At 42.0% G+C, this 144,179-nt stretch overlaps 3 protein-coding genes and 1 long non-coding RNA gene across 11 annotated transcripts; 2 read left to right on the top strand and 2 right to left on the bottom strand.

Annotated features, from left to right (window-relative positions):
* Positions 1-5,476: 5,476 nt before the first annotated feature.
* Positions 5,477-10,056, bottom strand: LOC132664797 (uncharacterized). The gene is made up of 3 exons (XR_009603846.3): positions 9,401-10,056; positions 8,622-8,763; positions 5,477-5,737 (listed from the first exon to the last, which is right to left on the bottom strand). It is a non-coding gene; the product is annotated as an uncharacterized LOC132664797 (long non-coding RNA).
* A 43,524-nt stretch (positions 10,057-53,580) lies between these two features.
* RDH10 (retinol dehydrogenase 10) lies at positions 53,581-80,956 on the bottom strand. The gene is made up of 6 exons (XM_060610729.3): positions 79,879-80,956; positions 78,038-78,273; positions 58,299-58,397; positions 56,950-57,095; positions 55,078-55,209; positions 53,581-54,966 (listed from the first exon to the last, which is right to left on the bottom strand). Exons 1-6 carry the CDS (start codon positions 80,165-80,167, stop codon positions 54,843-54,845), a joined length of 1,026 nt encoding a protein of 341 aa, XP_060466712.1. The 5' UTR covers positions 80,168-80,956; the 3' UTR covers positions 53,581-54,842.
* Positions 80,957-81,760: 804 nt separating this feature from the next.
* On the top strand, positions 81,761-84,968 carry RPL7 (ribosomal protein L7). Of its 2 annotated transcripts, none has more exons than XM_060610731.3 (7): positions 81,761-81,891; positions 82,647-82,755; positions 83,055-83,221; positions 83,735-83,872; positions 83,999-84,108; positions 84,380-84,589; positions 84,907-84,968. In XM_060610731.3, exons 1-6 carry the CDS (start codon positions 81,878-81,880, stop codon positions 84,586-84,588), a joined length of 747 nt encoding a protein of 248 aa, XP_060466714.1. In that variant the 5' UTR covers positions 81,761-81,877; the 3' UTR covers position 84,589; positions 84,907-84,968. The 2 variants fall into 2 exon arrangements, with proteins under 2 accessions (XP_060466714.1, XP_060466713.1); XM_060610730.3 differs by lacking the exon at positions 81,761-81,891 and adding an exon at positions 82,220-82,260.
* Positions 84,969-89,164: 4,196 nt separating this feature from the next.
* CF2H8orf89 (chromosome F2 C8orf89 homolog) lies at positions 89,165-116,605 on the top strand. Of its 7 annotated transcripts, none has more exons than XM_078441410.2 (7): positions 89,165-89,248; positions 105,812-105,975; positions 107,757-107,898; positions 109,924-110,021; positions 111,250-111,303; positions 113,629-113,664; positions 116,309-116,605. In XM_078441410.2, exons 2-7 carry the CDS (start codon positions 105,852-105,854, stop codon positions 116,455-116,457), a joined length of 603 nt encoding a protein of 200 aa, XP_078297536.1. In that variant the 5' UTR covers positions 89,165-89,248; positions 105,812-105,851; the 3' UTR covers positions 116,458-116,605. The 7 variants fall into 7 exon arrangements, with proteins under 7 accessions (XP_078297536.1, XP_078297537.1, XP_078297539.1 ...); XM_078441411.2 differs by having other exon boundaries at positions 89,181-89,248; positions 105,809-105,975; XM_078441409.2 differs by lacking the exon at positions 89,165-89,248 and adding an exon at positions 89,625-89,956.
* The last annotated feature ends 27,574 nt before the right edge of the window (positions 116,606-144,179 follow it).

The following is a 144,179-nucleotide window of genomic DNA, read 5'->3' as shown; positions in this document are numbered from 1 at the left end:
AACGCTCTTATAGTATAGGTCCTCACTGGTTTAATTTACATTTCCCTGTGTACTAATGAGACTGAGTAATTTCTTATGTTTGTTGGCCATTTATATTTCCTCTTTTAAAAAACTGTGGTTTATATTCTTTCACCATTTTTTAAAGTTGATTTACTTATTTATTTATTTTTTTAATGCTTATATATTTTTGAGAGAGAGAGAATGTGAGCAAGGGAGGAGCAGAGAGAGAGGGAGACACAGAATCTGAAGCAGATTCCATGCTCTGAGCTGTCAGCCCAGAGCCCGACGTGGGGCTCGAAGTCATTGACCATGAGATCATGACCTGAGCTGAAGTCAGACGCTCAAATGAATGAGCCACCCTCGCGTCCCCCAGAGTTTGTTTATTTATTCATTGAGAGAGAAAGAGAAAGAGAGAGAGAGAGAGAGAGAGAGAGAGAGAGAGAGAGAGTGTGTGTGTGTGTGTGTGTGTGCGTGCGCGCGCGCGCGCACCAGTGGGGGAGGGGCAGAGAGAGAGGGAGACAGAGAATTCCAAGCAAGCTCTCTGAGCTGTCAGCACAGAGCTGGACACAGAGCTTGAACTCACAAACCGTGAGATCAAGACCTGAGCCAAATTAAGAGTCAGACGTTTAACCGACTGAGACACTCAGGCGCCCCTATATTCTTTAACTATTTTAAAGCTGGCTTATTTGTCTCTTTCTTGTTGATTTACAAGCATTCTTTGTATTCTTTTTACTAATCCTTTGTTTGTTACATATGCTGCAAAGTATTTTCCCTCTGAGTTGGTAACACTTTAACCTTGCTTCTGGTGTCTTTTGTTGTAGAGAATTCTTTATTTTGAGGTAGAGAAATGTATCATTTTTTCCTCAGGTACTTTGTATTTTGGGGAGTCTGAAAATTGTTTTTATCACCTAGCAGTAAGTAACTCATCTGAGGTCACCCCTCACCTAAGGTCATAATGTTAATTTCTATCTTTTCTTCTTGTAATTTTAAAGTTCTGTGCTTTACATTTACGTCTTAAATCCATCTGGAATTATGGAAAACCGTGTTGGGATTTTGATTAAAATTACTTTAAATTTACATATTAATTTGGGGAACATCACATAGCCATTTCCAAAGTCTTCTGAAAATGGGACAAGGTAAAATATATGTGTATAGATGTAAAATTTCAATCTAGAAAGGGCTGCAAGGCAACATAACATTTTTTTAAGTGGATAATAGAAGCCCAGTCATTCATACAGTGAGTAAGTTTGGAGTGCTTACTCTATGCCCAGAATTATTCTATGCATTTAAGACAAATCACTGAAAAAAGCAATACAGCTTCTAATTTATGGCCTTTGCATTCTAGTAGGGCAGACAAAAGACAGACAACCGAGGTGAACATTTTCCCTCAAATACCTACACTCTTTGCCTAGCTTTCATAATCCATCTAACACTTGGGTATCGAGGCATCAGCTAGGTTTGTGAGACAGAACACAGACAAAGACACATGGTACTGGTAACACTATGATAATATCACAGGACAGACAACCACCAGACACAATAGCACTCTCCCTGGGTATTGTTTTGTTTTCGTTTTTGTTTTTAAATCAAATTATTTCCACTGGAAAACCCCAACTTCATGGAAAAAAGTCTTAAAATATTTAGATGAAATCTTACAAAGAATACATATTTACCTGTTTAATAATCTTTTTTCCACATAACTACAAGTTTTGTCTGTTCCTTCTGCAGAATTTCCTGTGTGATCAATGATCTGGAATAAAAAGCTTAACAAGAACATGAAAAACAAGGATCACAGGGGAGGCTGTGGTAGTAAACACTGTTTAAAAAATGTTTATTTAGTTATTTTGAGAGAGTGCTCATGCATGCACAAGCAGGGGAAGGGCAGAGAGAGAATGAGGGAGAGAGAGAATCCCAAGCAGGCTCTGTGCTCCAGCACAGAGCTCCACACGAGGTTCTATCCCATGAACCGTGAGATGATGACCTTAGCTCAAATCAAGAGTCAGATGCTTAGCTGACTGAGCCACCCAGGCACACCATAAACACGTTGACAGTATTTACATGCAGGAATTACTCTCAGTACTTTGCATACATTAGTTCATTTGTCCTCAGAACAATCCTATGAAGGAGACACTATTATTATTACCTCCGTGTCACAGAAGAGGAAACTGAGGCAAGTAACTTGTCCAAAGTCTCGCAGGGATTTTAGTGTGAACAGTGGTGCAATAAAACAAAAAGTATACTTACTTGGAAAAAAAAATAAAAGACAACGAAACAACTACAGTTGACCCTTGAACATGCAGGAGTTAGGGGTACTGACCCCTGTGCAATTGAAAACCTCAGTACAACTTTTGACTCCCCTAAAAGTTAAGAATTACTAATAGCCTACCACTGATCAGAAGGCTTACTGACAACATAAACAGTTAACACGTATTTGGTGTTATATGTATCATATATTGTGTTCTTACAATAAAATAAGCTAGAGAAAAGAACATGTTGCCAAGAAAACCATAAGAAAGAGAAAGTACATGTACAGTACTGGACTGTATTTATCAGGAAAGAAGATCTGCCTATAAGTGGACCCGTGTAGTTCAAACCTATGCTGTTCAAGGGTCACCTGCACATCAAGAGCACTGCTGAGCATCGTAGTGCCATTAGGGAAGTAAACCAAGGATGCTGAGAGCATGACTGGGTGCCCCTGGACAGCCTCTTTGAGTCCAACTGAAGCCAAGAGTTGAAAGACGAGGATCAGGGCCGGGAGCCCAAGGCTCAAAGGCCGGGAGGTGGATAGGGTCATGGCCTTGAGGATCCCAAGGAAGCCAGCATGGCCGTGCGGGCCAGATCATCAGGGGGCTGTGGGCCATGGTCTGGAGTTCGGGTTACCATACTCACCGTGAGAAGCCAGTGAAGGGTGAGGTGAAGGAAGAACTATGTGTTTTACTGCAATGGGTTCTTAGCAGTAACAAATTTGGAAGTGGGTCTCTTCTAGAACTGTCACTGTGTGTTTTAAAAAAAAATTGTAAACATCATTTTACTGTTTTTCCTGCTGCTACCCTCTCCTTCCGTTTTAACCTCAAGCTTTGGCAGGAGAGTAATCCCAGGTTAGCAAGAGATTATTGTCTTGTCTTCTTTGAAGTCAACTGGTAAATAAGCCCCATTTCTCTTTGTTTTTGACTGCCAGGGAGCAGCTTTACCGTGTTCTTTAGCTGAGAGGGGAAAGAAATAGAGTGAACAGAGATTTCATTTTCCTTCCTTTTGGCCAGGAAGTAAACTCAGGCTTTAATATGACAGAGGTGAAGTCTGCTAATAGTCAGGAGGCCATCATTAGCTTGGGGCATACCATCTCCTCCTTCAGGCCACAGGGAATCACAGTGGGTTTCACTCTGGATCTCCTATTTCAGTACTGAAACTATCAATCCGTGTGAACCAATTACCAGTGGATGCGACTTATTTTATTTAGCTTATCAAAAGCCTTGGCCAGGCTCCACAACAACTGGTAATAAAAATATTCAGTTACTGTAGATGGGATTAACTGTAATGTTTTGTTATGGATCGGAAACTGATTTGGAAACAGGAAGCAAAGGGTAAGACAGCTCTGGGTGGAAACGCACAAACAACGGAATCCTCTGTTACCTGTCATTGGGAGTGGTCTTTTTAAAACCATTTTGCAAACCATACCAAGTATCTAATAAATCTTCAGGTTTGCCAAGGGCCACGTTAGGAACTCTGGACTCAGACTGGCTCTTGGGCACGTTGTTTCGCCTGTAAGTCTCATTTTTCTAATCTGTAAAATGATAATAATTGTACCTTTTCATTGGGTGATGAAGATAAATAAGGTAATGCATTTTAGCTTAGTGCCTGGGGTTCCTCTGATAAAGCTGTTAGTCTTATTTCTGAGAAGAAAATACCGATCCGGTAGGAAAAGCTACAGAAAATCTCAATGAAACTGTGTGTTAAGCCTGGAGAATATATAGAATGCATTTTCCAAAGCACAGTTACCATCCTCACAAAAACTCCTGCTTCTTTCAGTAACAGGTAACTGATTTACTGGTACCACCTTCACTCAGGGGTCTGAAATTGAGATCAAGGCTCATCCTCCAGAGCTCATCAGGTCCTCTTCCCCCTGCCCCCTGTCCCATCCTCTCATCTGATCTTGTCTCTAAATATTGATCATTTTTTTCTCTCTGCTTTCCAGCCCTTCGTTTAGACTGAGGGTTGGCAAACTTTTCCTGAAGAGTGTGAGATAGTAGATATTTTTTGCTGTGCCAACCCATACAATCTCTGTTACAACTACTCAAACCTCAATCCTAGCACAAAAGCAGCCATAGACAATTATGTAAAAGAATGGGTATGACTCTGTTCTAATAAAACTTTATTTACAAAAACAGGTGGAGGGCCGGATTGCACTCAGAGGAGGTTGTTAGCTGACCCCTAATTTAGACCACCATGATCTCTTAGAGATTAGGAATGTAGTCCCCAAGCTTCCCTGTGGGCCAGATCTAATCCAGTCATTCTCCATTTAAAACTTTTCAATGGTTTTCCTTTTTTTTTTTTTTTTTTTTTTTATTTAACTTGCAAACAGTGGTCTTGGACCCTATCCTTAAAATCACTTGAGCTACTTGTTAGAATACAGAGTTGAAGGCTCCTCTCCCAAGACACTAAAATAGCATCTCTGGAGGACAGGCTGGGGAGCTGGATATTAATGAGTATTCCAGGGAATTCTGACGCAGGAGTCCTCAAACTGGGGCCTGTGGACCCCTGAAGGCCCCCCGTGTGCTTTTGGGACTTCTGTGATGCAGGGAAGAATCACAAAGTGTGTTGAGGGTGGGAGGAGAGCCTTATGGAGAAGGTGACAGCTGAGCGTAGGCCTGAAAGAGGAAGCATATCTCTGGGAGGAACGTTCCAGGCAGAGAGAAAGCCCCAGGCTGGCGTGACTGGTGAGAAGTCCAGTGTGGTTGGTGTGGCGGGGGTGGGGAGCAATGAGAGAGGATAAGAGGGATGCAGAGGAAAGGGGCCAGAACAGATGGAGTAGGGCCTTGGAGGCCATCGAGAGACTTGGCTTTCTGCTGAGAACAAAATGGGAGCCTGTTGGAGAGTGTCAGCAGGTCAAATTATGCAAGCTATTCCAGGAATTCTAGCCATCTCTTCCTCCTTCCTCACACTCCATCTGAGCACTTATCTCTCTCCCCCTGTGCACTGGATCCCTTGAGAATCCAGGCTCTTCCTCTTACCTGCCTTTGTCCTCAGCGCCAGCAATGCCCAGGACCTTGTGGGTATTCAACACATAGTGATGAATGTCAAAATGCCTTTGTTTTCCCCTGTGGCTGGATTTGGATTTGGGTTTGGTAAGAACCTCTTGAGAAAAACAGCCTTTTTCAAATAAACATGAAAAAAAAAAAAGTATTCATTTTTCTGTGAGAAGTTTAATAAATGATGTAGTATCTTTAAAAAAAAAAAAAAAAAAAAAAAAGCCCACCATCAGAAACATTTCACCAGAGAACGAGAAATCAACATGCCTTTCCTTTGCGATCATAAATAAATCTGAATTAAAAAATTAGTGTTTTCCGGATGCGATTCTGTGGCATTGGAAAAGCAAATCCCTTTTTTCTGTAGTGGGCCATTAGGGAGTTCTACAATGCTCGTTTCCGCTCTTCTCAGAATGTGGCTGGCCTCCTGTGTTGACGCGTCCCCTCCACCTCCCCTTGAGGATCTTTCTGGGCAGTGTTTTCTTCAGCACCATCTGAGGAAAAATTAGGCAGTTTGCACTGACCACACGAACCGCCCCTGGCCTAACCCCCCCGTGGCTGGACCCTAGTCACTGCATAGCGTGGTTCCCGCTCTTCACTCTGGACCAACATTTTCTTCCCCTCGGAGTGGACACCCAGTCCTGGCTCCCAGGGTCTGGAAACCAAGGGGGCCCCGAACACAACTGCCACTAGGAACCCCCATTCTCCACCCCTTCACTTCCACAAAGGGCATAAGGGAAGCAAATGTGCTCACATTCTTTTCCAAACTTGAAGTGTAATGAACTCTAATGGAGATTTTAAGGAAGAAGAACATCACAGCTCAAAGAAATCATAGTATTCTACCAGACACATACATGTATGTGTGTGTGTGTGTGTGTGTGTGTGTGTGTGTGTGTGTGTAAATGTGTGGTCCACGGTGCTTTGGTTCCCACCAGGAGCTGTCTTTTTTATCTGTATTTAGGAAAAATCTAATAGTTCCTCTTGCTCTGCGTCTAAGAAGTCATTTCCCTTGAGACAGCAGTTTTCAGAGGCGCTAAGAACTTCCTTAGAGCAGGGGAGACCTGTAATCCCTTCCCTCTAGACTGAAGGTCTGCATTATGCTGTATATCCCACGGTGCAAGGCCTGCCGTGGCTTTTAGTTTATGGGGTTGGTCCAGCGCCCAGGACCGTGCCTGTCATTTGGAAGCAGTGCTCTGTTAATATTTATTAAATGGAGGAGTGTGAGGTGTTACATAATTTAAAATACTAACCTATGTACCCCCCCCCCCCCCCATATCTCCTCTACTCCATAATCCTTGCTTCATCCCAAGGAGGCAGCCTCAGGGAGGCGTTCACTACTTTGGGGTGAATGATCAGAAAGACAGGGTTTTTGAGGTCACTCAAAGCAGAAACCACTAATATGGGCAAATTCCTTATGAATTCGATTTGGAATTCGATTTGGAACTCTCCAATCGTTCCTAGAAGCCACATCCCAGGCAGAGAGCTGGCGGCTGAAACTCCAGGTATGTTTGAGGAACCTGAGAGGTGAGACTGGGAGGTGAGGACAAGGACATGGCTGTGATGGCCTCACCCAGTTGTTGAAGAACATTCCCCATGAACCTAAGGGCAATATGGAACAGTGGACAGCCTGACTCTGAGGACCCAGCAGCAGAACATCCCTAGGGCTGGGGCAGCTGGGTGGCTCAGTCGGTTGAGTGTCCGACTTCAGCTCAGGTCTTGATCTCGTGGTTTGTTGAGTTTGAGCCCTGCGTTGGGCTCTGTGCTCACAGCTCAGAGCCTAGAGCCTGCCTCAGATTCTGTGTCTCCCTCTTTCTCTGCCCCTCCTCTGCTTTCACTCTGTCTCTCTCTCTCTCTCTCAAAAATAAATGATAAACATTAAAAAATTTAAAAAAAAATGCCAAGGGCTGTATGTGGTACCCATACAGCTAGCAACCCTCCACCAGTCTGCCTATTGCTTAGAATAGAGCAGCACTCAGCACAAAGCGGGCATTCGATAACTTTTGAATTAACATATAGAGGTACTCAGTGAATATTTCTAGCTTTCTACTCTTTGCTTGAGTAAATTTTAACCCACTTTGTGTCTGTTACTCATTCATGAAACAGATATTCTAACACCCTCACTAGAAACAGAGGAAAACAGCACCCACGTACCCTGCAAGGCTTTGTAACGATGGTGCTGACATGTAAGATGGGCTCCCTGACCCCAACTATGTACTGGCTGGGAGAACAAGGCTCAGGGAGTAAAAGGAGAAAATAAGTTAGAAAAATAAACGTATAAGAGCCAGATGAGGCTGACTGTCATTGCCAGAAGAGTAGAGTGTAGGAGAGATTGGGCAGGAGGGAGGATATTGAAATATAAGCAGGACTGACATGAGAGGGGCAGGGGGAGTAGGGAAGGTATAGGAGGAGAGGGGAATTAAATGAGCGAAGTAGTTGAAGCAGGAATGAGCATGTGTGTTCCAGTTACAACAGACTATCGATCAGAAACGCTGGAGCAGAGAGTTGATGTCAAGATCTACTCGTGAGACCAGAGAGAGGGGCCAGACAAACTGAGACACTTCTCAGTGCCGAGCTAAGGAGTCTCGACTTGGCAAGGAAGCGGGACCCATTACCTATGTTGCAGGGCCCAAAGCAAAATGAAAATCCAGGGTTCCTGGTTCCAACATTAGGAGTTTCAACACAGGACAGCAGAACATTCAACCACGTGCAGGGCCTCCCAAGCACAGGGCCCAGGGTGACTGGCCAACCGGTACACCCACCAAGCCCATACCGTGTGTGAGCATTGACAATGCATTGCACAATTTTGACGGGAAAACACTACATCGGAGTGGCGTACTAAAAAGACTAGGTGTACCTCCTAGGTGGTGGGATAGGAAGTGGCAGAAGGGTACCTATCAGAAAATCATGGGACTTGTCACACATGTGGTAATAAGCCCACAGAGAAGGTCGGTGGTTGTAGGAATGGGATGGAGGGACATGTGTAATGTATTAGCAGAGGTCACTGTCTCTAGGGGCCAAGTATGGGGACAACCCAGGCCCTCTGATGTCCTGGCTCGCACTGGGTCTGGGAGAAAGCTGGAATCCTGGAGAGAAAGAGGAAGTGTGGTAAAAGGAGCTGGTTTGGGGAGGTTGGTGGGGAGTAAGCAGTCTTAGTCATGCTGAGTATGAGATAAGGGCAGGGCCTCCAAGAAGAAATGCCCTGCCAGCCGTTAAAGATGAGGAAGAAAGTTCAGTTTTGGAAATGGAGATTTGAAAGAAGTGAAAAGTGTTGTGTAACGATTGAGGTTGTGAGGCCATAGATGCAATTTCTTAGGAATCAAGTGGATAGATAAGCGGGGTGCTAAAAACAGCTGAGTACTTTAAAATAATATTTTCTACCTCCACTTAGAAGGAATTGGGCAATTAGCCATGATGTTGGTTGGAGCCAGCAGCCCGGTGGAAGTCTTTCTCAGTTGCTATTTCCATAAGGTGGTTGTGCAGAATCACAAACCGGTTTTGATCCTTCAGTGTTAAAACATGGCTAAAAAAAAAAAAAAAAAAAAAAAAAAAAAAAGCCGAAACACTGGTAAAACTTATCGGCATTAACTGTCGAAGGGCTCTTGTAGCAGGTTCCCCAATGCCGTCCCCCCACCGCCTTTAATGATCCATTTATTTTTCAGGCAATTCTTTCAGGAATTTGAAAGTTTAAGCAGGGGTTACATAGAGAACTAACAGGAAATGTCTCATCTTTCCAAGTTTATTGTTGAGAGTGGCCAGATGTCATTTGTTTGTGAGTGGGAAATGGGAAGTTAGATCACAGTACGTGAAATTTAAAACTCCATGCTTAAAAAAAAAAAAAAAAGGTGGGGGAGAGGGGGAGTGGAGAGAGGAGAAACACACACAGGGAAGCGTCTTTGCCTCCCATGACTTATGCTAACAGTGTAGTGGGGCAATGCTCATGAGCAAGACGCTAATATGAGAACATGCTTTACTGTCTGCAGGCATCACTCCCTTCGAGGTCTGTGTGCAAACAGCTGGTCTCCGCCTGGCCGGGCCAGGGTGTTTGGGAGCTCTCTGTGGATCGGCTGTAATTATAAACCCCACGAAGGGCCAGGAATGGAGGCCAACGTTCTTATTGGTCATCGTGCCCCAGAATCAAGAATGAGACAGGAACTTACAGAGTCCTTCGCTTTAGCACTTACTAAAGCAATTATACTGATTTTTTTAAATTATGTTTTCAGCCTCTCTGGTTTAAACAATCTGGGTCAAACACTTCCAGACTGTTCAGGCTGGCTCAGATCTGGGCCCTTCAACTGTCCCGGAAATACCCTCTTCATCCCTTGCTGTTGCTACAGTGGGCTTTGGCAGGCTCCCTCTCGGCCAGGTGTTTTCCCCCAACAGTTGCCATGGCAGCAATGTTCAACAGAGGTTCTGAGGGGCTCGGAATTGACAAGCCAGAGGTGGGGCCTGAGTTCCTGTCTCCAGTCCACGATTTGCTGATCCATCTGTCTTCCTCAGAGAGAGAGCACATAGTACAGGATTGTGCTTCCTTGGAAGATGACAGGCACCAGGCCAGACTAACAGACGTAAATTTGGAATTGCTTATTGGATTACTGGGCCAAACATGGGAAATGTAGCTGGAGGGGAAGATACAGAGCAAAGGGATCCAAGAGCAGCTCCAAGGCTCAGAACTTCTTGGGCAGTGTTGGAAAGAAAAAGAAAGCCCGAATCTACTCCTGGGCTTTCAAGGGCAACAAGAAAGATTCTCTTCACCCCCACCCCTGTCTTCCCCTCGAATTATTTAGCAGTTTTTCTTCCTTGGCCCCTGCCTAAGATCCTGACATCCCCACTTTAGTCTCTTCCTGGGATTAAATCATTAAGGCCTCATTTATGCAAATACTGAACGGGAGGATGGAGCCCATTGGCCAGGCTGCTTGGCCATAATGTCTACGTAGGCATTTATTGTCATGGTGTCCAAGGGCTGGGAAACACAAGAGATAAGCTACTTTTTTAAAAAATTATTGTGGTAAAATATAGATTTTCCAAAATTTACCAATTTAACCATTTTTAAGTGTACAATTCAGTGGTGTTAAGTACATTCACTGTGTTATACACCATCACCACTACCCGTTTCCACAACTTTTCATGACCCCAAACAAAAACTCTGTACCCATTAAACAATAACTATCCATTCCCTTCCCTACCCCAACCCCTGGTAAACTCTAGTCTACTTTATGACTATGAATTTGCCTATTCTGGGTATCAACACGTAAGTTTTTTAAAATAACTGTTGTTTTTGTGAAAATGATACATGTTTTTTAAATACATGCTCGAGGAACACAGGAAAGTACAAAGGCAAAAAAGCAAAGGAGGGGCGCCTGGGTGGCTCAGGTGGTTGAACATCTCACTCTTGATTTCGGCTCAAGTCATGATCCCAGGGTCATGGGATCGAGCCCTGAGTAGGGCTCCATGCTGAGCTTGAAACCTGCTTAAGATTCTTTCTTCCCCCCACCCCCACTTCTCTTCCCTGCTTACAGGCAGGCGGTCTCTCTCTCTCTCTCTCTCTCTAAATTAAAAAAAAAAAAGGCAAAGGAAAATTACATCATGACATGCCATTGTCAACATTTGCTCAACATCATTCCTGACACCTTTGTGTGCATACAGACTTACAGAACCAAAAGAAGAAAAATGCACAGTCAGATAAACTTTATAAAAATGAGATTATTCAGGGGTTCCTGGGTGGCTCAGTCAGTTAAGGGTCCCACTCCAGATTTTGGCTCAGGTCATGATCTCACACAGTTCATGAGTTTGAGCCCCACATTGGGTTCTGCACTATCAGTGCAGAGCCTGCTTGGGATTCTCTCTCTTCCTCTCTCTCTGCCCCTTCCCTGCTCGTGCTCTCATGCTCTCAAAATAAATAACTAAACTAAAAAATAATAATAATAATAATAAAAACATAAAATAAAATAAAAGTGAGATTATTCAATACATTGAGTTTTGAAGTTAAAAACTCAATTTTTCTTGCATTTAACAGAAATTAATTGAAGTTATTACCAAATTTCAAATAAGTGATTTCTTACAACAAAAATTATTAACTCTGAAAAAATTCCTCACCATTAGTGAAAATGATGAAGATGGTGGGCTCCTAATGACCTGCTGATCAGGTTCCTTTGGCTGCAGCAAGGGCAACGCTGTGATGAGTGGCGGTGAAGTGTGTGCTTCCTCCGCGGCTGCTCCCCTCTAAATCCCAATTGTTGCTGGCTGATTATTACTTTTACCTCATTAAGGTGCTGACATTTCAGGCAAGGTGCGGTGAGTGAGGTGAAGGGAAAGCAAGGGGACCCAGGAGGCTGGAGGTCGATATGAGTGGAGTGGCGTCATAGCACCGGGGCCGCGTGCTTGGAGCCTTCTTGATCAAAGCTGTATAACGGTACTGATGAGGACAGGCGACTTTTTTGAGATCTTACTATGAGCCAAGCATTACACTAATCAAATACCTTCCATGTTTTAAGTTCCTCGATCCTAACATGCAACCTATGATCAATGCTATTGGCTCACTATTTTATGTTTATCTTTGCTGTAGGGATAAGGAGCTGAGGTTTATGGAAGGAACTTGACCAAGGTCACAATCTGTGTTCTCTCCACTGAATCTACAGGCAAAGAGCCATTGGATGTGCAGCTTCAGCAAGAGGGCTCTTTCTAACAGGGGCCCCCAAGCGTGAGACAAATGGTAGAAGGAGCAGTCAACCCTTTATGTCAACATGGTGTATCCTCTTGATTTCTCTAGTTTGCTCTCCTCCACGATGTTTCCATTTGACAGATGATGGAGAGAGGTGACGTGACTCCACCAGGGACAGAGCCCAGGTGTCAGTTCTGGGGCTTGGACTCCAATGCCAGCCTTTTACTGCTCTGCCCCCTTCCTCATCCAGTGCTTTCTGATCTGGACAATACTACTTGCCAATATTGATTGGTTGGGGGGAAGGATTCCTTCAAAAACAAAAGAACTTCTGAATTTACATCTTCTGGTAGATGTCATATAAAATTCAAGGTCTTTGCATTCGTTTCCTGAAGCTGCTGGTAACACATTCCCACAAATTGGGTGGTTTAAAATAATAGAAATGTATTCTTTCTCAGTTCCGGAGGCCAGAAGTCCCAAATCAATGTATCAGCAGACTGCACCCCATGAAGGCTACAGGCAAGAATGCTTCTTTGCAGCTTATCGGGGCCACTTATGATCCTTGGTGTTCCTGGCTTGTAGATGCATCACTGAAATCTCAATCACCATCTTCATGTAGCCTTCTCCTGTATTATAATCCTGTCATTGGATTTAGGGCCCATCCTAATCCAGGACGGTCTTTGGCAAAGACTCTTTTTCCAAATAAGGTTACGTTCCGAGGTTCCAGGCAGACATATGTTTTGAGGGGTGGCTATTCAAGCCACAGGCTTCATGGTGAATGACTGACTCTGGAAGCTGTGCTTCTCAAGTTGGTGCTTTTGAGCCCATCGGTGAGAGCAGACAGAAGAGTCACTTGCTGGGGTGCCTGGGTGGCTCAACTGGTTGAGCATCCAACTCTTGCTCTCTGCTCAGGCATGATCTCATGGTCTTGGGATCAAGCCCCACATCCGGCTCTGCCAGGGGCATGGAATGTTCTTGGGATTCTCTCTCTCTCTCTTTCTCTCTCTCTCTTTCTCTCTCTCTCTCCCTCTCTCTCCTTCTGCCCCTCCCCTGCTCATGCTCACTCTCTCTCTCTCAAAAAGTTTTTTTTAACAAAATTCAAAAAAAAAATTTAAAAAGGATTGTCACTTGCTGGTGAAACTTCAGACCTGTCTTGAATAGGAAGCTACTGGTGGTACCCTTGTTGGAGCTGGCCAGAGTCAGAGCCAAATCCCACAACTGCAAATGTCTCTACATTTCACTATTAGATAAAATTTCTGTTTAGGAGGCTGGAAAAGCACATCCTCACTTAGTTTCTGACTAGAAAAAAAAAAGTAGCAAAGCTCAAACCCCATGAGGCTATGTCACAAGTCTATATATAATGCTCTCCTATGGTTCACACAAACACCCACAAGGGAGTTTAGTTCAATATTTTGAACTGGCCCCAAGTTTATAGGACATATTATGAGGTTGGAACATCTGATAAATTATTTTTGGAAAATAAACTGAGATCTGGTCTGGAGCATGCATTTAAACCTGTATCCCTTTGTCTGAGTTCACTGAGGACCTGTTGGTCTAAGGCTTGAGGGCTCCAGCTTTCCAGGAAGCTGATGCCAGTGGATAGATTCTGGTTTTACTCTGCCCACAAGACCCCTGCTCTGCCACACTAATTCCTAAAATTCTCCTTTTCTTTTCTTTCTAGTCCTTCTCATACCAAATTTAAAGAGGCTTAAAATGGATTCTTTTTTGATACCAAAGATCTTCCCTGGAAGGACTCCTCCTTCTTCGTCATCCTATCTGACCCCGAGCTCATCCCCTTCTTGAATCTTTCCCCACTCATCCCAGACATCAAAATTCAAGCCTTCCTCTGAAATCCCAAAGGCTTTATTGCTATACTACTTACCAGCACTTGGCACACACCCCATTGCTGATGCTGGCAGACAAATGGTGCAGTGTCTTGCCTTCCTGTATCTCTCATCTGCATCCAGGACCAGATATCAGGTCAATGCTGCTTGAATGACACCGGTAGCCCCTGGTATTCCTGGAACCCCCCACCATCAGATCAGCAGGAAGACAGTTACTCAGAATTCAACAGCTTCATAAATTTAATTTATTTTTTTAAATTTTATTTATTTGTAATTAATTAGGTTAGTTTTTCATTGCAGTAAAATGAACCTACAGTGTTATATTAGTTTCAGGTGTACAATATAGTGATTCAGCAGTGCTATACATTACTCAGTGCTCATCACGATAAGTGTGCTCATAATCCCCTTCACCTATTTCACCCCTCGCCCCCACCTCCACTCTGGTAACCACCATCTTGTTCTCTGTATTTAAAGTGAAATCACATGGTATTTGTCTTTCTCTGATTGACTTATTTCACTTAGCATTATACCCACTAGATCTATCCATGCCATTGCAAATGGCAAGATTTCATTCCTTTTTATGGCTGAGTAAATATTCCAGTGTGTGTGTGTGTGTGTGTGTGTGTGTGTGTGTATCTCACATCTTCTTTATCCATTCAATCTTCGATGGACACTTGGGTTACTTCCAAATAATAACTGCAATAAACATAGGAATGTGTATGTCTTTTAGAATTAGTGTTTTTATATTCTTTGGATAAAAACCCAGTGATGGAATTCCTGGATCATATGGCAATCCTACTTTTAATTTTGGGGGGAACCCCCATAATGTTTTCCACAATGGCTGCACTGGTTTGCATTCCCACTAACAGTGAACAAAGGTTCCATCAACACCCACACTACAAAAATTTTTTTCTTACGGTGAAACTTTTTAAGGTTTACTTTCTTAGCAACTTTCAAATATATAATACAGTATTATTAACTATAGTCACGATGCTGTATATTGTATCCTCAGGATTCCACATGCTCACCAATACTTGTTGTTTCTTGCATTTTTGCTCTTTAACCATTCTGACAGGCATGAGGTTACATCTCATTGTGGTCTTGATTTGTATTTCCCTGATGATGAGTCATGCTGAACTTCTTTTCATGTGTCTGTTGGCCATCGGTATATCTTCTTTGAAGAAATGTCTGTTCATGTCTCCTGCCCATTTTTTTTTTTTAATTTTTTTTTCAACGTTTTTTATTTATTTTTGGGACAGAGAGAGACAGAGCATGAACGGGGGAGGGTCAGAGAGAGAGGGAGACACAGAATCGGAAACAGGCTCCAGGCTCCGAGCCATCAGCCCAGAGCCTGACGCGGGGCTCGAACTCACGGACCGCGAGATCGTGACCTGGCTGAAGTCGGACACTTAACCGACTGCGCCACCCAGGCGCCCCTCTCCTGCCCATTTTTAACTGGATTATTTGTTTGGGGGCTGTTGAGTTGTATAAATTCTTTATATGTTTTGGACACTAGCCCCTTATCAGATATATCATTTGCAAATATCTTCACCTACTCAGTAGGTTGTCTTTTTGTTTCATTGATTGTTTCCTTAGCTGTAAAGAAATTTTTTATTTTAATGTGGTGCCAATAGTTCATTTTTGTTGCTATGACCCATGTCAAAGAAACTACTGCCCGTACTATCTTCTAGGATTTTTATGGTTTCAGATCTTACATTTAGGTGTAAATTTAATTCATTTTATAATGATTGTCTTCCATTGATTTTTATTTATCCTCAAAACCAGTTGTAGAAATCCTTAGCTTTGCCTTCTGAGGTAGCCTACTGTTAGTTTTATTATTTAGACCTCATTTTTGTTTCAAAAAAAAAAAAAGTAAAGCCTCACATCCTGGGCTTTGACACGTTTTAATGGATGACTAATGCTATAGTCAGAGAACCAGTGTGATAGAGACTATCAGTCATGCATTGCTCGTACACGGATGGCTCGCTTCTGCTAGGAAATGAAGCAGAATTCTCTAACAACCAGGGTTCTCACCACACTGCCCATCCAGCCTTAGTCATCATCGAGTGCATGACCCTTCTTCAGTGGTCCCTGCTGGTAGCTCACACTGGATCAACCCAAGTCAGGCACTGTTCACTGGCTCTTACATAGATTTTTTAATAATTGAGGTACAACTGACATGTAACATTATATTAGTTTCAGGGGTGCAACATGATTATTCAATATATGTAGAGACAGCAATGTGGTCACTACAGTAAGTCCAGTTAACATCCACCAACACCCACAGCTACAAAAATTTTTTTCTTACGGTGAAACCTTTTAAGGTTTACTTTCTTAGCAACTTTCAAATATATGATACAGTGTTATTAACTATAGTCACGATGCTGTATATTGTATCCTCAGGATTTCTTTGTTTTATAAGTGGAAGTTTGTACCTTTTGACCACTTTCATCCATTTTGTCCATCCTTTACCTCCCACAGATCGGCAACCATCAATCTGTTCTCTGTAGCTGTGAGTTCAGGGGGTTTTGTTCTCTTGCTTTTAGATTCCACATATTGGTGAAATCATATGGTGTTAGTCTTCCACTTTCTGATTTATTTCACTTAGTGTAATGCCCTCAAGGTTCATCCACGTTGTCAGACATGAGAAAATTTCCTTCTTTAGGGGCGCCTGGGTGGCTCAGTCAGTTAAGTGTCCGACTTTGGCTCAGGTCGTGATCTCGTAGTTCATGAGTTCAAGCCCCGCCTCGGGCTCTGTGCTGACAGCTCGGAGCCTGGAGTCTGCTTCGGATTCTGTGTCTCCCTCTGTCTCTGTCCCTTCCCTGCTCGCCCTCTGTCTCTCTTTCTCTCAAAACATTAAACAAACAAAAAAAATTAAACATTAAAAAAACATTAAATTTCCTTCTTTTTATGGCTGAGTAATATTCCATTAAATGTATGTATAATATATGCCATTGCATATGTATTTGATATATGGAGATATATATGTGTGTGTATATATGTGTGTATGTATATATATACGTGTGTGTGTAAGTATGTGCACACATACACACACATATAACATTTTCTTTATTCATTTATCCGTCAATGGATAGTTAGGTTTTTTTCCATGTCTTGGGTGCTGTAAATAATGCTGCAATGAACATGGGGTTACAGATATATTTTTGAGTTAGTGGTTTTATTTCCTTTAGATAAATACCCAGAAGTAGAATAAGAGCCTCCATACTGTTTTCCATTGTCGCTGCACCATTTTGCATTCCCACCAACTGTGCGCAACGGTTCCTTTGTCTCTACATCCTTGCCAACACTCCTGATTTCTTATCTTTTTGGTGATAGCCATTCTGACAGGTGTGAGGTGATATCTCATTGTGGTTATGATTTGCCTTTCCCTGATGATTAGTGATGTTGAACACTTTTCCATGCACCTATTGGCCATCTATATTTCTTCTTTGGAAAAATGCCTTTTCGGATCCTCTGCCGCCTTTATTTGAATTATTTATGTATTTATTTATTTGCTATCGAGTTGTATCAATTTCTTATATATTTTATCAAATATCTGGTAACCCTTTGTCAGATATTTGATTTGCAAATATTTCCCCTCATTCAGTGGGCTGGCTTTTCATTTTGTTGATGGTTTCCTTTGCTGTGCAGAGGCTTTTTGTTTGATGTCGTCTAACTTGTTTACTTTTGCTTTTGTTGCTTTTGCTTTTTGTGTCAAATGCAAACAACCATCACCAAGACTGATGTCAAGGAGCTTATCATCTATGTTGCTTTTACATGGATCTGGTCCTCTCAACACACCTATATAATGCGTTATATTATTGTCTCCATTTTAAAATGAGAAAACTGGGGTCCAGAGAGGTTAAGTCACCTGCCCAAGGTCACACAGTAGGATCTGGATGCCTGGCCTCAGAGTCTGTGCACCTGACCACAACGGGCACTAGTTGTTGACACCAGACCACTGTGTCAACCTACTGTGTCACGGGGCCAGCACCTAGAGGAGTGAGGGCAGCAGCCACAAGGCCACACTACGCTTCCTGGAAGAGCCAGTAGACATGTTAACCACGTTCCTCCAGGACACTGTGATGTGGAGAGTGAATTACAACACATCTCACTCAGTGTGACTAGAATCCCACGGGTTGGGTCCTACGCACTCTTTTTAATCCCTATTTTACTCATGAGGAAATCGCAGGTTCAAGTGACTGGATTTGCCCAAGGTCGCTCGGTGGGTAGGTGGCGGAGTAAGATTTGAACCTAACTCTTCAATCCCTACGTTGGTTGTTCCTCAGAACATGCTTTTCCCACGGATGCCGGGACGGTGCCTCCCTGGTCTGCCTTGATCAGACTGACGAAGCTCACGTCTCCCAAAGCGTCTTTCGCACCTCTGCCCTCTTGTTTGAAATCCCCCTCCCAGCCCTGCCTCCACCAGGCTCTGACCCTACGGGGCCTCCTCCACTAGGCAGGGCTCACTATTGCTTTCCAGCACCTGGCCTGGAGTAGGTGCTCCCAAACTGCCTGTTGAAAGAAGGGATGGATTTGTTCCGGGTAAGAAGTTTTTCCCAGAAAACCCCGGTTAAAATGCAAATGTGCTGCCTGGCAGAGATGTCTGGAATTTGTTTATTGCTTCCCTCCCAGAGAGGAGGGTTTTGAGGAATGACTTGATAGGACTAAAGAGTAAAGGGAGGGGAGGCTCTTGAGTTTAGGGACATGCCCGGCGTGGGCCCCGGGGAATTCAGGTGCGCGATAGGGGACCTTGACCACCACTGTGGAAGAAAGTAGAGGGTGGAATAGGCCCCACCCTCTTCAGTCTTGCCCCAGTCCGGCTGATCCTCAGGGCACAGGTCTGACCACCTCCACAGACAATGGGAGAGACCCCCTGGCAGTGTCTAAGCACTGATTCTTCCCAGTCCTGGAAAAGGGCCGCAAGGTCAGGTTTCCCCAAGAGGGTCCTGGAAACAATCCACTCAGGGGTAGGGGAGCTGGGTTCAAATCTTGTTTCTACAGCCTGGCCACTGGACGACCTTGGGCAAATTCAATCACTCAAACGGACTACCTACTAGTATGGCCCTATTAGCTCAAATGTCTCTTTTCCTCCCACAAAACAGCCAATCCTGAAAGGAGAAGCAGCAACATTGGAGCCATCTCTCGCCTCCCACCCCAAGTTCATCTAGCAGCCCTGCCCCACCCCCTCGAGCAGGCAGATTTTCTCCCCGACACTTCTCTATGCATAGGTATGTATAACACATTGGAAAATTGGATCACACTCTACCTAGAGGTTCGTGGCTTATCTTCTCCCTTTAAACATACGGGGCGCCTTTCACTGTCAATTCACATAGGTCTGCTGTAATCTGTTGAAAATAGTTTCACTGTATTTCGTCATAGGACATAGCAGACATACCACAGTGCACCAAGCCAGTCTCCCACTCATGAGCAGTATAGCTGTCTCCAGCTTTTGGCTGTTGCCGGTGCTGCAGTGCACATTTCTGCACACCCGAGCAGTCTTGTCTTGAATCCACCAATCACTGTGCTTCCTCACCATGGCTTTTTCTTAGGAAGGTACTAAACAGGGGCGCCTGGGTGGCTCAGTCGGTTGAGCGTCCGACTTCGGCTCAGGTCATGATCTCACAGTCCGTGGGTTCGAGCCCCGCGTCGGGCTCTGTGCTGACCGCTCGGAGCCTGGAGCCTGTTTCAGATTCTATGTCTCCCTCTCTCTCTGCCCCTCCCCCACTTGCACTCTGTCTCTCTCTGTCTCAAAAATAAATAAACATTTAAAAAAAAAAAAAAAAAAAAGGAAGGTACTAAACAGGAGTGCGTTTCTCCTGGGCTGGGGGACTCAGCTCTCCACGCCCAGTTTCGAGCTGCCCTGCAAGCCGGTGCCCCACGGGTTCTGAGCCAACGTCAGTGAGAATGACCGTGCGTGAGAATCCGGACCCCACAGAGTCACCAGCCTGGCTGGCCTCTCACCTCCTGTTCCGGGGAACGGAGGCACCTCTGCATCATTTTCTGTAATGCCAAAGGAAATCCCCAGATAAGACGGACACCCTCATGCTTCACAGGAGACGCTCCCCCACTCCCACGGAGATAAACTCATGAATGCTTTCTTAATCACAGCTCATGATTCTCTGGGGCCCTCCGGGGCTGCCAAAACCTCTCTCAGCTCATTGCTGCTGCTACCGCAGCCAGACACAGCACTTCCTAGAAAATCATCATTCCATTTACTGTTTATTCTTGGGGCGGATTATTGTTTCCCATAAACTCTCCTAGCGCTAAAGGTGGTTTTTCAGTAAATCTCATGAAATGTCTACATGAAGGGGAAAAGATGTTCTTTACTTTATGTTTTCTGTTTTATTTCTAATGCATCAGAGAAAAGGAAACTATAGTCCCATTTTTAGATAGTGATAAAAGCAAGCAAGAGCCAGTTCTGGCTGTGAGAGCTCAGTACAGTTTCATAATCATTATCTTTAACTCACTAAACAGTCAGAGTCCTGGCTGGGATATGAAGAGGATAGAGCTGTTTGATCGTTACACCCTGGAGTACCCAAGTTTGTCATACTTGTCATTTGCAGTCTTGACTTTTGCCACCTCCGTGAACCATTAGTTCCTTATTATTTCTAATGACTTTTTAAAACACAGCTTCATTCTAATTAATATCTCAGATAATAGGTTTGGTGTGCTGGTTATATTTTTTTCTTTTTTCTTCTCTTTCTTTCTTTTTCTTTCTTCAAAGACTTCTGCTTTATTATAGTATATGAGCTGGAACTGACGGAAAGGGTAGCTGTGATGGGCAACCACTGCCCTGATTAGCATCAGATGCCCATCCCAAAGGCCATGACTGTGCCAAAGGGGCGCCTTTCTGCATCATGGTTTTCCAGATCGGCCCATCAGCTCCCAAACCCGCATTCCAATCCTGAGACAGGGAAAGGTTCCGAAGAGCGCCCGGCTGCCATGCCCACTGCTCAGCCCATCACAAAGCCCATCCTCTTGCGGCCGAAGCAGTTCACCTGGGACTGTCCATAGGGTCTACGGCCACCAGCTTGGGTCACTCAGTTCTATGTTTCACATGGGACATGGTTGTATTTTTTTAAAGCATATTAACATTCAAAAAATATTGGGTATTGCCCACAATATTCTGAAGTACAGAACAGCAGCACATTTTAATAAATGTTGGGCTTGATTGGATACCAGATTCTAGCCTCCTGCTGGGGTGTCTTCTAAGGCTAACAGAATACTGTTGAGACGTGGAAGCATTACCCTATGCCTTTGCATTTTTGTGCATTATAATGGGCCATAGATTCAGAAATTGGAGGTTGGGAAGGATGGAGAAATTACCTACTTTTGAAAGGTAGTGCAGCCAGTTGGAAAACTCATGAGTTTTGGAATCAGGCCTAGGTACAAAAAAGTATCTGTGAATAATAATAAAAAAATTCTGTCTGGTAATTCCAGGAAGCTATGGAAATGATATGGAATGGCCATTCCAGATTCATGAACATACTGAGGGAGTACGGCAGGCATTGAGGGGCTCTCTTCCACTGAAAGAAGTTTAAGTGTGGTAGTATTTATTGCCTTTTTGGGCAAGGGATGGGAGAAACAAAGAGCACTCTGGAAAACCAGGAGAGATACCAGACACCCCCCTCACTGGCCGTTATTATTTTGTGCTGCTGCATGCTGGTCCTCTGTCTTCCTTAACCCCCAGCACGTGGTGTGGGGTCTGCCCTCCCTGGCCCTGTCGGGTGTGGCGATGGACAGGGTGAGGGGATGGGAGGGCTGCACACCAGCTGAGCAAGTACAGCTCTCACAGAAGATGCGCTCAGATGTGGTGCTGACAAAACAGCGCTGCTTCCTGCAGAGACTTCAAAAGCCCACACCCTGTCTACCACGGCACATTTTTGCAGCTGAAGGAGAAACTGCTGGAAATAGGAGTTTCCCTGATGTCATTGGGACGCTGCCGACTGTGTTCTCCGGGAGACATCAGGGAGTTGGCTCAGGAAGGGCTGGGTGGGAAGTGATGCAACTTTGGACAAAGGCTCTGGGCTCTTCACAAAGGAAGGTCAGGTGGGGCCCCGGGGTTCTGAGTTGGCTGAGCGTTCACCTGCACGGAGCAGCCATAGAAAGTTCTAGTCCTAAGACTAGGGGGTACGGAGAGGAGAGATTCAGAGAAAGGGATGAGCAGGGCAGGTAGAGCTGTGTCAGCACCTCTGAAGTCTTCTTTCTCCTCTCATCCTACCCTTCTTCATCCAAAGAGAAGAAAACCTTTGTCCTATTTCGCATCTCGGTGCTTCCAATTCAGACTGTATTCAATTCTTCTAGGTTATGTTATCATCCCGAGGGGAATCCTTTAAAGATGCCTGGAACACCGGAAGGAACCAGGGCTCCTTGGAGGAATGGCTGATTACTAATGAGGGCGGAAATGTCGGAGATGAGCCTACGTGATTGTGCCAGAAAACACAATCAAAAAGTGGCCCAGGAGTCAGCTGGAGAGTCTTACTGGCTAAAGGTGGGAAATTTTTAGCATCAAAAAGAATAATGACTGCCATATATTGAAAGGTAAAAATGCAGAAAATTGTGAGTACATAATGATAAAAAGAGAACACTTACTGGTCTCCTTTTCAGGGTTGTTTGGGTACCAATTTACTTCTCTGAAAACTGATAAAAAGAAGAATAAGCACACAACCCACCTTTCCTGTGTGAACTACATTTCCAAGTGACCAAAGAGCTGATAAGGGAAAGTTCATCTTTAAGTAAGAATTCTTCCCAGTATATGCAGAAGGAATAACAGAATTAGAAAATCATGACTTTTGGAGAACCTGGGTGGCTCAGCTGCTTGAGTGTCTGACTTCATTTCGACTCAGGTCATGATCCTAGGGTCGTGGGATTGAGTCCCGTGTCGGACTCTGAGCTGAGCATGGAGCCTGCTTGGGATTCTCTGTCTCTGTCTCTGTCTCTGTCTCTGTCTCTCTCTCCCTCTGCCCCTCCCCCGCTCACATGCGCTCTCTCTCTCCAAACAAACAAACAAACAAACAAACAAATACATGGCTTTTGAAACCTCTAGGAAAATAATGGATTAAGAAATGACCAATCAGTGAATACTGACCTATCTTGTGAAAGGTTGATGGGGAATTTCCAAATGGGAAATCTACAGCAACACCTACATAGTATTCTTCTCACATAAAAAAATCTAAGATTGAATCTTAAAAAAGCCTTTACATCTGCTCCATCCGATATGGTAGCCACATGAGGCCCTTGAACACTTGAATTGTAGCTACTCAGACTTAAGATGTGCTGTAAGTGTATAACCCACATCCAATTTTGGAAATGCTGTATAAAAAAAGAATATAAGACATCTCATTTATAGTTTTGTTCTATTCACCACATTTTGAAATGACAATATCTTGGCTATTTCACATTAAATTAAATAAATTATTTTTTTAAATTTCACGTATTTCTTTTAATTTTTTTTATTCCAGTGTAGTCAACATACAGTGTTATATTAGTTACAGGTGTACAAAATATTGTTTCAACACTTCCATATATTACTCAGTGCTCGTCAAGTGTAGTCTTAATCTCCTTCACTTATTTTTTTTTGTACTTTTTTTTTTTTTTTAGAAAGAGAAAGAGAGAGAGCATGAGTTGGGGAGAGGGGCAGAGGGAGACAGAAAGAGAACCCCAAGCAGCTGCATGCTCAGCACGGAACCTGAAGTGGGGCTCCATCCCGTGACCCTGGGATCGTGACCTGAGCCGAAATCAAGATTCAGATGCTCAACTGACTGAGCCACCCAGGTACCCCTTTTAAAAAAATTTTTTCAATGTGCCTGTTAGAACATATGAAATTACACATGTGGCTGGCATTTTATTTCCATTGGCTGTCACATTGCTCTAAATCTTACTTAGCAGTTTACAGAAAACACTGGCAATAATGGAACTACCTAATAACACCAAGAGAAATCAGCCAAATCCAGAATGTGGGGAAATTCTACCAGATCATTTGTTACCTCTGTTAATAATGGCACTGTTGTTATGTCTTTTAAAATGTGCTTATCTGTGAGGGACGCATATCCAAGTTTGTGTGGGTGAAATCATATGTCTTGTGGTATTTGCTCTGAAAGTGCTGAGTAAAAAAGTGTGAGGGATAGATGAAACCGGAGGACAAAATGTTGATTATTGTTGTAACTAGGCAATGAGCATTTGGGGGTTCATCATATTCCTCTCTCTCTTTTTTATATGTTGAAAAGTTCTAGAATTTAATTATAATTACATAAGATTCATTTGTAACATTTATAAACAGCATACTATATTATATTTAATAATATAAATGTATATTATTATATAATAAAAAATTATAATGACTTATTTTCTTTTTTAACATTTATTCAGTTTTTGAGAGGCAGAGCGAGAGACACAGCGTGAGTGGGGGAGGAGCAGAGAGAGAGGGAGACACAGAATTGGAAGCGGGCTCCAGGCTCTGAGCTGTCAGCGCAGAGCCCGATGTGGGGCTTGAACTCACAGACCGTGAGATCACGACCTGAGCCGAAGTCGGCTGCTTAACCGGCTTAGCCACCCAGGAGCCCCCCAAATTATAATGACTTTTAATGCCTCAGAAGCTGTTTTTACTTTTAATGCCTAGGGAAGGTAACACACAATTGGTTTATCAGGTGAAAGTATGCAAAACTTCCAAAGGCAGAGTCCAAAGGGAATGGAAAGAAATTCGACAACATGCACCCCCACTCCTGTGGGTAACAGGTCGTCCTGGGTTTCCTGTGAGGAGCACAGGCAAGCCAGGGCCACCTCAAAGGCACTGGATTCCTGAAGTTGGGGGGGGGGGGGGCGGGCTGTTGGCAAGGCCTGTAACCATCTGAAGAAGGCCTAGAGACTAACAGCAGTTTTTCTCCAGCAGCTTGCATCCCTGTCTGTCCTAAAACCCCCTCCCACGTAGCTGTCCTCTGCCTCAGCGGTCTCCTTGGAAGAATGGTATTAATGACTGATAACATGTGGTGGATTGCCCTCAAAGGGACATTGAGTTTTGAGCTCAGCATAAAGCCTAACTTAGCTCAAAATAACAAACCTGCAATGATTTGAGTCGGAATCTCCAGCTGGTCTGCCTGGGGCTGGCCGGCTCCGCGTCCAGATGGACCTCACAGGTGGGCCCCACAGTCCAGGCTCTGGCCTATTGTTGGTATATCTGGAGGAACCAGCCCCCAAGTTCATGAGAGGGGATGAATAATCACGATGAAAGTTTGTTCGTTTACTACGAGCTGTAAGCATCAAGGACCAGATATCCGTGGCCGCTGAGCAGCTCATCATGGGGAACCCACACCCAGTGGGAGGAAGAGGGTTTGGAAGGTGGTCGTGGCTGTTTTCACCAGGCGTGATGCTTCCCGATACACCTGTCTCCACCAGAAGGAAAACCATCCCATCGCTGCACAGGACTTTGTTTTTCGTATTAACAGGACAGGGCCAGAAATGCAGACAAGTGCGCCCTGAGTTCACCTGTTGTAGGAATCCCCGACTGACCATTTGACCCTCTTCCTTCCTCCGTTCCCTGATTCAGGTGTGGTTGAACCATCCCATCCCTTTAGAGTAACCGTTCGGTGTTATTTTATTTTATAAACCTTTCAGAGGGCAAACCAATTTCTCCTTCCCAGGTTCTGATGGGATCGCTCATGTTGCCCCTTCAGAGTCTCCACAAGGATGGTACTAAAAACTCACTTTAGCCAGCCCATGATCGTGTAGCCTAGTAGTAACGAATATGGGCTGTGGAGTTGCACAGGGACTGTGCTGCAACCCTCTCTCAGCTCCGGAACAATTGGATAACCTCGAGCAAATAGCTTCTCCAAGCCTCAGTTGCTTAGAAATACTGCTCTTGACCTTACTGTGAAAAACTGATGCTATGTAATATCAGGGACAGTGCCCGGCACCTACTAGGCACCTGACGAATGAAGGCTGTAGCTGTCACATCGTTATTATCGTGGCTGCAGTTTGCAGCTGGCCCTGACTATAAATGAGTTTTGCTTCCCCGGGTTAAACGAAATGCCCACACCAGGAAGCTTAGACCTGCTTCCACATTCCCAGTGCAAATCCAGGGCATTTCTGGCTAGAATTAAAAGGGGGACAAGGCCGCGGAATACAGGCGGATCCCATCAACAAGGAATGTTTGACGTGCCTACTGTGCTCGTGTCTCTGATCTTGCAACTCCATAGGGCTGCAGGCCAGGGGAGTAGAAATTGTCCCCTCACCTGAGGTGCCTGCACACTGACCGGGTTAGCCTCTATTCTACAGCCGTCTTCCCCAGCAGCTTGCATCCTGTCTGTCCTAAAACCCCCTCCCACGTAGCTGTCCTCTGCCTCAGCGGTCTCCTTGGAAGAATGATATTAATGACTGCTAATGCATGTGGATTACCCTCAAAGGGGCATTTGCTTTTGAGCTCAGCCGAGAGCCTAACTTAGCTCGACATAACAAACCTGCGATGATTCGAGTCAGAATCTCCAAAAGCCTGGCACCAGTAGGTGCTCAATAAAACATATCAGTGATTAATGGAGGGAATTTCAGGCGTTGTAGTGAATTGCTGAGGCGCATCTGTTGGGCCTGGGGACTTTCCTAGGACCATTCCAATCACCCCCACAGAGGGTGGTTTCCTGTTCCAGTTACTCAGAAGGTCAGCCCTTAGGAAGGGCACCAAACTCTGATTTCCTTAAGGGTTGAGGCTGATTACAGTCTGAGTTTTAGGAGTTTTTGGCCATTCACAGAGCTTTAGACGTATTAAAGCTTTGCTTCGGTGGAGGAGTCCCCAGTGGAGTGATAGAAAGCTCACCACTTAAGTCATTTAAACTTTGGCTGCCCAGGCCTGAAAAAAATGCCCTTGGGACTGATCCTGAAGTGCCGGAGAAGAAGTTAAATGGCTTAATAGATCCTGGCAGCTTCAGAAAGGACTAATGGCTCAGCGTTAATTGGGTACAAGGAGTGAAGATGAATCTCTGCAAAGGTATTTCCGATCTGTGCATTCAGCTCTCACTGGCTTCGTGCATCCATCAGTCGACCCCCAAACTGAAGCTGATTGTTAACAAAGTCTGAATGCTCGATGTTTGCATCAGCCCCCATCTCCCTGCTCCTCTACTCTGTCCCCTCAGTAAACATTTACTGAGTGCCTACCACACTCCAGGCACTGTGCCAGGGGCTAGAGCTAGATAGAGGACGTTGCTGTCCCGGTCCCCATGAACCTCTATTTTGGGAGGCAGAGGATGAGAATCAGACACAAGACGGGTGCCTTATTTACCTTTATCCGAAGCAGATTTGAGGAAGAAGCAAAGAACAAGGTGTGGCTCTGCCCAGGCTGGTGGGTGGTAGCAAGTCTTCCCAGTTGCGTGGGGACTGGAGGGACATGCCAGGTCTCCAAGGTGGGCAGGCAGGCGGCAGGCGGCAGGCGAAGGGAGCCACGTGTTCACGGAGCTGGAGAGAGCATGACTCACGCGGGGATTTGCAGGCAAGCACACGGCAGCCAGAGGGAGGGAGGAGGGTGCTGGAAAGGTGGGTAGGAGCCCTGCAGAAGAGTGCTGTGGCTGTGTGTCACTGCAGGACTGGATCATGGATGTGACGAGTGTTGGCTTGGTGTCGTGAAAGAGACATCGACCAGAGCGTACAAAACGCATGCGAGAGGGGATGAGATCACACGCAGGGAAACCTCTTTTGAGGGTCAAAGATGTGAAGCAGGGTGTGAAGCAGTGTTTAAATTCTTGCTGCTCTCTCTATAGCAGTGAGATGTTGCACAGCTCACTTAACCTCACCGAGCAACTTCCTCGGGGTGAGGAACAAATGATAAGATACCTACAAAAGAGAATTTTAGACACTGGTTGCAAGTGACCAAAAGCCACCTTAAACTAGCTCAGGTTAAAAAGAAAAATTTATAGGAGCACCTGGGTGGCTCAGTCGTTTGAGCGTCCGACTTCGGCTCGGGTCATGATCTCATGGTTCATGAGTTTGAGCCCCGCATCAGGCTCTGTGCTGACAGCTCAGATCCTGGAGCCTGCTTCAGATTCTGTGTCTCCCTCTCTCTGGCCCGCCCCCGCTCACGCTCTGTCTCACTCTCTCTCTCAAAAATAAACAAACATTTTTTAAAAAATTGGTATTGAGGGGACGTCTGGGTGGCTCAGTAGGTTGAGCGACCCACTTTGGCTCAGGCCCTGATCTCATGTTCTCGAGTTTGAGCCCCATATAGGGCTCACTGCTGTCAGCACGCAGCCCGCTTTGGATCTTTTGTCCCCCCTCTCTCTGCCCCTCCCCCGCTCATGCTCGCTCTCTTTCTCTATCTCAAAAATGAAAATAAACATTAAAAAAAATGGTACCGAGGTAGTGGACAGTTAGCAGACAACATGCATGCAGGGGAGTCCAACTTTATCAGGGACTAGGTCTAAAGTCCACACGTACCACGGAAATCTCATGTAATCAATATAACCCTTGAAACCTCCCCAGAGACACACCACGTTGAAAAACCACATACCATCTCTCGTAAGTCTGACAGAACCGTTTTTCCTCCAAGTTGGAACAGATCACTGTTTCCTTTGGTCAGACACCAGATGAAGCAGTTGGTTTCATTTAAGAGTGACATTTTATGAAAAACTGCATCAGCATCAGAATCCATGCAGCATGGGGAGATGCTCGGGAGGAAGGGGCAGACCCCCCTCTCTCACCTCAGGATCGTTGAGGGGAATGGCAGGTGCCATTGCTGGGCACGGGGAGTTATGATCTTTCTCTTGCTGAGAATTGCTGAGAAAATGTAGTTGACATTGTGCACATGAAATGAGTATCTCATGTCCTATTCTCATGTTTATTTATTGTGTACTGTCTGGTATTCCTCTACTAGAATGTATATTCAGAGAGTTAGGAAGCCTGGCCGCCCTGTTCACAGCCGACTCTCCCGTACTTATGAGCATGCTTGGCCCACAGCAGGTTCTCAGTAGCTGTGTGTCGAATGAATGACTGCATTGCACAAGGCATCACTTGCGGTCCAGACGGTCCTGACGGAGTGAGATAAGGAGATCGATGAAAGCGGACCTTCCACCGGGGCACACGGTCAGTGTCAGAAGGGAAGTAAACTCCGAAATGCCTGAGCAGACATGAAAAGACAACAATGCCAAGCAGGAGGTGTTAACGGTCGATGAATAATAGAAGAAGACGTTCTGGGAGACTCTTAGAGGAAGTGGGACCTATCCCTAGGAGAGTCCTGCCTTTTCCTCTAAACTCCACCCTTTTTGCTTCTCTGTTCATCCAGAGAAACCCCCGTGTTCCTGCAGCCCAGAGCAAGTTCAAACCCAAGGATTTACTTCCAATACATGCTAGTACCCGGAGACAGCTTCCTAGGGACCTCCTTGCTCAGAGGTGCCTGGGGCGGGGTGGGGGCGGAATTCTAACACTGCCTGGTGATCAGTTGATACCAAAGCTGATATCAGATTTCTCTTCTCTGAGCTGGGGGAAACCTGACATTGTAATGACTGGTCATGACCAATAGGTCTTGACATGGTGACCTCCTAGGGGAAGGGGTCTTACATTCCATTCTCCCCCATGGCCCACCCTTGCTTTGTGGTGTAGGACCATGGGCTGCCCCACCTGCTCATTTGAGTGTGTGATCCCTGATTCTAGAGCACATCTGTGGGACAATGCCACCTCTGCTCTCACAAACCTGTTCATCTGAGGAGAGACTCCCTCTTCTGCTCCCATGAGCCGAAGTCAGACGCCCAACCAACCAAGCCACCCAGGCACGCCTCATTTTGGCCGTTTTTCAAAAATATATTTAATGTCTCTTTAAATTTCTTCTCTTAAGATTGCCAATTCATGGGAGATTTCTTTTAACACGAAGCAAAATAACTCCAATTCACGAGTTCAAACAATCTGAAGCATGTTTGTTTTATTACTTTCTATCTCCTCTTTTCTGTCTTTTCCACCTTTTCTGGATCTGACCTATGTTCCCCCCTGCTCTCCCCCCACCGTTGCACATTCAACCATAGGATTCTGGTCCCCTGGCCTCTCCCTGCTGTGGCCTGTGGCCAGCATGACATTCCCACTGCCAATTGCCCCAGACATTCCTCAGGACAGGATTTGGTCCATATTTCCATCTTATAAACACAGGCGATGAGCCAGGGACTGGGCTGAGCACTGGGGGGTTACAAATAAATAAAACGCAATTACTTTTCTCTAGAGCTGAGCATCTATCCAGTAGTAGACTCAGGCATACCGTAAGTCACTAATGCAAGTCGTCGGAGATGTGCACTAGTAGAAGTGAAAGGGGTCTGGAGGAGAAGGTATATTATTTTCAACTCTTGGGTCTCAGATGATTTCTTAGAGAAATTGAGGTCTGAGAAGGAAAGGGGTTTCGGGCAGAACAAACAGTATATCAAGAGCAACCACCTACTAAATAGCATGTGCCAGGTGGACGTAGTTACTGCTAATTCATCCAACAACTTCACAGCTGAGGAAAGGAGGGCTTAGCGAGGTTGAACATCCAGCCCAAGGCTGCTGGGTTGTGTCAGAAGGGGGATTTGAACCTACGTCTATCGGCAGTGGCTTCTCGCCTTCCAATTACCGTTTGACAACAAGCTGTAGGGTAGACAGTAGGAAGAGCACAGGATTGTTGGGGGCTTGGGGCTGGGGAGGTATGATTGGTCCACAGGGCCAAACAGCAGAGAGCTGTGAATGAGATGGCTAGCAACTATTGTCCCTACCATCCTGCAGGTCTCAGTCCAGGCATCACCTCCTCCAGGAAGCCTTCCCTGACTTCCTCTAGTCAGCTCGATGCCCACCCTCACCAACTCCCACTTACAGGTGTGACCCTGTGCTCTCCTTTCCCATGGACTTATTCATGGTATACAAATTGTCTACTCACTGGTTTCTGCTGGACAGAGAGCTCCTTGAGGGTGGGGCCGTGTCTGATTGTCTTTGCATTCCCAGTTTGTGAGTGGGAGAATGAGAGTCAATGGGGCACTGGGCGTGGGGAAGGGGGCAGGAAGAGCTTCGAGGCAGCCAGGCAGGATTTGGCAGCAGGTAAAGGGCTGAGGGCAGGCAGGGAAAAAAAAATCTCTGAGGATTCAGCCTGGCTGGGCAGAGATGCTGGGTGAGGAGGAGAAGCGGGCTGGTGGGGGGGGGGGGGGGCTGTTCTCTCCCTTCCCACAGGAATGGGGGTGGGGCAGGGAGTGCGGGGAGGTGATGGCATTCTAAATTCACAGAATATAACGCTGTGGGGCCTGTGATGAAAATAACCTTGGCTCTGCTCTGAGACTGGTCCCAATGCTAGTTGACCCCCTTAGGGCCCCGTGGCAACTTACAGAACAGTGGCTCAGTTTTCCTTGCTGGTGAAATGGGGCTATGAATCCACCTGAGCTCGAAGGCTGAGGATGATGCTGAGATTCTGTGTGCCAAGGCCAACGTCACTGTCCTCCTCTTTCTCTGGCCTCTCCTGGCTTCTCAAGGCCCTGCCTGAGATGCAGAGTGTAAACAGTGTGCCCACATCTCGTGGGAGCTTGAACCCGTGCAGCCCGAGGCGGAGATGCCAGCGGTAGGCGATCTGTAGCAGAGATTTTGTTTGTTTGTTTAAGGTTTTGGGCTCTGGGGTCACAGGACCTGAGTCAGGCTTACTAATTCCAGACTTGCTAGCTGTGGCATCTTGAATTTGTTGCCTAACCACTCTGTGCTTCACATTGTTCTATAAAACAGGGACGATAATAGTAATAACAGCACGTGTGGCTCTCATCGGGGTGTTTGTGAGTTGAGTGACATAGTATATGGCTCCTCGTCAGACACAGGAACTCCGATTTCTCCTCATGGCCTGTGAGCCCCATGTGCTCTGACTTCTGTGCACAACTCTGATCGCCGCTCCCTCTGCCGCACTCACCCCCATCACAACCACACAGTACTCCCTAGCCTTGCTCTCATCTCGGGGCCTGTGCCTTGCTGGCCCCACGGGCAGAGCCGTTCTCTCCTTGGAACTTTGTCAGTCTTTCTCCCCCGTTTCATTCAGGTCTGCTCGATGTCACCTCCTCTGGGCAGTCTCCCCAGATCTCCCTGCGACACCAGCTTCTCTCCAGCCCTATTCCTTACTTTGTTTTCTTGATTAGCCCTGACCTGAGGTAACGTTCACATTCACCTGTGTGTTGTCTCTCCCTCCTGGAATGGAAGCTTCACGAGCACAGGGACCTCATCCGTCTCTTTCACCGGTGTGACCCATTGCCTACAACGGCAACCAGCACAGAGTAGGTCCTCAACAAATATTCGTGAACAAGAGAGTGAGTGAACAAGTTTCTTAGCACCTGCCAGACGCACTTGGGACCCATGAAATGTTAGCTCTCGTGATTCTCGACATTGTCGTTATTACCGCGGGAAAGCAGTTATTTGGGTTAGGGCCTGAATGACGGAGTGCTTGGGTTCGAAGCCCAGCCCTGCCCTTTCATTAGTGCACAGCCCCCAGACCCCGCATTCACGGTGCTGTGAGGAGCAAATGGGTCAACCTGGAGGAAGCCCACCATGTGGCAGTCATCACGATGACAGCAGCTGTGGCTCACACTTAGCCAGATTCCACAAAAGCACTCAGGTTTTTGAAAGAACAGCTACCAACTCACATCCGTCCCCTCTTTTACACTTCGTGTTTTGTTTCTGCGTTTTCAAAAAATCGAGGTACAATTCAGATAACAGCAATCGTTTTTAAAGTGAACAACTCAGCGGGTCTTAGTACATTCACAAAGTTGTGCAAGCATCACCTCTCTATAGTTTCAAAGAATTTCTGTCACCTCAAAAGAAACCCCTGTATCCATTAAGTAATCAGTCCCCAGTGCCCTCTGCCCCCAGTACCTAGAAACCACTAATCTCTCTTCTGTTTCTATAGTTTTTCCTGTTCTGGAGATAGCATGTAAACGGAATCAGAAGAGATGACCTTTTGCATTTTAGCCTCTTCGGTTTAGTGTTTTCAAGGTTCGCCCACATTGTACCATATATCAATAGTTTATTTCTCTTTATAGCTGAATAATATTCCATTGTAAAAATATGCACATTTTGTTTCTTCATCTGTGGATGGACATTTGGATTGTTTCCACCTTTTCGGCTATGGTAAACAGAGCTTCTGTGAACATTTGTGTCCAAATGAATCCCTGTTTTCGATTCTTCGGGGTGCATACCTAGGAGTGGAGTTGCTGAGTCATACGGTAACTCTATGGTTAACTTTTTGAGGGATGGCCAGACTGTTTTTCAAGGCAGCTGCGCCCTTTTCCGTTCTCGCCCTCACCGTGTGAGGGGTCTAATTTCTCCACATCCTCGCCGACACTTATTTTCTGTCTTTCTGCTTGTAGCCATCCTAGAGGGTGTGAAGTGCTATCTCTTTGTGGTTTTGATTTGCATTTCCCTCATGACTCATGACATGGAGCATCTTTTCCTTCACTGCATGCTATTGAACCAGGGGCAGGGCTTGGTTTGATTGCCCCGTCTGGGGTTGTCCTTCACCGGAAGATGCATCTAGAGAATGTGGTTCCTCCCCTTGGGACACCCTTCATGTCTGGGGTGTGCGGTTGGCTTCCTGCGCCCTGTTTTACATCCATGTGTGGCAGTGGGACTGGAGCCTACCTTCCTCTGTTCAACACAGACAGCAGTCCCTGACTCAGAGTGAGAGCGAGTGAGAAAGGGGAGTGGCTAACAGGGTAGACTCTGAAACTGGATTGCAGGTGTTCCAGCGCGGTGTGTGTGACCTTGGGCTTAACGAGTCAATGTCTCTGTGCCTTCGTTTCTTGTCTGAGTTTATTAATAGTGACTGCCTCACAGGGTTGTTGTGAAGATTGGATGAGTTAATAAATGAAAGCCAGCGCTCAGTGAGTGTCTGCTGTTATCCTCGGCATTCTGTATTCCGGCTTCAGGGGGACACAGGCTATCAAGCTCCTGTTTGTTCTTCTGCTCTGCTCACTGGCCTCCTCCGAGTTCTTTACGGACCGTCTTCCACGTGAACTACACAAGAACTTCTGTCTGTTATTTGTCTGCTTCAACTTTCAAAGCAAAAGGATCATGGTCTCGGTTAATAGGTCCCCTTGTATCCATGCAACGCTTTGATGAAACTCTTTAAAATCTGTGCATCTCCGATCATCAGACTCGGGGCCAGGAATGGAAGGAGTAGAATTTGAAAAACCAGTTTAGTCCCCCAGACCACAGCTGCCTGGGCACTGCGGGCAGAAAAGGAAGACCTGCCTCTCCTTCCGCTCCACACCTCTGAATCCTGTCCTGTCCCCCAGGGGACCTCAGTCCTTTCGGCGCAAGACTTGGCCAACGTAACCCCAAGACTCCAGAAAATCCTTCTAGGGAAATCCCCCTCAAACCTTTCCTAAGAATGGCTTCCTCCACTTTCTCTGTGATTCCTTCAGCTCCCTTGATTTTCTCGTGCTCTCACTTCAAGTGTGAAAAATTGTGAAATCCTGGCAGGAACCTTACTGTGGGGGTGAGAAGAAAGTCACCTGGAACTACTTCATCCATTTTTTTAATGTTTATTTATTTTTGAGAGAAAGAGAGGGAGACACTGAATCCGAAGCGGACTCCGGGCTCCGGGCTCCGAGCTGTCAGCACAGAGCCTGACTCGGGGCTGGAACTCACAGACCGTGAGAGCATCACCTGGGCCGAGGTAGGAGGCTTAACCAACTGAGCCACCCAGGTGCTCCTACTTTATCCATTTTAAAGCCTTTCTTCCAGCCCCAATGAGGAAAAGCTGTTTTAAAGATGGTGGAAAACACTCTCGTCGGGAAAGGAAGCGGGACTTGAGTGCAGTGTGAGGAAGGAGGCAGAGGGAGTGTCACCCGTCCAGGCTAAAGAGGGCACCTCAGCCCTCAGTAGGCACCATTCATGCGCACGGTAGGACAGCTTCACCACCTAGGGCCCCTCATCCAACTGCAGGAACTTGGGCCAGGCCCTGAGAGCAAGGGCCCAGGTCCCAATCCTGGCTGCATTAATTGTAGCTCTGTTTTCCTTTGCGCAGCGGATGAATGAATTCGTTCTGTGATCAGCATGCAGCCACACAGGCTTTGACTGGCTGCACGAGATCTTTAAGCAGACCGTCCCAACGAATGACCCAAGAGAGTCCAGCCCACGTTCCTAATTCGGTGGAGAGGTATGAAAATCCAGCCTGGAGAACCCGAGCCCAAGGTAGGAAGATGCCTGGCCCTTCCAGGCCAGGCCCAAGATTTGCATGGTACCCCCTACTCTACTCTCTGAGAAGTTCCAGAACTTCTTCCCGGGATGCTCAGCAGTGTCTATGCATCTCCAGTTTGGTAAATCAAGGGTGGGGTTTGCAAAGACTGGAAACCCAAGTTTCCCACAGCTGCAAATTCAAGTTCTTCTACTAGACCTCACCTCCACCTTACTGGTTCAAACTGGTGGACTGTTCAGCCTGCTAGTCACTGCTCTTCTCATGTTGTCTACAAAAATCACCAGTGAGAGGCTGCAGGCAGAGGTGGGGCAGGTGGGCACCATCACCCAGGGTGGGGCTTCAGGACAGAATATTGTATGGCTGTAGAATATTCCATTTTATATTTTTATAGGTATGCTAATTTATCCATTCAACTGGGTATACGTATTATTTTTGCTTCTAGTTTTTGCTTATCTAAATGATACTCTCTTGAAACATATTCCAAACAAGAATCATGCATTACATATCTCTTTATAGTATTTTATTTTATTTTTAAGTTTATTTATGTGAGTGAGAGAGAGAGAGAGAGAGAGAGAGAGCAAGCAGGGGAGGGGGTGGGGGTAGAGAGAGGATCCCAAGCAGGCTCCACGATGTCAGCACAGAGCCCAACGCGGGGCTCGAACTCACGAACTGTGAGATCATGACCTGAACCAAAACCAAGAGTCAGTGCTTAACCAGCTGAGCCATCCAGGAGCCCCTTTTTATATGATTTTAATCAAGAACAGCCCTTCACTTTTATCAAGACTTTCTTAAAGCCAATATGCTTCCGATGGCTAGGCCAGTTGTCTTGAAAAATGTCCCAAATTCTGAATTTGTCTATTTTTTCTTCATGACTTGTTTTGTTCTGTTTCTTTAACTCTTGTTTTCTTATAAAAAAAAAAAATTAGGCCAAGAGGCTCATTTAAGTTCAGGTTAAATATTTTGGATAAGGATGCTTCATAGGTGACGCTGTCTACTGAATACATTTATCACATTAGAAGACATGAAACGTCAGGTGATGCCATTACAACGGTTAAGGTGGCAGTGTGCTTGGTGACTGCCTGGAACACAGCAAACACAAAATATTGTGTATCATTAACCCCATTTTACAGATGAGGACACTAAGACTCTTACATTTGCAGCTAACATTCTCAGGTAACCTAGCTTATGACTGACAAAACTGGGACTCAGACCCAGACCCTCTGATTCCAAATCCAGTCTTCTTTCCCTCCACTATCCAAATTCCTAGCTTCTTAGAGCTAAAAGGTCCCTTATAAGTCATTCATTCACTTTAGTTCATTCAGCAAATAATTAGTGAAAGCTTACTAGGAGACGTTCAGGCACTATCCCAGGCACTGGGGAAACTTCAGTGACAAAAGTCCTCAGGGAGCTTACATTGTAGTGCAGTGAGATGGGCAGTAAACGCAACATGTAAACATACATGATATGGAGGAAAATAAAGCAGAATCAGGGGAATGGGGTGGGTCCAACTGAGAAGGTGACTTTTCAGCAAAGATTTGCAGAAGGTGAGAGGGTGAGCCATGTTGAAATCTTAGAGGTAGAGAGTTCTAAGCAAAGGAAACGGTGCAAAGGTCCTGAGGCAGATGTATGGTAGGCATGTTTGAGGAATATTGAGTAGTCCTTCTAGCCCCCAACCCTGAGCCTCTCCAACAGAGGTATCCCATCACAGCTATTCATTGGACAGATATGTAGATTCAGAAACCTATTCCTTTGCTTCCTTAATAGTCCATGTATGGGTCTCCTCTCAAACTCCTGCAGGTGCATTTGTGTGTCCCTCTTGCCAAACAAAGGGTGCCTGAGGTCCAATCACAGACTGTGATTCTCTCACATGATGATCAGAGAGGAAAGGAAGAAGAAGAGCAAGGGAGCAGAGGAGGTAGGCACAGATTTGGAGGTTGAAAGGTCAAAGTTAGGGGCCAATGGCATCTTGAGATAAAGTGTCATGATATTGTCAAGTTACTTTGAAATGGTTCTGTAAGATAGATGGATAGGTGGATGAATGGATAGGTGGGTGGGTGGATGGATGGATAGATAGATAGATGTAAATAAAACCAGTATGAAAAAAGATCACAACTGTTGCAACTAGGTATACAGGTATTCGTTGTACTATATGTTTTTCAACTTTATGTATATTTGAAAATTTTCATAAAAAGGTAGGAAAAAGATTCTTTGGAACTTCTGTCTTATGCAGTGGCAGGGGTTAGGAAGAGGAACACCAGACGCCACACATTGTGGTGTCTCTACATGTTGTCCCTCTTACCACATGGCCCTGGGCAGCCCCTTTGTGACTTCTGTAAAGTACTATGGTCAGTGTGAGTTGATCTTTGCAATGTCCTTGAGGGGAGGGAGCTTTGTGTGGAGAAGAGACACTATTTGTAGATACGTTTAAAAACTATACTTGGGCTGCCTGGGTGGCTCTGTTGGTTAAGCGTCCGACTTTGGCTCAAGTCATAATCTTGTGGTCCGTGAGTTCGAGCCCTCCACTGGGCTCTGTGCTGACAGCCCAGAGCCCGGAGCCTGCTTCAAATTCTGTGTCTCCCCCTCTCTTTTCCTCTCCCCTGCTTGCACTCTGTCTCTCCCTATCTCAAAAATAAATAAACATTAAAAAAAAATAAAAATAATTATATTTAATTTATTTAAGCAATACATTGAAAAATCCCCTAATTTTCCTTAAGTTTTTGAGTTCAGCTGACAACTCTCATTATTTTATTTATAAATCTAGTAAATTTTAATAATCACCTTTAAAGGGGCTTTTTTCATTTATTAATTAAATCCCCTTACATACTTTTAATTGGATTTATAAATTTAATATATTTGCTTTTATTTATAAGCACTTCAAATACCTAACAATCAGAACATTGCCAAATGCTAAAACAATTCTAATAAGTATAATAAATTAAACTTAAAAATATAATGCATCTCAAGTTCTCATAAACATTCCAATATTGTTTACAAATCTTGTAAAATCACAAATCTAAACAATTACTCAGTTACACATTTTAAGTTGGAATCATGAGGCTGATATATTAGTCTTTAATGCCAGCTCCTCTTAAGTATTACAAACACTAAAAATGCCCAGTATACACAAATTGTTGCAAAACCTAATAGAAACGTATTCTTAATTTGAACCCTTCCCAAGGTCAAAAGACAAGGTCAAAGGAAGCAGTAAAGTTGAACTAAGCAAGTTGTAGTTTCCATTTCAGTAGCCTGAGATGATAGGGCCAAGACAGATTTTTCTGTGGACATAGGATCCCGTTTCCCTCATGACACGCACCTATGAGTTGAGCTGCTAGCAGGGATTCCGTGCTTTTAGAGGGGTTGGGATCTGCAGAGTTCAAGGTAAACCATTGTCCCAGTCTACCATCTGGTCCGAGTCTGCAGCGCCCTCTGCCCGGGTCGCTCCACCTTATTTATTTATTGCCTGATTCTGCTCAGAATCCCCCAGCCCCACATGTTATCCTTGTCTAGTAGGACCACAACTTTTAGAGCTATGTAATGACACCTAGTTGGATTCTGTACTTCTCCCATGGCATTGGCTAGCTCCACATGTGGCCCACAACAGTCACGGTGGAGACTGGAGCCCTGTCCCTACTTATGGCCGCCAGTAGGACAGACGTAGCTGTACAATGTCCCTGGGAGAGGGACACAGGCCTCTTCTACACTCAAATCCTAAAACGCTGTCTTACCTGTTGCTACTTCCCCAGGGCTCTGCATGGAGGAGGAGGGACTCCTTGTCCAGGGAGCACAGAATCTATATTCTCTGTCATGTCTTCTCATCCATCTTTCTCCTCTGGGCCCTCCCAGCCCTGGGGCACGTAGTTATCTTCATGGTGTAAGAGTAGGTGGGATCACTTTCCCCTCTAAACCTCCTGATCCCAAAGTCTTTGTCTGGGCCTCTCTGTTCTTCTAAGGAATTTTTTAGGGTTTGTAGAGTTTTAGAAGGTAAACACAAAAAGAGATCCATGCATTTCTTTTCTTTTTTATTCATCTTCGACATTTAGAAACCTGAAGCATTTCAAGCATGCAAGAAAGAATAAAAGGCAGTCTAGAGAACATCCAGTGGTCCACCACCAAGTGTGGTAGAGCTTAGCACTCTTCTGTACTTATTCGAATACATAGACTTAGAAAGAAAGAAAAACATGATACAGTTGAAGCCCCTGTAGTCAGATCCAATTCTTTTTCCTTCCCTGAGATGAGCACTATCTGGAATTTGGTGCTTAACATTTCGTGTGTGTTTCTATACCTTTATTTAATATGTGCATCCTTCAATAAACATAAAATACTTATGTGTGTTTTTGAACGGCAAATAGATGACATCATATAACGTATCTGCAATTTACCTTTTGTATTCAACGGTACACTCTGAGATTTATCCTAGTGGATGCGGATAGCAGTAGCTCATTCTTTTTTTTCCACTTCCTTGTAATAATCCACTGAATGGTCGTATCACAGGATGTCCATTCTCCTCTTGATGGACATTTTGGTTGCTTCTAATTTGGTCATGCAAATGTACTACAATGGGCATTCTTGTTCGGATGCTCTTGTGAGCACGTGTGAGAATTTCCCGAGGCTTCCTATCTATGGTGGGGATGGGGGGTAATGAGGCGTGTATGGCTTCGGTTTTGCTGGGAGTATCAAGAGGTTGTACCCTCCCGCCAACCATTATAAGAGTTCCTGTTGCTTCACCCCCTGGATAACGATTTGTAGTGTTAGATGTGTTTCCTTTTTGCCAGTCTGGTAGACGTGCAATGGTATCTCTTTGTGGTTTAAATGATTTTTCCCTTATTACCAGTGAGAATGAGCATTTGTTTAGAACTTTTCCTGCATAGTATTCTAGTCTGCGGCCCCCTTCCCCTGTGGTTGGAGGAGGATCGAGTCACCACTGCCACCACATTGCCTCTCCTGAGTATCCCCAGTTTGTCAACCCTGCACTGTCCCCAGCAAAGCTTCATTCTCCTGATTCTCCATAACCAACCCGGGAATCTTAGATGAAGTTCACTCATCTGGACTATCCTCGGCCTGGAGGGCTTGGTACTTGTGTGCAAAGTCCTTTTATGTCCAGCCCGTGTGTTTTGTTTGGATACCAGTACCAGGCTGGAGCCACCTTTGTGGCATGAACACTGCAAATCTGGACACTCTGCCTCTAGACCTGTGGGGACTTCCTCCCCTCTAAAGGCCAGGATTCTAAATACACCAGACTCTCAATATTCCCTGAGGATACTCAAAGACTTGCATGTAACTCTAATTAGTAAATACCATCACATTTTTATACCTACTGACTTTATGGATCCCCTCACCCCTGATCAGGATGATTTTATTCACAAAGAAACAAAATGGTGTTAGAATTTCTATTTCTCTTTTATCATAATATATAAAGAACATTAATGCCACATGAGTGAAGGAATCTGGCTGGCCTCTGGTCTTCCCTCTAGGCCCAAGGACTCCCATCAGGTGTATCAGCCAGCTTCTTGGCTTGCAGAATTGAATTTGGGCCCCAGAAAATTTTAAATGCTGGTATATCATGGGACTTTTGGATATTGCATGTATTTTGCAGACATGAATGGAAATTTTAGATGTTAAAAGTTTATTAAACACGGTCATCTATTTTTTTAAAAAATTTTTAATGTTCATTTATTTATTTTGAGAGAGAGACAGAGAGAGAAAGCATGTGTGAGCAAGGGAGGGGCCGAGGGAGGGAGGGAGAGAATTCCAAGCAGATAGCACACTGACAGAATGGAGCTCAAACTGGGGCTTGAGCTCACGAACCATGAGATCATGACCTGAGCTGAAATCAAGGGTCAGACACTCAAACCAACTGAGCCACCCAGGTGCCCCTCATTTATTCATTTTTAAAAACAGCTTTATTGAAATACAATTTATATACCATACAATGTACCCATTTAAAGTATATAATTCAATGGTTTTTAGTGTATTCACAGTTGTGTATCCGTGACTACAGCCAATTTTAGAACATTTTCATCATCCCAAAAAGAAACCCTGTACGCTTTAGCTATCACACCCCTACTCCCCATCCTCACTCCCAATCTTAAACTTTCCATCTTTTTTTAAAAATTTTTTAATGTTTTTATTTATTTTTGAGACAGAGAGAGACAGAGCATGAGCAGGGGAGGGGCAGAGAGAGAGGGAGACACAGAATCGGAAGCAGGCTCCAGGCTCTGAGCTGTCAGCACAGAGCCTGACGTGGGGCTCGAACTCACAGACTGTGAGATCATGACCTGAGCCAAAGTCGGATGCCTAACCGACTGAGCCACCCAGGTGCCCCTTAAGCTTTCCATCTTTACAGATCAACTTTCCATCTTTACAGATTTGCCTATTCTGGACATTTCATAGAAATGAAATTATCTAATATGTTGTCTTTTGTGACTGACTTCTTTCACATAGCACTGTGTTTTCAAGGCCCACTCGTATCTTGTACAAAATATTTGTCTGTTGAGGGAAGTCTGTGTTGTTTCCACTTTTGACTATTGTGACTAGTAGTGTTATGGACATTCATGTATAAGTTTTGGTTTGAATACCCTTTTCTAATTCTTTGGGGTATATACCTAGAAAGTCTATATGCTGGGTCATATGGTAGTTCTATGTTTAACTTTTTGAGTGAACCTCCAGTTTCCCGCAGGAGCTGTACCATTTTACATTCCCACTGGCAATGTACAAGTGTGCTGATTTCTTTACACCCTCACCAACATTTATTTTGTTTAAAAAAATATTATAGCTATTCTAGTGGATGTGAAATAGTATCTTTTTTTTAATGTTTATCTATTTTGAGAGAGAGAGACAGAGAGAGAGAGAGAGAGAGAGAGAGAGAGAGAGAGAGAGAGAGAGAAAATGTGCACAAGCAGGGAAGGGGCAGAGAAAGAGGGAGAGAATCCCAAGCAGGCTCCATGCTGCTAGCACAGAGCCTGACATGAGCCTCAATCCCATGAACTGTGAGATCATGACCTAAGCCAAAATCAAGAGTGGGATGCTTACCCAACTGAACCACCAAGGCGCTGCTTGAAGAGGCATCTTACTATGGTTTTGATTTGCATGTCTCCAATAACTAATGTTGAATATCTTTTCATAGGCTTGTTGGCCATTTTTAGATCTTTGGGAAAATGTCTATTCAAGTTCTTTGCTCATTTTTAATTTTAATTTTTTAGTTTTTATTTAAATTCGAGTTAACATACAGTGTAACATTTGTTTCAAGTATACAATTTAGTGATTCAACACTTACACACAACACCTGGTGCTCATCACAAGTGCCCTCCTTAATCACCATCACCTATTTACCCATCGCCCTGCCCACCTCCCTTCTGGTAACCATCAGTTTGTTCTCTATAGTTAAGAGTCTGTTTTCTTGGTTTTCCTCTCTCTTTTTTCCCCTATGATTGTTTGTTTTGTTTGTTAAATACCACATATGAGTGAAATCATATGATATTTGTCTTTGACTTATATACTTAGCTTAATATATGCTTAGCTTAGCATAATACTATCTAGCTCCATTCACAGTATAGCTAATGGCAGGATTTCTTTTTTTATGGTTGAATAATATTCCATTGTGTGTGTGTGTGTGTGTGTGTGTGTGTGTGTGTGTGTGTGTGTTTCACATCTTCTTTACCCTACAATCCAGCAGTTGCACTACTAGGTATTTACCCAAAGAATACAAAAATATGAATTCAAAGGAACACATGTACCCCAATGTTTATAGCAGCATTATCAACAATAGCCAAATTATGGAAAGAGCCCAAATGTCCACCAATTAATGAATGGATAAAGAAGATGGGGTGTATGCATACAATGGAATATTGCTCATTTTTTAATTGGACCGTTTGGCTTTTTGTTATTGAATTGCATGCATTCTTTCAATAAACATTTTCTGAGCATGCATCAGGTATGAAATAATGGCATTTGGGAGGAGAAATACAAAGATGGATTAGGTAAGATCCCCACCTTCTAGTTGCTCTCAGGAGGGATGTGAATGGTGACTGCCCCCTGCAAGGACTCGGGCCTTTGACAGTTCAGCAGAGGGGAGGAGACTGCACTTCTGGAGGGGCAATTTTGGGGTCCCTGAAGGGAGTAAGACTTGAGGCAGAGCCAGGAAGAAGGGAGTCAAGTGAGCTCAGGGGCCGATGTTAGAGGTGGGAAAACAGTAGGAATGTCCTGGCCAGAATTAAAAAATCTCCAGGGAGATAGTAAATCCAGGAGAATTCTGGGAATGGAGGTGAGGAAGGCATGTGAGTGAGAAGAAAATACATGAATGAGATGACACACAATTAGAAACTGACCAGGTCAAGCAAGAGGAGAAGGGGGAAGAAGAAGAGGAAGAATGGGAAGTTTCACCCAGGGATTCTAACTGCATGGATCCGCAGTAGTGGTCTGGCTAGAATTGTCCCCAGATGCAGCAACAGGGGGCTAGTACCAATTTTTTCTAGGCTGCTGTTACTCAGGTATGTGATTGGCTGAGAAAAGGCAGCCTGAAGACCTTGGAGCCTGGAGGTGTCCTGTTTCTTACTAGGTGACATCTGTGTTGGCACCAGGGCTGGTGTGCAGAGTCTGGGACTACCAGTAACTTGCCCCCTGCCTTTGGAGTCTCCATTCAGTTTCCCTGAGCCCACAGCCAGCTCTGTGGACTGCCCTGTGGGCCGTCAGTTGCCCCCACCCAAGGCCTCAGCCTCATGGTTTCTTCTCGGGTCATTTACAACTGAAGTGAAGGATCAGAAGACTCTTGGAAACAATCATTCTGGCCTCCATTACTTTCCACCCCAGGCCAGTTAGAGAGCTGGCTCCCCGTGGGATGAACTCCTTCCTTAGCTTTGGTAGGAAGACAAGAGTCCAGTGCATTAACTAACGTGCCCTGAGTGCCTACTGGGTGCCAAGCACTCCAAGGGGAAGAAAACCAAGATGCATCCCTGATTCAAGGAAAGCGTCTGGTCCAGCCAGGATCAAATACACCATGTGGCATAAACAGCAGCTCTGCTCCCAGGGTTGCTCAGAACCGAGTGCCCCTCGGGACTGAGGAGTGTTGAACTGGGAACAGTCTACAGCCAGGGAGCCCTTTTCTTTTTTTTCTTTTTTCTTTTTTTTTAATTTTTTTTTTTAACGTTTATTTATTTTTGAGACAGAGAGAGACAGAGCATGAACGGGGGAGGGTCAGAGAGAGAGGGAGACACAGAATCCTAAGCAGGCTCCAGGCTCTGAGCAGTCAGCACAGAGCCCGACGCGGAGCTTGAACTCATGGACCGCGAGATCGTGACCTGAGCCGAAGTCGGACGCTTAACCAACTGAGCCACCCAGGCGCCCCCATGGAGCCCTTTTCAAGTAACATCTCATGAGACTAGAGTTCTAAGGGACATACCTGGGTGCTATATTTCCTTATGTCCATACTCGGCATTACGTATGGGGTGCAGCCTGCAAGCTGGAGAAGCCGTGGTAAGTCAGGGCAGGCACTGCTAGTCACTTGGAAGGTGCATGTGGCATTGAACTGCACAGCATTCACAGAGAGATCGTTCCCTGGGAGCAGCTGACCTTCAGTCCTGGTCACCTCCGCATCCTCAGTGCCCTGCATGTGGCATCAACTCCTAGTATTTGTCTTAAGATTTCTTCCCCTCTTGCCACAGGCAAGGATGACATTAGGTAAGGAGACCGTCTGCTATGGCTAATTAAGGATGGACCACCACCTTCTCAATAGTGGTCCCAAAGTCCAGACCATTCTAGGATTTTTGTGTGTTTAAGGCTGGATAATATTCCATGTGTATACACACCACACTTCATCCATCCGTCAATGGACATTTGGGTGGCTTCCACTTTTGACTCTTGTAAATAATGCTGCTATAAACAAGGGTATACAAACACCTCAAGACCGACGCTTTCAATTCTTTTGGGTATATACCCAGAAGTGGAATTGTTGGATCATATGGTAATTCAATGATTAATTCTTTGGGAGACTGCCATTCTGTTCCCCATAGTGGCTGCACTGTTGTATATTCCCACCAACAGTACACAGAGGTTCTGGTCTTATAAATAGCTGTTCTTTAAGACTGGAGTGTGTTCTCTGAACAGATCTCACTTGGAGTTGGAAATCTAAAACCTTTTTCTTTTTCTTTTCTTTTTTATCTTCTGCCTCCCAAATTTTCCAGTGTGTAACTGGTTTGATTTCAAATGAATCGGATTTTAGGGGTCTGATACAATAAGAAAACACTAGAAACTCTAGGGGTTAGTTAAGAAATCTACCTCACCCCACACGTCTCCACTGCCAGGGAGAGTCTGGTGAGTTCTGCAATTATGTGTATGTTTCTCTAGTCCTCCATAACGCATCCTTTCCTCGAGCTTTTTTAAGGCTCAAAAGCTTTCCTTTTTTAAATTACTTGATTCCCCCCCCCCCATACCTAAAATACTTCTTCCCTTCTAAGGTAAATCATTTTGGGGGGGCCTGGGTGGCTCAGTTGGTTAAGCATCCAACTTTGGCTCTGGTCATGATCTCAAAGTTTGTGAGTTGGAGCCCCGCGTCGGGCTCTGTGCTGACAGCTCAGAGCCTGGAGCCTGCTTTGGATTCTGTGTCTCCCTCTCTCTCTCCCCCTCCCCTGCTCTCTCTCTCAAAAATAAACAAACATTTAAAAATTTAACAAAAATCATTTCGAATTGATATTTCTTCATTGAAAATACACCCAAAGTGCCCAAATTGCATAAACTTCTTGTGTGGCTCACTGAACTAAAACCTAGAGACGTGAGTGAAACTTGTTCCCAAAAGCTGAGTCCCAGAGAGAGAAGTCTGGCCAATCCCTCTTCTCCAGAACGCGCTCTCCTGCATCTGTAGCAGGTAAGGAGAAATGGTTCTCGGGCTTTCCGCTGGCTGCTGGAATGTCTTCAGGGACAGACTCCAGGCCGTGGAGCAGGAAGTCTGAGCAGCTGGAGGAACAGTGGTTAGGGAATCTCCCCCCAGGGCTGCAGCTTTTGCTGCATCTAGTTCCTTCCGTGACAGTCGTATTCATTTCTTCACTCCCTGGCCAGGTTCTGTGTTTCCCAGCTCTCAGTCCACAAGGGCCTCCCTCTGCTTCAGGAATGCGGAGGGCAGAGCGTTGGGCTCCAGAGGCCGTCCTGAGAAAGACCTCTTACGTACAATTCCAGAGGTATGGCCAAGACTCTTTAGCATCCGTCCTGCAATAAATCCCCCTGAATCTGACACTGCCATTGCCAAAGTCAGAGCAAGGGGGTAGAAATTAGAAGGGAACTTCTGCACAATAGAGACTCCCACCTCTTCCTTCCTTCCTTCCTTCCTTTCTTTCTTTCTTTCTTTCTTTCTTTCTTTCTTTCTTTCTTTCTTTCTTTCTTTCTCTATCACCTATCTCTACTTATTTTCTTTTTCCCAAAAGATAAGCTTTCCATGGTCAATTCCAGCTGGAAGAAAATGATGCTATAGGGGTCAGATTAAAGTTCTCTGTGTCTGCCTCACTGCGCATTGTTTCTAGGACCAGACTAACTTTTGTTGTCTCTCTCTCTCCCCAAGATGACCAGATATTCTGAGGGGCTGGAGAACCGGTACCGGGGCGGGCCGGGGTGGGGAGGGTACCTTACAAACTTTTCTGGTCTTCAGTAACCTCTGCATACAGGTGACGTTGTGAGAGAAAAGACTCCAAGGACACATGAATAGGAATTTCCTTTGTCCTCAATAGTTCTTTCAGAAGCAACAGAACAGGGGGAAAATCCTTTAGTGCAGAAAAGACTTGGAAAAGTCCCTTTCTATTTCACAGATGAGATCACCAGGTGTTATGTGACGAGCACAAAGGTCACGCAGGTCAACTTTTTTTAAAAATTTACTTTTTAAGTTACAATCAAGTTAGTTAGCATATAATGTGCAATAATGATTTCAGGAGTAGAATCCAGTGATTCATTCCTTACATATAACACCCAGTGCTCATCCCAGCAAGTGTCCTCCTTAATGGCCCTTACTCATTTAGCTCATCCTCTCACACCAAACCCCTCCAGCAACCCTGTTTGTTCTCTGTAGCTGAAAGTCTCTTATGTTTTGTCCCCCTCCCCGTTTTTATATTATTTTTGCTTCCCTTCCCTTATGTTCATCTGTTTTTGTATCTTAAATTCCAAATGAGTGAAGTCATATGATACTTGTTTTTCTCTGACTAATTTCGCTTAGCATAATACCCTCCAGTCCCGTCCACGTAGTTGCAAATGGCAAGATTTTGTTCTTTTTGATTGCCAAGTAATACGCCATTGTTCATATATACCACATCTTCTTTATCCATTCATCTGTCGGTGGACATTTGGGCTCTTTCCATTCTTTGGCTATTGTTGATAGTGCTGCTATAAACATGGGGGTGCATGTGTCCCTTCAAAACAACACCCCTATATCCCGTGGATAAATGCCTAGTAGTGCAATTGCTGGGTCGTAGGGTAGTTCTATTTTTAGTTCTTTGAGGAACTTCCATACTGTTTTCCAGAGTGGCTGCACCAGCTTGCATTCCCACCAACAATGCAAAAGAGATCCTCTTTCTCCGCATCCTCACCAACATCCGTGGTTGCCTGAGTTGTTCATGTTAGCCATTCTGACAGGTGTAAGGTGGTATCTCATGGTGGTTTTGATTTGTATTTCCCGATGATGAGTGACATTGAGCATCTTCTCATGTCTGTTGGCCATCTGGATGTCTTTTTTGGAGATGCAGATCAACATGTATTGAGCATCTACTGTGTGCACTTAGCATTATATGAGGGGTAGGACTAGAACCATATGGAGCCACATGGGAAGAATGAAACAGGACACTTGTTAGATGTACAAATAAGTCATTGCAACACACCGTGTTTACACTATTTTATTTACATATATATATACATATGCATGTGTATATATATATGTGTGTGTGTGTGTGTGTGTGTGTGTGTGTGTGTGTATACACACACACACACATATATAAAATTTGCCCCAATTCCTGGCACAGAGCTCCTAAAACCCTCAGAATCTCCTGAGTAATGAGTGTCTTTTGGTATTCATAAAAGCCTTTTTCCACCATACCTGAGATCCTGCTAAGGAGGTGACACGGGGTGGGCATGCGGCTAGTTTCAAGGGAGGGGCTGGCCACACTTAGAGGGTTGGAATTTGCTACCACCCCTCCTCCCAACCTCCAAGGTGGGGAGAGGGGATGGAGATTGAGTTCATTCACCAGTGGCCAGTGGTTTAATCAACCAAGTCTAGGTAATAAAACCCCTATAAAAAACTCTTGACCTATGAGGTTTGGAGAGCTTGTAGGTAGGTGAACACACTGAGGTGCCGGGAGGGTAGGTGACTGGGGAGGGTATGGAAGCTGTGTGCCACGTCCCCTACTCCCCTATGTACCTCTTCATCTGGCTGGTCCTTTGTATCTTTTATAACAAACTGTAATCATGAGTACAGTGTTCACCTGAGTTCTGAGTTGTTCTAGCAAATTATCAAACCTGAGGCAAAGGTTGTGGAATCCCCCCAATTTATAGTCAGCTGGGCAGATGTGTGGGTAACTTGGGGCCCCCATCTGCAAATGGTGTCTGAAGTGGGGGCAGTCTCACAGGACTGAGCCCTTAACCGTGGGGTTTGTGCTGACTCTGACAAGTGTCGGCACCTGGGTGGCTCAGTCGGTTAAGCGTCCAACTCTCGATTCCGGCTCAGGTCGTGATCTCACTTTTCGTGAGTTTGAGCCCCACATTGGGCTCTGTGCTGACAGTGGGGTGCCTGCTTGGGATTCTTTCCCTCTCTATCTCTGTCCCTCCCCTGCTTGCGCTCTCTCCCTATAAATAAGTAAACAAACAAACATACTTGAAAGAATTGAATTGTAGGACACCCAGTTGGTGTCCAAGAATTGAGAATTATTGGAAAAACCAAACAGTATCATAAGCCAGGACTCTCAGATCAGTAGTGCCCACCACCACCACCACTTAGACCGGTAGGCTGAACTGTTAAGGTGTTTGTTGTAGGTCAAAGATAATTGAAAGCAGCAAATCAACCCAATGCAATCTCTAACATTCACAATTTGTGGGAGACACAGGACTCGGTGCTTTACGTGCGTCCTCTCATATACCCCTCAGAATACTCTATACATGGGTCCTGCTATCATGGCCAATTTACGCACATGGAGACTTCCGGAGGTGTGGCTGTAGGCCCTGAGGATGTGCAGCCTAGGGCTGTCTTAGCCAAGTATCGCAAACTGGGTGGCTAAAAGTATAGAAGCTTACTTTCTCACCATTCCAGAGGCTGGAAATCTGGAATCAAGGAGTCGACAGGATTGATTCCTTTTTGGGGGCTCTGAGAGAGAATCTGCTCCTTGCTTCTTCCTTGAAGGCACCCCTGTGGTGCCCCCTGGCTTATAGCTGCACCTCTCCAATCTCCGCCTCTCTCTCTTTCCATGGTGTTCTCCCTGTGTGTTTCTGTCTCTCTTAGGAGGATGCCAGTGGTTGGCCTTAGGGCCTATCCTCATTCAAAATGACCTCCTCGGGATTACACTGCAAAGACCCTATTTCCAAGTATGGTCACATTTACAGGAAGTGGGGGGATAGGACATCAATGTTCTCTTTTGGAGGAGGATACGTTTCCATCTGTAGCACTGAGCTCTTAAATGGGAACTCTACAGTTGCGGGATGGATGCTATGTGCCTGTGTCGGGGCCAGGACTCCCGCCTGCCTGTTGGCCTGTTGGGCCACATAGGCCCTGCACAGACCCAGGCACCTCCATTGTTGGGGGGAGGAGAGGCCTGCCGGGTGGCGTCCAGGTGGACCACCCACGGTGTGTGCGCAAGGCAAGGGGGCATTTTTTGTGGCCGCTGCGAACACATATCTCCCTGCAGCATGGTTTAAATCACCTTGACAGGAAAACCTCAAACTTGGAATCTGGGCTGAAGATGCTTTGTTTTTCTTGCTAATCAATTCTCTTGCTTTTGGCTGGTGGTTAGAAAGGTTTCAACGATTATAGCTAAAAAGCTTGTTAGAAGCTCCTGGAAGACACCATGTAAATGCTCTACAGGAATGAAGCAAGTTTGATGAGAAATAATTACCGAGTAGGATTCTGGATGATGTGACTGCACATTTTCAACACTTTCCCGAAAAGATAGCTAGTCATGAATGTGGTGCGTGCTTTCAAATAGCTAGCGGAATGTCATGTAGGAACTGTAGGTCCAAGAGTCCTAATAAATAACACCTAGGACTGTGGTCACACACACCACTCTGCCAGGATGTCTCAGGGACATCTAGGACTGTGGTCGCACACATCACTCTGCCTGACGTCTCCGGGGAGTGCTGGCAAGCGCAGATGATGTCCATCTTGACCTAGGGACGTGACCAGAGCAGCTCTTGGCTTGGGCTGAGTTCAGTACTTGAGAGAACCAGATAGGAGACGGTCTGGTTGAGCAGACTGATAGAAGTTAGTCCTGTCCCATCTTTTTGGCAAGTAAAGAGAGTTCATTTGAGCTAACATGTATCCACTCGGTGATACTTGAAATGCACTTTGTTTTTCTCTGGGCTCTCATGAAACACTGCACATTGAAGTAAGTCATGCTTCTGAGGCCAAGCAAACAAAACTGCCAAACAACGGTTTCCAGGTTTCACTTAGGAGGAAATTTTCCTTTGGTCATTTAAACAATGGATTCAGTTACTAGAAACCCGAGTGCACGTTTAAAGACCCCATGTGCTATCTGTTAACGCTGGCCTTCACCTTTTGGGCCTCTGCCCCAGGGCTGGCCACACAGATGCTTTTTCTTGGGCCAGACTGAGGTTTCTTAAGTGTGACTCAGGCTGGAGATTAGGTCCAGGCAGAGGAGATAATTGTTTCTAGTCTGGTTTCTTCTAACTTTTCTCCAATGTCACCTTTTAAGACTTTTCCCTCAGCTGCCCCCTCACGTTCCCCAAGCTTTAGTCCCTGGCCCTTCTCATTCTGTGCTCTCCCCACCCCCACCCCACTTCACTGCACAGCTTCTTTGCAGAGGACTCCAGAATCGTAGCACCGATCTCTTTCTGATGTCCACCTGTCTGTCAGGGACTGTCACCCAGCACCTCAAATGTAGCACTTTTAAGATCAGATTCACTGTTCTGTGGCTCCCACTTAAATCTAACCCGGTTCATGCAGAGCCATTCTTCAGTCATTGAGCTTAAAGTGGAATCTCTTGTGCCGTCAGCTGTTAAGACTTCCAACTCTCCACAGACTCTTGAGGCCCCTCTTCCTTTACATGCTCAGTGCTTCTCAGCCTTTTACAGTAGCCTCCCTCCTAATTGGTCCCCCAGCTTCCTGTATTCCAAAAGTCTTTATTGCACCTGAATTACTCTGCTCATGCCCTTTCCTGCTTAAAAAACAAAACAAAACGAAACAAAACTTTTTAGGGGCACCTGGGTGGCTCCAGTCGGTTAAGCTTTGGACTCTTGATTTCGGCTCAGGTCATGATCTCACGGTTCATGGGGTCGTGCCCTGCGTCAGGCTCAGCACTAACAGCATGGAGCCTACTTGAGAGTCTCTCTTTCACTCTGTCTCTGCCTCTTCCCCACTTTCCCTCTCTCTCAAAAATAAACATTTAAAAAAAAAAAATTCCTAGGGCTTCCTTCTTCTCCACCCTCATCCTGGAAAAGAGGCTATTCTCAGGATGGGACCTACTTAGGGGACGTGTGGCATTCTCCTCATGGGTCCCGTTTCAGGCACGATGAATATAATTTTTCCTTTTCAACCTCTGGGCCGTTCCTGACCTTTTCTTGGAAAATCCAAGCTCCCAGTCTCATCTCCATCTGCTGAGTCCCCAGTCTTCCAGGCTTCTCTCAATTGCCACCTTGCTGAGGACTTGTCGCACTTGGAGGCTTCATTTGTGTCATACTCACATAGTTACTGGTTTTCTGAACTTGTGAGTCAACTACAAGCTCCTTGTGTCCCCGGGATTGGTCCTTAGGCTTAGTAGATGCCTGGTGTACTTGCTAAACTGTGGGCAGACGCCCAGTCCTGCCCCCCACTGGCCCCGCGTCCCGGCCTCTCTGACCCATCCCAGCCTTGCTTTCCCTCCTCTTTTTAATCAGACACAGGCAATAAATTTGGCGTGGAAAGAACTACCCTCCTCCCCCAAACCCCACTGACTTTAAATCTTATTGGAGGCAAAAGCGAATTTCCAAGATTCAGATCAACACCAATTTAGAATTATTTCTGCCAGTTGGAAAAGAAAACTTTGAAAATGACATTTGGCTTTTTTTTTTTTTTTTACTTGGGAAAAATATGAAAGCTATAGCCTTTCAAGGAAACAGGATACTTACGCCACACACACACACACACACACACACACACACACACACACCCCAGCCTAGCTTTATGCAGTTCAATCCTGTCAAGCTAATCTAATCTTTTGTGACAGAGCAGCAGACCCGTTAGACCAAGGCGGGAAACAATAGTTGGGATTTATCTTTGCCGGCTTTAAAACTTTTGATTCCTAGGTTCCACTCAATATGATTATCATTAGACTGGTTGAAAGGTTGGCAGGGGGGTGGCGGTGGGGAGGAGGGCACAAAGCAGTTATAGCTAAGGGAAAGAAGTGGTACCCTGGGTGTCAGGCTTGAGCCCAGGGGCCCTGAACGTTGGCCTGAATGGGCCAGATGACAGAAAAGAGACCACAAGGTCAGCCTGAATGTCGAGGCAGGTGGCATAGATTGATAATCGGCAGGAAAAGTAACTTAGGCGATGACTGACGTGATCAACGCTAGTATGTAGGTCTGACTAGGGGAGGGTTCTCATTCAGGGAGAACAACAGTCATGGTCAACGTGGCATTATATAAGAATGTGATACTGGGGTGAAGAAGTACAACATGTAGCAATCTTATCGTCCTAGACTTGCATTAACCTCTATCCCCTTCCAAACTCCACAGCTAAAGACAGGAAAGAGAATTTGGACAGCATTCACGGAAGAGCCACAGAACTAATTTAACTGGGCCTGGACTAGGGAATTGAAGATTCCTACAAAAAAGTTCAATGAATTAGGTTTATTAAACTTAGAGATGGACAAGCTTAGAAGGCCAGTACCAAACAAAAATAGAAATGGGTTTAAATTATAACACATGAGAATAAAATTAAATGTAAGTAAGACTTTCCTTAGTCTTGAAACCAATAAATGGGTCATGACAGTAGCATGGATTTCTCTAGGCTGGTTTGAGAGTGCCCTGGGCTGGCTGGGAGGACCTGGACAAACTGAGAATATCTGTCTCTACCCCCCCCAGTGTTAGGAAGCATTGCTTCCACTCCAAATGCCTCAAATGTTATAATGGTCTCAGACGTCGGTGTCGTTTCCTTTTTTAGAGAATTTCCAACACAAATGAAGCTATTCCTTAAGACCAGCGCTGGGAATGCCCGCAGTGAGCTGGACTTTCCTGTATGTGATTACAGTGCTGACCTGATCCACGGAGCAAACTCATGGCAAATGGGATGCTGCCTTCCCTCTTTCAGTGCGAACAAGCCCCTGATGAAGTATCTCATCTAAGGAGACGGTAACAATAGAAACTTGAGTGCTCGGCACCCTGAGTTGTTAATGGCGGTTCGTGAACATTACCCCATTCACACGTTTCTTCTTTTAAGTGTGATCTGGCATGAGTAAAAAAGGGGACGCAATGATTTTCTCTACAATATTGTTGATAACTAATAATCACAGTCCATTGCACATGTAGGTTAATTCTTTAAATTTAATCAGTCCTTTATAAAACGTCCCAATTAATTAGTAAAAGATGGCTTATTTTAATAGCCTTAAACATTGGTCGCTATTTAAACAAGACATTCTAAAAAAAAAAAAAAAAAGGCAATCACATAATAGTTTATAGTAATTTACAAGTGGATGGTATACATTTAGATACAGAGGTAGAGGTCCACTTTAACAACATTTCACTAATACACATTTACCAAATTCAAGGCACAAAATAGTTTGCTTTACAAAAAAATACTGTAAAAATGTCAATTGCTGTTCTACAATGTGAATAAAACTTTAAGAATCTTTACACCCTTCCATACGTACTCCATAGAATATGGTTTTTCCCCCTCAGTAATCATAGTTGGCACAAAAATGGGGACTTTTTTTTAATGCGGAAGTTCCCAATTTTAGAAACTGTTTCTTTGCAGAGCTGCTATGTATTCTAGATAAAAGTCCACTCAGAGAAATGAAACACAGCAACTTCCTGAGGAAAGGGCACTTTCTGTATGCAGCAAAATTCACAGGTAGAAAATGTATGACCTTTGTGGATAACTAGGTCTCCAGAGTAATAGATCCTTAAGGGAAGATTTCAGAGATAAAATTAAAAATCCGGCTAACACTTCAGTCATTATGACTTTAAGAGACCTGATCACCTTTACTGTAATAATCAAACATCATTTACTTCAAATTGGTGGAGATTTCAAAATTCCTTTTCAAAAGAGCTGTACACACAAACACCACGAAAAGCCACACAGGCTTTGCAAAACTGAAACTTATAAAACATGAGAAAATAGAGCACTATCAGTCCTTGAAGTTGCAAGGGTGTCAATTGGCTAGAGTTTAATTACAAGAATTAATAAACTCCATGGAGATTAAAAAAAAAAAAAAACCCACACGGCTGAAACACACTGTTGTTATCATCTCTAGACTTTCTGCTCATTAAAAAAAATAATGGTAGCCTGGAGATGTCACACAGTGCTTGTCTAAAAGATTTGACAGGTTTTAGAGTTCGGCCGAAAAGGAGCCTGCTGGCAACAAGGTAAGCTCACTTTTGCTGATCACATTTTCCAAGTATTCTAGTCGGTTAATTTACACTTTATTTATTTTTTAAAAAGTTGATTTAAAAAAAAGTCAACATGGATTTGGAATCCAGAGAATGTCAATAATGCTGATGTAGATAGGACTGAAATACCTTGATCGTCTTCTGATAGAAATGATATTCCATACAAAAAAGATCGATTCTCAGATTCCATTTTTTGCTTCATTATTGTTTGTGGCTTGTTTTCTTTGAGCAATAAATGGGTACATACACTTGTCTGCTCCTAGGAACCGATACATGCACACGACTGCTTCAAAAGGGAGGATGCTGAAAAGGGAAAGGGGGCTATTAGCAAACGTGTGATGTCTCATGTGAAGTTATAGGGGTGGGGCGGGCATGAGACAGACGCAGTGCACCAGGGAACCCCACCCGAGTTACCTCTTCATGAACGTCACGATGTACATGAGGCGGGGGGTGCAGATCATGGGCTGGTCGGTGAGGATGGCCTTCATGGCCTGCTTCACACAGTAATCCGGCTTCAGAGGGGGCAGAAAAGGCTCAATTTCTTTCCTGGAAGTTATACATTAGAAAAATAAAATTAATTAACACAAACTAGGGAAGACTGGAAATACACATCCAAACATTAATAACGGTGTTATCTAATGTAGGTTCATTTTGTTTCCTTCATTGTGCTTTTCTGTATTTTCCACAATTTCTTACTATGAATACATTTTATTTGCATAGTCTGGAAAACGAGCTACAAAAAAAAAAAAGCATAATCAGTCTGCTTTTCTATAAAATGAGAAAATCATGTTTTTAAAATGCCTTAAAATGTATTTCATATTATTTTTCTATTTTTTTCAATAGAAAAAGAAGACAGTGTTTGGCATAACACTCAACCCAAACATTATGCCATACTTTTTATTTATTTCTAATATATTTTTTTTTAACATTTTTGACAGAGACCGAGCACAAGTGGGGGAGGGGCAAAGAGAGAGGGAGACACAGAATCCAAAACAGGCTCCAGCTCTGAGCTGTCAGCACAGAGCCCAGCGTGGGGCTAGAACTCATGAACCGTGAGGTCATGACCTGAGCTTGAGCCAACATTGGACACTTAACTGAGCCACCCAGGCACCCCAACGCCAAACTTTCAGTGCTAAGTGTTGTTGAAATGATGGCGTGTATACTGGCATAACCTTCCTGAGTGAAGGAAGTCAGTTACACACATTCCAAGGTTATTTTTTCTCGGGGGTCTCTGAAACAAAGTACATATAGACATCCTACCTTCAGCTGAATCCATTACATTACACATTAAAATAACCTAATAGTATAACGTACTCCTTTCACTTTTCATTGTCTCACCACAGTTTTGGACACCTGCCATGATGCTAAATAGGAAACAGGACTCCTTACACTCTCAGCAATTGGCTTCTAAGTATATAAGACGAAGAAACACACACACACACATACACACGGGAAAAGAGGCAGAGCTGGAGTCTGGTCCCTGTCCAGACTGGGAGTCAGCCTGAGACTGGAATGACTCAAATCAAGCTCCACCTGCTTCCCAGCTTGGCCAGGCTCAGGATGTGTTAAGAATGGCCCTCACCAACAGGGAACTGGTTCAGTTATCTTCCTTTGCCTTTCAAATTCTTCCCAGAAAGATCTCAAAGTAAGCATGTCTTCACAAGTATCCTATTAAGATTTGTGAGCTTGTTTACCGGCTTAGTTCAAGTCCTACGTGACCTGGCATTTATATTCCCATATGCCTCCTTTCAAAGTGGGTGGGAATTTTACTTTGTCTTTAGTAAATCTAAATAGTTCTTCTCATTCTGTCACAATGAATCTACCTATATATACTCTCCACAAAAAGGAAGCTCCCAAATCTGGAGAGCAATATTCAAAGGTCTTTTTAAAAGAAAAGCTTACTCTTTTGTGGCAGTGACATTGTTTCAGATCCAAATCAAAGTCACATTCATTTACCAATACTAAAGAAAAAAAAAAAAAAAAACTCCTAAGGAAGTAGCCTTCTAAGGAAAATCCTGGATATTTATGTTTTCTTCTTGAAGGTGCAGAGAGGCCAATTCCTTTCTGATGCTTCTAGACTGACTTCCTCATGTTAGTATCTGTGTGGTATCCGACCCTCACCTGTTAAGCTTTTTCATTGGAACTTTACAAACCTTGACCAATGAAATGACAGGTTGAACTGTGAAATGATAGTTATAGGGTAAGATCTGATTCTACATATTCTCCCAATATGGAAAGATGATTTCTAAACCAGCTTTTTTATCAATAAGATAGGTTCTCACTGACCTGATTCGGCAGCCTCTGAACATGCCCGTGTCTACAAGGTAAGGGCAAACCAACGTTGTTTTAATTCCATCCTTTTCAGCAGCCTTTAACTCATGGCTCAGGGATTCATGAAAACCCACCACTCCAAATTTACTGGCACAATAATCCTGAGTTAGAGGGGGAGAGAACAGAAACACTAAGTATGTGCACAGATCCCCCACCAAACCCACTGAACTCAAGCTTCCGTGATCCTATTACTTTGGTTATGTGTTTGAAACAGAAGGTTACAGGTGACTAAGCAAAGAAAAGGAAAGCATTTTAAAAGACAGCTATCTGATGTGGTTTGGTGCAGAAATAATATTTTCAAAGCAACAGCAGACGAACACTTTTTGCCACATCGACCAAGTATCAAATTACTTTGGGGAAGTTACCACAAAGGATTCTATAAAGGCTAACACACTGAAGCTAAAAATGGAGAAAGGTTCACTTTGAAGTTTCTGGAAATTTACAAATGGCCTCTTGTTCAGTAAAGGAGAATAAAAATCCAGTTTGTTTAATTCTATGAGAGCAAAGGTGAGTCTAGCTTAGGTTATAAGTTGTTATGATCCACTTGTCTTTTTAGTGTAAAGTGAAGAAAATGATAACTACACCTTGCAAACTTAAGCCAGACCTTTACCTAAGAACACACGGTATAGAAAGTTCTCCTTTGTCCCATTTGCAATGTAGGAGTGGAAATGTAGAACATGGAAGCCATCTGTTATTTGGTGTTCTTTTGCATATTTGCATGCAGTTTTTAACTCTATGCTATAGGCTCCCACAGGACAGACAGCACAGCCTGACACACACACATGCACTTTACAATTTGTGGTGAAGAACAGGGCTTGATTAAGCCCAGTTCTACAGATCTAACATTGCGAGACACCTCACATCTGCCGTAGCCATCTTCTCTGATGACCTGATACAGGATGGCTCACTTCTGGCAAGTTGACCAAAACAGAACGTCAACCTTTGGCCTCATTCATCTGTTTCCCGTGGCACTGCCACTGCCCTCCATGGTTTCGTTCTTGACCCTGCACCTCCCCACCACCATCATGCAGAACTGCTAATGAAAATGGGGCACACTGAGGACTGGTCCACCCAGTGCTGCTGCTGCTGCTGCTTTGTCAAACTAGCAGAAGTGATTTTATGGCACAAGATACTAGAGTTGCACCTCACCAGCTGGCCCTGGGGTATCGCAGAACATTCCACAAACAGCACACAGGTAGAGTGCTTTCATAAATGTATGGGCAACAGGTACTCTTTACAGGATTTGGGGATATTTGGGATAAAGTGACTGAAGGAAGGAAATGCTTTATATTAGACAGACAAACCTCAACTCCAGCAGTACTGAACAATCCCAGGGAACTTGCAACTGTCACAATATGACCATGATTAATCTCCAGCATTGTAGGAAGAAAAGCCTTAGTGGTCTGAAAGAGAAGGAAGATTGAAGCTTTAGAACTGACATTGTGAGTTTCATCTAAAAGCCAATCCTACCTAATGTTTTACCCACATAATAAACGTCTCCCAATTCATTTAAAAATCTTACACATTCATGAAAAGAGAAGATCCTTGAAGTGTCTGGTTAACATAACACCGTATCATTGGTATGGCAGGCCTATTATAAAGCCGTGACCAAAAGGACTGTAACACAAGAGCTTTTGGGGACAATCTCCAGAGATGAAAAGAAAGCCGTTAGTCGAAGACTCTTTATCACCTTTCAAGTGATAGTTATCTGCTAATCTAAACTACTCCCAGGTCAGAGATCTTTTTATGCTCATGACACTTTAACACAGCTATCTCCTGGTCTGTGAGAGGACCTCCAGCTTACCCTGTATCTACAGGAGGTAAAGTACTTCAGGATGTAAAAACGCGGGATGAAAGTACAGGATCATTTTAATGAAAACTGTGTCCTATGCTGACTGCACTGACAAGAGCTTACAGCATTCTGAATGAACACACCCCTCTGTGGAGGTTTACAGGGCAGTGACTTTCCCACAGAAGCAGGTGACTGGCCAGTGTAGCCAAGCAAGTAGCAGAAGTTCCAGGGCAACAGACCCAGGGACGGCATTGATTTCTTATTCGCTAAACTCTTTTTCCCTCTGGATCTTTTGCCTTCAAGACACAACAAGGCTGTATTTAAAAAAAAAAAAAAAATTACTTCAAATTGCTTAAGATGATCTATTAACTACTTCACCAGGCTCCCAACAGTTTTATAACCTGCTTCTTAAAAGAAAGCAGCAAAGAGCAATCTGTCTACTGTTGAGTTATATCCCATTGCCAACACAGCCTCCCCATGATTTATGGAGTTAAAAAAACCCAAACAATACACACTGGACTTAAAGAAGAGTTGCATGCCCCTCTCTGAGGATTTCCTGGCTAAGGGATCACTGAATTTTTGCATAAATATCTAATTTGTTACAATAATTTTTGCATGTACAAGATCAAAAACGGTCATTCCATTTATTTTGAAGCTTTTCTGTGTTCCAATCCATGGTGCACACAGTTGCCAGACGAATGTCTGTCAAGTGTCCCAAGGTGGTCCCCAGTCTGCCTCCTGATTAGCATGCAACTCCCCCGCCCCAACTCCTACCCCATTTTTCTGGGCCACCTCACTGCTGCTGCCCAGGGCACCCTTCTCACCTGTGAGGTTTTACCCATGAATTCTTCTCTAATCTGACAATCTACTGCCAATGCCCTCCTACATCATTCAAAGTATAATATTAGTCACGTGTTTACAAAACCTCTTATGCTTTTCAACATGCTTATGTCACAGGAGTTTCCAAATAATTCTCTACTGGAGGTGTTGAGCCTTTATATAATTCTATACCACCTTAATTTTGTTCATATTTCTTTAAGACATATGGTCAGTACCATTCACCATAACATATAATTACATGTTCTATGGGATTTTGATTGTGATTGTTTTGTATTTATTTGTCTGGCTGCCTCAGATGAAGCTGGGAGATGAAGCTTCAAAGATTATGGGAGAATTACTCCCCTGTGATACCCTGTGGAGGAGAGAATGTGAACCATGTGCCTTACGTACTTCAGAGACCTGGCATACTACTGGATGGAAGAGAGACACATTTCAGCTGGATTTTTACTTCTTTGCAGTAGTTAGTGGGAATGGCTAGGGCAATTACGATAATTATTATTTTGGTCTGCTTGATAGCAAAAAAGGCAAGACCTGGTACTTCAGGTCATTATAGGTTCAATTTTAGACTCAACAGCTTATATATGGCCATTATATTAAGAATTACAATAAAGTAACATCATTAAATCTAAATAAGAAAATGTATCCTTAAGTAAGCAAGTCTGTAAGTCTTCTTTTAAGTATCTGGTTATGATGAACTGTTCCCAGATTAACTAAAAAGTATAAAATTTATTCTTGACGTTATTCGGAGACCAGTTTTAAGTATTAAAAGTTTGCCTAGTCTTAGAAGACAGGGATAGGTTTAGTTCAAAGGATCTTACTTTTAAGTTCTTAAGTACGTAGAAAGTCTCAATATTAAATCCCAAGAAACGACACACAGCATAGAATACTGGCAAGAACTTGCTGCTTAATCACCTGATGAATCTGAATTGCTGACCCTGCTTGTTCACATCACCAGTGACCACTCACTCCAGCTGGCAGCTGGCCCTGACTAGAAACACATGGACACAGAGCAGTTTGGCTCTAATGACCTCCCTGTGCTCGTGTGCGACGTTCATTGTTGCCTGCAGGTGTTAAATGACCAATCCAGATCCCCTGCACCATATAAATGTAGGTGATACCAGATTAACAAGTTCCTAACTTTTTTTTTTAAGTTTAATTTGTTGCATGTTCTAAAACTGATTAATGACCCCTTCCTCTTTTCCTGAAATTAGTCTGGTGGTATTAACTTACTCATTCAACAAGTGTTTCTTGAACATCTATCTATCACAGGCAGGTACTGTTTTATGATCTGGCCAAATGATGATGGCTAAAACGGGAGCTGGTTCTGTGCCTGTCTCTAAGCAGAATTTACACTTACCGGCACTTAATTGTTAAAGCACTAGAACAGTTCTAGTGTATCCACAGGGTATGATGCCTGTGTATTCTAAAAACTGTGACTTGGGCCTGCTTTCCTCCCCACCCACCCTCCCACCAAGTAGTCTGCAGGGACATTTAAGCTACTCGTTTTGTATTTAAAGGAAGGAGGAAAAAAAGAGAAAGAGGAAGAAAAGAATCCAAATACGGCTGACTAAAATCTTTTCCAATTGTGGGTTGTAAACATTTTTCAGAGAAATATGCTTCACTTTGAGTAGCTAGTAAAGTGTGACACAGGTTTGTTTTAAAGCTTCCTTTAGGGAGGGAGAGTCAAAAAAGAAAAAAAAAAAAAAAACGTAGTGGCAGGTCAATGTCTGGTTTAAAATATGTGATTTCTTTGCCCAATCAGGGACAAACACGACCTTCTGTATAAGTGAAATCCAATGTGTCGTTTCATTGCATTTTCTACATCCTCAGACAAAGGCCTATATTCTTTAGGAAGCTCACCAATTATAGGCCTAATACAATGACACTGCTATCAAGGCTGAGAACAAACAAGGTTGAGGAAACTGGGAGGTGAGAAAAGGCATCCAAGGCCGGGGTCAGCCTCAAAACCCAAACTCACGGTTTCCCAAAACTGGGGTCAAACACTCAGCTCCTAGTGTGTGCCAGGCAAAGGCAAGCCTGAGGTAAGAGCGTTCACATCAGGACCACTGAGGTTTCTTTTTAAACCTGAGTTTTCAGGGTTCGCACTGGAGCCTGATCCACGTGACTGAGCACTCAGGCTGTTAATCATTTCCTTTGCTGCCTGAATGGAGGCAAGCAATTACTGCTTGTGCCTTATTTCCACAACCCAAGTCCTGCCTTGTGTCTGGGGCACATTACCAAATAAACTTTGATCAACACTAATTCTATCCCTTACTTTACAAGAAAAATGCTATAAATGGGTGGCTAGAAAGCATCATATTTTCAGGAATTTTCCCAAGTAACCTGACTAGTTTTCTTTTCTAATTACTCTTGCCCTCAACAGTCTGGTAGATGACATCTGAGATAGCACAGCATATTCCGTCCTTGACACAGTCTGACAGCACAAAGAAATCTGGCACTTTGCAATGAATTATTAATGTGCACAAATATTGTAGCATGTATGAGATGGGGACCAGCAAAAGGTGAAGTGCTAGTTGCCATGACACCAGTCAGTTCAAGCTAAGGTTCGTGATCTTTAACTTTGTCTCAAAGAGTCATTAAAAGAACATAAAGGGCAAATCTAAAAGTACATCCAAACGGCTTAAGTATAAATTCATGCGTCTGCCACCATCGGTGGATCTGAGAGGGGCAACTCAGATAACTCACTGAACACCTGGACTGCTGTGTGATCTCCACTCTCAGGACGGATTACCTAGATCAGAAGCTACCACCCAATACAGGGGGCTCTAAAGAAAGTGCAGAGTTATTAGCTGGTGTCAGTGGTGCCTGGCAAAGTTAGCTAGACGCTTAACCCGAGTCGGAGAACTGCGCTCCGTCGCTACGTCCTTCTGTTCAAATGTCTGCGAAACAGAGGACATGTAGTTCTCCATCAGGAAAAATGGCTGACTCTCGATCTAGGGGGTCTCAGAGTCAGTAACCAATATACATTCATTGGCATTGTCGGTGGGAGAATTTAAAGTTGGAACAGATCTAGGGAGTATTTTATCTGCAGCAAGAGATAACTCTTATCTCTGTCTCCTTCTGCGTCTGTCTAAAAAGTGTGGAGACAGACCTTTGAATACTCATGAGTAATTTTATCACATGACTCCAATACCATAATTGGCCACGAGCTGATGGGGTTGTTACTGCTGACTAAAAAGAAAAAACAAAGGAGGGAGGGGGACATTCAAATGGACACTGACATTCTTATGAAACATACTTAAATCTAATATTGCTACAGCTCCTCGGGGTTCTTCAGAGCACTGGGCACTTTGAAAGATAACTGTAAAGGTCATATTTATAATATAAACAAGAATTCCTTAAACAGAAGTGTGACTGGACACAGACATGACATGTCATATCTCGAGAAATCTTTGAAAGTTAGGTTTACGCCAAATTAACTTCCAACAGTTGTAACCCTCCAGATCATTCCTGGTGCTCTTAATGACACACAGCAACACACAGCCTGTGGCTGCACTGTCAGGACAAATTAGCCTAAAGTTCGACAAAAGGGAATGTGAAGAAATGTGGTGTCTGGCAAAGCCTAGCTTTTGAAATTTCGAGACTGATGACATTTTAAAGGTGTAGGTAAAACACCTAGAATGTGTTTTCCATATTTGCAAGCCATGCCAGGTTAATGGACACTAAGGGAAAAGCAAAGTTAATTTCTCACAGTAGGAAAAAGGCCTCATGCCATATTTTTGTGTGTTTGTATAACTGTCTTACGGTCAAGTCCAGAAAAAGCATCTTTGAAAAAGAATCATTTTAAAGTGTTTATCTCTCATGTGAACACCAAAAAACAGAAGACTTTCATTTGTAAAGAAGGTCATAAATCATATTTTGATGGGAAAAGGATTAACATCATCAGCACATATAAAATAGTAAGGCTTTTCAGAATCCCCAAATTAACAGCAGTATATACACAACTTGAAAAAAAAAAAAAAAGTACAGTTAAGACTCCACTGCACAAAGAACACCTGACTGGACACCCTCACGGCCCCTCCACCTGGTGCAAGAACTCTACTTGCTGTTCTGCTCCTTCTGCCTTTGTCGCCTCCTGGAGTAACTTATCTTTATCAGAATCACAAAGGAACATACTGCTTATTTACAAAGCTAAAATGACATCTGGTGGCACTCTTCTCTGAAAACTCAGTCACTGCTCCTGGAAAACTATGATTCAGTAGTACATACAAACTACTGAAGGCGCTGTGAAAATATAGTGAGCGCAGTTAAAAAGGCTAATAGGATAAATCATCAGCGTGTTTAAAGATTGAAAAACGGTGACATACCCCCAAGCTAACCTGGGAAAGGAACATATGGCTAAATACTCTTAATTCTGTAGATTTACAGGTATCTGCTTGGTAAATATACTGACCACCAAACTTAAGAAATTTCACTTTGACCACAGAATGTGATAGTTGAAAGTTTTCATTACAAAATTATCTTTTAAAAAATTTTATTTATTTATGTAATCTCTACATCCAACATGAGGGCTCGAACTCACGACCCTGAGATCAAGAGTTGCATGCTCCTCTGACTGAGCCAGCCAGGGGGCCCCACAAAATCATCTTTAACTAGGAAGTAAAAACTAAATCTGTACTTGCTAGCAATATATTGATTGACTCTAAATCTTTTAGTTTCACTTAACAGCACAAATTCTGAAACCATTATAATTGAATGACAGCTTTTTTTTTGTTGTTCTTATTTGGTGTGTTTGTAGAGACAGGAAAGTCTCCAGACAAATTGTGCAACAGAGCCCCACGATACTGAAGCCTGGAACTAATCTCGGACTTAACAAAACGTTCATCAAAATCTCTTATCAGATTGACACAAAACATTCCATCTTTAGCTATAGAAGAGAGGCTAAAGAATATGTCATAACTGTTGAATGCATACCAGTGTTACATCTACTGTCCTTTTTGTTATTATTTTGAGGCTATGGGGATTAGTTTAACGTTTGAAGGCATCAGCAGTTAATGCTTAACACACATGCACTAGTACATTCCTACAGTTGCCCTGCAACCAAGAAGCTAATAAAAGAGCTGGGCTTTTCAAATGAACACCTAGATGATGACACCATGAGTTATTCAGCAAAAATAAATGCTTCATTAACTTGCCTTCCCACTGTTAAAGCATGGGATGAATCTACCCCAAGGCAGCAACTCACACATCAACATTCCCTTGCATTTTAGGGTTTGCTATGCAGAAATGCTGGAAAGGAGGTAACTTAAAACTCAATCTGTCTGTAAAGTACACTGGTCTTTGGAGTCCACATGGTCCCAACTGCCAATCAGCTAACCATCCTTATTACTTGACCTCTTTGAATCTTGATTTTAACTCATTTGTGAGACAAAAAGAGAAGGTTCTCCAAGGTTTCTTTGTTCAAAAATGTTACAGCGACTTATATCCAATAATGCTTTCTTCGATTCCTAGCACACATTCGAAATACAAGTTGTAACACTGAGGTATAACTTGCATAAGACTCTCGTAAATGACTCAATACGGTATCAGTTCCATTAGTGTAGATGCCAGCATCTGGTAAGCAGTAAAAATCTATTCATTAAACATTTATATGATGTCATGACTGTGCCTTTTAAAATAATGGAACTTGAGTTCAAACCTCTTACATATTAACAAAATTACACATTATCTGCAAAACATTGTTTTTCTGTGTCTCGGTTAAACTCAGCGAAGCTCGGTACGTTAAAAGAAACTGAACGCTGAACACTGTTCCTGAAGCGCTGTCTTCCCTGACCCTCCCCCTGGCCGAGTCCCAGATGATCAAAGGAGTGTTCCATGATCTCCTTCAAGCTCAGGCCCCTTTCCCTATTTAATAACGCTTTACAGAATGATGAAAATAACCCACAAAATTGCAGCCAAATAGTCTGCTAAACAACATGTTGTCATTAATCCCTTTGCTTTGCCCCAAACTCAGATCGCATCTCAGAACTTGTAATAACGACAGATCTTCCAAAGGGCAGAGGCCCCACTTCTGCTCTAGTGACTACTAACCACTTCCAGGAGGCATAAACACTGCACACACAAGCTCAGCCACTGCTCAGACCCTCTGTAGGGGCCGGACTCCTTTGTCCCTCTGCCCCCATTCCAACAGCATGGCCCAGCAACGTCCCCGTGATCACCTTTCATCATCCTCTGTATTTCGTATGTGTAAACAGTTTACATCCTCCCTTGCTTCCTAGTTTGCTTACGGTGGAATCTTCAAAAATAATAAAATCGTTACGTAAGTAAAAAATATAATCAAGAAGTTACTCCTGAAAACTTATTCTGAAGTGTGTACTGTAACAACATAGAATTTACTCATTACAGATGAGGGTCTATGAGGTCTCTATGCTGTGTGAGGCACAGTTAAAGAGAAAACTTTCGTCAACATCTGAGGGAACATGCACGTTAGCAAATCAGGTTCCATGCTGATAACTGTTTCTAAGCTTTAGTTCTCGTAGTATATGACATTTTTCTGGATTCAGAAGGCATTTTGGACTTAAAAAATCACAACTTAAATTTGGGCTCAAAAGCCCATCAGTTGTAGCTTATATGTCAGTACCTTCAAACTACCACTCTACTACTAAATTAAGAGATATCTTCAAGGACAATGATTGCTAATCCAGTAACTGGTCTGGTATATTCTAGCTTCATCACAGAAGACGGCACTAATCACTTATCAATCACAACTCTGGCAAAACCACCTAAACTGTTCCTAAATTGTGAAAACTAAAAAGGAAGACCTCCTCTTAGGTACAGCAGGTGTCTGAGAAATCATACCCTCCATTATCTGATACTGGATGCCAGTGATACGCCAGGGGCCAGGAGCAGAGGAAAGGGGCATGCACAATAGGCAAGGTTGTAACTTATCCTGGGCAGGAAGAATGTAGCTCTTTAATGCATGGTCTTCATTTTGTTTCGTGACTCTTAGGGCTTTGGAAACTCCATCCTGGGCACGGTGACCAAGGGGAATAGGGAGCAAAAGTGCACCTGCACTCTTCCTTTTAGATACTGGACCGGAATTAAAAAAAAAAAAAAAATAATAATAATAATAAACCTAGAGTAAGATTGGAACACAGAGTGTGTGGTCTGGCATTTTTCTTGTCTGGGAGATTTCTAAAGGGCTGATTAGCTCAGGAAAGAAAAACAAAAAGGCAGGGTAAGGAGAATATTGAGAAAGTGAGAAGGAAAATGCGTATTCAAGACCGGTTCCTCCTCAAACTTTGATGTGCCAAAGAATCACCCGGTATCCGAGTCCAATACAGATTCTGGCCCAGGAGGTCTGGGAGGGGGTCTGAGAGTCCGCTTTTCTAACATACAATCTGCCAGATGATGCCATTACTGCCACTGCTCTGGAACACAGGCTGAGCACAGGGTTCTAGCGAGAGCTAGGGAATCTGTCTACTCTAAACCTCAAGGGGCTTCAGATCAATTTCTCCTACAAACTCAGCAGAATTGGAAGATTAAGTTTGCTGCCCTCTATCCTACCCTCACTCTCTGAACCGGGATATTAGGGGTTGGGAAGCCCCACTCTCCATACCATTCCATTCTTATGTTTATAAGATAAAGCCTGGTTCAAACCAATGTCAAGGGCTCCCAGTGCCTTCTACAGACAACTATGAGAGTTTATGGACTGATTCTCTGTATATTTGCCTTGGATCCATTTTTAGCAGTGGCAAGCCCCTCTGTTGTCGTTTTGAATGTTAATGCATGTTAAAATCTGATACTCAAAGTGATGGCGTGAGAAGGTGGGGCCTTAGGGAGCCCTCAGGAATGGGATCAGTGCCCTTCTAATGAAGACCCCAGAGAAACCCCTCACCCCTTCCGCCATGTGAGGTTTCAGCAGACAGCTGTCTATGAACTAAGAAGTGGGCCCTCACCAGATGCCAAATCTGTTGGCACCCTGATCTTCTTAGACTTGTAGCTTCCAGAATTGTGAGACAGAAATTTCTGTTGTCTATAGCCCATGCAGTGTATGGCATTGTTACAGCAGTGCAAATGGACTAGGACAACCCCTTAGCCATTAGAACAGGCTCGCAAACAGAGACCTAGGAGGCTTCAAAGTCCTCTCCCTGCATCCACAGAGGCTTTGAAGGCTCAGCTTTCAAGACCAGGAATTTAGGGCCATTCCACCTCAGCTTTTACCTTTTCCATTTTTCACATTTACCTTTCTGAAGCTTTCATGCTTTGGTAAGCCTATGAAAAAACCCCACCTAGGAAAACAGCCCTTTACAAATCAGATGCTTGGGCCAGAAGTTTGGACAACAGCAGCTGGGCAAAACTGCATAATTTTGAAAATCCATGATTAGCATTTCCAAAGGCAAAGCTTATAGAGTTATCTGGAATTCTAATCCCGTAAGATTATTATGTAACAGAATAAAAGTTTTACATTTTCCAGGAGATAAGCTTTAAAACAACACCAACAAAAAACAAAACTCAAATCATCCTGTTACTGACACTTTATGGTACCAAGTATTTCTAGAACTTTGTGCAGCCAGTCCTCATAGAAGTGCCCTGTTTATTTGCTACCTTTTGTGTCCAGCTTGTCAATGTCGACATGTGAACCAGAAAAAGCAAGGAAGCCAAGTGACTGAGAATATCCTACAGTCTTCTCAATGAGGTAACCATCTCAGATGCAAACCATGAAAAATTACAGAAAAGGCAGGGAAAAAACACATGAACTGGGCTTTAGTAATAAAATTCTGATGAGGTGCTGGTTCTTTAGTCTAGAATTTTACATTCTTGTCTAATTTATGGAGCAAACTTTCTGGAGATATTAAGCTAGGGTTCATTAGTCATTGCTAAACGAACTAAGCTAGTAAAAAAAAAAAAAAAAAAAAAAAATCAGCATTTGAAGGGGGATTCTTTCATAAGTGACTCACAGAAGAAAATTGACAAGGAGCTTTGAACCGGTGGCCCAGCTAAGTATTTGTAGAAGTTCTAAACTAAAGTCTTGGGATGAGGGTCTGGGTCCTAGGTTCTTCTTTCCCCAGGGGTGACCTTAGGCTAGTCCTATAATCTCTCTCAGTTTGTTTCCTCATCCATAAAAATGGGGATAATGGCTCTCTTTAATTCAGGGTTGCTTTGAGGCTCAAATGAGAGGAGAGTGTTTATGAAAGGGTCTGTAAAATTTAAGTGCTATATAAAAGTATAGTAAATGCACTCAAGACTCATTAAGCATATATTTACAGGCTATTTTGGTTACAAGTGCCATCTATTTTTGGTGATGTTGTTTCTTCAAGTTCCTGCAGTTCCTGGTTCTTACTATGTATGGCTCCCAGGCCTCCCTGCCCTCCACACAGCACCAGACCACGCTTCCGGCAAAATGCCAGTAGCTGACCACCAGAAGAAGCCTCAAAACCATATTGCTAAGCAGCTGTTTCAGTTGCCCAGCCCCTTCCATTCAGAACCCTAGATGCTGCTGGGAAACAACAACGCTTTCCAGTAACACCTCTCCTCTAACCCTCTCTCCTCCAGTCCTCTTTTACTAGGAGCAGAAACAACCACTGAAAATATAAATTACGACACCTGACAGAGAAGAGTCTAGCAAACATAAAAATATTAAAAGTTAGTACAGAACTATTTTAAGATAACTTATTATACCTGATGTGTCTTTTTCCCAAGAGATAATAGAACTATCTCGTCTTTAAAAACCCTTGAGAAATCAGTAGGGGGCAGTATGTTAAGTGCAATTTGCAGGTGGGAAAATTCAGGCTTTGAATTTTAAGTTTCAGTTGTCCTCAAAATACCCATGTGCTTACATAAGTTATACCACAAATATTTTCCCAGTTACACTGATTTGGGAAGTGTTCTTTTGAGCCCCATTGTTTAGAATAACACTAAGAAGCTGAACCTTGTTAATATTTAAAAATTCCAGTACTAAGCTATTTGAAAGAAAGGCAAGAAAAATTCACGTTTTTATGCAAGCAGCAAATGAGAGAGAAACAGCACGGTTTCCCCAAACCAAACCAAGCAAAACAAAAGCAAGACAACAACAAAACCCCCACAAAAAACAACCTTCACAATATTAACACCATGGCCATCTTTCATGCATCATTTTGTGTGATCTTTGAAAGTTTCACAGACCAAGTAATGTTTTGTTTCCAAATGTGAATTCATCGTAAGTGGCTTGTCAGTTGGGCTAATTTGACAGCACTCAAGGCTGCGGCAGTAATTGCCCTGACTTGTTAAATATTCTAGCAGCATTTGCTGCAGTGTTGAAAGTTTTATGATCATTAGGAGAGGATATTCAGTTTTTTCCCTGTGGTTCACTTAATTTTAGTCTCAGAGCGTTTAGGAAAATGGTCCCTGACAGGTGTGAACTTGATTTCTAAGAGAATTGACAAATAAAGTAAAATGAAAAAGGAATCTAAGAATGGGCCATGCTGGGTAAGATCAAGTGAAAGATATAAGTGTTTCCTGTGTTGAAAGGTACACCCTCCAGGGCTGGGATGGCGTAAGCCTGCAAACCCAGGCCGACCGGGACCCAATGGCTGGCCAAATGTGTCAAGGTGACTGGGATTAAATCCTACAGCCCTGCTCTGACAACCTGTACTCCAAACAGTGGTATCTTAAGTATGAGGCCACAATATAGCAAAGTTCTCTAAGGCTGGCCCACTCCAAAGACTGCCTGTACACTCTACCTGTCCACTACAGATTTTCAAAGAAAGAATTACAAGATACCACCCTCTGAGTTATTTTCCCATTATGCTTACAAGAAGTCTCAGCCTAAAAGGAATCTTTAGGTCAGATGATAATAGAAACTATAAAGGGTTAGTTCTTTGAATAGCTAACTCCTATAGTAACTTCTGACATTTAAAAAAAAAAAAAATCAGTAATTAAACCAAGAGAGATTAACACATTTTAATCTGATCCCTAGAGTTCCAGGCTCAAAACATTGGATTTAACTCATTCAGTTGATACAGGGAGTAGTTCCCGATTTCTTAAGGACTATCAGAGTTTGTCATACTACAAAGATTAGCTACAAAAGGCCCTTTATCTTGGGAAAATTACCGCTTGTGTGTGCACAAGGAAAGAAGATACAAATCCACCCTGCCAGGACACCCCCTAGTGGAAATTCAGCATAGTACATACAATTTGGGGTTCCAAAAACATCCTGGGTATTTAGGACTTAACACAGTGGCTCAAATGAACTTTTTCTAGTCTGCTGGCTATAAATACACCATAGTCATGTGCCTTATTATTCATCAAGCATTCCAAATCAAGAAAACAAACATGTCATCTATACATCTATCCACGTAGGCAGGTATCTGAATTAAACAGAGGCATACTGGCTACTTATAATTGAACAAAGCTTAATTTTGGTTTCTGAAAGAAACAGAGCAGAAATTTTAGAGGAGTCTGTTAATATTCTTTAATTCAAGGAAAAAACAAATAAAAAGGGGTTCCCTACTTTAAAAAATTATTCTAAGTCCCAAGTGAGGTTATTAAACTTCTTGAAAGGAATTGTATTCAAGTTAACTAAAGTCAATTCACTAGAATTTGCCAAAGATCTTAAAAGTCTGAAAAATGGTTAGGGTAAAAACAAATTTAAAGGGAGAGAATAAATGAGGAGAATATGAGCAGTTAAGTATTTGGCCACAGGGTTTGTAGCTCTTCCCTAGGCCCCAGTGACCCAATCCTGCAATGAACAGCAAAGGACACCACCCAGGCACACTCCATTCAAGCTTTTTGAACAAGCTATTCAATCAGTGTTAACATTAGCACAGGTTACAGAATGCTTTCACTTTGACATGTCCTGTAGATTAATTTCTACTTGGGCAGATAATGGATAAAGCCCTAGATGAAGAAATAATGAGGGAGAAAAGAACAAACATCAACTCCGCTTCCAGGAATCGAGATAACAGGACATAATCAAACAAGAGTGGGCCATTCCCTGGATGGAACTTTAAACTATTCTACAAGGACTACACCCTAATATACAAAGAGACTATTAAGTTAACACGAAAATATTATGAATATTTTTTTCCTCTCTCAGGAGTAGTGATACATTTTGTCTAAACTATTCAACTTCTTTTGTCTCCCAGGACTCAAATGGCAGACAGTGGAGTGCTCAGGGCTCCATCAAGGCACAGTGAGGCATCCAGCCCTGTGGGAGTTTTGGGTTGACCAGGAGATATGATAGATGATGAGTTTGGAAGGCAGGTGGAAATCAGCTTTAGAAGATCTAAGCTGCCATGCTAATAAGCCTGGACTTCATGCTGTGAACAATATGGTCACCCAAGGGTTTGGGGTAGCATAATCTTTAAGCAGGCACATAACAAATTCGAGTCTGCTAAGATAACCCTACATTGAAGAGCAAAGGCTGGGAACAGGGAAAGAAGTTCAGAGACTCCTCCCAAAGTCCAGGCAAGAGGTGATGGAAGCACATGGGATAAGGCGGGACTGGGAAGGAGGGGATCAAAGTACATGGTAGCAACAGAACAGTCAGGACTCATGAATGCGGGCAGGATGGAGAATTAAAGATACTGCTGATGTTCCCAAGTTTGGCACTGGCCACACCAGGGAATTCAAGAAGGGGCAAAAAGAAGTGAGTTCAGTTTTGAGATTTGTTGATTTTAGGGAATGAGTGGAACAGCCAAGACAGGTGTGTGAACTTGGGAACTGTGTCAGAAATCAGATGAAGCCATTGAAATAAACAGATTACCCAGCTAGAGGTACACAGTGAGAAGAGGTCTGAGTATGCAATCCTAGTCATTACATCTCAGAAGCAGGGAGGCCAGGAGGACTGGGAAGACAAGAGAAGCAGGAAAAAGTGGGCTTTTTATGGAAACTAAAGATGAGTTTCAGAGATGGTTAACAGGATCACATTCTGTAGAATGATCAAGCTGCACACTGGATTTGGCAATTACGGGAGCACTATTACTTCTTCATATGACATTGGTTACTCAGCAATATTTTTCTGAACAACTGAGGTAACCAGACACAGATTAAAACATGTATCTAAAATGTTGGAAAGATTTTTAGAGGATGGTTCTCTGCTCATACCACTTATGTAAAGTGATGTTTTATCAGGTCATAGATACTGATTTCTAGTAGCAATAGATTTGGGCCTAGCATGTAACATACCGAACACAGAAACTCGATGTTCGATGGGCATGTGATCTTATTCTATGTTAGAAACAAGGCTATGAAATGACCCTCTTAGGGACACAGTCCCAAGTACCTGAGTGGTTGCTACCTAAGAGATATTCTGAAGTGGGCTCACAAGAATTAATAAGATAGAGTATTCACACCCCAGGTCAATTTGCAGTTCAGTTCAAGACCTAAAAAATCTGTATTTCTAAAGCTCAAACATGATACTTATGCATGTTATTTATTTAACAGACCCGTTCTATCAGAGACTTAAAAATTGGCCATGAATTCTAACCTTTTAGTAGCTATTGTAAGATAGGAAAATAATATTTTATAAAACATTTGGTATAACAATTCTTAATATTATGGTTTGAAGGAGGAAGTACTGGCCTAGTAGTTTTATATGAACACTTTAGAAAGGATTTTTTTTTTTTTAATTCTAAACCTAAGAGGACTTGAACAAAACTAGGTTTCTCTAACCAGAGAACAATACAGTATTTGAGATTAAAAACCAGTAAATCACATAGGAACTTAAACACTAATGATTAGGGACCATTCATGAGATATTAGGTACTACCATAGCACTAATGTCTTTAAGTGCTACATTACTCAGATCTAGGTGGTGGGCTTTTACTTTTCCTGGATGGATTTTAACTAAATAGACTTTAGACATTTGGATATAGATAAATGCCTAATTCAGTAATTAGTATTTTAAAACTGTGAAACCTTTTAAGTTAAGTGGTCTATTAATTAACTACCAATTATCTTGTCTGACTACCATATCAATAGAAGTAAATTACCGACTAGCTATTTGACAGATTTAGCCCTTAACCATGCAAAATTTCTGCAGAACATAAAAGGCCTGGAGTTAAATGCTTTTGCTACCCCCTTTTGGTTAATCAGGGATCAATTTGCTGCTCACGTATAAAGGCCAAATGCAGCTCTCTGGTCAAAAAGGATCTACAGATAAACTATGTCTCGCAAAAACAGCAAGCTAAGATTGGACTCCTCTTAAAAAAATAACAAGTGAAGCAACATTAACGTTTTGGGGGGAAACATGGGTTTGTAATTCCTGTATGGAGGCCAACCTGCCATATTTCAAAGGAGTCTAGAGAGGTATTTTCAAGTTTTTGTAGCACACAGAGATACAGAGGGACCCTAAGTGAATGTTTTCTGTGATTATGCCCCAATTAATGTGCATCGTATTGCATACATTCTCCTTGGTCTTGTCCTAACCATGAATGTCGCACAACAGATTATACTGACTAGAATCCATCACAAATCTATCACTTCTTAACTGGTGACCAAGAGAAGGTTCCTAGGAGAGCTGCTGGTGATGGAAGAATACTGGACGATGAAGGATCACAGGACACTGGAGGGCTGTGCAGAACAACGGCAAGTACTGTGAAAACTTCTAATTGCTTAGAAGTACAGACTACGAGGTTAAGAATCAAGGAAGGAACACAGGAAAAATCCTCTCCTTGAGGCCCAGCCATTAGGAAATATGAATGGTTGCCGTAAATTCAATTGGAGCTTGATTCAAATTGGTTTATCAACACCGGCCTTCTCACAGTCGCTAGCCTTGCACCAATGAGCAGAGTTAATATACTACAGTAAATACGAGCACACAGGCGAGGCCGGGAGAATGGAAAAGTTGTATAGGAAAACAAAAGGAGATACAAACAATTATGAATGTGAGCCAGCCCCATTTTGAAATTTCCTCAATCTTATGCAGCTTGAATTAGTCCAACATAATGCCTACTACCTTTTGAAATTTCAGAAGACAGGTCCCTGTGAGTATCCTCTGAGTAGGCTATCTTCTAAATATTTAAGCAGAAGTCTAGCCTATACTATCAAACATTTATTGAGTGTTTGTTTAGTCTTAGGAGTAGAGTTCTATTGCAGGCAGGGGAAAACAAATAGAAGCATATAACAAACTGCCTTCAGAAAGCTTGCCATCTATTTCAGAATTTCAGGGCACAATGCATAAAAAATTACACAAAAGAGCATGTACTGTGCCACAAAGGAGGAGAATTAAGAGATGTTGTAAGAGATTAATAATGGCAAGAAGAGAGGGGCACCTGGGTGGCTCTGGTGTCTGACTTCGGCTCAGGTCGTGATCTCGCGGTTTGTGAGTTCGAGCCCCACATGGAGCTCTGTGCTGGCAGCTCAGAGCCTGGAGCCTGCTTCGGATTCTGTCTCTCCATCTCTCGGCCCCTCCCCTGCTCATGCTCTGTGTCTGTCTCTCAATAATAAATAAACGTGAACAAAAAAAATTTTTTTTTAAATAATGGCAAGAAGAGAAAAAGCTTTAGACAAGTCATTTAACTGCAGCTTCATCAGAAAATAAGGGATTGGAAAATAAGATGATCTCTAAGGATCCTTGCAGCTCTAATATGCAAAAATGCCAGAAAAGGGCTGGAGTGGGGAGGGAAGATTATAGTAAGAACTTGAGCTAGGCCTTAAAAGGTAGAAGAGTGGAGGAAGAGGGTCTCCAGGCAGGGCCAGTAGTAGAAGGGTTTGGAAGTAGGAGCACCCACAGCTTTTCAGTGGAAGTCCACACGGCTTTCCAATTCACTACATGGGACTTTAACTCTGGGTCGCCATCAACATACCATTTAGTGTTTTATGAAAACAGACATCGACTGCTACTTAGAAGTCTGGCTCCAGACAATCTGTTCAAATGACTACACAACTGTTTGCTCAGCTGATCTACTTTTTAAAGTGAACGGGGCAACTTCTTTCCCCCAGCCAAATACAGTAAAAAGACACACTGGTTATTTTCTCTGGAAGGAAAACAGCACAAACCAATACATCTTTAGACAGTTGTCACACACATTTTTGTTAAAGAGGATTACTGGAAAGGAAGCTGAATTCAGGTAGCTCTTACATCACTGCATATGTGCACCCACCCACCCACCCCCACCGCCAGTCCCTGTAAAAATTATAGTAAGTCTTCCTTTAAATTTTAGTTGCTAGTTCTCAACTTCTTAAAAGGTTTGTAAGTCTCGGCAAGAAGTCAGAAATTCCAACTCTAAAATGAATTTTCTGACTCAATATTGAAAATAAATTCTTAAGTTTAGATGCTTAGGGGAAAAACAGCTGGAGAATTCAGGAGCCTCCCATATTTTAATATGAAGTGACGTCATTATGGTCAAGGCTTCCAAGAACTCCCTAAATTGTGTAGTTAAGCAACATCTCAAAGCAAAGTAAGGACTCTGGGAAGGTGGTATATTCCTCCTTAGTATACAGATTCAATTCCACAATAATTTTTCTGTCAGAGACCTGATTCAATTTTCTCCTTAGGTTAGAAAGTAGTCCAATATTAGAGTACAGTATATCAAATGATGTGCATTTTCAAAGCTAAAGCTATGGATTTTCTGTGCTTAACACACTCTAAATTAGCTCCCATTTTATAGGATGTCTAGCGAGAAAAGGCTGCTTTCCTCTTCAAAGTATTTAACTGCAGATTGTATGGGGTTTCTTTAAAAGTGTGGTTTCATTTGCAATTTTACAATTCAGAAAAGTAATCATACAGAGAAAGTAGGCAAGATAGCTAAATTTTAGAGCACCGGGTAGGTCAAAGTTTATGGTTCAGAAACTGAGGATCATCTCAGTCAAAGGCTACGGAGAAAAAAAAAATCCTGGTGTTGGTTCACAACTAGCCCACCAATGGCTGTATATCTGTTTAAGGATGACGAGCTGACTAAAATCAACTGGAATTTCTAAGGCACTTCCATCCTTGTTCAAATACAAAAACTACAAGGCCACCTGCAATTCACATGTGTTATTTCAAATGGTGGCTGCTTGTTTTACTCGGAATTGTCAATACATAGGATTCTTGATAAACTGTATTGCCAAGTTTATTCATCTGTACTGCCCTTTACTCACCTGATGCACCCCCTTGCCACTTGTTCTTGTGGACCCCATGGCAGCAGGGACTTTTATTCAGTTGCCCACCCCCCACTGCACACAAGACAGACAGACACACACACACCTATGCACATGCGCCCCCCCACCAAAACACACTTAAGTTCCCCCAAACTGTATTTGGTAATCTCCTTACTCATTTAAAAGATCAATATGAGTTAGTTAAGTCATTTATGTGTTCATTTCTTGAGGTTTGAAAATGGGTTAAATAGAGCTCATGTTTGAAAATAAAACGTTAAAGGAAGCTTCTTTCAGGATCAGAGAAATGGTTTGATATTCAAGGAACAACATTTGAATAAGCACTTCTAAAGCCAGATTAAGTTTTTAAGCAGTTGCTAAAAAATTAATGAGGTTTAATGTGACCTATTTAAAAGAAACAGTTCTTTGTTGTGTTTCATTAGAAGGCTAATCCACCTATGGGAAATACAAAAAAAAAACCAAAACAAAACAAAACAACAACGCAACATCCTACCTCCTTACCCTTTCCTTATTGGCTCTTACCTATCTACGAAAATCAAGGGGAATTACTTCAGAGGAGGAAGAGAATAAAGTGGGTCAACAGTGTACAGTTATGGGGGAGAGCTTCACACCCAACATTACTGAAGTTTAGCTGGAAAATTGGGATTCATTTTGTCCCCAGAGCAACAGAAGGCCCTCCTTCCCTCTCATCCTTAGATGCTGTCGTTCTGACAGTTAGAAGTAGATATGGTTCAAGTCTCTCCTTCCTCAAGTCTCACCGTCCTCCTGCCCCTTATGTAGCGACTCTGTGGTCCTATCAGGATGACTTCAGTTCTCCTGAGAGAGGCATCTTATAAGCTGAGACAGTTCTGAGACGTACTCCATCAGGACAATGCCACAGACCCTGTGGCTGGTCAATGGATGTTAAGTGACTGCCAGGGTGGCCTGACCACTCCCAATGGACCACAAATGCTGATCTCAGAATCTCTGGCACTTTCTAAAATGTGGCTGAGCAGTAATTTGGAAGCCTAAACTCTGACTTCAGGAATTCATAAGAACAACCAATGTTTTACAAACTCAACAGAAAGTAAAATAAACAAACCCAGGGTTTTATGCTCCCTCTAGTTATTTTTATGGCAATCTTTCAAACTAGCTCAAAATGTTCAGTCCTTTACTCTCTCAAGAAAGACTGCATGGGAGGGGGGAGAAAATAATTATTTGATAGTAACTGGCATACAGTGTAATTCACCATGGGGAAATAGCAAATTAGAAGGAAGCTTTGTGGTGAAACAGTATAGGTGTCTTCCAGGATGGTATTGAAGTCTGGCTCCTTCCCAACCTTCTCATTGAGGAAGGCCTAGTAATAAAAACAAGGATGTTTATATTTACCCAGAAGTGTGCGTGGCAATTGACCATCATGGTTCTCTCAATGAGCTCATCAGGACATTCCAGAAGGTGATGCCCAGAGACCACGCCGGCATTATTGACCAGGACTGAGACCTCGCCAACCTCCTTGCGGACCCTTTCTGCAGTCAGGTAGACATTCTCCCTCTTTCCCACATCACAGGTGTAGGTAAAAACCTGCAAGTTACAGTGGGGCAGAATTTCTTCCTCACCATTTCCAGCTGTCCTCGGAAGTCCAGATGACGGGGGAAAAAATGGAACAGAGAAAGGGTGGGGGGTGCAAAATGTGAGTCACGTGGCAATCAGTAGGACAAAGATCACACAAAACAAAAATACTACAGTGAGCTTCAGATTTCTAACACCATAAGGCTTGCCAATGACTGAACTTACAGCTGCCTTCCTCCCCCAAGAGTCTTTGGGAATTATAGCAATTTACTGGATAACTTTGCTTAGGGGAAAATCATGTAATTGTGACAAGCCCAATACAAGTCAGACCTCATGGGATCAGCTTCCTGGAGCTAAAGACACCTGGAAAGAACTGATCTCAGCCCAGAGAATAACACCCCCCTCCTCCCAAACACAAATACTACACACTCCTCTTTTTTTGAGGACCAGGGGCCAGAATCGGCTCTTTTTCTTTTAGTAAGAGCACCTTCAAAATGGGAACCCTCCTTAAGGCTCACAAATCAAAACTGTAGCTAACAATCTGAAGTCATCCAAACCCAAGAAATGAACCTAAAGCTTCTCATGAAAGAATGGAGGTCACTGGTTTGTTTTCACTGGAATCTGAGTTCTCCTCAGAAGCACCTCGCATAAATCAAGTTTACAGGTAAATATGCAATTTTACCACAGAAGATCTCAATTTTGAAAGCCCAAATCTCTTTCTTGGTTTTTGAATACCTTTATCTTTTAGGTTTCAGCAGGGGACACAAAAATCTGTATTTGCTACCCTTCCATACCACTTTTGAAAATGTAACAGTTTTGACCTTTGCTTTTCTGGCCTAAAAGGCAGGTGCCAATACTTATGGTGAAAATTGATCGATATGGGGGGAGGGGTGGGGTCCAAGTTAATCTCCTCCGTATAGTTCTACGTATTTTCCGGAAATGAAAAATTTTGTCAAAGAGCAAGAGCCATTATCAAATTTCCTTGACCAATATTTACGGTTGGTTATGGTCTCCGCTTTGGCTTAAAAAACAAGAAATAAAAAACAAAACCCCTCAGATTCAGGTTAGTTAAGAAGTATACAGTGAGGCAGATTTCCTGAGGTTATCAAAAACACGGAATAAATTTACAATGAGGCTTAAATCGTCCAAGCGCTTTCCAAGAGGCAGCACCCCTTTCAATCAGGCTGAGAATGTAACTAAAGCACTTACCTGTCTGTGGTGCAACAATGTAATTATTTTCTGGCGGCTAAAGTTATAGTGAAATCATCAATGCCGCCCTAGCCCCAGCGGTTCAGACCACAGTAACACACAGACATGCATCAGTCGAGTCTGAGAACAACTTCCCAGACTCCTTAGTCTCCCATCGCAAAAGCGAGTGAGCCATTTCTTAAGGATTCACACCTGTGCTAACAAGCTCTGCCTTCCCGATATCCCCAGAGGGTTTAGGAAACCCGACATTCGCCCCCAAAGAGGACCCCCGTAAAGACAAGGGTTCGGCACACCTTCCCCCTTCTAGAACAGAGGTGACCGTGCTCCTTTCCCAGGGGGCCAACTCCAGTCGCCGAAGACGAGCCGGGCTGACCAGGGCAATGGGGTTTGGGGCCCTCCCGGGGAGGGCTCGGGGGTGGGGCGAGGCTTGATCCGGCGCAGGTCCGAGTTACCTTGCAGCGCCGCGGCGTCGGCCGCCTCCAGGTCTCGGTAGATGTGGCGCACCATGCCCGCCGTCTCCTCGTTGCTCTGAGTGTTGATGTCCCAGAGCACCAGCAGCGCCCGGCGCCGGGCGAACTCGAGCGCGAAGAGGCGGCCCAGGCCGCTGCCGGCGCCCGTGATGAGGCACACCTGGCCGGCCACGCTCTTCTCCTTGGGCCGCACCAGCCAGCGCGCCGCGGCCAGCACGAACGCCCAGAGCACTTTGAAAGTGACCACGAAGAACTCCACCACGATGTTCATCGCGACGCCCGGAACCCCGCACGAGTCCAGCGTCCGCGTCCGCGCTCACCCCGCGCAGGGCAGCCCGGCTCCCGGCCCCGGGGCGTTTGTCAGAGCCGCCCAGACCAGAAGGCTGCGCCCCGCGCCCTCTCTCGAGGTGCCCTCCGGGCTGGAGTGCGCGGCGCCGCTCCCTGCTTGCGCGGGGCCACTCCCGCCCGGGCTCGGCGCGGTGGCCCCGGGGTTGTGCCCGCCGCTGCAGCCGCCCGGCTCGGCGCCTCCTGCCGGCGGCCGCCCGCCCGCCCGTCCGTCCCGCAGCGCCCGCCCGGCCGGTCCCGCTGCAGCGGCGGTGACAGCCGCGAGTTAGTCGGCGCGCGCTGCCCTCATGGCCAAGCCGCAGCCGCCCGAGCGTCCCCGGAGCCGGCGCGGCGGCTCCCTCTCACCCCGGGGGAGGGGCGCGCAGCGGAGACCGCACGGGCCCGCCGGCCGCCTCGGGAGTTGTCAACTTGACCCAAGTTGCGAGACGGTGGGAGAGTGGGGTGCGGGGCAGCGGGAGCGCCGGGAAGGGGCGACTCGCTCGGCGCAGTCGACCGCTGCCCAACGGCTTGCAGCTGCCCCCGCGGTCTCGTGTCCCCTGCCCTGCACTCCCCACGGCTGTCACTTGGGCACTGGGCTCCGCAGCGCAGCGCCGCGCCGCTTGCAAGTCGGAACGCTCCCGGCCGCCTCTGAGCGGGCTCCACGCTCCGAGCTATATAACCCTCGACCGGGAAGAGCCGGCGGCGGCATCGGCCCTCCCTCCGCTCGGCCCTCCCCGCCCCCGGGCGCACCCCGCCCCCGGCCCAGCCCCCCGCCAGCTCGCAGCCGTCCGCCGAACGGCGGCGGGGCAGCCCCTCTCACATGGCCGTGGCTGCAGCCTCCAGCCCTTGTCGCACCTACCTACACAGCTCACGCCCCCTGCCTTGGGGTGTCCCGGCCTCCGCCGGCCAGGCCTGACGGTCTGCAGTGCCCGGGCCATCCTCCTCCTGCCGTCGGGTCCTCGCTTGTCCCTATTTCGCCACTTTGGTTAAGCGTGGGACTAGGACGGTCACCCCTGCGATCAGGCGCCGCGGAAGACAGCCCTGCAGGCTGGCGGAACGAATAGAAGGACCTCGGCAGCGCGGCAGTAGAGTGCCGGTTTATGGCTGGGGCTGGCAGAGCCGAGAAGCCCGTCAAAAGCCGGGTCTCGGAAGCGACTTAGAATCGCACCTCACCATCCGGAACGTGGGCCAAAAGGCTCTCGTTTTCCCTGGCTGTAATCACCACTGCAGTGGTTGCCCACAGTCCCAGTCAAGCCTTGCCCTCCCTACGCAGTGAAAATGGGGCATGCCGGGATGTGTAGTTCGCGCCTGTGTGGCGTGTCATTTGCGTACATTACTGGGTGGAATACGAGAAGGTACCCTGTCAACGCAGCCTAGAGACTAGGACCCCGAGTAGTAAAGGTGTCAGCACTCTGCTCTTGTCATATTGATTAAAGAGTCTAGTGGGTGCATGTATTTCCCATACAAATTTTACCCGAAAGTCGATCGTAAGGGGCTGAATCAGGCAGTTCTCAATTTTGCGTCTGCAAGACGAGTTCTCAGTTCCGAGTTCTTTTCTGGCTTATCCTGGGACACCTCTGAGTTGTGGGGCTTCGCTCTTGTCGTCTTTAAGTGGACAGCGCGCATGCGCTAACTTCCTCTTTTTCCGGCTGGAACCATGGAGGGTGCAGAGTAAGTAGCTCCTCGTCCACTCGAGAATCCTTCTCCATCCACGAATCCAGCGACTTTTTGTCTCGTTTTCCCTCGGTCTGGCTGTAGCCTGTACCTTTGCCCATTTGTCTGTGTGTTTGTGACGCCCTGTGACGCTGGTGGAGGCGCCGGGCAAAGATAGGATGCAGATGGCCTTGGGTCAGAGGTTTTGGAGATACTGGGAACGCGGTGTGAAAACCTAACTATGTACGGGACCGGCGAGTTTTCCAATTCCCTTTCAAGGGAGGTGCAGAACCTTTGAATTGCGGTCATCTTAGCTCGTATTTGGCCCAGTCGTGCCCGTCGTGAGGCCTTTGCTTTTAGCATGTGGAACTTCAGACCTGAACCAAGGTGGTAGCTGGGAGGTTTTTGTTTGCTTGTTTGTTAATTTTCTTGAGAACTCCAGGAACCCCTTTCTTGCAGTAGTTTCTCAGTCTGTGTTAACTTTGGTTGTGGATATTTTAGTTGTCGGAGGTCAGGACAGATGTGAATTTATTGTATTTTCTGTGAATTCTGTGTATTTAAGTGAAGTGGTCTGTGTTAAAGGCGAAGATTATCGGTATAAAAACTCTCTAGACTCTATTTTTCACCATAACCTGCTAGAGAGCAGCTGAAGATAGAAATGTTTAGAGCCAGTGACGGTAGTGCTGCTAAATGGCAAAGTCTGTGCAATACAAGAGTAATGCGGTATTATGTGCTGTTTGAACTATTAATAAAGTTCTGTTTGCTAACACCAGAGAGAAGAAAAAGAAGGTTCCTGCTGTGCCAGAAACTCTCAAGAAAAAGCGAAGGAATTTCGCAGAGTTGAAGATCAAGCGTCTGAGAAAGAAATTTGCCCAAAAAATGGTAGGTAAACTTTTTTAAGGCACTTAACCTGTAAAGAGAGGCCTTGTGTTTGGGTTGAAAATGGGTGAGTGTTCTTTCTCAGCAAGGCTTGTGGACTTCACCTACTGTACCAGTGAGCTGGATCATCGGCTTTTTTAAAGTGTTTTTAATTGGAGGTAGTGTCTGCATGTTGAAATGTTAACGCATGCTCTGACAAGGAAAAAGGTTCAAGGGGAAATTACTCTTTCTTTTGAAGAACGGGTGGTGGTGACTGTATTTGGGAGCTAAGAATCAGATGAATAACTGGTATTGGTTTTCAGCTTCGAAAGGCAAGGAGGAAGCTTATTTATGAAAAAGCTAAGCATTACCACAAGGAATACAGGCAGATGTACAGAACTGAGATTCGAATGGCTAGAATGGCAAGAAAAGCTGGCAACTTCTACGTACCTGCAGAACCCAAATTGGCATTTGTCATCAGGATCCGAGGGTAAGTTCAGTTTTAACCGCATTCTGGTTTTGAAGGGAAAGTTACACAGTCTCAGCAAAACCTCCCGTTAACTTCTTGGGAGCGTTGGTTCTGGAACATTGGAATAGAGATATTTTGGTCATAGCTAGAACGGGGGGGGGGGGGGGGTAGTATTTTAATGGTTTAGTTGCAAGTGCTGTGTCCACAGCTCTCTGAGCATGTGAGTTTTAGTTCAGTGTCCTGGATGTTATTTTCAAAAAAAGCTAACAAAGACAAATACAAAGGTAGGATGGGGTAAAAGGGCCTGGGGAAGTTTGAAGTGTCAAAGGTTATGTATCAAAGATCACTTATTTGTGAAGGAGGCAGGTTGGGACACAGGCTAGAATAAGCTAAGAAATGCCAGTGGTCTTCGTAACAATTCCTGTTTATTTAGATGGGACTTGAGTTGTGCCGAATCATAATGGTTATTTTCTTTTCCTCTATTAATAATTGGGTTAAAGCTCAGTGCATTTTGTCCTTTTTTTTCCACTGCAGTATCAATGGTGTGAGCCCAAAGGTTCGAAAGGTGTTGCAGCTTCTTCGCCTTCGCCAGATCTTCAACGGCACCTTTGTTAAGCTCAACAAGGCTTCAGTTAACATGCTAAGGATTGTGGAACCATATATCGCATGGGGGTAAGTCTGTCTTTTCGTTTGAGTTCTTTTTGGCAAATTGGCTCTGTTGACGAGGTGCATTTGAGGTGTTCTGATGGTGATAACCTTATTATATTTGGTCATTTATGTCTGTTTTTCATATATTAGGTACCCAAACCTGAAGTCAGTGAATGAATTGATCTACAAGCGTGGTTATGGCAAAATCAACAAGAAGCGAATTGCCCTGACAGATAACACATTGATCGCTCGATCTCTTGGTAGGTTCTACCTATTTGGGGAAAGGTTTGATAATTAGACAAAGTTGATTTTTCTATCAGCAAATCTTCCCATGTTCTCTACAATGCAGAAGTTTACGGAAGATGTAAGTTAAGATTTCGTTGGCTTGAGTATTTGTAAATATAGCCGTGTATTTCCTTCTTTGTTGCTTTATTCCTAATTTACTTTAAACTATCATAGCCTCTGATTGTCCTTGCTGGATATCTTAATTTGTAAAAACAGCTAGTAATTTTTAATGATCTTAATGTTCAGGTAAATATGGCATCATCTGCATGGAGGATCTGATTCATGAGATCTACACTGTTGGAAAACGTTTCAAAGAAGCAAACAACTTTTTATGGCCCTTCAAGTTATCTTCTCCACGAGGGGGAATGAAGAAGAAGACCACCCATTTTGTAGAAGGTGGAGATGCTGGCAACAGGGAAGACCAGATCAATAGGCTTATTAGAAGAATGAACTAAGGTGAGTAGCTTCATCTCGATAGAAGTTTACTTAGTAATGAGGGTAAAAGTGGTGTTGGTCTCCTACTTTTTCTGTTAAATATTGACAAGGGTTTGGTTGGGTTCTAAGCAATATTGTTTAAGGGGGAAAAGCCAACCGTGTTATCTGTACAGTTGGTTTGATTGTTCCTTCCTTTTGAGGGCATTTATGGAGGAAAGAAAAGGCCCAGGGTTTTATCCTACTTAATGGAAATTGAAGTACTTAAAATTTCCTCATTTATGTTAATTCTAATCTATCAAGGTGGTTTCTTTAATGAGTTTTTTTTTCCCCCCTTTCAGGTATCCACCATGATTATTTTTGTAATCTGGTCAGTTAATAAACGACTACTTTCAAATTAAAACGTGTTGTTGTGACTTTTTGCTAGACTCTGCTGTCCTTTATTGGGACAAATCTTGATGTGTGATAAGAGTAAGCCGTCTTTTTCTTAAACTTTTAAAATTTTTATTTATTTTGAGAGAGAATCCCAAGCAGGCTCCAGGGATCGAATGAACTGTGCCAAGTTTTGCCTTTGTGTACAAAACTGGGGTCTGGTTTGTATTTTGGTGGAAAACATTCCTTGGGTTTATTAAAAACTCTCTTGTGGAAAAAAAAATCTTTTCACCTGTTTTTTTTTTAATTTTTCACTTTTCAATTGTGCCACTGATTTAGCTAAGATGGGTCTGTTCTAAGAAAGCCTGTTTCATAGACTTATGTGCATGATTTATAGGTAAGGTAATAAAAATTGAATTATACTGTTGATGAAATTCCATCTGCTGAGACTTAGTTTTTCTATAAAGTACTGTGTGAACAAGTTTTCCTTTTGCATTCCTTTTTTGTTTTTTGCTGTGTATCTTCACCTATCCAGGTGAGTTTCTGAGAATACCATTATATGTGTTAGAAAAGGAAAAATGAAATTGCTGCCCATGGATGCCACTTATTTTGGAGCACCCTCAGAACTCCTAATGAAACTAGTGAGCAAAAGCTTGAAATAGAAAAGATTAGGTATTTTATAAGTAACATTTTTATATATTGTATATATCTCAGATTAGTGAACTGCAGGTTTTCGGTATAGAACATGTGAAGTAAGTACATCCAATAAAAGAAGTTTTTGCAGTCTTCATTGTGCCAGTGGTGTGATGAACAGGTGCCCTGTTCATTCCTTTGACACTTGCACTAGGATCATTACTTCTTAGTATTTATATTTAGTAATTCAAATTCTCTAGACTTGGAAGCAATCTCTCTGAATTAGTGAGTTTATGGTCAGTGAATTCAGAAAAATTGAGAAGATTCTTTAGTTTATAAAATCAGTGTTAACATGTTTGAGTGTGGCAGGGTTTTGCAAGAAATAGGGTATCTTGGTAAACACTATGAATAGTCTGGTACATTTGTTAATAGCCCATGAGTGGTGGACACATCACGCAAAGTAGCGAAGCTTTTGAAGCTGGTAAGGAATAGGAACATGTAGGATAAAAAAACTGACAAAGTATATTAGCTGTATGTGTGTTCTCTGCAGGCACTTTTCTGTTTACCGTCTGGGAAATCCAGTTCTCCATACAAATTACTTTCAAACTGGGGCCAGAGGCTGAGTAGGGAGGAGTTGGCAGACGTCTAATACCACCATAGAAAACTCTCAAACACTTGCTTCAGAAAAGGGGTATGAAAATATTTTGTGAACTGTTAAAACTTCTTGAAATGCAGCTGGAAAAGCTAACTTAGAAAAGCTACCTCCTAAAATGTCACCTAAAAGGGACTGTCCACTAGAAGGCTAACCAAACTTTGAAAGTCTGGGTCCTGCCCAGCAGGTTGTCCTACAAAAATTCACCCCACAAATGTAAATTTGCATTTCTACCCTTTAACATTCCAGCTTCATAAAATCTGCTAATTACCCCAGTCTCTTCAAGTCACAAAGTTTAGTTGTGCTCACTGGTTTTTTAGCAGGTGTTCCCTCAAATTACTTACCTTTGAAAGTTCCTTCGTGGTTGGCTGGATTGAGTGCTGGCTCTGAAGCCAAACTGGTTAATACCCAGCCTTCACTTAATCATTTGGGCCAATAAATCTGTTTCTTAGCAAAATAGGGGAAATTGTGCATAATACCATAGGATTTTAATGATGTCAGTTCATGTAAAATGCTTACAGCAGTTCCTGGCTAAAAGTACTAAGTAAATACTATGCAACATGAGCACCTCGCAGGGGCATACAAATGGAGATGGCCTCTACTTTCCTGTGTGTCAGTCTAATGGGCAAGGTAGACAACGCAAGTAATGTGAGATAAGTGCTATAGGGATGTCTAGATGTATCTGCTTTTTGGGGTGTTGGGACAACCTGTGGGGGAAATTGACAACATTCTACCCCCACTGTTTCCATTACAGATTTGGTATCAAACCAGCCAAAACATTGCTTTCATACAGGTGCCTCCCTTCTCTAGGGTAATAAAACATGTAAGGCCAGCCTTTTTGTCCCTTCTAACCAGTACCTGACAGAGTAGGTGCTAAGTTTTTGTTTACTGTTGGTGCTGTAACAAATCACAAACTTTGACTTAAAACTCAGATTTATTGTCTTTAACAATTTCAGGGGTAAAAAATCTAGATTTGGTTTCCCTGGGCTAAATCAGGGTGTCAGTAGGCCTGCCTACCATAGCTCTGAAGGCTAGGAGAGAATCATTTTCTTTATTCCATTTTCTAGCAACCACTTGGGATTTCTTGGCTTATAGGCAGGCCATGCTTCAGTCTTCAAAGTGTAATCAATCTCTCCTTCCATTCTTCCATCATCACTGGCTCTGATCCTCTGCCTCCTCCCTCTTATAAGAACCCTTGTGATCAAATTGTGCCACCCAGATAATCCAGGATAATCTCTCCATCTCAAATTCCTTAATTTAAGTACATCAGCAAAGTCTCTACATTAAGCAGTGTGTTCGCAGGTTCCAGAAATCCTGGCAGGGAAGTGTTTTGGGAGGGCTATGTGATCTTTATAGCAGGTAGCTATATTTTTTCTTGTTCCTCAAAAATGACAAGCTTCTAATGTAGGGTGTTGGCCCTTGTAATCTTCTGTCTGGAACACTCAGCCCTCAGGTCTTTGTACATTGCTTCTTTTTCGTTCTGGAAAAGGGTTTTTTCTCTGACACATCTCCATATAACCCTGTATTTTTCATAGTATTTTTTATTACCTGCAATACTTTTTCCATTTATTCTTGTTGCTTTTCACAGCCACTCAAAGTTTTGAGAATATGTACCAAAACCACTGTAAGGTTTGAACGTTTGCCGTCTGTTCTAGCACTTAGAATAGGCCTGTTGCATTGCAGGCCTTTTGCTTTTTTTGATTGAGTGACTCAAGCCTCTTAAGAGTAATAGCAATTTTGGGGCGCTTGGGTGGCTCAGTCCATTAAGTGTCAGACTTCAGCTTAGGTCATGATCTCGCGGTTCGTGAGTTCAAGCCCTGCATCAGCTCTGCTGACACCTCAGAGCCTGGAGCCTGCTTTCCATTCTGTGTTTCTCTCTCTCTCTCTCTCTCTCTCTCTCTCTCTCCTCTCTCTCCTCTCTCACTCTCTGCCCTTCCCCAGCTTGCACTCTCTCTCTCAAAAATAAGTAAACACTAAAAGTAAATGAATAAACCAAAAAGTAATAGCAATTTAAAATTGGATTTTCCAGTTGCTGGCATGTTATTCTTGATGAATGCTGAGAGGAGTGGTGCCTGCATTGTGGGTTCATGGGTATATGTATTACTGTAAAGGACTCAAAAAGTGAGTTATTGTGTAGGGATAATAGTTTGTGAAAATAGAACATCATGTTAGGGGAATATAGGAGATGGTTCATGCTGTGCAGACTGGGAAATTTCACAAAGGAGGTAGAATATGGACACCTGGTGATAGAAGAGCAGGCAGGAGCCAACAGTTGGGAGACAATGCAGTGGCAGATGTGATAGCAAAACTCAAGAGCAGACCATTTAATAACAGTTGATCATGTATTGACTGCTAGTGTACACTTAATCCACATAATCCTCCCTCAATTGTCTCCATTTTGCAATCACAAAACCGATTAATTGGGGGATGGGTCCCAGGCCTTGCCCTTTAAATTCTCCACGTGAGTTTTAATGTGCAGCCTATTCCATTAGGTAAGTATACCACTGTCCCCATTTTTAAGATGAGGGGTTAACTTTCCCTCCCCCAGGATCACCCAAATAAGTGGTGTGGCTAGTATTAGGTTCCAGGTCTAATTTGAGTTTTCTTAACCAGAGGAGCCAAGGAAGGTGAGTAGGGAGCTTGATGAAAACAGAAAAGTGTGTTTGGGAGCACCTTCAGTTTTGTCGAACCTGAAACCGTGTATTTTACTAGGGCTAAACTTGCAGCCCTATTTGGGGTCAAGAAATGGAGGCAGAGGGTTTAGGATATAATTTGGCAAAAGTATTGATGCTAAAATCCTACCGCGCAAGTCAAGGTGCTAGGCTTAACTGGGGAGAGGACACCTAACCTTTCACCAAAGAACTTAGACAAAGGACACCTAGAACATGGAATGCGGGTTGCCATGGTGAGGGGACTGGGGGTGGGGGGTGGGGCGGGGATGACTGTCACTTAACCTAAGATTGGGCTGGGCAAGTATTGCTGGGCTGTTTGAAAGTTCCAGACTCATCAATACACCGGAGAGCCTGGTTAGTTTGAATCTTAAAAATGCAACCCAGGGAACTGCGTATCACCAACCTGGTCCAGCCGCCCACTACCCACCCTGTCGATGCATGGCACAACTTTTCGTGCCCCACTGACCTTGTGCCACCACTGACTCCTATACACCCGGCCTTGTTTCAGCACCCTCCCTCCCACCCCTGCAGCTGTGACTGCAAAGGCCGTGGCAACGATAGTAGTTGTCGAGTGAGTCCTAGCGGCCTCCTAGCCGCCCAAGTGCTTTCCTGGCGCGGCACCCCAACTGTTGGTCCCTGCTACTGGGGCCGCGGCCGGTGACCTCGCGCGGGAGGCAGCCGGAAGCCCCTGGCGCCTGGCAACCGGCACGCATCGGGCGGGCGGGGCTGCAGCCACCGGAGCCGCAGGCCGGGCCGGGCGGGGCTGAGCGGCGGGCGTGCCGCGCTCCCGAGCGTCGCCGGGCTGCCGGCCGCCGAGCATGTTCGCCCCGAGAGCCGCGCCCCTGAGAGCGACGGGCCGCCCGCCCCGCCCCGCCGCCACGGCCAGCCCCGCGCCCAGGCCGGGTTGAGCCAGGGGATCGGGTCGGCTGGGGGCCGTCGCTGGCTCCCGCGCTGTCCGCTGCCCCCCTTGGCCCCGCCGCGGGAGCCTCAGACCTGGGCACCACCGCGGAGGTCCAGGCACGCGAAGAAGCCCCGCCCCTCCGCGGTGGATCTGCGGGGACAGTGAGTGCGGGAGATCTCCGGGGGAGCCCCGGCAGAGGGGCTCCGGGGGGCCAGAGGACCTTGCAGGGGCAGGGCTGAAGGGGAGGCGGGGGCCCAAGAGGTCAGCTGGTCAGGCCCCTTCCTGGGCAGCGGAAACTAGCTCAGCGAGGCTCGTGGGTCACTCCAGGGATTCTCTTGACGCACTTGGAGGGGAGCTGGCGGGTATGTGGGGGCTGAAGGACCGGACCAAGGCTGCTGGGCGGGGTCGGGTGAAGCGGAGAGACGGGACGAAACCCGGGCACCGAGGACAGGCCTGCCAGATCTGTACGTGTCCACACTCCTCAAGCTCCGCACAGGCTGTAGCGTGGACATCCGTGCGTCAAGTGGACACGCCCTTACAGGGTGGCCCTCCAGCCCGCCCAGGATTTAAACTGAAGCGGGGCGAGGGAGAATGTGTTTACCCTCTGCCCTTGACTGCCACCGTACTTCCCTCACTTTCCCTCTTGCACCCCGCCCTGTGGAGCAGAGCTTGGGATGGTCAGCGTCTTAGCTCTGGCCCCGTTTTCACCGCCGATTTTGCTTTGTGCCATTTCTGATTTACCTGAAGTTTGTTGTTGGTTACTTTTTTCGTGGGTTAAAAATACTGGGAAAAAATTGTGCAGTGTAGAGAGTCTGTTCTATTGTATGGGTCATTCTACCCTACAACCTTTTTGGGGTCATTAAACGTGAAAACGGAAGCCTCTGTCCAAAGAAATGCAATTTGGCCACCATTTTCAGGGTATTGTCCTCTGCGAAGCACAAGAATTCCTGCCCTGCTTTGACTTTTTATCTGCATTGCTAATGGTGAATTTAAATGGCCCTTTCCGGCGGCATTTCTTCAAACATACTCCTGACATTTCTTTTTTTAAGTTCTTACATTTTTGAAATTACATTATAATACATTAGTAGTTGTCATTCAAACAGAAGTATATAGCCTTAGAGATGAAAGCCCTCTTTACCTTTTCCTTCTTTCTTTCTAAGACTTCTTAGAATTATTTTAGTGTTTATCTTTCTACTCTTTTTGCATCTGTTTTTTCTATCATCATTGGAATCATATCTTTTGAGAAGTTGTCCTGAACTTAACATGTGGCAGATACCTTTCCCCTCAGTTTATTTAGGTCTGCATTGATGTGGTAGAGGTGATCCGTATGTAATTTATTGTATTGTAATTTACGTAACCATTCCTCATTAAGATTGGTTCCGATCTTTCCTTGTTACAAGTAATGCAACGGTGAACATTCCCATACATGGGAACAGTTCTATAAAATGAATTCCTTGAAGCAGAATTGCTGGGTCAGATGTATGTATGTAAAAAATTTTTGGTAGCATCTTGCCTTACAAAAACTCTTTAGTAATTTATATTTCCATCAACAGACGGTGTTGAGAAAAATCTGTGTTCATTATTATTTAAAAAAAAATTAAAAACATAGTTTCCACTTGTTGAATGTTTATCACATGTCCAGCACTGTGCTGAAAACTTTACATGCATTTTGAAATTTAATTCTCACTAACCCTATGAGAATCTGAGGCACTGTTATTTTCTTCATGACCCTATAGTTATGCAGCCATTGAAGGGCAGAATCAAGATTAGCATCCAGACTCATTTTACTCCAATTAAATAAAATGTGTTCTTTGTTGGGTATGAATTCCTGGTCAGTAATTGACCGGAGAATTGTGTTTCATCGGGTTATTTGAAGATTAAATGAGATCGTGCTTTTGGTGCTACAGTGTTATTAGCAGCTCTTTCCGCTCCCAACTCCTATAGAATTGGACACGGTGCAGTGCTTTCGATGATTCTCGTTTCTCTGTATTGTCTGCCTCTCCAATCACCTCTCAGCCTTTTCTTTATCTTCCTCGTTTGTGTACATTTTAAGGAAATCTGGCTTTCTTCTCCCTCTCAAGTCTTCTTTGGCAACTTTAATCCAGTCTCTGGCCTTAATTCTTACTAGGTGAACAGATAACTCTTAAAATTTCTTCTCCCAACCAAAGCTACAGTCCTCAATTCCTACAATTTAGATCCAGTTTCCATAGCTCAACCTGGATGTCCCGCACTCCTTTTATCTAAAACTGAGCTCTCTGTTGCTCTCCACCCCCAGACTAGCAATTTCTCTTTGCATGTAATTCATAATTCTCTTAGTCACCCAAATTCACAGTCTCAGTCATCTTTGACTCTTTTGTCTTTGCTGAACCTCCTAAACTCAATCAACTTGTGTTCTCACTGTTGCTACTCTAATGTGAGCCCTCTGGCCTCTTTTTAGTATAGTAACCTCTTAGATCCAGTCTCTGCCAGATCAATCTTCCTAAAGCTTAGCTGTGAATTTGCCGCACCTCTGTTCAAAACCCCACCAGTGCCTTCCTGTTGCTCAAAGAAGGAAGTGCAAACCACATTGGCTGGCATTCAGATTCGTCTGTGATCTCCCCAATCTGCCATTTCTTTATCTCTCACAGCACCCCTATCTGAACCCCCTCTGTTCTCCAGGGCATCTTTCACATCTATATCTTTTCCTGGAATGCCCATACCAACATTTCTGCCTGTCTAAATTCTATCTGAATGTCATTTTCTAGCTTTTCCAAGTCTTTTTGGAACTTCTATGTGAAAATAATATCTGCCTTCTTTTAACCCTCCTGATGTGAGATAGCTATCTCCCCTCAGGCTGTAATGTCACACTTTGCCTTCTCTTACAGTTGTATGAGTGGCTACTGTTTTTCCTTTTGGATTGGAACTTCTGTGAAGGCAGAATCTCTATTTAGTTCATCTTCGTATTTGTCATGCACATGGCATATTGATTCGCACATAGTACATGCTTAGTATATTTGAATAAGTGAGCTAATATCATCACACTTGGGCAGGTATTACTCTGTTGCTAGATACGATGACAAACAGACCTCAACGTTTTAGTGACTTAACATGCAAAAGTTTATTCTTGCTCACCTAGCAATTCCAAGGCAGGTATTCCTGGTCAGCAGGCAGCTTTCTTCCAATTGGTTGCAGGACCCAGACTCTACCATTTATTAATACTTCCCTATTATGTCACTGCAGTCAGCAGAAGGGAAGGGAGAAAGTACGGAGAAAGCGGACCTGCTTCTTAAAAGCTTCTTGCAGAGAGTATTACACATTACACTCACTCAAGTTCTGATCACAGGGAGGTAGCCATTTCTCAGAAACAACTCTATTCTCTGGAGGAGCAAGAGTTTTAGTAGACATTCCACCTTCTGTGTCACAATTTCTACTTAGGAAAACCCGTGGGACTGCGCTTGACCATCCCTTGCTCAAAACAAAAGCAAGGCTCCCACTTTCCCAATCTGGTTAGGTTAGCAAATGCTCTCTGTTGTACCACAGAAATGAAACACAGCTTTATCATCAGGATTTATCATCATGGGGGCACCTGGGTAGCTCAGTCGGTTGAGTGTCTGACTCTTGATCTCAGCTCAGGTCATGATCTCACAGTTCGGGATTTCAAGCCCTGCGTGGGGCTCGGTGCTGACAGAACAGAGCCTGCTTGGGATTCTCTCTCTCCCTCTTTCTCTCTCTCTCTCTCTGCCCCTCCCACACACTCTCTTTCTCTCTCAAGATAAATAAACTTAAAAAGAAATGTTTATCGTAATGAACTATAGCTGCTTGTTTACTTTGTTCCCCCCAACATGCTATACGCTTTTGCGTCTTCATCATTTTCGTATTTTAGCTCCTAGAACAATGACTGGCATTGTGGATAAATAAATAACTAGCTTTCTCACTGAATCCACAACTTGTCTTTATGTTCACTTGATAAATATTTTGCTTTAAACAAAGCTAAAAATAAAGATAATCTTACCATCTACCCCTTGATGCTTGGGTTATTTTCAGCCTTTTTTCTTTTCTATTATAAAAAATGCAGGATTTGACATCCTTGAAGATAAATATTTGTATATATCAATGATCCTTCCTTTAGGATAAATACTTGGAAGTGGAGTAGCTGGGCCAAAAGTATGTAAGATTATAAGGACATATATGTTGCTAGATTGCTTTCTGGAAGTATTATACCCATACATACACTGAAACTTTATGAGACCACCTGTTTTCCTTGAGCCCCATCTTACATTGTCTACTATTAGAGAAAACTCCTTGCCATTTTGATTGGCAGAAGCCGTAGCTCATTATATTATTTTGCTTTTATTTGAGAACTAGTGAACTTTTATTGACCATTTGTATTTTTTTTTTTTTTTCTGAAATGAACTATCTGTTCTTTAGTAAATACATTTTCTATAGGGTCATTTTCTTTTTCTCTTTTTTTCTTTTTTTTTTAAATTGAAAAAATATTTGGTTTTTATTTAAGAGACAGAGGGAGAGAGAGATGGTGCCTGAGTAGGGGAGGGGTAAAGAGACAGAGACACAGAATCTGCAGCAGGCTCCAGGCTGCAAGCTGTCAGCACAGAGCCCGACGCGGGGCTCAAACTCACAAACTGCGAGATCATGACCTGAGCCGGTTGGTTCCAATTGGTGCCATCCACTTGAACTATGGCAGGAAAAGAGTTCGCTGTTAAACCCTGCCAAAGTTGGACGCTTAACCAACTGAGCCACCCAGACACCCCTTTTTTATTTTTAAGTATCTTTATATATAAAAGAAATCAAATTCATCAGTGTTTTTATGTCCTCATTTGAAAAGTTATGGGAACTTCTGAGCAGTGTGGCAGAATGAGCTGACAGGGAAGGGACTCCATTGTATTTCAGTATATTTCCAATGCTGGGTAAAATATAATAAGATAATTTATGGAAATGTAGCTGAGCTAGAGACCATGGGAAGGAAATCCCCAGGTGCCACAAATGAAGGAATGCTCACATAGGAAGCCACTGTTGAGCATCTGCCGAAAGCTGGAAGTCACAAAGGAGTACTGTTCCAGTTACTATGACTGCATCACAAATTTCTCCAAAACTTAGTCGTGGAAAACAACCATTTATTGTGCTCAGGGATTCTGTGGGTCAGGAATTCGGACAGTGCACAGCAGGGACAGCTTGGCTCTGCTTCATGATGTCTGGGGCCTCAGATGGAAGAATTGAAAGCTTGGGGCTAGAATCACCTGCAGGCTCATTCATTCCCATGTCTGATGGTTGATGCTGGCTGTGGACTGAGACCTTAGCTGTGCATGTCAGCTGCAACCTTATATGGTGGCTTCTTCTTGTCACCTGGCTTCCTCACAAAATGGTGGCTGGATTTCAAAGGTGAATATCCCAAGAGAGAGCCAGCGAAAGTTCTATGACCTTTTATGCCCTAGCCTTGGAAATCATGCAGAGTCACTTCTACTATACTTTATTGACTCACAAAGTTAGTTTCAGGGAGGGGGAACACAGACCTCACCTCTTGAAGGAGGAATGTCACTATCACATTGAAGGAAGAACATGTAGGAATAGACATGTTTTAGTGCATCCTTCTTTGAAAAATTCAACCTGGTACAGACACTGAGATGATAACTACAAAAATGCCCCCTCATTGGCCTGAGGAGGTTACAAGGAAGCTTGCCATCCATTTGAACTATGGCAGGAAAAGAGTTCACTGTTAAACCCTGCACATAGACTCTGCACAGCTTCATACCCACACAGCTCAAGTCTGGTGTCTGGTGTCACATTACCACATGCTTCAGAGACCACAGTCCAGGAAATTGACATATTAACTGGTCTGGCACCTCCAAAACCCAGGGCGAGACAGAGACTAATGGAAAACTCTGTATAGCAAAGTTCTCATAGCTCAGGGAATACTAGACTCCTATAAATAGCAATCTCTTTAAAGATGAGCTCACAAAGTTTACAAATTATATAAGGAAATAAGCCCCAAAGAAGGAGACTTGGCAGATGCAGGAAATGGGAGATGTAAACCACCAAACTGAATAGAACATCATGGGAAAATAGTTAAATTTGTAATATTCAAGGAGACGAAGGCATGGAAACCATAAGGCAAGAACAGGACAGTATGAAGAAAAAGAGGAGAGGTCTAGGGTTACAGCTTTACCCCGAAAGGAAAAGAGGAAGAGAGGAAGAGGTGTTGAGTCAAGCTGTACCTCTCATACCCAGCCATTACTTGATTCTTGGCCTATGATAATAATCATGATAATTATGATAATAATAGCAGCCATCACATGTTTCTGCATATAAAGACACCTTTACTGCAGTCTGAACTGAAGGTTCGTTTTTGAGAAGTAAAGCAGCATACTAGGCATTTAGCTAGATGCTTTTTTAAAATCACCTTTAAACTTCACAATAACTCTGTAAGGTAGAGCTTATTAGTTCCCTAGGTAGGGAGACTGAGGCATGGAAAGTTTAATAAGAAAATAAATATTTTTCCCTATCCAGGAAGAGATGACAGGAATAGGGATTATATAGGTGGATGGGATGTATTGTAAGTAAGTTGCTGTCAGAAAAATGGCACCAATAGAATTGCTTCACTCAGGGTTGGCACACACCTTCAATTTGTAAAAAAACAATTATCTGTGAAGTATAATAAAGCAAAGAACAATAAAAGAAGATAAGCCTATACATGTGTGTATTATACATATTTAATATATTTAGGTTCATTGCAGTTAATATTCTTATCCACGCTTATAATTCTCATTTTTGGTCGGTTGGGAACCTTTTTAGGTTGATGACTAATGATTATAATCTTCATTGATAGATTACTAGGTCTCTGGAATGGCAGTATGTTCTAGGCTCGTCTTGTACATTTCCTTCCACAGACCTGGAATCAGCTATTTCTTCAAGAGGCCCTGGTTGTCTGTGGCTTAAGAAAAAAATTGTTTTTAATTTAAATCCAAGTTAGTTAATATATAGTATAATAATGATTTCAGGAGTAGAATTTAGTGATTCATCACTTACATACAACACCCAGTGCTCATCCCAACAAGTGTCCTTCTTAATGTCCATCACCCATTTAGCCCATCCCCCCACCCAACACCCTGCCAGCAACCGTTTGTTCTCTGTATTTAAGAGTCTCTTACAGTTTGTCTTCCTCTGTTTTTATATTGTTTTTGCTTTCCTTCCCGTATGTTCATCTGTTTTGTTTCTTAAATTCCACATATGAGTGAAATCATATATTTGTCTTTTCTGACTTATTTCCCTCAGCATGGTACACTCTAGTTCCATCCATATTGTTGCAAATGGCAAGATTTCATTCTTTTTGATCACCAGTAATATTCCATTGTATATATATAATAAATCTTCTTTATCTGTTCATCTGTCAATGGACATTTGGGCTCTTTTCCATGCTTTGGCTATTGTTGATAATCCTGCTATAAACATTGGGGTGCGTGTGCCCCTTCAAATCAGCGTTTTTGTATTTATGGGTTAAGTCACATTTTAATTATTAGGTTTAGTGGACAGAGATAGAAAACAGTTTTTTTGTCTTTTTTCTTTTTTAGATGAAAGTCTTATACTTCCAATTCGTAGTTGGGACTTCAGGGTTTTTGCTTAATTTTATTGATGATAAGTCTGTATCTTTTTCTCCCACTCTAAAAATCCTGGTTCCCATCAGCACCAGTATAAATGTTCATTTACTCAACCAGCTATCTTGAACTATAAAGTAGATACTATATATTGAGGGCATTGGAGCAGTAAGATAGAAGTGTATGGGGGTCCCTGATATCTTGGCACCAAAGCTTAGGTGTCTGGCCAGGCTTTTATCTGAGGAAAAATCTTTTGTTTAAGCACATATTTTGGATTTTCTATCATTTGAAGACTGAATAGTACAGGTGACTACTATGGGTTTCCAATTTTTAAAGGATTAGTGTATGGCAAATGCATTTAATACCAACATGTTACTGAACTTACTGTTGTCTTTGATACAGAAGACTTTTCAGAGTATTTTTCTCCCTCAAATGTTACCAAGAATGTCAACAGTTATTACTGTATTGTAGAATTGTGAAGATCTCAATTGTAGTATATTATCCTTTTTTTGATAATTTTTTTGATTTTTGATTTTTAGAAACTGGTTTTGAGGGAGTGAATAAATTTTTATGTCTACTTAATAGAATTTTAAAAGTTGTCTCCAACACATATTTTATATAGGCTATGATGTAGTGTTATGTATTGAATTTTGTCCCCCACCCCAAATTCATATGTCAAAGTCCTAACTCAACCTCCGAATGTGACCTTATTTGGAGATAGGATCTTTACAGAGGTGATCAAGTTAATATGAAGTCATTAGAGTGGGCCCTAACCTAGTATGACCAGTGCCCTTATAAAAAGGGGTAATTTGGACACAAGCCATGTATAGTGGGAAGGTGACGTGAAGACAAAGGGAGAGGACAGCCTTCTACAAGCTGAGGAGAAAGGCCTGGGACAGATCTTTTACTCACAGCCCTTAGAGCAACCCAACCCTATCGACACTGATTTTGAACTTCCAGCCTCCGGAACTGTGAGACCCTAAATCTCTGTTGTTGAAGCCACCCAGTCTGTGGTACTTTGTTATGGAAGCACTGGCAAACTTATATGTATTCTTGTTTTTTTTTGCACTGTTTCCTTATTCTGCCTGCTGTTGTTTAATAGAAACATTTTTTTAAAAATCTTTGATTGTAAAAGGCAGATATTTTTGATTCTCACTCCCCCATCTCCTCCAGGATAATGCTTCATTAGTTCTTTTCCTCTTTTGTATTTTCAATCTCTCCTTTTTGATTGTCTTTATCCTTAGAGGACTATACTCATGCTCAAGAGTCTCTCACGTTTAAATACAGCTCTTTTGGCAGTATGTTGCTCTCTGATGAAATTGGTCATCACTTCCTTTTCTTTTCCTTTTTTATTTTATTTTATTTTTTTTAATGTTTTTTTAAATTTATTTTTGAGACAGAGAGAGACAGAGCATGAGCAGGGAAGGGGCAGGGAGAGAGGGAGACACAGAATCCAAAGCAGGCTCCAGGCTCTGAGCTGTCAGCAGAGAGCCCGGCACGGGGCTCGAACTCACGGACTGTGAGATCATGCCCTGAACTGAAGTCGGACGCCCAACTGACTGAGCCACCCAGGCGCCCCTCCTTTTTTTATTTTTAAAGTTTATTCATTCATTCATTCATTCATTCATTCATTCATTCATTCATTCTTGAGAGAGAGAGAGAGACCACAGAAGGGGCAGAGAGGGAGAAGGAGAGAGAATCCCAAGCAGGCTCCACACTGCCAGTGCGTAGCCTGACGTGGGGCTTGAACTCATGAACTGTGACATCATGACCTGAGCCAAAGTCAAGAGTCAAACACTTAACCAACTGAGCCATCCAGGCATCCCACCACTTCCTTTTTCTTAAAACTCTCTTTGCCTTTGGTTTTTATTGGCACCCCTTACTTGGTTCTTCTCTTTTGCCAGTCCTTTTTGGTCTTCTCTATGGTCAACAGATTCTTCTTCTGTCTTTCAAATATTAGTTGCCTTGGACTTGCTCTTATTCTTCATAACTCTTCACTTGTACACTCCACTCACCCTGGACAGCTTGATCTGTTCTCAAGGCTCTACCTGTGCTGATGCCTACCAAACTGAATGTCTTGGCTAACCTCACTCCCACCTCTGGATATCCCCTGCTGTGAATGTCACACAGGCACCTCAAACTCATTTTATGCACAAGTGAATTTCTCTTCTCACTCACACTGGTTCCTCACCCCATCTTCCTAACTTTGTGAATAGTACCAGTCATATAGAGTCCCCAGGTCCTCTGGATGTCACCTCATTCACCTCTACCCAGCTTGGCTTTCAGTCTGCTGTTTCTTTGGTTTAGGCCTTCACTACTAATGGGTTTTGAATGACTAGATTTAGGAGAAAAGAGAGGTTGTCGCTGTTGCCTACCAGCTTTCTACTTTGTGCCATCGAAGGATGGCAATGTCATGTACTATGTTAGGGAATACTGAGGGAAACAGATTTTGATGGGGTTAACATATTTTGAGGGAAAATATCTAATAAGTAGTCATTTATATGTGCCTATTGCTCAGAAGAGAGGCCTGAAGATACAGATTTAGGATTCTTTGAAGAATGTCAAGGAAGACATTGTCACTCTGGCCATACTTAACTGCTTGCATTCCTTGTATAGAGCACTCTTTTTGATACCCCTGTGTCATCACCCAGCAGTGACACTCTAGAGTGCCCTGACCCACTCCCCCTGACCTGGATTTGGCTTAAGACTTAGCTTAAGGGTCATCTCCTCAAAGCCTTTCCTGAGAATTAACTACTCCCTTTGTGTTTCCACAGCACCCCTTATGCACCTTTTAACTTGAGATTTACTTTTTACCCAACACCAATATATTTTCTTTCCCACTCAAAACTTTTTGATGGATTTTCAGTGCACCTAGAATAAAATCCAAACTCTTTATGATGTATAAAGCCACAAAATATCTGATACCTGCTCTCTCTCCAGCCTTATCTTATTCCCCTCTTTGTTGTAAGCCATATATGTAATTTAAAATTTTCTAGAAGCCACATTACAAAGGTAAAAAGAGACAGGTGAAATTAATTTAAATAATCTATTTTACTTGATTCAACATATCCATATATTATCAACATAAAATCAAAATAAAAATGATTAATGAGATGGTTTACATTCTTTTTTTTTCCATTCAAAGTCTTTGAAATCTGCTGTGTATTTCACACTTCCAGTACACCTCACTTCTGACTAGCCACATTTCAAGCGCTCAATAGCCACATATGGCTAGTGGCTACTCTATTGGACAGCATAGAAATTGATCTTTTTCTCCTTTAGAACATGCCAACCTTATTCTGGCTTTGGGCTCTTTGCACTCACTGTTCTCTTTGCGGAGAATTCTCTCCCTCCTTACGTTTTCTCTGAATATCTCTGCTTCTGGTCCGTTTGGATCTCTGCTCAAGACCACCTCATCTATACGGTCTTCCTTAGCTACCCAGTCCAAAGTACTTCCTTCCCCTTGGCACATTGCCATGATGAACTATATAGTCAATCCTTAATATTCATGGATTCTGTATTTGCTAATTCACCTACTCGTTAAAATTTATTTGTAATTCAGAAATCAGTAGTTGTGGTGCATTCCTAGTCACTTGCAGACATGTGCAGAGTTGTAAAAAATTTGGGTTGCCTGACATACACTTTGCCACTGAGGTCGAACAAGATCATAGTCCGCCTTCTTGTTACAGTGTTCATACTGTAAGGAAATGTCCTTTTCACTATCTATTTAGTGCCATGTGTTTTCACATGTTTGTGCTTTTTTTGGTGATTTTGCTAGAAGTGTAGTGCTGAAGTTCTGTCTGGTGTTCCTAAGCACAAGAAGATGATGCTGTGTCTTATGGAGAAAATACATGTGTTAGATAAGCTTCCTTCAGGCATGAGTTATACTGCTGTTGGCCATGGGTCTGATGTTAATGACTCAACAATATATATTAAATAAGGTATATCTTTAAACAGAAACACACTACAAAGAAGTAGTATTGGTCAGTTGATAAAAATGTTGTAACCAGAGGCTCACAGGAACCTAATTTCATATTTCCTCTAGGAGCAGTGGTTCTATATCTGCTACTTTAGCGTTTATGGCAACTTTATAGGACATAACTATTGTGAATAATAAGAATCAGCTATACTTTCGTTGTATTTTATCTAAAATAAACTTTATTAATTTCTTTGCTCATTTAATGTCTGTCTCCCCTTACTAAGCTTCAGAACAGAGACCTTATCTGGTGCCTGACATAGGATTGTCATAAATGAATGAATAGATGAATAAATAATGAATAATGAACAAACATTTAATTAACATGTCCTTCTAGTTCTAAGCTAGGTGATAAAAAGATAATCTTAATTTAAAAAAATATTTGGAATATTTTTAATACAAAAAAAATGTTTAAACACAACCATGTTTTGAGGTGCCTTGAAAATATAGTAATTGTTTTGCAGCTGTTTTAAACAGTTAGTTTATCTCAATCCTGAGTCTCCTTACCATTAATTTGCAAAAGCATTTGTTTTGAGTGAGTTTTTATGGTCTGCCCTAGAACCTAATTAAAAAATCTCTTTCTCTGTGAGGTTTTTCTATCAGCCCTTTTTATTTTTTAATTTTTTTTAAAGTTTATTTATTTTGAGAGAGAGAAAGAACATGTACACAAGCAGGGGAGGGGCAGAGAGAGAGGGAGAGAATCCCATGCAGGCTCCTTGCCGGCAGACACAGGGCTCAAACCCACGAACTGTGAGATTATGACCTGAGCCGAAATCAAGAGTTGGATGCTCAACCAGCTGAACCATTCAGGTGCCCCACTCCTTTTTATTTTTTAAGACTTATAAAGTAACCTCAATTTTTCTCCCTCCACTATAGTTGGTTATGTTTTGAGGAAACATCAGATCAAAAATGTGTGTGTGTGTGTGTGTGTGTGTGTGTGTGTGTTTCCCAGCACATTCCTTAAGTTGTACATTCTTGCACCTGTGGGCTTTTTTACTCCTTCTAATTATGGAAAATTTCAAACATAGACAAAAAACTGTAGAGATAATAGTATGATGAACCCTCTTGTATTCATTGTGTGAACCTTTTTAAAAATACTCCATGTTAAGAAAGTTTTCTCTTAACCTGGTTTGAAAAATACCCCAAGAGGCATTTAATTGTTAGTCTCTGGTTGTTTCTTCTGTCCTGATAGAGAGGTTACTAAGAAGAGAAGGAGGGTCTGGCTTGAGGCTGAAAGAAAACTCTCTGGTCATTTTCACCTTTACAAGTAAAAGGAGAAAGAAGGACTTAGAATAGAGTATGGATTGTGATTCTAAGAGTCTTTTAAGACTTTGAAAATTATAATTTACTCCATATTTGTCATTTAAAAAAATTTTTTTTGATTAAAATTTTAGTTAACATACAGCGCAATATTGGTTTCAGGAGTAGAATTCAGTGATTTATTACTTACATACATTTTTTAACATTTTAATTTTTTTGTGGTAACATGAGATTTACCCTCTTAACATATTTTTAAGTGTAAAATACAGTATTGTTGTCTATAGGTACAATGTTGAACAGCAGATCTCTAGAATTTACTCATCTTGCATAATCGAAACTTTATACCCACTAATTAGCAGCTCCCCATTTTCTCCTCCCCCCAACCCCTGGAAACTACCATTCTGTACTTCTATGAGTTTGACTATTTTAGATACCTCATATAAGTGGAATCTTGCAGTATTTGTCTTTCTATGATTGGCTTATTTCACTCAGCAGAATGTCCTCAAGGTTCATCATGTTGTTACATATTTCAAGATTTTGTTCTTTTTCTGTGGCTGATTAATATCTCATTGTATATATATGTATATGTATATGTATATGTATATGTATATGTATATGTATATGTATATGTATATGTATATATATACATATACATATATATATATACATATATGTATGTATGTGTATATATATATATACACCACATTTTCTTTATTCATTCAGGTGTTGATGGATTTTTAGATTGTTTTCACATCTTGGCCATTGTAAAGAGTGCCAACAGTGAGTATGGGAGTGCCGGTATCTCTTCGATATTCTGATTTCAGTTATTTTGGGTTAATACCCAGAAGTGGGATTGCTGGATCCTAGGGTAGTTCTACTTTTACTTTTTGAGGAACCTCCATACTCTTTTCCATAGTGGCTGCACCATTTTGCATTTCCACCAATAGTGGACAACAGTTCCAATTTCTCTACATCCTCATCAATACCTGTCTTTAAGAAAATTTTTTTAGGGCGCCTGGGTGGCTCATTCGGTAAAGTGTCTGACTCTTGACTTCAGCTCAGGTCATGATCTCGAGGGTCATGGGATCAAGCCCCACATCAGGCTCTGTGCTGACAGTGTGGAGCCTGCTTGGCGTTCTCTCCCTCTTTTTCTGTTCCCCTCCCCTGCTAGCACTCACTCTCTCTCTCTCTCTCTTAAAATAAATAAACATTAAACAATTTTTTTCTAGTAGCTATCATAATAGGTGTTAGTTGGTATCTCACTGTGCTTTTGATTTGCATTGCCCTGATGGTTAATGACATTGAGCATCTTTTCATACACCTTTTGGCCATTTGTATGTCTTCTTTGAAGAAATGTCTATTCAAGTCCAAGCCCATTTTTAACCAAGGTTATTAGTTTTGTTTTGTTTTGTTTTGCTTTGGAGTTATATATTTTGGATATTAGCCCCTTATCAGATATGTGATTTGCAAATATTTTCTTCCTAATGTTTTTCTCCAGAGGTTTCCTTTTCACTCTGTTGATTGTTTCCTTTGCTATGCAGGAGCTTTTTAGTTTTATGTAGGTCCCACTTATCTATTTTTTGCTTTTAAATCCTGGGTCTTTGGTGTTATATCCGTAAAATCCTTGCAAGATCAATGTCATGAAGATTTTCCCCTATGTTTTCTTATAGGAGTTTTACAGTTTTAGGTCTTAGGTTTAAGTCTTTAATCCATTTTGAGTTGATTTTTGTACATGGTGTAAGGTAAGGGTTCAGTTTCATTCTTTTGCATGTGGATATCTAGTTTTTCCAATGACATTTGTTGAAGACATTGCCTTTTCCTTATTGTGTACCCCTTGGTATCCTTGTCAAAGATCAGCTGACTGTATACATGTCGATTTATTTCTGGATTCTATTCTTCCCGTGGTCTGTTTTTTCTAACAGTACCATATTGTTTTAATTACTTTAGCTTTGTGATATATTTTGCAATTAGGAAGTTTGATGCCTCCAGCTTGATCTTCTTTCCAAGATTGTTTTGGCTATCTAGGGTCCTTTGTGAAGCCATATGAATTTTTGACTTGTTTTACTATTTATGTAAAAAATGCATTGGGATTTCAATTGCATTGAATCTGTTGATCATTTTGGGTAGTATGGTTATTTGGACAAAATTAAGTTCCAGTTTGTAAACATGGGGGATGTCTTTCCATTTGTTTTTGTCTTTAATTTTTCATCAGTGTTTTTCAGTGTATAAGTTGTTCTCTCCTTGGTTAAGTTTATTCCTAAGTATTTTTTTCTTTCTGATGCTATTGTAAATTTGGTTGTTTTCCTAATTTCCTTTTCAGATAGTTTATTGTCAGTGTATAAAAGTGCAAGTGATTTTTGTTTATTGATTTTGTATCCTGCAACTTTGTTGAATTCCTTTATTTGTTCTATCATTTTTTGGTGGAGTCTTTAGGGTTTCTGTCATCTGTATATAGGGATGGTTTTACTTCTTTTCCAGTCTAGATTCCTTTTTTTCCCTGATTACTCTGGCTATTACTTATAGTTGAATAGAAGCGGTAAGAGTGGTCATCCTTGCCTTATTCCTTACCTTAGAGGAAAAGCTCTTGATTCTTCACCATTGATTGTGACATTAATTGTGGACTTTTCATGTATAGCCTTTATAATGTTGACCTAATTTCTCTCTATTACTAGTTTGTTGAGATTTTATCATGAAAGAGTGTGGAATTTTATCAAATGCTTTTTCTGCATCTATTGAGATGATCATGTGATTTTTTTTTATCCTTTATTCTATTAAAGTGGTATATCACATTAATTTTGGGGTGTTGAACCATCCTTGCATCCCAGAGATAAGTACCACTTGGTTATTGTGTATAATGGTAATATATTTGAGAGAGTCCTAAGCATTTTATTGTCTTGTACACAATAACTTGCCATTGGACTTCAGTTTTTTTTATATTGCTAAATATCTGTGACCTAGGATTTGAAAGAATTCATTAAAATGTTTTAAAGGACTCCTACATCTGTTTTAGCTACATTATTAAAGGCCTCTTACTTTAAAATCCCAAGAATATGTATTTACATGTTATAAGTGAACTTTTCATGTAAGTCTATGTTAGTATTTACTCTGCATGATGGAAAACAAATTAGAAAGAGTATTTATCTCTGCAATACTTTTTTTTTTTGTGTGTATTTTGTGTCCTGTATCTGAAGCAGCATCTCACTTTCATCAACACTGCTGAAAGAAGAAGAAACAATGCCAGTGTTATCCCCTGAAATCAAATTTGATACTTCTAATGTCACCAGAAATTCCCTTGACTGTTTTCTGTTTGAGAGTAGTTGGAGGAAAGCAGTTTTGGAAACACAAAAAATGAAGAAAGGTAACTTGTTTTTTTACAATTATTTTGCTGAAGAAAATATAGCAATAGTGCCTTCAATTTACACATGTATTTTTTTTAAGCAGTCGAGAGACATAATTTTTGTAACATTTATGTCAGGATAATATCCTGAGCTTATGGAAAATAAAAATGGAAGCAAATTAGAATTAATTTACTTAATGTAATTCTGTAATCATGATGGAAGCAAATTTTGAAGAACTACTTCTCTTGATATCAGTGCAGTAATATCTCCATTGAGTCATTCTACTTTTCCTAAATTGTGTTTGTTTTTAAGCACCTCAAGTTGGTTTTTATGTTTTAAGAAACCCAAATCTTTGACAGCACCTTTTTGTATTAGTAATTCTAACCAAAACTTTGGTTTTTGTGTGAGTTATATGGAAAGTATCTTATATTCTATAGATGCTCGATAAAGACTGATTTGAGGACTTTTGATATGTGTATGAATGTATTAATAGCTTAATTTTAATTTATATTTCAAGTTATATTATCTTATTTATCCTGAATTCTGTTTTCAGCTTTATAAGTAGAGATGTATTTCTTCAAAATCACAAAATTCAAACTCCCCAACCCATTTCATCACTCCTGGTTTTGAATGTGTTGCTCTATTTCTTCAACGTTTTCACTAGATTCCCATTAAAGATACTTTAATTTATCTGCCCTTTTATACCCAAATCTAATTGCTGAAAAGAAAATTTGTATGTTTTTTGATCAGGAGAAGCAATTTTTTTTTTTCCAAATGAGAAAATATCAAACGTTGCAAAATAGCATTTGGAACATTTAATATAACTCCAGTCCCATTAGATACTATTTTTATTCCTGTGCTAGACTTACTTAGTAGGGAAAGCTTAAGGGGCATCTGGGTGGCTCATCAGTTAAGTGTCCGGCTCCTGATTTTAGCTCAGGTTATGATCTCAGGGTCAAGGGATCAAGCCCCGCATCAGGGTCTGCATTGAGCGTGGAGCCTGCTTGGGACTCTCTTTCCCGCTCTCTCTGCCCCACCGCCCCCCCCCCCCCCCCCCCCGCTTAAAACAAGAAAAGAGAGAGGGGAAGTTTAAAAACCAATTCTCAACATTTAATTTAAAGATCACCCGAACCTTTAATTTCTTAATCTGTTTTTTTTCCATTCATTGCCTTCATTTTGAAATTGTGTTTTGTTTTGTTTTAATAATTTGACAGTGTCTTTGTCCAATTTTATGTGAGGTCAATAGGAGAAGCAATCTTGATGCTTCAGTGTTAGTGTTCCTAGATTTGATATGAAATTTTGCAGAGAGAAAATTAAAATCAATGCCTGAAGTAAAAGTCATTTATCTGTCATTGCTAGCTCAATAATCATGTATTTATACCTCTTACTTTACATAAAAGCAGGAAGGTAGAAAGACTTAAAATAGCAGGTAATATAAGAGTCTTAAAAGTGCTTTTAAACTCTATTTCAACATAAATGTCTCTAATATTCTGGAAATTATAATTATATAAAATAATGAGGCAGGGGACAGTGACGACTGGGAGATCCATGAAGCTGTCCTTTTTCCTTATTCTACTTCTTAATCAGCCCCTTAATCATCTCTTCCCTACAGTCCCTATAGTAGGAGTTAAAAGGTATTCTCTTGGGAAAGACATTAGATAAATTACAGTAGCTTTATTTTTCTCTACTTAATGACTGATTTAGTATATTGTATTATGTGTTTTAGTATGTCACAAAAGAAGACATTTCATGAAGAAATATAGTTGATTATGATACTATTTTTAATTTGAATACACCACAGCATTTGGTCTAGAAGACCTCAAAGAATGTGTCAAAATGCCATATTTACCAGGACTGCAAAGGTGCCAAAAAAGTGTAAGTTCAAGTCCACTGGAAGTTCATCCAAGACTGCTGGATACTGATACCGAGATGCCTCCAGTCAGGTACACCATTTCTACTCAATTCTCTTTCATTTGACATTTTCTTGTAGTAACAGCTAAATGTAGAGGTTTCCTGGCTAGTGAATTTAATTCTTTCTTGCCCACTAATATTTTTTTTTCATAAAAGACTTCATTTTTTAAATCTAAGGTAGCAGTTTTACTCAGTTTGACAAGTAGGCACTTTTCTCAGTTTTCAAGTGACATTGCCTGAAAGGATTTAAGGAAATCCTTTTGAAAGTATTTGTTGCCCTAGAATAGATTGCCTATGAGAATACTGGGATTTTTCACAATGAAAATAAATGAACTCTTTGCAATATTTTGTTTCTAGTTTGACTGATGTAGTGTGAGGGGAGATTCTAAATGAGATGTCAGCCTAATGAAAACTCTGCACTGACTATCAGAATGGAGTTTGTCAGCCAGAAAAGTCCCACCCACTTTGAATATTGGCGTTTAAAAACATTATCATAATTGCCTTCCTTTTTATAAATCAGACTGACTGACATACCATTAAAAGAAAACCCCTTTCTCCAAAGGGATCCATAGTAAGACAGTCTCGTACTCTATTTTGTTGCTGCTTTGGTTTATGTATTTATTCATCAGGTATTTATTGCATGTCTAGTACTTGTTCACTCTGCCAGCCTGAAAAAGACGAAGCATTTATAGTCGTCTGTGTTGTTACTCTCTTTAGGGGAAAATTTATGTTTTCATATTCTCTTCCTGCTATAGTGTGCTTTAAAGTCAGCTAGTTATACGTAGCACACAAATATCGAAGTCTTAGAATATATTTCTTGAGCTTTCCACTAGTGTTACTGTTCTTGCTAATTACTCTTGAAATAAATTTTGGTCATATAAATGGAGAACTACAATATGCTAAAAATGAAAACTTGTGCATTATTTATGAAATTATGAAAACAAATAAGAACTTTGAAGAAAATTTGGAAAAAGAAAAACAATGCTTTGATAATATGCCTATCCTCACATATCCATTTTTATTATCGAGTGTTGGTTCTCTTTTCTTCCTCATTTTCATGGACTTTTATTTTAGCTGTGATTTTAGTGTACTTACAATTTTTTACTCTGCCTTTTTAACTTATTATCACATATATTCACTTTTTCAGGTCAGTGCATAATCTTCAGACAGTCCTTACTGGCTACATTATATCCCACTGATAGATCCATGGTTTATTTAACCATTTCCTATCATTGTACTTACAAGTTGCTTTGACTTTTTGGTTTCCTAAGTAATATCACAATGAACAACAGCATACATGAAGCCTTTCTCATCATTTTTAATATTATCTGAGGGCGGGTTTCCAAGCTATAAAAATATTAAAAGCAAAATTACTCTTTCTTCCATGAGTCAATGATGCAATAAGGCAGATTGAGGGATAGTGGAAGAGAAAGAGTAAGCTGCTAGTGGAGTAGATAATGGGAAAAGAGGAGGAATGGCAGGGATAGAAAGGAGAGAGGCTTTTGGAAACATGAGTAAAATACCTGCTTAAGGACAGTGAGTTTCCATCTTTACTGACACACCTGTTTCCCTAACATTCACCTTACTCTTGTCATTTTCATCGGGAGCCCCAGGGCCCTTTGAGGAGGGTGTAGGACTGCCTCTGGCAATGGACTTTTCTTGGTACAGACCAGTCTTGTTACCCTTCTTCCAATGCATATGATCCATCTTTAAGAAACTGGAAGCCCCGAAAGCACTCCTTGTATTAGCCCAATTACCTCTTAATTTTAAGTCTTCATTTTACTTCCTACTGTTTTCACTCTATTTCAGCTTTTTTTTCTTCCCATTTGCGATTTAGCTGTCTGTGCAATGACTCCTCACCATTTTACATGGACTCAAGTGTGAATTTACGTAGTCAGTGAGAGATCATTTCAATATATTAAATTCATGCTATGACAAGTATCCTTCATATACGAAGTACAAGAATGGTGGCTTCGTGCCGTCATGTTTATGAAGTGCTTGGCAAACGTAAATGTTAGTTCTCTTCACTGTCTTTGAAACAAGTGTCTTTATTTTAGCCCTTCTGGTGACAACCTGTCGAGTTGCCTGCAAGTATTTTATTCTCCTCTGCATATTGCACAGTGTCCTGTGAGGGAACAGCCGTGGCAAAGCAGGAAAGTAACTCATTTTTCTTTGTCTTGTGTACAACCCCTTAACACCTTGTTTCCCTCCATAGGAATATTTGTGAACATTTGTTTTTAAAATGTGGATAAAAGTTTGTGTTTTCAATTTTCTTTAATTATAATCATACATTTTCAGTGACTTTCAAGGCACATTCTGGTAATATAACTGATAGCGGTAATCCTAGAGGTAAAGGGCTTCTAAAAGTTCTGGCTGACTTCTAAAGTTTAATATAGTTACAGGAAGTTTGCAGTTCACATGGATTATCTCCCCCACAGCAGATCCAATCATGACACACTTCCTCTAATAACCCACTTGTTATGCAGGTCTGTTCCAGTAGGAACAAAAGTTAATTAAGATAAAATTCAGATTTTATGGTGATTAATAGGTAAAGTGTGCACAAATAAGTGATAGTTGATGTTTGGCATATCTAGATACTCTCTTAATCTAATCTTGACTACCTTCCTCTTAGCATTCCCTGAATCATGATTAGATAAAGTTTAGATAAAAGTAAGATAAATAGGGGAGCCTGGCTGGCTCAGTTGGCTAAGCATCCGACCCTTAGTTTCGGCTCAGTTCATGATCTCATAGCTTTGTGGGTTCAAGCCCCGCCTGGGGATCCACACTGAGTGTGGAGTCTGCTTGGGATCCTCTCTCTCCCTCTCTGCCCCTCCCCAACTTGCGCTGTCTCTATTTCTCTCAAAATAAACAAATAATTAATAAACTTAAAAAAATAAGATAAATACGGGAAAAGTTAGATATAACACTTACCTACTGGTAAAATTTATTAACAAAAACGGACGGATTGAGTTGGTTCGTATCTGCTTCTGATTGGATTAGTTACAATAGAATGAATTCGCCTTCTTTAATGTTTATTCATTTTCCATGTGATGTCTTTCACCAAGTGAGACAACTTCTTATCTCTTACTATGTATTTTAAATTAGTGTACTCTGGGACGTCTGGGTGGCTCAGTCGGTTAAGTGTAAGGGTCCAACTTTGACTGAAGTCATGAGTTCAAGCCCCACATCTGATTGTTTGTTGTCAGCACAGGACCTGCTTCCTATCCTCTGTCTCCCTCCCTCTCTCCCCCTCCCTGTTTGTGCATGCTCGCTCTCTCTCTCTCTCTCTCTCTCAAAAATAAGTAAACATTAAAAATTTTTTAAAAAATTAGTGTACTGTGGATTTATATAAACTTATTTTATGAAAATATATAATTTTAGGACAAGGAAGACTAAGGAGACATGCACTGTAGTACCAATTCAGGAGAAACCAAAGGGTAAGTTGGCTCATTTTTTTTCTCCTACTACATGTAATAGGTTGTTTAATGTTTATATTTTTAACTTCCTTTCTTTCCACTGATTTAATTGCTTTGCTCTGTTAATGCTTCTTTTAAGCTTTGTCTATTTTGTAAACTTAGTGGATGCTATGTCCCATGTGCACATACCTTTATTATCTCAGGACCCTGGGATAGGCTCTCACCATCTCTCATGTGGGCCATGGCACAGCCTGCATAGCATTTGAGTTTCTGACTTTTGAAATTTTTCAAAGCTGTGGCAATGTGATGCTGAGACACTGAGTGTAGTTCCCCAGGAAGGAACTTGATGATGCCACTCTCACTGTTAAGGGTGCATGTTGCCTCCAAAATGGCTTGCTGCAAAGCAAACACTGAATGCTATTTCTGTTTTTATCTTTTTAAAATAAAAGTGAAAATCTTCATTGGACTTCTTTCAGTTAGCAAAAACAGGTACTAATGTCAGTGTTTCATAAAAGTGAAGTGGCTTAGTATGAACTTTTGAAAGGCTGGGGAATACCTGTATCATATAGCTGTAAAAAAGGAAATCCTATTTGTTGTGACAAAATGGTTAAATCCAGAGGGCATCATGCTTAGTGAAATAAGCCAGACAGAAAAAGACAAATGTTGCATGGAACTTTTTTCTTACTGGAATCAATCGCTTATATGTGGAATCTCAAGGGGGGAAAAAAAAGCTCAAGTATATGGAATAAAATGGTGGTTACCAGGGTTTGGGGCTGGGGCAAATGGGGAGATGTTGATACAAAATTACAGCTCTGAGATGAATAAGTTCTGGGGATCTAATGTATAGCCTAGTAACTGTAGTTAATAATACTGTAATGTGGACTGAAATCTGCTAAGGTAGTAGATCTCAAGTGTTCTCATCTCCTTCCAGAAAATGTAACTATGAGAGGTGATGGACGTGTTAATTAACTTAATTGTGGTAATCATGTAACAATGTATATGTATATCAAGTCATGTTTTATACCTTAAATATATACAATTTCTATTTGTCAAATATACTGCATTAAAGTTGGGGAAAAAGTGGAAAACAACATCATAGGATTAGTAAGACGAAAGGTCATTAGAAAATACCCAGTTAAAGTGAAGGGAGAAAAAACATAATACTGAACAGAGTGTGCAAGTCATTATGTGACAAGGTAAACCTGCTTTACATGTGTGTAATTCTAATTCCAGAATAAGAGAGAGAGTAGGACAGAAACACTATTTACATACTGACTGATAAGTTCCCAAATTGATGAAAAATACAAAGGCACAGATACAAGAAGTTCTATGAATCCTCAGCAGGATAGAAACAAAGAAAACCACAGGTAGGCACATCATAAGAAAAAGACTAAATTAAAACAAAACAAAAAACTCAAAAGAGAAAAAACAAATGTTACTTTCAAAGGAGCAATGGTAAGACACACAACTGACTTTTTAAATGTAGACAATGGAAGCAAGAAGACAGTGGAATGGCATTTTCAAGTGGTAAAAGAGAGTAACTGCCAAACTTGAATTGTATTCAATTCAGTGAAAATATTTTTAAAAGTAAAAGTGAAACAAATACATTTTCATTCAGATAGAAGTTGAAAGAATTTCTTTTCTGCAGAGCTTCACTAAAAAATATTAAGGGAGTAATGATACAAAATGAAAGTACAACTTGGGAAGGAATGAAAAGCGGTAGCGGTAGTGTTACGAAGTTTAAAAATATATGTAGAAATAATATACTTGACAATAGTAGCACAGAGGTAGGAGGGACATATGTGGAGTTAAAATATTGTAAGATACTTGCATTATCTGGAAAATGGTGAAATAACAAACTTAAAGTAGATTGTAATATATCAAAGAGACGTGATAATCTGGTAACCACTAAAAGAACAATAAAATAATACAAGTAACAAGCTAATAATAGAAAGGGGAAATATGATAAATAACAAGAAAATACTTGATCATTTCAAAAGAGGACAAGAAAGGAGGAAAAAAGGAACATAAAACACAAGACAAATAGAAAACAACTAGTGAGATTGAAGATTTAAAGTTAAACATAACAACAATTACATTAGATGTAAGCAGACTAGATATTTCAATGAAAGAACAAAGTATCAGACTGAGAAAAATAACTATATGTTGCTTACAAGAGGCATACCTTAAATTTAAGGGCAAGAAGGATCAAAAGTGCAAGGATGGAAAAATATAAGCCATGCAAACACTAATAAAAAGAAATGTGTAGGTACACTAATATCAAACAAAATAGACTGCAAGGCAAGAATTATTATTTTAATATTGATCCAATCATTTTAATTTTAGGATTTATAAGGCATTCTAATTCTTCAATCAATTTTGGTAAGTTATATTTTCTAAAATTTTTTGCATTGTATAGAATTTTTCAGATACATTGGCACAAATTTAGTTTTTATTCTATCTGTACTATCTATCTCTTTTTTTTAAGATTTTATTTTTATTTATTTTTATTTTTATTATTATTTTTTTAAGATTTTATTTATAAGTAATCTCTGCATCCAATATGGGGCTCACAACTACAATCCTGAGATCAAGAGTCACATGCTTTACCTGTTCCTCTTTTTCTTTTCTTAATGTTTATTTATTTTTGAGAGAGAGAGGGAGACACAGAATCTGAAACAAGCTCCAGGCTCTGAGCTGTCAGCACAGAGCCTGATGCAGACCTCAAACTCACAAACCGGGGAGATCATGATTTGAGCCAAAGTCAAATGCTTAACCGACTGAGCCACCCAGGCATCCCCAACCTTTTCCTCTTTTTTAATGCTATTTCTTTGTGCCTTCTGCATTTTTTTGATTGCTCTTATGAGACTTTTCTCTTTTATTAGTCTCTTCAATCAAGAACTTATCTAAAAACTCTTTCTTATTGTAAATTTGTTTTCTACTTCGTTGATTTCTTCTCTTTCCTGTATTAGCTTTTGTCTTCCATGTTCTTTGGGTTTATTATTCTCCTAATGTATATCTTATATCTAGCTTATTAATTTTCAACGCTTCTTTTCTGACACAGAGATTTTGGGTTTAAACCTCTGCATGTATAACTTCTGTTGCATTGCACAAGTTTTGTAATATTTTATTATTTAGTTACAGATATTTTAATGTTTATTTTGATTTCTTTTTTGACTGATGAATAATCTAGAATGTATGTATAAATTTCTAAGTATTTGAGAATTTAAAATTTATCTTATTATTGACAACTTTCAACTTAACTGCAATTTTGAAATTTTTTGACATTTGCTTATGGTCTAGAATATAGTGCATTTGCAGCCAGAGGTTTTTCTTTTAATGCTTATTTATTTTGAGAAAGAGATAGAGAGCAAGCAGGGGAGGGGCAGAGAGACAGGGAGACAGAGAATCCCAAGCAGACTCTGTGCTGTCAATGCAGAGCTGGACGTGGGGCTTGAACTCACAAACCGTGAGATCATGACCTGAGCTGGAATCAAGAGTTGGAGGCTTAACTGACTGAGCCACCCAGGCACTCCACCAGAGTGTTTTTCTAAGCGTCAGGTTCATTGTACTGCTAAGAACGGTATCCTGATCATATTCTTCCCCTCTATCTCTTTGTCTCTCTCTGAACTTTCTACTTATGTTATACACTCAAATAACAAACCAAACCAAAAATAACAACCATACTGGAGAACTGTAGATAGTTTTTCTGATACGTGACCATTTGAAATTAAATAGTAGTATTTTAAAACAGTTTGAATCTTATATTTTCAAAGTTTTATATGTTTTGTAATAGAAGTATTTATACATAGTTACATATTTAGAGCAATAGGTAGTATTTGCATAGGAAGTTTGATTATGATGAATCTGGGTTCAAATCCTTTGCCCTTGGCAAATTTTTTAGCCTTGGTAAATCTTCTTTTTATATCTGTGGTCCAAGATACTACTAGTTACCTATTTTATAGTGTTGCATGGATGAAATAAATGTAAAGTACTTGGCCCAGAGAGATCATTCAATATATGTTATCTATTACTATTATTACTACCACTCTATAATAGAAGCTTGAGTAATGCTGTTCAGTTAGTGAATGATTATTTTACTTTACAATTTTACTATTTTACTAAACCTAGCATTTATGAGAAACAGCATATTTGGAGAAAATAACTTGATGAGCATATAAGTTATGAAACAAGTTAATTATTTATGGAGATTGTGCCTTTTGCTTTGGAATAAATTCCACAGCCATCCCATGTTTTAAGAAATACCTAGTCAGGGAGTACCTGGGTGACTCAGTCAGTTAAGTGTCTGACTCTTGATTTTGGCTCAGGTCATGATCTCATGGTCATGGGATCAAGCCCCATGTTGGGTTCTGTGCTGACAGCGCAGAGCCTATTTGGGATTTTCCCTCTGCCCCCCCTCTCTCTGCCTCTTTCCTGCTTGTACACATGCATGCATGCTGTCTCTCTCAAAATAAATAAACATTAAAAAAAAAGAAGTGCAGACTCAGATTTAGTTTTATATGATTAAATACAAACATATAGGTTGTTTTAGTTAAATATTTTTTGAGATGATGTAATATCACACTCACTTTAGAAGGTAAACACTTTCGGGGCGCCTGGGTGGCTCAGTCGGTTAAGCGTCCGACTTCGGCTCAGGTCACGATCTCGCGGTCCGTGAGTTCGAGCCCCACGTCGGGCTCTGGGCTGATGGCTCAGAGCCTGGAGCCTGCTTCCGATTCTGTGTCTCCCTCTCTCTCTGCCCCTCCCCTGTTCATTCTCTGTCTCTCTCTGTCTCAAAAATAAATAAACGTTAAAAAAAAATTTAAAAAAAAAAAAAGAAGGTAAACACTTTCTATTTCTAATTCAAAGAATGTGATATATCAAAAACTAGTAGTGTTTAATGGTCATTTGAGAAAGAGTTTGTTTATTTATTTATTTATTTATTTATTTAGAGAAAGAGATAGTTTAGAGCATAGCATTCCATGCACTAACTTAACTTTAATAGCTGATTTCTTTTTCTTTACAGGTTCTGGTTTCAGCGATCCTCTTGCTGGAGCACCATCTCAATTCTTACAGAGACTTTCCAAAATGGCCATATTGGAGTATGATACCATTCGTCAGGAAACTACTAGAAGATCAAAAAAAGGCAAGAAACGAGACCTGCGAGACTGCTGATAAATATCACGTGGTATGATGCTTTCTTCACTGATATGTAGGGTTTATATATTTTTCCCTCCTTTTTCTTTTTTTGATCTGTGATATGATGTGCAATGATTTACATAAAAATGGAAATGTAAATAGGAAATAAATATTTTATGTAATATACAGAATTGTTTGTATTTCATTAACAACTACAAAAAAGAAATTTAAGTTATAGTCTATAGGAACACAACATAGGAGAAATTACATTCCATGAACTTCATGCTCATTGATTGTGTCCTTTGACTCAATTTGACACATGTATTTTGAGTGCCTATCTGCACAGTAAATGACTTTGCAGGGAATTTCAGAAAGATTCAAGACAGAGTGAATAATTATTGGGGTTAGAAGATGCCCAGGGGCGCCTGGGTGGCGCAGTCGGTTAAGCGTCTGACTTCAGCCAGGTCACGATCTCGCGGTCTGTGAGTTCGAGCCCCGCGTCAGGCTCTGGGCTGATGGCTCGGAGCCTGTTTCCGATTCTGTGTCTCCCTCTCTCTCTGCCCCTCCCCCGTTCATACTCTGTCTCTCTCTGTCCCAAAAATAAATAAAAAACGTTGAAAAAAAAAATTAAAAAAAAAAAAAAAAAAAAAAAAGAAGATGCCCAATACGAACCCCTCCTTTTCCCTACTGGAGTTTAAAAACAGTTGTGAGATAAGTATTCAAGCAGATGAAAATATTGGCTTTATTTGCCAGTAAAACCTGGAAGGAAAATCCTGTCTTAGATGTGTGGCAACAGAGGGCCTCCTAATCCTGAACTTCAGAATTGGACAAAGGTACGTGCTCGGGCATTGCTGACAAGCTTACCCTCCACATCAGAGATGGAGACTTGCTCCCTCTCTTTGGGGAGGAGGAGGGAAGGTCTAGGTCAAGAGGAGAACCCCTCCTTCAGAAAGCCTTGTGGAGTGGGGGACAAGCGTCATCAATACACCTCCCTGAGAAATGGTGAGAAGTCAAGGATACGAATGACTAATCCAGTGAAGAGCGGGATACAGGCCATAGGAGAACCACAGAGTGTTACCAAGGCTCAAAAATGGGGCAGTAACATCCAGCTGGGTGGTCAGAAAAAGCTTCATGGAAGATACAGTGTTTGAAATGGACCTTAAAGACAGGAAAGAGGTAGGGAGATCTTCTACAAAGATTGAATAACATAAGCAAAGACAGTTGTGCGTTTGGGAATGATGCATTTGGCTGGAGCACTAGGTAGTATAAGGCAAGTGTCATAAATTCATGTGCTTACGGCACTGAGCCAGTACCAGATTGAGTGATACAGAACCAATCAGATGAAGGCTCTGGTGAGCTGGGGCATGTTTCTCCATGCTATTGCATTTAAAAGGGCACTCATTGCCCAGCTTTGTGTCATATGGCAACATAGCCCCAAAGTTGCAAGAATGTGTAAATGTTAGCAATTAATTGAAATAAGCAACTAACATTCACAATTTATAAACCATGTGTGGGTCAAAGAAAATTTCACGTGCAAACTAGATCTGCCTTTGTGGGGCCATTCATTTATGCAACCTCGGGGTCAAAAGAATCGAGGGCGATAGGGTTCAAAAGATAACTGGATGATACCTGGTAGGGCATCTTAGATGCCAAGCATGAGTTTATATTTCCTCTGTTTCACAATGGGCGATTTTAAGAATGAAGGTAAATTACTGCTTTTGTGATTTAGGAAGATGCATCCAGGTATAATGTGTAGGCCAGATGGTAATGGGAAGGGGCTGGAGGTAGGGAAAGTATTTAGGAGATTGTTACAAAAATCGAGGTAAGACTCTCTCAGTAGAAAGGCAGAAATGGGAATGGGAAGGAGAGACAAGATAATTAAGATGTCACGGTGAAGGACTTATGATTAACTGATTAGACATAGGGTATCAGTAGAGGAAGACTCCAAACCATCTCATTTCTAATTTTAGACATAAGATTCTCAGAAGGAGGTCCCATTTTGAGGGGAATAAGATGATGAATGCAGCTTTGGGTATATTCAGTGTAGGGTGCCATCAGGACAGAGATGCCAAACAGGTAGTTGGAAGCAGGTATGTAGTTCTGGAAAAAGATACTGACTAGAATTAGAACTTGGAGAAACATTTGCATAGCGTAGGCTGTTTTCTCCAATAAAAAGAAGTAGAGTGAGAAGAGAGCCCAAATTCATAAGGGATGGGAGGAAATAGGAAGAAAGCACAAACAGAAGAATAAAAGAAACCACCACAGATGTGGGAGAATGAACGTATTGCATATCCTTGACTGTTTTGTATTAATGTATAAATACATTATGAATATGTATGTGTTTGTCTGCATTATCCCGATGCATTCATTCCTAGGGGGATAACCAAGGAAACTTAGGTGGGTATGTTTGTGCTTACATCTGAATCTCAATTGAGAATGATTAAGATATTACCAATACTTTTTCTATCTTCTGATCACCTACTCCAAGCATGGCCAGTGATGTGAGAAATGGGAAACAGGAGAAAAGCTTCTCTCAAATGAAAATTTGATGACCTCTTATTTGGATGAGCACTTCTAAACATCTTTGATTATCAAATGGATTTCATTTATTGACCTCCTAGTATGTACTCTAAACATTTAATATTACTTTGCAAACCTAATGAAAACCCTAAAAATTAAGTGATGTTTTTTGTTTTATAAATGAAAGAAATAAAGGGTTTTTGTTTTACACTGAGTCTCTAGTTTGACAACAGGAGAATTAGGATTCTAACCTGGTAGGATTCAATGCCTATATACATAAACTTAATGGAATAATAAGTTTGTTTGTTTATTTATTTATTTATTTATTTATTTTGAGAGAGAGAGCGAGCAAGCAAGTGGGGAGGGGCAGGGAGAGAGGGAGACACAGAATCTGAAGCAGGCTCCAGGCTCTGAGTTGTCAGTACAGAGCTTGACATGGGGCTAAAACTCATAAACCATGAGATCGTGACCTGAGCTGAAGTTGGATGCCCAACTGACCAAGCCACCCAGGCACCCCTAGAATAATAATTGTTTAAAAACTTAAATTTAGTTGATACATCATGGTTTAGTTACTTAAAATTTAGAGGGAGACAGTCTTTCCACAGGGAAAAATATCTCTTGATATTGAGTTGACTTCCTAAGTTATGACACGTACATATCCTGTAGCATTTATATTAGTAGAGTGTAAAGTCTCTTGTCCCCATCTCCCCCATGAAAGAGTTCAATGCAGGCCAATGCAAGAAAGGAGTGGAATGTTTATGTCTTTTTAATAAACAAAGATATGAGATATACTGACAATAATTAATCACCTCTTAAGCCTTGGATGGAATTTAATTTGACTTACATTTTTCATTAAATCTTTAAAATGAAGAAAAGCCCCACAGGCTCTACTTCCTTACATTGTGTGTACTCTTTTTGTTCCAGTGAACAGGATGTATTTAGTACACAGAAGGTTCAAACAACCCCCAAGTGAGATAAATCCAAGATTTTAGAGATAAGTATGAGATGCCAACTTCTGATATTGTAGCTTACCATCGATGTTAAATTTATGTTTGAGATTGAAAACAATCTTGCCAGAAATGGTCTTTTTGCATTTGTGATTTGGAAATTCCTCTAGTGTAAGCAATATCAATCATAATCTTGGGAAACTGTAACTTACGGTAAATATTTAGGATGGGAAGATGGAGTTTTGATTTTAGGACGAGAAAGCAGTTCTTTAGAAAGGATAATTACTTCAGTGAAAGACTGAACGATAGTTAGTCAACGATAGTTTCAAGGAAATTTCCTAAGAAGATAAGACTCACTGCCTTTTCTCTAATTCTATGTTCATTAAGTAGCCCTCTCATATGTAGTTTAGAGTCCTGAGTAAATATAGTCACCAAAAAGTAGGTGCCTTGTTTGGAGATGACATATCTTAGATCTAGGAATGGGTATGTTAATTAATGTATTGCAATTCTGATTCACTGTCTCTGTGAATTTGGTTGTTGTGAGCTGGTGCACAGATTCTGATCATCCTGATCAAATTAACGAATTGAGGGGTTTTGTTTTTGTTTTGTTTTGTTTGTTTGAAAGCAAGAGAGAGTGCATAAGCAGGCGAGGTGTGCAGGGTTGGGGGGTTGCGGACAGAGGGTCCAAACCAGGCTCTGTGCAGACAGCAGAGAGCCCAATGCAGGGCTCAAACCCATGAATTGTGAGATCACGACCTAAGCCAAAGGCAGGTGTTTAACCGACTGAGACACTCAGGTACCCCCAGGGTTTTTTTTTTTTAATTAGAAAAATAACATTAGTATTTTTGGAAGAATAATTTACATTTCCAGAAATTTCAACAGTGCAGAAGGAGAATATTCAAATAACACCTCAAATCTCACCAATCATAAATAACATTAGGTGAAATACTTTTATTGTAATGCGATCATTCTATGCATGCTATGTAAAAGTCAGTCAACTTAATTTTACTCAGATATAAGAAAAATAAATTTAAATGCAACAGAAGACATTGCTAAAATCCAAATGTTATTAGTTTTTAAAAAATTTATTAATCTATATTTAGATCCATCTTTGTAGATTTATCTCTTAATCTAGATCTAGACCTTCTTTCCTAAAAGAGATACTCTTTCCTGAAGATTCCTCTGCAAGAAACTTCTGGTTCTGATCTACGGCATTTGTCAACTTAGAAGAACCTACGTGAAGTCTTCTAAAGACGAATTAACAAAAGGAGCTTCCAAATACAATCTTTGTTGCAGGGGAAACTTGAGCTTAGGTCGTAAACAGAGACCTTGGGACTTGAATGGCATTCTCCATTAGCGCTGGCCTCTGCTTCACTTGGTCATTCACACAGTGGTTACTCCCTGGTCTTCTAAGGAGCAGTAAGTCACCACACCAAAAGATAACCCTTTCTCAGAGCCAGTGAGTCCTTATGACAATAAAGTGAACACAATGTTAAGAGAGAGAGAGAGATTCTTCCTCACGCCTTTTTAAACTTCAAATCTGTATTTCCTAGACAGCTTGTTAAAATACAGATAGGTCTGTATTTATTTCTACAGATCTAGGGTAGGTGTTGACACTGAGCATTTCTACCAAGCTCCAGGGTCATTACTGCTGAACCAGGGTCCACACTTTGAGGATCCTGACCTTCACTTAGAGTCACCTGGTGAATTTTTGCAAAATACCCTTCTCCAGGCTCTACTCAAATTCTGATCCAGCTGATTTGGGGTGGCCTCTGAACATGGGACATTTTTAAAATTTCCCCAGAGATCCTAATGTGCAGCTAGGTCTGGGAGCTACTGTTTTAAGGTTGAGAGATTATGAAAAATAACAATATTTTCTCCCCTTCAGAGCTTTATGGGTATTATTCTATTGTGTCTTGGTATTAATTGTTGCTGTGGGGAAATCTGATTCCTCACAAATTTTTATCCCTGTGGATCATTTGCAATTTATGCCTGGATACCTGAAGATTTTCTCGATTCTTAAAACTGAATCAGAATATGATTCACTGTGCGTTGTCCTAGATCAAGATTTCCTGGAACATGGTATGATCTCTAAGGGTGACCAATTCATGGGGCGCCTGGGTGGCTCAGTCGGTTAAGCCTCCGACTTCGGCTCGGGTCACAATCTCGCGGTCAGTGAGTTCGAGCCCCACATCGGGCTCTGGGCTGATGGCTCAGAGCCTGGAGCCTGCTTCTGATTCTGTGTCTCCCTCTCTCTCTGCCCCTCCCCCGTTCGTGCTCTGTCTTTCTCTGTCCCAAAAATAAATAAACGTTAAAAAAAAAATTAAAAAAAAAAAGGGGGTGACCGATTCAATTCTTTCTGCATTTTTTGGAAAATTTCTTTTATTCTACCTTAATTCTTACTCTTTCTATTCCATATTTTTTATGATTCTCTACTTTAGGAATACTAAATATCCTTGAGATCATCTTCAGCTGTTCTAAATTTCTGGAGAGTTGGAGAGTAAGATTTGTCAATATTTTTCTGTCTTCCTTCTGATTGCTTTAATCCAGGAGTTTTTTCCTCTCTGAACTACATTGGCTATTGATGATTTTAGCAATTTCTTCTAGGTCAGCAATTCTATTTCTAGTGGTATTGCTTTTCTTCCTCGTTGTTTCTAGTCGATTCATTCTATAATGATATTGTTTGTGTCTCTAATTTGTTTTCTTAGGTCCACAATCACTCCTTATCTAATTCCATGTTCAGGGATCAACAAACTTTTTTTGGTAAAAAACTAGATAGTGAATACTATCATGGCTTTGCAGGCCATGCAGTTTCTATTGCAATTACCTAACTCCGACAGTATAGTGTGAAAGTAGCTATAGACAGTCTGTAGAAAAATGGGTATCACTGCATTCCAATAAAACTTTATTTATGCAAACAGGTCACCAGCTGGTTCATTCTCAGTAGCAGTACTATGTGTAGTACGTATTGTTCTTTGTTACGTTGTTCCTTCTTTCCTCAAGGCGAGCTCTGAATTTGTCAACTCTGGGGATAGCTCCCCAGGTTTCCTGGGAGGCATGTTTCCTCCATATTCTCAAAGTACTTTGAGGTCATCACCAGATTGACTTAATTAATAACTATTTTTAAATATATTCACTATGTAGAGGGCATCGTACTAAATGCTTTTCATTCACTATCTAATTGAATCATCCGAACAACCCAATTTACAAGCCCTAGTCATCTCATTCTCTATCCATTCCCCAGAATGACTATCTACACCCTTCTTTTGTCCTCAAATCACTCGTGCCTTTTCCCAACTTCTCACTTTAGCTTCTGACTTTTCTCCTTATTTCATCGAGAAAATAGAAGCAATGGAAGGTCAGTCTCTTGTCTATGAGCCTGCTTGCCGCTGTCCTCCTACACTTCATCTCCACGCTCCTAAGAGTAGCATCCTCACTTGTGCACTAGATACATCTCTATCTCCTCTCACTCCAGCAGCTGTATCCCCAAATCATCAAAATTTCTCCTCTTGATCATTTCAATGGTAAAAATACTTGTTTCAAAATCTCCTGTTCCTCTTATGACACAACCATGAGAACCATCAGCCATGACCGCCTCCCCCAAGAGGGGAATGAGTGCTGCAGTCCTGAAAGAGAGATCTAGGTGGCACAGTACAGCAGCCACCAACCCTTTCCCCAGAAACACCCAAAATATCAGGTAAGGAATGAAAATGAGCACCTAAGGAGAAGGGAGAAGATGGTTTGACCAGGAACTGGTAAGGCTCTTGCTAGGAAGCCATTCAAATAAAGAGACTTCATGGTCAGTGTCAAGGAAGCAGACAAGGTCATGAAGAACCTGGAGACAACCAACGGTGGAAGGCTATTACCACCCTGAGGGCTGAAGGGTGAAGGGAGGAAAGGAGTATCACCTGAGCCCAGTGGGATCTGACTTGTAGAAGAACAACTGTCTGGCAGGAACCATAGTCATGATGGATGCTGGAAGGTGCACCAAGGGAGCAGGTAAGTCCATGACCTCTTTTTACTGCCATTCTCTACCTCCTGCACTTCCTCCCATTGGCCAAACCAGCTGAAAGTCACTTGGCAATGGAGCCTGAGTGAGGTGTTCCACATGAGTCAACTTCATGGTACTGAGCAGGTTAAGCAGAGTGGATTTGGGGTAAGCAAATGGAGAACAACTAGCAAAGACCACAAATTAAAAACAGTCCCAAGATCACAACCAGGGACAAAGGTTGAACTGTTGCTCCACCCTGTCTTCCAGACTTTTCTATTAACCAAGACTGAGGCTGACCTAGAGTCTGGGGTGGACATGAGTTTTGTCTGGGTTTTCTGATGTGACTATTGGACCTAAAAGCACAGGAGTGGGGTTGAACAAAGGATGGTAGAAGGATAGAGGGACTGAGGGGAAGGAGATGTGGAGGGAAATGTAAAGCCTGAGAAAGCAAAAAATCAGAATGCATAAAAAAACAAGATTTATCTGTATTCTGCCTACAAGAAACTCATTTTAGACCTAAAGACACCTCCAGATTAAAAGTGAGGGGGCAGAGAAACATTCATTGTGTGAATGGACATCAAAGAAAACCAGACTAACAATAATATCAGACAAACTAAATTCAAACCAAAGACTGTAACAAGAGATGAAGAAGGGCACTATATCATGATAAAGGGGACAATCCGACAAGAAGATCTAACAATTGTAAATATTTTTGCCCCCAACATGAAAGAACCAAAATACATAAAACAATAACAAACATAAAGAAACTCAGTGATAATAATATGATAATAGTATGGGACTTTAACATCCCACTTACATCAATGGATGGATCATCTAAGCAGAAAATCAACAAGGAAGCAATGGCCTTGAATGACACACTGGACCAGATGGACTTAACAGATATATTCAGAACATTCCATCCTAAAGAAGCAGAATACATTTTTTTTTCAAGTGCACAGGGGACATTCTCCAGAATAGATCACATACATAAATCAGACCTCAATAGTACAAACAGTGCAAACAAGTACTTAACAAGTGCAAAACAATTGATATCATACCATGATCTTCCCAAGAGCCCAAATGTCCACTGACTGGTGAATGGATAAAGATGTGGTATATATATAATGGAATATTCCTGAGCCACAAAAAAAGAATGAAATCTTGCCATTTGCAATGACATGGATGGAGGTAGAGAGTATTATGCTAAGTGAAATAAGTCAGAGAAAGACAAATACTATGATTTCACTCATATACGGAATTTAAGAAACAAAACAGATGAACAGAGGGAAAAAAAGAAAAAAAACGGGCACAAACCATAAAACAAACTCTTAACTATAGAGAACAAATGAGGGGTGATGGATGGAGGTGGGTGGGGGAATGGGTTAAATAGATGATGGAGATTATGGAGGGCACTTGTGATGAGCACTGGGTGTTGTTAAGTGTTGAATCCCTAAATTGTACACCTGAAACTAATATTACACTGTATATTAACTAACTGGGATTTAAATAAAAACTAAAACTAAACTAAACTAAAATCAAAAAAAAAAAAAAAAAAGAGGGGATTGCCAGCTGGAAGTATGGGGAACTGGCTCCTATTTGAACGGGTTTGAGATGTTGGATAAATGGCTGATGTCAGCAGACAGCCTGAGTCAGAAGAAAGCTAAACTAAGACCCACTTTAGAATAAATATTTGTGATTCCTCAAGCAGTTCTTGCCTCTTAATGTATGGCTTTTTCAAAGTGCTTATTGTCTGTACCCTGACTGACACTTGTGTTTAAAGAAGTATAACAATTGCCACCGGTGCCTGGTGATTTCACAAAAGTATTCGGCCAAACACAGAAAGTAGATGGGTGCCCAGTTAGGGGCGCAATTCCTTTCCTGGGAATTCCAGTTGATATCTACACAAAAAAGACAATATGGATCCATATTAAGAGTGTTTTGCTTGGGCCATGTTTTTATCTGAAACAAAAGAGATACCAGTCTGTAATTTTTCTACAACTCTATAAGCTTGGATACAATCTGAGACAACGTGCACATGAACAGAGCCCAAAAACCTATCTTCCAAAAACTGGATTTGATAAAATATCTCAGGGACCCCATCCTAAAAATGATGATTTCTGAGGTAGCTGACAGACTTAAAGTCTATGTGTGTGGAGTGTTGTTTTGACAACAATGAAGAGAGGAGACCTGTGGCTTATGACAAGTCAATTTCACTTAATGTAAATCTATTTTAGCAGATTAAATATATCCATAAATTGATTTACACATTAAAAGGTTTGGCACACATGCTTGAAACAATGTGTGACAACTATCAGGTCTTGTTTGTATAATCTTTTTGTGTGTTTCGTGAAATATACAAAACAGAGCCTTTACCACCTTAATCATTTTTATGTGTACAATTCGGTGGCATTAAGTACATTCTCACTGACAGTTTTAAATTCTTTTATTCAGGACTGACTTCCTTTCTTCCCTCCTCTTTTACTTTTCTCTTCTTGGCTTAACTCCTGCCATCCCAACACATAAGCAAAAAAATTCTGAAGCTTTGTACAAAAGGGGAAAAAGAATGATCCATGTGGCTCCTGTGGCAGGATAGCACAGCACAAATGCAAGTCATGGTGTGTGGAGGCCCTCCTCGTGTTTTATTTTCCACTGCTAAGGGAAGAGGCCCCCTCTTCTGGGCTGGGGTAAAGTGGCAACCTGGCCAGTAGTGGGGAGGAGGGAAAATACTAACTTCCCAGGACAGAGTTGAAAGGTTTTTTCTGTTTCTAGGTCAGGTCTTCCTTAACCGTAGGGAAGCCAACCAGACCTTTATATGCGTTAGGATCCTTCTGTTGCCCAACTCCAGCTGATCTGTCAAGTTCTATGGTGGCAGAGGAGGAATGAGCTCTTTTGTGTTGTGGAGGACTCTAATCCAAACAGGTGGGAAGGAAGAAAAGAAAGGTCTCTGTGTCCTAAAGATCAGATGCTTGAGCCCCAACATGACACCTGAGAGTCAGCATAGGGTCCAAGACATTTGGGGCTGGTGGACACTTGTGCTGGTGTCTAGAAAGGGTATTTGGACCAGAAGATCCATCTGTCTCAACTCCACAGCACGTGGAAAAAGTGGAATTCTCGTGACTTCAACAATGACAGAAGTTGGCCTTAGACAAGGAGTTGCAAACTCTCAGGGAAATATAAGGACTCTGGTATAGCTTATATAGACTGGATCAGGCTAAAGACAAATACAATCCTAGTCATTTACTGAGAGGAAAATTCAACACACAGTGGTAAGATGTGGCAAGCTTATGCTTTGGGAATGGGGGCTCCCAAGTGAGGAACAAAAGGTATTCTTGTTAGAATATAATTTGAACCCCGTGAATTCCTGTGAAAGTCATATTAGCTCAAGGAATCTTTTCCTATAATTTGGCAAAATTAGAATTCTACTACTGAATTCTTTAGTAGAAGTTTTAGAAGGCCTTGGATGAATATCTCCATCTATGCATACAGTTTCTGCTTTTGGAGAGATTACTTAGATCAACTAAACAACCACTGAGCCAACCATGTGTAAGGCATCGCAGCAGACCTTTAAAGGTAAGTAGGATATAGTTTTTGCCTTCAAGGATTTTCACACTAGTGTGGATGGGTGAACATGTATGATATGGCATAAGTATTGTAAACTAATGTAAATGCACAACACTGAATGTAAGACTTCATTCCTGGTATGGAGTGTATATGAAGCTGATAAGTAAAATGCAGTTGTGAAGAGATCTATAAGAAGAACTACTAATTAATCAATCTACTTCAGTATATATTGATCTCACATATACTAGACAACTGGGTTAAGTCACTGGAAATCCAAAAGAAAATGAGCACAGTTCCTGTCGTTGAAGGTCTGACATGCAGAAATGGGAAATGACAGCCACTGGCAACACAGTGTAAGAAGAGGCATCAGGTCCCCGCATCTCCATGCTTCTTACTCAGGATCACTTGGACCCTGGAACACCCTGATAACTGAAGTTATTGAAGGAGCAGCAGGTCGGGTCCTGCGGTGCTTGGTTGGACAGGGGAAGGAAAGAGAAGCAAGGGAAGTGCCACACAGGGCAGAGGAAGGAAGGTGATCCACCAAGAGTCTGGACATTTCCCCTCAGGAGTCTCAGTGATGGCTCTGCCATAGCTACCTTTTAAGACAGAATAAAGCTGTAGTTTTCTAAGCTGCCTGACATGTACCAGACCTTCAAGTGAACCCATGTGCCCCTCCTATTTCTTTGCAAATTTATCACAGTCCAGCTTGTCCATGACCTGGGAAGACCAACATTGGGTGTAGCTATGGCCTGAAGTGATTTCCAGTCCTTCCTGAACTCCAACCCAGGGGTTAAGGAGGTGGCCTTGAAGGCTGGATAAGAACCACACGTGGCCAGCTGGCTGCTAAGTACCACATCAGTTGCTTTCAGAGCAGTTGTGGACAAGGAGTGTTGTGGACCTTCTACAACATGGTGAGTATCCTCATCCAGCAGGATGGAGTTCCGAAGTTCAAGTTAGAATGCAGGTTAACCACGTGAGCTCTGATGCCAGGCTGCCTGGGGTCAAATCCCCAATCTGAAATTTGCTAGCTGTTCAACTGTGATCTGGTTTCTTTGCTGCCCCAAGTATAATCTGGAGACTTGAGATGTAAAAACACCAAAGTAATAACAACACCTACTTCTTTGGGGATGTTGGGAGAGTTAAGAAAAATAATGTGCTAAAAGTTTTTAACATATGGTGTTTGATTGTGTTATTTTAATCCTTCAGGATGGTTCCCATCTCTCAGGGGTTGAGCAAAACCCTTGGAGTGTTGGGATGATGTGGGAAATAGAAGCTCTGCATGAATAGTACTGTAACCCGAGAAGGACGGATCAGCCACTTCCCTTTTCCATACCCTTGTACTGGAAGGGGTTGAGTGGGATACAGTTACCAATTCCTGGTTTTCTTTTCTATCTTAGCAGAAAGGGTATAATTTTAATAAGATGAAAGAAGGCTCGCAGGGTCCTGATAACAAAGAACATCACAAGCCCCTGCTGTGTGCCCGTTCTTTCTCTGCATCTTCTTAAGGATTGGATTAAGGAATCTGCAGTGAAGGGATGACCTGGTGCCCTCCTGGAGACCTGGCTTTCCCTCTGGGGGCATGGGATGGGAGAGGAACCCAGCTTGAGTCCTCTTTCCAGAAATGCTGATGCTAATGTGGGGTTGATGGGGCAAGTGTGTTTTGCAAGGCTTTCTGAACATTCTAGAACTATGTCCCAGCAGGGCGGAAGTTCTGATTGCTTGAATTACCTGGTGACAGTTTACAATTTCAATGTAGGGAAAAATCAGTACATTTTTGAAAGACAAAATAAGTAAATGCTCATATGAGGTTCAAATGTTGATGCATAGCCTCTTAAATAAACTTCTTTTCCCCCTTTACTTTCCAAGTAAAGGACGCCAACATCCAATATTTGCTTCAAGAAAATAGCACAGAATCTAGAATTCCTTTCCACATATTCCCCCTGCCAGCCCCATAATGGTTTTCTCCTCCCTCCCAATGATTTTTTTCTTTCTTCACAGCCCTATTGTTCAATGCTCAACACTGGCACAGGAAAGGCATATATGAATCATGAGCTTGAAATAATCAGTCAGTGAGTGAGTTACTATATTATGCCTCCATCTTGAAAATAGCAACTTTCACTGTCTCCTCCCTACCTCCTACCCGCTGGTTGTCAAGGGAGTAGTACCCAAAGTCAGAACACTAAATTGTAAGAGTTGTTAGGTTGCTAAGAGGGAATATGACATCTCCATGGAGACCTGTGAGATGGTGATAGGCCAAAGCAGGTAATATTTAGAGGATGCTCAGATGAGTCATGATCATTGTTGTCTGCCCAGTCTATGTCAGGTATTAGCAACAGTTCATTTATTCTTCACAACGGCTCAATGATCCAGGTATTATTATTATTACATCTAATTTTTGGTAAGGCTCAAGTGGTTAGGTAATTTTCTTGAGGTCTCATAGCCACTTAATGGCAGAACTGAGATTTGAACCCATGTCTGTCCTATTCCAAAGCTCATGCTCTCAACCATTATGTTGCCCTCCAGGACATGAGATCCACTGTGAGATTATAGAAAAGACAGGCTGCTCTTCTCCAGCAGCTTATAGCCTAGAATGAGCTGGAACGTGTGTAATTGTATCTTGATGCTGTCCCTGAGCTTATCTTTCCTATTCATTTATCAAAAAGAACAAATGGAGCATCCGATTTTTCTATGTGAGGGAAGAGTCACACTGATAGATTTGCATCCCAGTGTGTGGTGTAGACTCATTTTCCTCAAAATCAGTCGTATGGAGAGGTGACTATTTACTCTGTAGGCACAAAGAGCAAGCTTAGTGCAGTGCCACTAGGTGAAGATGAGGCTCAGGGACAGGAGTAGGTGGAGTATGAGGGAATGATATGGCAATGGTTGTGAAGTGTTGAAGACAAATCTCAGTATTTTTGTTGAATGAAAAGTACAGTCTCTCCCAGGAGTGGCAATGTTTGGGCCCCTAGTGTGACAGAAGGATGGGTTCCCCAGTTATTGCTGATCTACTTCCCTCCAGGAATGATTTACCACTAGCTGTGCTGTGGAAGGCACTGTGATAGAAATTAGGAACACAAAGATACTTTTCCCCTTTGGTTCTTCACTGAGGGAAATGCAGACCCACAAGCAACCAATCCTAACATGGAGGTTCAAGTGCAGAAATGGAAGTATGTATAAGGTTCTGTATGAGCACAGAAGTTAGAGGGGCTAATTCTGCTTGTGAGCCTTACAGATTCTTATCATTTGGGGGGAGCATTTGCCAGGCAGAGAAGAGAAAAGGTCATTTCAAGTCAAGGAAACAGCGGGTACCCAGAAGATGGAGGCGTAGGGGAACACTGGGCTCACCTCGTCCTGCTGATCGCTTAGATTCCACCCACATCTGCCTAAATAACCCAGAAAACTGCCAGAAGACTAGCAGAATGGATTCTCTGCAGCCAAGCATAGACAAGAGACCCACAGAAGAGGGTAGGAAGGGTGGAGAGGCAGTGCATGCTACACGGACTGGTGGGAGGGAGCCGGGGTGGTGGAGGGGCAGCCTGCCCAGCAAGGCAGAGCCCCCAAGTCTGGCTTGTAAAAGCAGAGGGGCCGGACAGAGTGTGTTCTGACAGCCAATGGGACTTAACATATGGAATGTTATAAGTCAACAGCTCTGCTTGGAGAGCGGGAGGTCTAGAGGACAACGGGAGGGAGAGTTGTTGAGCCTCGGAGGACAGAGCTCAGCTTGGCAGGGAACAAAGGTGCTGGCCAGCGCCATCTCCCTCTCCCATCCCCCAGCCAAAATTCCAAAATTGACCAGTTCCCATCACCAAACTTGCTTGCACCATGCAAACGCCCAAGGCTGCGCTTCTGTGGATCCATGCCTCCGATGGGTCTGCCTCCCTCCCAGTGCTGCAGGGCCCCCCCGCAGGGGACCACCCACGGCAAAGTGAGCTAAGCCTGCCCCTCCCACCCCATACACCTTACGGATCCACCCTGGCTACTATGCCAGATCCCATCGAAGCAGCACCACAAGCCTGGCAGTGTGCAAGTAGCCCAGACAGGGGCCACCCACAGTGAGTCCTGCCCCTGGGAGAGGAGAAGATAAGGTACACACCAGTCTGACTGTGGCCCCAGTGGTGGGCTGGGGGCAGACATCAGGTCTGACTGTGGCCCTGCCCACCAATACAAGCTACTCCTGACAGCACAGGGGAAGTGTCCCGCAGTTTGGAGCCACCGCAGGGACTACCCAAAATGACAAAATGGAAGAATTCTCCTCAGAAGAAACTCCAGGAAGTAGCGACAGCTAATGAACTGATCAAAAATGATTTAAGCAATATAACAGAACAAGAATTTAGAATAATAGTCATAAAATTAATTGCTGGGCTTGAAAAAAGCATAGAGGACAGCAAAGAATCTATTGCTACAGAGATCAAGGGACTAAGAAATAGTCATGAGGAGCTAAAAAATACTATAAATGAGGTGCAGAATAAAATGGAGATGGCCATAGCACGGATTGAAGAGGCAGAGGCTAGAATAGGTGAATTAGAAGATAAAATTATGGAAAAAGAGGAAGCTGAGAAAAAGAGAGATAAAAAAATCCAGGAGTATGAGGGGAGAATTAGAGAACTAAGTGAAGCAATCAAATGGAACAATATCCGTATAATAGGAATTCGAGAAGAGGAAGAGAGAGAGAAAGGGGCTGAAGGTATACTTGAACAAATCATAGCTAAGAACTTCCCTGATCTGGGGAAGGAAAAAGGCATTGAAATCCAAGAGGCACAGAGAACTCCCTTCACATGTAACTTGAATAGATCTTCTGCACAACATATCATAGTGAAACTGGCAAAATACAAGGATAAAGAGAAAATTCTGAAAGCAGCTTGGGATAAACAGGCTCTAACCTACAAAGGGAGACCCATAAGACTAGTGGCAGACCTATCTACTGAAACTTGGCAGGCCAGAAAGGAATGGCAGGAAATCTTCAATGTGATGAACAGAAAAAATATGCAGCTGAGAATCCTTTATCCAGAAGGTCTGTCATTCAGAATAGAAGGAGAGATAAAGGTCTTCCCAAACAAAAACTGAAGGAATTCATCACCACTAAATAAGCCCTACAAGAGATAAGGGGGATTCTATGAGTGAAATGTTACAAGGGCCACAAAGTACCAGAGACATCCCTACAAGCATGAAACCTACAGACATCACAATGACTCTAAACCCATATCTTTCTATAATAACACTGAATGTAAATGGACTAAATGCTCCAACCAAAAGACATAGGGTATCAGAATGAATAAAAAAACAAGACCCATCTATTTGCTGTCTACAAGAGACTCATTTTAGACCTGAGGACACCTTCAGATTGAAAGTGAGGGGATGGAGAACTATTTATCATGCTACTGGAAGTCAAAAGAAAGCTGGAGTAGCCATACTTATATCAGACAAACTAGACTTTAAATTAAAGGCTGTAACAAGAGATGAAGAAGGGCATTATATAATAATTACAGGTTCTATCCATCAGGAAGAGCTAACACTTATAAATGTCTATGCACTGAATACGGGAGCCCCAAATATATAAAACAATTACTCACAAACATAAGCAACCTTATTGATAAGAATGTGGTAACTGCAGGGGACTTTAGTACCCCACTTACAACAATGGATAGATCATCTAGACACAGGATCAATAAAGAAACAAGGGCCCTGAATGATACATTGGATCAGATGGACTTGACAGATATATTTAGAACTCTGCATCCAAAAGCAACAGAATATACTTTCTTCTCGAGTGCACATGGAACATTCTCCAAGATAGATCACATACTGGGTCACAAAACAGCCCTTCATAAGTATACAAGAATTGAGATCATACCATGCACACTTTCAGACCACAATGCTATGAAACTTGAAATCAACCACAGGAAAAAGTCTGGAAACCTCCAAAAGCATGGAGGTTAAAGAACACCCTACTAAAGAATGAGTGGGTCAACCAGACAATTAGAGAAAAAATTAAAAAATATATGGAAACAAATGAAAATGAAAAGACAACAATCCAAGTGCTTTGGGATGCAGCAAAGGCAGTTCTGAGAGGAAAATACATTGCAATCCAGGCCTATCTCAAGAAACAAGAAAAATCCCAAATACAAAATCTATCAGCACACCTAAAGAAAATAGAAGCAGAACAGCAAAGACACCCCAAACCCAGCAGAAGAAGAGAAATAATAAAGATCAGAGCAGAAATAATAATATAGAATCTAAAAAAACTGTAGAGCAGATCAATGAACCAAGAGTTGGTTTTTTTAAAAAATAAACAAAATTGATAAACCTCTAGCCAGGCTTCTCAAAAAGAAAAGGGAGATGACCCAAATAGATAAAATTATGAATGAAAATGGAATTATTACAACCAATCCCTCAGAAATACAAGCAATTATCAGGGAATACTATGAAAAATTATATGCCAAAAAACTGGACAACCTCGTAGAAATGGACAAATTCCTAAGCACCCACCCACTTCCAAAACTCAAAAAAGGATTAGAAATAGAAAACTTGAACAGACCCATAACCAGAAAAGAAATTGAATCAGTTATCAAAAATCTCCCAAAAAATAAGAGTCCAGGACCAGATGGCTTCCCTGGGGAATTCTACCAGACATTTAAAGCAGAGATAATATCTATCCTTCTCAAGCTGTTCCAAAAAATAGAAAGAGAAGGAAAATTTCCAGACTCATTCTATGAAGCCAGCATTACTTTGATTCCTAAACCAGAGAGAGACCCAACAAAAAACGAGAACTACAGGCCAATATCCCTGATGAATATGGATGCAAAAATTCTCAATATGATACTAGAAAATCGAATTCAACAGCATATAAAAAGAGTTATTCACCATGATCAAGTGGGATTAATTCCTGGGCTGCAGGGCTGGTTCAACATTCACAAATCAATAACATGATATATCACATTAATAAAAGAAAAGAAAAAACCATATGATCCTGTCAATCGATGCAGAAAAAGCATTTGACAAAATTCAGCATCATTTCTTAATAAAAACCCTTGAGAAAGTCAGGATAGAAGGGACATACTTAAACATCATAAAACCCACTTATGAAAAGCCCACAGCTAATATCATCCTCATTGGGGAAAAACTGAGAGCTTTCTGCCTGAGATCAGGAACATGACAGGGATGTCCACTCTCACTGCTCTTGTTTAACATAGCGTTGGAAGTTCTAGCATCAGCAATCAGACAACAAAATGAAATCAAAGGCATCAAAATTGGCAAAGATGAAGTCAAGCTTTCACCTTTTGCAGATGACATGATATTTATACGTGGAAAACCCGATAGACTCCACCAAAAGTCTGCTAGAACTGATACATGAATTCAGCAAAGTCACAGTATGCAAAATTAATGTACAGAAATCAGTTGCATTCTTATACACTAATAATGAAGCAACAGAAAGACAAATAAAGAAACTGATCCCATTCACAATTGCACCAAAAATCATATAATACCTAGGAATAAACCTAACCAAAGATGTAAAAGATCTGTATGCTGAAAACTATAGAAAGTTTATGAAGGAAATTGAAGAAGATACAAAGAAATGGAAAAACATTCCGTGCTCATGGATTGGAAGAATAAATATTGTTAAAATGTCAATATTACCCAAATCTCTCTACACATTCAATGCAATCCCAATCAAATTGCACAAGCATTCTTCTTGAAGCTAGAACAAGCAATCCTAAAATTTGTATGGAACCACAAAAGACCCCGAATAGCCAAAGTAATATTGAAGAAGACCAAAGCGGGAGGCATCACAATCCCAGACTTTAGCCTCTACTACAAAGCTGTAATCATCAAGACAGCATGGTTTTGGCACAAAAACAGACACATAGACCAATGGAATAGAGTAGAAACTCCAGAACTGGATCCACAAAAGTATGGCCAACTAATCTTTGACAAAGCAGGGAAGAATATCCTATGGAAAAAAAAGACAGTCTCTTTAACAAATGGTGCTGGGAGAACTGGACAGCAACATGCAGAAGGATGAAACTAGACCACTTTCTTACACCATTCACAAAAATAAACTCAAAATGAATAAAGGACCTGAATGTGGGACAGGAAACCATCAAAAACCTAGAGGAGAAAGCAGGAACAAACCTCTCTGACCTCAGCTGCAGCAATTTCTTACTTGACACATCTCCAAAGGCAAGGGGATTAAAAGCAAAAATGAACTATTGGGACCTCATGAAGATAAAAAGCTTCTGCACTGTAAAGGAAACAATCAACAAAACTAAAAGGAAACTGACAGAATGGGAAAAGATATTTGCAAATGACATATCAGACAAAGGGCTAGTACCCAAAATCTATAAAGAACTCACCAAACCCCACACCCGAAAAACAAATAATCCAGTGAAGAAATGGGCAGTGAATAGATACTTCTCTAAAGAAGACATCCGGATGGCCACAGGCACACAAAAAGATTCTCAACATCACTCCTCATCAGAGAAATACAAATCAAAACCACGCTGAGATACCACCTCATGCCAGTCAGAGTGGCTAAAATGAACAAATCAGGAGACTATAGATGCTGGCGAGGATGTGGAGAAACGGGAACCCTCTTGCACTGTTGGTGGGAATGCAAACTGGTGCAGCCGCTCTGGAAAACAGTGTGGAGGTTCCTCAAAAAATTAAAACTAGATCTACCCTAAAACCCAACAATAGCACTGCTAGGAATTTACCCAAGGGATACAGGAGTGATGATGCATAGGGGCACTTGTACCCAATGGTTATAGCAGCACTTTCAACAATAGCCAATTATGGAAATTGGCTATTTCCAATTATGGAAAGAGACTAAATGTCCATCAACTGATGAATGGATAAAGAAATTGTGGTTTATATACACAATGGAATACTATGTGGCAATGAGAAAGAATGAAATACGGCCCTTTGTAGCAACATGGATGGAACTGGAGAGTGTTATGTTAAGGGAAGTAAGTCATACAGGAAAGACAGATACCATATGTTTTCACTCTTATGTGGATCCTGAGAAACTTAACAGAAGACCATGGGGGAGGGGAAGGAAAAAAAAGTTAGAGAGGGAGAGAGCCAAACCATAAGAGACTCTTAAAAACTGAGAATAAACTGAGGGTTGATGGGGAGTGGGAGGGAAGGGAGGGTGGGTGATGGGCATTGAGGAGGGCACCTGTTGGAAGAAGCACTGGGTGTTGTATGGAAACCAATTTGACAATAAATTTCATATCAAGTGAAGGAAACAGAGTATTCAATGGCTCTGGGGTATGACATATACCCCAGATAGCAACATATATGTTGCTATTATGGGATAATGAGAAATTTGTGACTAAGGCATGAGATGTATATGGGGAGGTGAGGAATATGGGACCCCCATAGCTAGGGTTTATGACAAAGACATGCAGCAAATCTCATCCTTTTATATTTTAAGCCCAGCTTGATATCAATAAAAGTGGGAAAGGAAGCACTGCATATAATTTTCATCACTAGTCTTTTTAGAAAAAGATTCACATTTCCAAATATTCAACAGCATAATGATTCCCTTGAGTCATGGTAAATTTTGGGCCGCTGACTTCCCCGTTAAAATAGAACTCTAGAAAGTAAAGCTACTCCTCTTACAGGTATAGAGGACAAGACAGAAGATAACTTACTGTGCCTTAAGAAGTGTCTCTGGAAGACAAGGGTGGGATTTTTGAATATTTTCTTGGTCTTGCAAGGGAAGAAATTTAAAAAACACTTTGAGATTAAATAAGACAGAGTAAACCCATAGAAGTTTTCTTCTTTACTCTTATCATGCAAGTAACTTCCATGAAAAAGTGTATGCTGTGCAAAGAACCCACTGGAGAATTATTTGTAGCTATTTATGAGATTGATCTATTTCATAGTTTAAGCTTTCAGATGGATGTTAATAATGAACCCAAAATATCAAATGAAAGAACTTGAGGCATATCATAATTCATGGGGCTTCCAGGCCATTCCAGCTTTCATATCTGGTACACAATTAATGGTGACACTTAAGCCAGTTAGAAACCGAGTGAAAGGGCAATTTACTTTGAGAGTGATCTTTGGGATAATGCTGAAGCAGTCAAAAACTCCCTAGGTGGAGGGGCGCCTGGCTGGCTCAGCTGGTTAAGTGTCCAACTTTGGCTAAGGTCATAATCTCATGGTTTGTCACGTCGGAGCCCACGCTGTGCACTGATGGTATGGAATCTGCTTGGGACTCTCTCTCTCTGCTCCCCTCCTCTCAAAAATAAATAAACATTAACAACGACAATAACAACAACAAAAAAACCCCTCCCTACGTGGAAAGGAGAGGGACAGTCCTGAAACCCTCACAGAGTTTGAGTGATTAGGTGCTTTAATTTCAGGTTTGGTTCTCTGAGCCTCTCCCAAAGGATGGGTTCCATCCAGTCCTGGCTCCTGACCCACTCAGAAAGTCCTCAGAGGAAAGAAGTTTCTGGAACAAGAGAAAGACTACTGAAATGCAACCTTTCTTCTTCAGTGATCCAGGGAGAGGTAGAACACAATAATCATAACAGAATGGCCTGATTTTAAGTTATAAAAGGAGATAGTGAAAAATAAATATAAAAACATAATTCAAAAACATAATAAATGACAAAAACATAATTCAAATTCCATGGAGGGAAGAAAACTAGCAGCAATTTCCCACTTCTACGCCTTGTGTGATGATGGAGTCTATACCGCCCACAGAATCACAGGGCTGCCCATTATTTTAGAAAAGGAATTTGCTATTAGCATATTGATGAGTCTTCTCAAGCATTTTGTGGATTTTATTTTTCAATGCCCCTCTTTCATGTTCGGGAGTTTTTCTGGGACAAGGTCTCTCCATCATGCAGGATTACACATGGCCAAATTCATTTTATATTGGATGACAAATTGCATTTGAATTTTTAGGGTTGAAGGTCAGGTCTGTTCTCTATTAGTCAGCCAGGCTCCCTCAAAGTGTCTCTGTCATGAGATTGTGTTGGAATCCCCTCTATGCTGCTGCCTGCTCAGATCCTCATGAATACTGAATTCTGCACGGACTTGGATTCCTAATAACTGACTCCATCCAAAGGAGGGGATCATGTCAGGGGATTGACAAAATGAACACCATCGTGCCCATCCCTGTATAATTCAGCCCGGGCCAGTCCATAGTTAATGATAACCCAGAATTTTGAAAAGATCCATTTCCTGAGCCCTAAATAAGAGATGTATCTGCAGGGTTCTGCTCCAACCTGTCAACCAGAGAAACACTATGTACCTGAGATATGTCCAGAATTGTCAGGAGGGGAAGAAAAACATAGTTCTACACTTCTAAAACGCTAAGTAGCAAAGAATGTAGAAGTTGCCAGTTGTAAAATGGATGAAGGTTGTTTCTACTCTGAGTAGCCCGCAGGCCTGACAGCCTTTAACACATTGACCCCAAATGCTGGTATCTCCTGCGAGTACTATATAGAAATGTCATGCCGCACACATACAAACACACATAAGGAGAAAACACACATCAATTCAGATTGCTAATTTTAAATTTTGTGCCATTCACACAGATACTAGTTAAAATTTAATTTTATACTCTCTGTAGTGAGTTTTCATAGACCTTTAGTAGCATATACTAAAGTATAAGATTATCTTACTCAGGAAAATATTTTCTCCAAGTACTCATAAGTTCTAGCTGACAAAGAAATAGTTGAAATGCTAACACAAGTGATTTTTACGTAGTCATTTAAGGAAATCCTTTCAAGACCTTTACTAGTTATATTAAGACTTATTTCTTGGAGGAGGAGCCAATATGGCAGAACAGTATGGTAGTTTTTTCTGTGTCTTGCATCCACGAAATACAGCCAGACCAACACTAAACCATCCTGCACACTGAGAAAACTGATCTGAGTATTAACACAACAATCTGCACAACCTGAACCACAGAACTCAGCAGGTACGCGGTGCAGAGAGGTGAACTGGGGGAGAGAAGCCCCAGAGGGCAGGGAGACACTTTTGCATGCAGAAAGAAGATGGAGATGGGGGGGGGGGGGGAAGATGGAGAATACGAGAAAAGCACTCCCCCCAAAAGTGGCTGGAGAGAAAGTGGAAAAGTTGAAACAGCTGCAGGGACTGAACTAAAAATGGAAAAAGGGAGAAAGGAGAAAGGAGAGGGTTTAAATTCCATTAAGACTGTAAACAAAGGGAGTACAGAGTCTGCAACTCCACAGCTCGATACCTGACGGTGCTCTGGTGGGAAGGGCGAATCCCCAGGAGCAGAGTGGGGTCCAGGGTTTTTCAGGCCACATGGGGAGAGGCAGTTCCCCTGTTGGGAGGACACCTGGTAGAGGCTGTTTGGCTCCCCCAAAGGCAAGGCCCAGGGGATCCGGGAGAACAACCACATTTGCTGGTGCTGGAACAAGGTCGTTAAGGGTGGAGCCTGGTGCCAGATGTGTGTTGTGATTTTCCATAATCCCTGAAACGCTGCTGCTACATGATCGCATCAACTTTTTCTGGGGTGGGCTGGCACCCAGCTGCACTCTTGGCATTGACAGCAACACGGTCCCACAAATGTTCCTGGGTGCCGCTGGCTCCCAGCCGGTGCTCGGTGAGAATCTCTGGAGAGGGGCAGAAGGGGTCAAAGCCACAGTCCCTCAGAAGTAAGGGCCCCGGGGAAACAGCCACATATGAGACAAAACTCAGGAGAGAGGTTCTGCCTGGGGCTTGGTCACGGACAGTTTAAAAGCAAGGAGTAGACGGAAGCCAAAGACAAAGGACGGGTGCGTGATTGCTGATCAGGGAGAACAGAGTTCTGATACTAGAGACTGGGTACCTGGGTGACGCCATTTTCACTACTCCCGCACATTCGCGCGCGCGCGCGTGCACACACACCTACAAGCGCCACAATTCACCTCAGTAAGCTCAGCAGTGCCATCTTGTGGAGAATGGAGCCATTATATGGAGTCCCGCCAGACTGGGCCAACCTCGCTCTTCAGGAACACAAGTCTCTCCGCCTGCTTAGTTTACGGACTATAAAGCACTACATATTCTGACTTCTAGGGGAAAACAAAGTAACTTTAGTCATACTTCAGTCTGTTCACCAGTCTATCTATTCAATTTTCCTTCTTTTTTCTTTTTTCTCTTCTTCGTTTCTTTTCTTTTCTTGAATACAGAAAGAGAAAAAATTCATTTTTATTTTCAATTTTTATTAAAAATATTTTTATTTAATTTTTTTCTACTATATTTTTTATTTTTGTGTAAATTTTTTCAAATTCTATTTTACTTCCCTCATTTCATTTTAGTCTACTTCAGTGTATTCATTTTGTCAAATTTTCAAATGATTTCCTTTTTTTTTCTTTCCCCCCTTTTCTCTAATCTATCAAGCCCCTTTCAACACTCAGACGAAAACATACCTAGGACCTAGCATCATTTATTTGATTTGTGTGTGTGTGTGTGTTTAATTTTTTAATTTTAATACTTTTTTAAATTTTAATTTTTTTTAAATTTTAATTTTTTTTAACCTCATTAATTCCTTTTCTCCCTTAAAAATGACAAAATGAAAGAATTCACCCCAAAAGAAAGAGCAGGAAGAAATGAAAGCCAGGGACTTAACCAACACAGATATAAGCAAGATGTCTGAACCAGAATTTAGAATCACAATAATAAGATACTAGCCGGAGTAAAAAATAGATTAGAATCCCTTTCTGCAGAGATAAAAGAAATAAAAGTTAGTCAGGATGAAATAAAAAATGCCTTAACTGAGCTGCCATCTCCAATGATGTCATGGCAGCAAGGATGCATGAGGCAGAACAGAGAATCAGCAATATAAAGGACAAATTTATGGAGAATAATGAAGCAGAAAAAAAGAGGGAGATTAAGGCAAAAGAGCACGATATAAGACTTAGAGAAATCAGCGACTCATTAAAAAGGAACAACATCAGAATCATAGGGGTCCCAGAAGAGGAAGAGAGAAATAGGGGTAGAAGGGTGATGTGAGCAAATCATAGTGGAAAACTTTCCTAACCTGGGGAAAGACACAGACTTCAAAATCCTGGAAGCACAGAGGACTCCCATTAGATTCAACAAAAACCGACCATCAACAAGGCATATCATAGTCAAATTCACAAAATACTCAGGCAAGGAGAGAATCATGAAAGCAGCAAGGGAAAAAAAGTCCTTAACCTACAAGGGAAGACAGATCAGGTTTGCAGCAGACCTACCCACAGAAACTTGGCAGGCCAGAAAGAAGTGGCAGGATATATTCAATGTGCTGAATCAGAAAAATATGCAGCCAAGAATTCTTTACCCAGCAAGGCCGTCATTCAAAAGAGAAGGAGAGATAAAAAGTTTCCCAGACAAACAAAAATTAAAGGAGTTTGTGACCACTAAACCATCGCTGCAAGAAATTTTAAGGGGGACTCTCTGAGGGGAGAAAAGATGAAAAAAAAACCACAAATAAATAAAGACCAAAACCAACAAAGACTAGAAAGGACCAGAGACCACCACCAGAAACTCCAACGCTACAAGCAACATAATGGCAATAAATTCATATCTTTCAGTATTCACTCTGAATGTCAATGGACTCAATGCTCCAATCAAAAGACATAGGGTAACAGAATGGATAAGAAAACAAGATCCATCTATATGCTGCTTACAAGAGACCCACTTTAGACCTAAAGACACCTTCAGATTGAAAATAAGGGGATGGAGAACCATCTATCATGCTAACGGTCAACAAAAGAAAGCTGGAGTAGCCATACTTATATCGGACACTCTAGACTTTAACATAAAGACTATATCAAGAGATGAAGAAGGGCATTATATCATAATCAAGGGGTCTATCCACCAAGAAGACCTAACAATTGTTAACATTTATGCACCAAATGTGAAAGTACTCAAATACATAAATCAATTAATCACAAACATAAAGAAACTCATTCCTAATAATACCATATTAGTAGGAGATTTCAACACCCCACTCACAGCAATGGACAGATCATCTAATAAAAAAATCAACAAGGAAACAATGGCTTTGAATGACACACTGGACCAGATGGACTTAACAGATATACTCAGAACATTTCATCCTAAAGCAGTGGAATATACATTCGTCTCCAGTGCACATGGAACATTCTCCAGAATAGACCACATACTGGGACACAAATCAGCTCTCAGTAAATACAAAAAGATGGAGATCATACCGTGCATATTTTCAGACCACAACACTATGAAACTCGAAATCAACCACAAGAAAAATTTGGAAAGGTACCAAATACTTGGAGACTAAAGAACATCCTACTAAAGAATGAATGCACTAACCAAGAAGTTACAGAGGAAATTTAAAAGTTCATGGAAGCCAATGAAAATGATAACACCACAACCCAAAACCTCTGGGACGCAGCAAAGGCGGTCATAAGAGGAAAGTATATAGCAATCCAGGCCTTCCTAAAGAAGGAAGAAAGATCTCAGATACACAACCTAACCTTACGCCTTAAAGAGCTGGAAAAAGAACAGCAAATAGAACCCAAACCCAGCAGAAGACAGGAAATAATAAAGATTAGAGCAGAAATCAATGCTATCAAAACCAAAATAACAGTAGAACAGACCAATGAAACCAGAAGCTGGTTCTTTGAAAGAATTAACAAAATTGATAAACCACTAGCCAGTTTGATCAAAAAGAAAAAGGAAAGGACGCAAATAAATAATATCAAGAATGAAAGAAGAGAGATCACAACCAACACAGCAGAAATGAAAACAATAATAAGAGAATATTATGAGCAATTATATGCCAATAAAACAGGCAATCTGGAAGAAATGGACAAATTCCTAGAAACATATACACTACCAAAACTGAAACGGGAAGAAATAGAAAATTTGAACAGACCCATAACCAGTAAAGAAATCGACTTAGTAAGCAAAAATCTGCCAAAAAACAAGAGCCCAGGGCCAGATGGCTTTCCAGGGGAATTCTACCAAGCATTTAAGGAAGAGTTAAAACCTATTCTCTTGAAGCTGTTCCAAAAAGTAGAATGGAAGGAAAACTTCCAAATTCTTTCTATGAAGCCAGCATTGCCTTGATTCCAAAACCAGACAGAGACCCCACTAAAAAGGAGAACTATAGACCAATTTCCCTGATGAACACAGATGCAAAAATCCTCAACAAGATATTAGCCAACCGGATCCAACAATACATTAAAAAAATTATTCACCACGACCAAGTGGGATTTATGCCTTGGATGTCGGGCTGGTTCAATAGCTACAAAACAATGAACCTGATTCATCACATCAATAAAAGAAAGGACAAGAACCATATGATCCTCTCAATAGATGCAGAGAAAGCATTTGACAAAATACAACATCCATTTTTGATAAAAACCCTCAAGAAAGTAGGGATAGAAGGATCATACCTTGGGATCATAAAAGCCATATACAAAAGACCTAATGCTAATATCATCCTCAATGTGGAAAAACTGAGAGCTTTGCCCCTAAGGTCAGGAACATGACAGGATGTCCACTCTTGCCACTGTTATTCAACATAGTATTGGAAGTCTTAGCCTCTGCAATCAGACAACACCAAGAAATAAAAGACATCCAAATTGGCCAGGAGGAGGTCAAACTTTCACTCTTCGCAGATGACAAAATATTCTGTGTGGAAAACCCTAAAGATTCTACCAAAAAACTGCTAGAATTGATTCATGAATTCAACAAAGTGGCAGGATATAAAATCAATGCACGGAAATTGGTTGCATTCCTATACA

This window comes from Panthera onca, chromosome F2 (genome assembly GCF_046562875.1).
Source record: "Panthera onca isolate mPanOnc1 chromosome F2, mPanOnc1 haplotype 2, whole genome shotgun sequence".
In the NCBI taxonomy this organism is placed as follows: domain Eukaryota; kingdom Metazoa; phylum Chordata; class Mammalia; order Carnivora; family Felidae; genus Panthera; species Panthera onca.
The sequence above is the reverse complement of the archived record's forward strand: the minus strand, read 5'-3'. Positions and strand labels throughout refer to the sequence as shown.

Bases quoted from the DNA above. Each gene is read 5' to 3' on its own strand.
- RDH10 (XM_060610729.3), bottom strand. From the start codon at position 80,167: ATGAACATCGTGGTGGAGTTCTTCGTGGTCACTTTCAAAGTGCTCTGG. The intron at 78,274-79,878 runs GTAACTCGGACC...TTCCGAGGACAG, and splicing joins CGACGCCGCGGCGCTGCAAG to CTGGAAATGGTGAGGAAGAA. The intron at 54,967-55,077 runs GTAACTCGGGTG...TTCCCTTTTCAG, and splicing joins ATCGTGACGTTCATGAAGAG to CATCCTCCCTTTTGAAGCAG.
- RPL7 (XM_060610730.3), top strand. From the start codon at position 82,235: ATGTGGAACTTCAGACCTGAACCAAG. The intron at 83,873-83,998 runs GTAAGTCTGTCT...TTCATATATTAG, and splicing joins GAACCATATATCGCATGGGG to GTACCCAAACCTGAAGTCAG. The intron at 84,109-84,379 runs GTAGGTTCTACC...CTTAATGTTCAG, and splicing joins ATTGATCGCTCGATCTCTTG to GTAAATATGGCATCATCTGC.
- CF2H8orf89 (XM_078441410.2), top strand. From the start codon at position 105,852: ATGCCAGTGTTATCCCCTGAAATCAAATTTGATACTTCTAATGTCACC. The intron at 107,899-109,923 runs GTACACCATTTC...TCTTTATTTTAG, and splicing joins ACCGAGATGCCTCCAGTCAG to CCCTTCTGGTGACAACCTGT. The intron at 110,022-111,249 runs AAGTAACTCATT...ATAATTTTAGGA, and splicing joins ACAGCCGTGGCAAAGCAGGA to CAAGGAAGACTAAGGAGACA.